The 121,896-nt window shown below is 38.9% G+C and overlaps 6 protein-coding genes and 1 pseudogene across 9 annotated transcripts; 2 read left to right on the top strand and 5 right to left on the bottom strand.

Annotated features, from left to right (window-relative positions):
* Positions 1-1,562: 1,562 nt before the first annotated feature.
* LOC146456716 (uncharacterized) lies at positions 1,563-10,108 on the bottom strand. Its single transcript, XM_085093039.1, has 4 exons — positions 9,946-10,108; positions 6,127-6,210; positions 3,739-3,839; positions 1,563-2,125 (listed from the first exon to the last, which is right to left on the bottom strand). Exons 1-4 carry the CDS (start codon positions 10,025-10,027, stop codon positions 1,925-1,927), a joined length of 468 nt encoding a protein of 155 aa, XP_084949165.1. The 5' UTR covers positions 10,028-10,108; the 3' UTR covers positions 1,563-1,924.
* A 20,592-nt stretch (positions 10,109-30,700) lies between these two features.
* LOC146456715 (uncharacterized) lies at positions 30,701-39,258 on the top strand. Its single transcript, XM_085093028.1, has 2 exons — positions 30,701-30,797; positions 36,165-39,258. The coding sequence occupies exon 2, from the start codon at positions 36,186-36,188 to the stop codon at positions 37,911-37,913; it is 1,728 nt and encodes a 575-aa protein (XP_084949154.1). The 5' UTR covers positions 30,701-30,797; positions 36,165-36,185; the 3' UTR covers positions 37,914-39,258.
* A 1,191-nt stretch (positions 39,259-40,449) lies between these two features.
* LOC146456712 (uncharacterized) lies at positions 40,450-79,059 on the bottom strand. Of its 2 annotated transcripts, none has more exons than XM_085093009.1 (6): positions 78,950-79,059; positions 51,199-51,879; positions 49,883-50,068; positions 47,618-47,710; positions 45,033-47,407; positions 40,450-42,215 (listed from the first exon to the last, which is right to left on the bottom strand). In XM_085093009.1, the coding sequence occupies exons 2-6, from the start codon at positions 51,866-51,868 to the stop codon at positions 41,892-41,894; spliced, it is 3,648 nt and encodes a 1,215-aa protein (XP_084949135.1). In that variant the 5' UTR covers positions 51,869-51,879; positions 78,950-79,059; the 3' UTR covers positions 40,450-41,891. The 2 variants fall into 2 exon arrangements, with proteins under 2 accessions (XP_084949135.1, XP_084949134.1); XM_085093008.1 differs by lacking the exon at positions 78,950-79,059 and adding an exon at positions 73,510-73,567.
* LOC146456714 (bifunctional 3'-5' exonuclease/ATP-dependent helicase WRN-like) lies at positions 59,224-65,582 on the top strand. 2 transcript variants are annotated; one of them, XR_014858798.1, is made up of 3 exons: positions 59,224-60,026; positions 60,659-62,047; positions 65,443-65,582. XR_014858798.1 is itself a non-coding variant. In XM_085093027.1 (2 exons), the coding sequence occupies exons 1-2, from the start codon at positions 59,521-59,523 to the stop codon at positions 61,968-61,970; spliced, it is 1,818 nt and encodes a 605-aa protein (XP_084949153.1). In that variant the 5' UTR covers positions 59,224-59,520; the 3' UTR covers positions 61,971-62,806. The 2 variants fall into 2 exon arrangements, 1 of the variants encoding a protein (XP_084949153.1); XM_085093027.1 differs by lacking the exon at positions 65,443-65,582 and having other exon boundaries at positions 60,659-62,806.
* LOC146456713 (uncharacterized) lies at positions 62,808-69,171 on the bottom strand. The gene is made up of 5 exons (XM_085093014.1): positions 68,327-69,171; positions 66,833-67,318; positions 65,420-66,244; positions 64,745-65,026; positions 62,808-64,412 (listed from the first exon to the last, which is right to left on the bottom strand). Exons 1-5 carry the CDS (start codon positions 68,882-68,884, stop codon positions 63,216-63,218), a joined length of 3,348 nt encoding a protein of 1,115 aa, XP_084949140.1. The 5' UTR covers positions 68,885-69,171; the 3' UTR covers positions 62,808-63,215.
* On the bottom strand, positions 79,046-88,897 carry LOC146456711 (NACHT, LRR and PYD domains-containing protein 5-like). Its single transcript, XM_085093011.1, has 5 exons — positions 88,212-88,897; positions 86,917-87,102; positions 84,635-84,727; positions 82,046-84,420; positions 79,046-79,261 (listed from the first exon to the last, which is right to left on the bottom strand). Exons 1-5 carry the CDS (start codon positions 88,879-88,881, stop codon positions 79,046-79,048), a joined length of 3,540 nt encoding a protein of 1,179 aa, XP_084949137.1. The 5' UTR covers positions 88,882-88,897.
* Positions 88,898-101,017: 12,120 nt separating this feature from the next.
* On the bottom strand, positions 101,018-121,456 carry LOC146456710 (uncharacterized; annotated as a pseudogene). Its single transcript, XR_014858790.1, has 7 exons — positions 121,402-121,456; positions 121,245-121,302; positions 112,508-113,187; positions 110,423-110,608; positions 107,201-107,293; positions 104,647-107,009; positions 101,018-101,279 (listed from the first exon to the last, which is right to left on the bottom strand). The product of XR_014858790.1 is annotated as an uncharacterized LOC146456710 (transcript).
* Positions 121,457-121,896: the final 440 nt, after the last annotated feature.

The following is a 121,896-nucleotide window of genomic DNA, read 5'->3' as shown; positions in this document are numbered from 1 at the left end:
TCTAAACCAGAACTGTGTAAAAATCTAAACAGAAAGTTAATTGGAAAGAACTAATATTGCGAAGGAAAATATGCTAATGCGGGTACTGGGCAAACGTACTTCGCTTGGTAAGTGTTAAATAATGGATGATAGACTTGTCCTTGACATGTTGGTTCTGGTTAAATTAAAGCAGAAGTAGATAGATGGAGAAAGATATCATGGGATTTTTGATATATTTTCAGCGTTTAAAATGATTAAATAAGACCTCCAATCAGCTACCAAATAATTCTTGAATGACGAGAGGAAAGAAATCAACACAATTTGTTGAAAGGAACTCGTAATCAGTTCTAACGCATTTTGGAAACAAAATGCGAGAACTTGAAAAACATTAGCCTAACATTTTTCAAGTTTCAATCCATACCGGCCTACTTTGTCTCTTGTCAGAGGCACTAATCGGCAGTTTTATTGCACTGGGGTGATAATTCAAAACAAACTTGACAATTATTTCGTTGTTTCTGCTGACAGACAAACATTTTTGGGTTTTCAAATGACAGCAAATTTGCGTGATACTGCCCCTTTAAAAGGAGTTGAGCAAGAGTAGTTGTAGAGTTGCTGTAAGGTGTTCAAGAGTGACAAATAAAAGAACTCAAAAGAAGAAGAAGAGTAAACGTTTCTTCCTCCCTGTGTTATACCCTAACAATTGGTATAACGACAAACTCTCGAACGGTTAAACTGAAGCGCAAACTTCATGTGAATTTTTAACTACTGGAATACTAGTAAGTTAGGCAAGACCTATCCACCCTAATCAGGATACATTTGAAAACCGATACTTCTTTTGTCGTTTAAGCCTTCATTTCACGCTCTCAATCTCCCACTGAACGGGTCTTTTTTGAATGCATTCAGAGTGGATGACGCTCAGGCTAGGTTTTCAAGTGTAGACGGGGGAAACGGACCGTTTCCCCCGCTTTTTGAAAACCCACTGGAGGTCATGCCAGTCACGTGCGCACGTTTCATCGCAAGAGACAAGGGCGTGTTTTAGAAGAGACAGCAAAAATAACATGAAAAAGATAATTCGGAAAGAAAGCATTTGACGAATTTTCGGGGCGAAAACAACGCTTCCAAGTTTAATACCTGGATAAGTATTGACGGCACCTGAGAATCAAGTCAATCAAGGCACGTTTAAACAGTTTCAGCATTTGCTAACAACATTCGTTCAACATTGAGTTTGGCAAATGTTGAAAATGAAAACAATGTTGTGTATTGACCATTCAAAAGGGTTCAACAATGCGCCAACATTCCGCCTAAAATTTCCAAGAAATTCAGACATTACGAGGAATGAACAGGGGCACGCAACGGTAAAATATCTGTTCGGATGGAAGGTCCCCTAAAAGTTTCGAAAATTTTCGCCTAGCGATCCCCTAGACTTTTCGAGGTTTTTTCGGAAAACCATCAAGTTGCCATAGAATTATCGGAAATAATGTGCTCACGTTTTATGAATCTCATAATTTTCGGATGGTGATTTTGTCTGCTAAAATTTTCGTCTAACGTATCGTGCCCCTGAACGAATTAAAAAAAAAATTATTAACACACTGCAGGAAAGCAATGCTATTTGAGATGTTTTATTAATCTCAGTTTCCAATGCGATGAACATCATAATAGGCGATACGGGGCTAACCGACTTCAGGTATGAAAAGATATTTTGACTGGAATGGAAGTTATTGGAAGTAGTAAGCAGTTACACCCGCCGTTATATAGATTAAATATATATTAATCGTTATAGAACCACTATTTTAAACGTACCGGCGTCAGCCGTCACACATACTCTATTCAACGGCTAAATAAAATGAACGTAGTTTTCTTTTTTCAATTTTTAAGAACCTTTATAAAGGAGTGGCTGGCATGGCAAGAAAGTCAGGCCCTGCCCCACTCCACCCCTGAAGGTACATTAGTGGTGACCTTTGGGGCACAAGAGAACTGGGATTTTTGTGTGATGGATGACGTAATTGCTAACGCTTCCAAGCATTGTACGTCTCAGGAGTCCTGCACCCCTACTGCTCATAATGATTATGGTGGATTTCTCTTGTTCAGCTATTTCACAAATCTTCTCTCCTGGTTTGCCTTGCTCCACCTTGAATCTGATTTTAAGCTGCGAGAGAGAAAAACAAGAATAATTTTCCGAGTTAAGGGGGGACTTAACGTAAACGCCATTTTACCGCACTTCAATGGAAATATATCGTTCACGTTTCAAGCGATCCAAAAACTTTATGTTCATCCCATAAATCTATGTTGTGGGGTGTTTTGTGAATTTTGGGATGATTTTTGGGTATATTTGGGAGGAGATAGTTTTTCTAGAAGGATTGGTTAAATTAAGAGAAATAAGAAATATTGAAGAATTAGTGAAGTTTTAAAATAAGAATTTGTGGGTAATAATTAATAGACGGATACCAAGTTAGTCCACTAGCAACCTGGGAGTCGGTGCTCTTGCGTGGGTATCGACTGTCTGTTAGTGTTCCAAAAATCATTTTCTTTCTTCTATCCCTTCTTAAAACCACTTCAAATTTCATTCAAACTTAGGCTAAGTCCCCCTTTAAAAGTGCAGCACATTTTGTGTTGTGACTGTTTGACCTGTAATTTAAATGGAAAATGTAATCTCTTTCTTGTTGAATTAGTATGGGAAAACAATGTGTAACAGTTGTAATAGTTTACAGAAAACAAAAGCCATTTTCATGGCCTTCTCATTTCCAAGAATCTCCTCTTTCTTAAGGTCTCATTAAGCACGCAGTTTGAGGCCAGCTGCGAATGTAAATCACAAACTGTTGTGAAACTTTGCTCAGCACAATTTCAAGTCTGGTATAAATTACCCTGAAAACAGGAATGAGTTTTAGGATCCTGGTCTGAATACGTAGGGTATAGTCTAAATTTTTAGCCGTCTCCTCCCCCTCACCCACAAGAGAGGAAAGGGGGGAGGGGGGCAGGGAGAGGAGTCGACTGACAATTCAGACTGTAAGGTAGGAATATGACATATTTTTGTCTGAAGAAAGGTGTACGCCCTAAGGAGTGGAAGAACAGAGATGTACTGGCTAGTGTCTGAACCAGACTTCAAATCAGACTTCAGGGCAGAAGATCAGAAATTCAGTGATTAGAGGCTAGGTTAGGTCAGGTTAATTCAGTCTCTACATTTTCCTGTTGTTTCCACAGACAGGAAAATATCACTTCACATTGCTGGTGTCTATAAATCAAGGTAAACATGACATACTGGGTGGGGGGGGGGGGTAACCTTGTGATTAGCCCATTTTACAGTTGTGTGCTTGGTTGGAAGTGAGGCTGGGGGTGACCTTGTTTTGATACAAACCTCACTCGTTTTCATATGTAGATCATGCTGTTCTTATGCTAACTAATTTGCGTTCACAAATGAAAAGCAGTGAGGTTTGTATCAAAACAAGGTCATCCCCAGCCTTGCTTCCAATCCAAGGCCAGGTCACTAAGTACAAAACTGTAAAATGACTTATCGACTAGCAGCCCATCCAGGGGGGAGTAGCAATACTCCTGGTTACTAATTCAGGCTACAGAAACAATGATAATAAGAAGCTTTGTCCGTATGGGTCACGTGGCTCAAAGTATGTGCCACTTTACCTTAACTCCCTCCACCCCCCTTAGGAAAGAATCCCATTATCAATACAACTGAGAGAGAGCTGGAATATAATGTAACTGAATAATTGTACTCTTATCAATAACATTGACAGTGCATGTAAACTCTACCTCCAGCTCCTTGCACCGATCAGTGTATTTCTTTTCCAAAGCTTTCATATTTTCCTCCACTTTCTTGACTTCACGTTTCCATTCCTCAATACCCAAGGCATCTGCAGGATTGACATAAAGAGTGTCATCATGTTAAGCAATTGAGTCAACTACAGATACTATGCTGTCGATCCCACCAGAAGAAACAACAAAATGTGACCTAGCTGCTAATAACTGGCAATTAAATTATCCCATACATAAATATAAGGTGACTTTGTGGAAGTAAAAATACTATAAATCAACTGGTACGAAATGCAGGTTACAGCTGTGACACTACATACATCACAAGAACAGGTCATGCATGTCCTTTAAATTATAAATAAATTGATTATATAAATAACCTTGTGATTTTTACTTTTCCCAAGTTTTTTGGCTGCTTTTGAATATAATTTCCACATCCCCCTATTGCCATGAGTTTTGAAACAATATTGCTGATCAACTTCTACAGGGTGTCCCAAAAGTTCGTTCCTCTATTTTAAATGGTTATATCTCAAGAACGCAGCTTTATTTCTATACACAATTTAAACAAAGCAATTATATTTCAACTAAGTACAAGTCTTCCAAAATTTAATATCCTGAGTGCCCCCCTTATTTTTTATCACATTTTGAAGCCAGTGCGTGGCATGGAATGCGATAAATCGCGCAGCGTAGATGGCTTGATGTTCTTCCAGGCTTGTCTCAGGCGTCTTTTTAGGTGATCCATGTTCTTAGGAGAAGGGTCCTTGTAGACTTCGCTATCCATGATGCTCCAAAGGTTCTCTACAGGGTTGAGATCTGGCGAATTGGCTGCATGGCCATTCTGTCTTAGCGAAAAAATTCGGCAGGTTTTTACTACACCATGCTTGGGTAGCCTTTGCCGTGTGGGCTGGTGCCCCGTCCTGTACCAGCGTCATCTCCTTTTTGGAGCTGAACAGTTTTTGCTTGTCTACAGCTTCTGTCGTACTTCTGCGGCGTAGCAGAGGCTAATTTACTTCTTTCTTAAAGATGTTTTCGATGTAATAATCGGCAGATACAGTTCTCCCTTGGGGTACAAAATGAAGAGCAGTCAAGCCACGTCCGGTCATCCCACCCCACATCATCCATTTTGAGCTGTTCTTAACTTGGTAAGCTGGCGGAACTTTGTCCTCTTAATTGTGAGCCCCATTAATGATGTCATTTTTGGGGTTTGGAAATTGAAAGAGGTATTTGGGGCATTCATCTGAAAATAGGATTTTATCCTCCCAATCTTCTGCAGTGAGATGTTTAAACGCCTTTGCGAATTCCAGATGCGCGGTTCGCTGCTTTGTACTGAGAAGAGGCTTCTTTGGCCGTCCAAGTGCCCTCCATCCTTGGTTTTTCATGTATCTCCAGACAGAGTTTTTACCCCCATCAAGGCTTTTTCTTTCGAGCTCTCTTGCAAGTTGTCTTGTCAAATTCCCTCTCTTGTATTTAGCTTTATTCAAAACTTGAATTGCTGCATCTTTGATTACCTTTAATGGCCTTCCACTTCGTTGTTTATCTTCGAAATTTTCGGCACTTCTCGCTGACCATTTCACAACCCAACGCTCAGATTTTTCTAGAGTTTTAGCAATTTCTTTGACTGTGAATCCGTTAACTCTTATTGCATAAGCTCAAATGGAAGCCCTCAAATACGTAAGCTTTTTACCATTTAAAAGGTTCATTTTCCGTACGAGAACAAAATTAAAATGGTTCGATGAGTGCAGCAGCTCAACTAAAAAAACTGCCGAAAAAGTGATCACAGTTTTGGCGGGTCTCAAATTAGACGCGAGCGTGCAAATTTGGCGGGAAAATAAAAAATATATTCAAAATTTTAGAAATAAAGTAGCACAAATGTAAGGCAATAGCTGTCTTGCAAACTTGTATTTGAAATTATTCGGTACTCGAGTAAAATTGCGTTTAAATGCAAGCTTTTAAAGTAGAGGAACAAACTTTTGGGACACCCTGTATGACAAATTTTAACTCCAATTGGATAATCCTACTGACAGTAAGTTTTTCTGCCAAACCAAGGGCACAGCTCTGGTTTTTTTTTAACTATAAATAGCCATAAACCTGGAAAATTGATTTGAAACGAAACGATTTGTGACGTCATCAACTTTTGAACAAAAACTTGAATATCTCTGGAATGAGAGAAGATATTCAAAAAAGAAAATGCCATTCTTGTTCTCTTTGAAATTCCTTTCAAATAAGCATAAGTTAAGTTTTACTTCATATAGGCACTTTAAAATACTAAAAAATTATTAAACTTTGTTATCCTGCTGCATACTACAAGGGTTAAAAACCTCCAGACATTAAGCTCCCACAAATAGAAATACTACACTTTAAACGATTAACAGGGATCTGTGATCTTACCAGCAAGAATTGGAAGATGGGGTTGCTCCACAATATGCAAAAGTATGACTTGATCTCCTTCAATAAAGATGTTCTCCACAAACCCTGAAAGACATATGAAGAAAACTTTTTTTTATGACTTCTGCAGAATTAAGTATAATTCACAAATGTCATAATTTTCCATTCCGCCATTCTGTGTTTTAGGATTTTGGGTGATTTTCCACGATTCCACCGTTCTGCCGTTCCAGCTTTTAGGGTCGCCGGTTATCTAGGTTAACTCCTTATAAGGCGTCAATTCAATACAGTCAACTCTCTCAAAGCGACCACTTCTCGTAAGCGACCACCTCCCGTAAGCGACCACTTCGTAAACAACCGTTTTGTTTCTCAGTTAAATACTGTTTCAAGGGCTCTCTCGTAAGCGACCACTACTTAAATTTTCAAGGGACCGCGACCACTTTTTAGGCCAGAAATTTGACATATTCTTTTGTTTTCTGTTTCCGGTAAGCAACTACCCAACATATTCGCGTATGATCTGAGTAAATAATTACTCAGAAGCAACAAAAGTTTAATTTTTAATGACGCTACCCCGGACAACTGACATTTTACAGACAGAGAAGATTACTATAATTAGATCTGTAGGTAAATGGGAATTGTTACAGTGATCTGTTCCAAAATGTTACACAAAGTTTCGTCAGAAGAATGAGTAGATGTGAAAAAATCAAATAAATTAGTTTCAATTTGCCTAATTTTAGCTGCTAGGGTAATATTTTTAGGTAATTAATTTATCAGTCCAGTATTAGGCTTATTTTATTGATCTTTCTCGTAAGCGACCACCTCCCGTAAGCGATCACTTTGTCGTGCACCAAGGGTGGTCGCTTACGAGAGAGTTGACTGTAGTTTAACTGAAGGGCTAAGGGCATCAACCATGTTAAAAGTGCCCGAATTTTTTCATGTCACCCGGCCTTCAATTTGTTCAAAGAAAATTAAATGTTGTTTTTTTTTTCTGTTGGTTTACACTTAGTTCTCAAGAAAAACATTGAGTCTGCGAGAGAAGAGCAAAGAAAAAAGGCAAAGAACAACAACAACAACAAAAGAAACAAACAAACAAAACAAGAGCGAATGAATAAATAAATAAATAAATAAATAAAATAAAATAAAATAAAAATAAAATAAAATTAAATCAATATTTTTTTGATCTTTAATTATAAAGACCTCAGGCAAAAATTCAGGTATTTTTAAGAAAAACATGAAATTGACCTACAATTTGACAACATGCTCTCAGCTGCCCTTCAATTTATGACAACTTAAAAACTAACATCTGAACTAGTAATCCGAACTAGTAATCGGAAAATCTTAGGTTCGACTCCTGATAGGAGCACTCGGATTTTTTTTCCGAGTATGCCTGTACTCTTACTGAATAATACATCATTCACAAATATTTCTTGTTTTACAAAAAATTATCTCCTGGCAGCTTATGGACATTTAGCAGATCATATTTTACAAGACAAAATTCATGCACTCCTGATGCTACTTCCAGGGTGAGTGGAATTTACTTCACATAGCTGACTCTATAGCTATATGGAGAGGTTTCACCCAAATGGGGTTGTTTTTTCAACCTCGTTGTAGACAAAAGGGTACAAGGCAAATAATTTTGTAAAACCTTGCAAAAAATCATGGTGAACTGAAAGTGAAGCAGTCGAATCCAAATACAAGAGAGGGAAGCAAAATCTGGGGAGAGGATTACAATGCAAGGATTTGGTGTTAAAAGTAAAAAGTCTATTGCACCAATAATGTCTTCATGCCTTAAGATATCTTTGGGCCATTAGAGAGATCAGGTGTAATTTTTGTTTTACATACATGAAAGCAGTTACCAAGTTCAAGTCAAGTTCAAGTTCAAGTTTATTCAAAAATGTTAAGGTTACCCTATACCTTCAGAGGTGTCTTCAGAGGTGTCTCGCGTCCAAGCGAAGTAGCGCGTCCGGTTTAAACTGTAGATACCTGAACCCTTATATCAAATTAAAGCTTATAGAACTGGCTATCCAACTAAACCAAGAATTTTGAAATAAAATGAATTGCCGAATTTTTAGCGCTGTTTTCTCGAATAATTTTTTTTTACTTGAAGGAGCCACTTCAAAGAGCTAAAACTTAAAAGGAATTTCTTCTTTTGCCTTCAAATTTGGACAGTAGCTAGTTTAACATATAAACAACAAAAATATATGTCTGTGAATTTTTTCTTTTGAAATATTTTTTGTCTGAGAGCGATTTTTGTACGATTACTCCACATTTTTTTCATCCTATTTCGAAAATGCTCTATAACTTTTCACTGCGATTGAATATGGCAAAACGCAGACACGTTTTTTTAGCGCTTTGGGTCCGGAAACTGAGGAGCAAATTAAATTAGCAAAAAACAAAATTCACTTTGACTTGTAGCTTTAAAAAGGTGATTCGCACGCTCGCAATTAGAGGTTGTGAAAAATTCGACAATTCATTTTATTTCAAAATTCTTGGTATAGTTTGATAGCCAGCTCTATAAGCTTTAATTTGATATAGGGGTTTAGGTATCTACAGTTTAACCTGGACGCGCTACATCGCTTAAACGCAAGACACTTCTGAAGGTATCGGGTAACCTTAACAAAATTCAAAGACAATGTACACTAACCCGCATGTAGCTAGAGCTAATCTAGGCGGGTAGTGAGAAGACCAATTTACATAGTGGTAAAAGTTGAGTCTCCTAAACTAATTCAATCAGTCTGCCTGTGATAATTCACATTCAATTTAATTTTTGGCAATTAATATATTATTCATAAACAGGAGGCTAGAGATAGCCTTTACTTGTGCTGTTGGATTTGAAGCCATGGTTCTCCAAAGGTACCAATTCAAAGAAAAAAAGAAACATTTTTATATGTGTGTCAACAGCTGCCATGTGCTATTTTGGTGAAGTTCTTAAGTTTGTATTAAAATGTTCCAGGGGTACATGTACAGTACCTATGGAAATTTGTGACACAAAAAAGGATTCAAATGAGGCCATTTCTAGACTAATGTGGCCTGAGACATGGCACAAGTAAAAGACAATGGGATTTACATTTAAATAACTGATGTCCCGTAACTTTCTGATCAATTATTGGCTTTACCCTTGACCACATAATGAGGCTACCCCACCCCCTAAGAAAATGTCTATTTAAGCTTTAATTGTAACCTGAGGGATACTCCCTTACACGATCGGGTTCATATGAAGAGAAGCCCTCATTAGAATAGGGTCCAAATTTGAAGGCCGGACAGCTCATATCCACCTAAGAAAGTACTAATTAAAAGCAACCCCCTGGAATTTTGATATAAATTTCCTGTTTCCACATCAAGTCAAATTGGCGTGACAACAAAAATTTGCGACGTTAAAGAATACTCGCTACTCGCTAAAATTTACACTGCATGGCGATAGATTTTCCAAGGTAACAAACACTGGCTTTAAATGTATTATTCCCGTCTTCACACGCCAGCAAAATATAAAAACAGTATCGAACAATTATTATTTTTGTTAGTTTTTGCGAATACAAAGGTGTTAATCCTCACACGTGGCTGAATACATTAATTTGAACAAATTAAACCTTTGAACCAAGGGTCAAATTCTTAGTTGTGATCAGATACAAATTTCTCAAAAGAATAAGCCCCATGCAAGGAGCAGAATTCAATGATTTATTCCCAGTAAAGTGACGTGTGAGTTCCAGCAACAAATGCTTGTATATAATCTGATTGTGTACTGAATAATGCGCATGTGATGATGGGGAACGACGTTTTCCTTTTCTGAACGTCTTGCTTGAAGAAAGTTCTGCGTTAACTACTTACATTCCAAAGCTTGCATGCTCCATTCACTTTGATCTACCGCCAGAGTTACAATTCTCGAAGGCTTTTGCGAAACTTCAGCCATTGCAAGAAAATTTTTAACACAAGCTCAACACAAGCACCTGACTTCAAACCGAACGTGAGACAGATCACGGACCCAAAAGGATGTCTGAGCAGGACTGGGAAGAGTACACAAACATGACTTCAGCTGCTATCAAGCTTATTCAGATTTTTAAATTTTCTTCGATAATTGTTACGCAAAAAAATAATAATAATAATAAATAAATAAATATCGCGTTACCTACTCTTACTTTATATTTCCATTAGCTTCCATTCCGTCACTGACAACCTCATCCTACGGAGTCACACAAGGCTGAAAACTCACGATCAGTCAACTCGAACTCGACACTTTCAATGAACGATTCAGTTGCAATTCGGAGGCTCACCTATGTAATGAGAATCCCAAGGCGGACAAAACAGCTGACAAACAGCCACTGTATAAATTACAATTGACGCTGTTTACCGAACATGTGTTCAAGGCTTCTTGCATGGGATTCGGACGTCACAAATACGAATGCAAATCAATGGTATCACCTCTGAGTTTTTCTTTTCAAATGTTTCTTCTTTGAACTATTAAATTAGAACTTCTGCTAATTAGTTTGATTTGAATTTTTAGGATTTTCAGTGTATAACACACCACATCAGCATTGCTGTGATTTTTCAACATAATAGTTACCATAACTTTGATTGCCAGTCGTGTTTGGATTCACGTCCTTGTGTCCCTTACTAATGAAAACCAGAATCGAAGAGGACTTCTTTACTTGTGAAAACCAAGACCTTTTAGAATTTGTTGTATGCGTGAGGAAAATAAAGCATGCAGAGTTATACTGAAAAACTGAAACGATTACAAAACGTGAAAGTGAAGAAAAATCTTTTCACGACGTGTGGACAAGAAAATTTTTCGTCAATAAACTTATTGAATTAATCTCACGCAACAAATAAGTTAGAAATAGAGTATTCTGATAATTCACAATGGTGTAACTGATAAAACAACCGTGTTTTTAAAAAAGTCGAACTTGATGTCAATGAAGTTTTTTTTTTAAGAAACTGTTTAGCCAAGACTAAAGTCCGAGGTAACATTCCTTTTTTCAATGCATTTTTCCTAATTAAGACGCTTAATCCTTTTCAAATCAATTGCTGTATAAAACATAATTACAGTTTTTGTTATTGTCATTGATTTCTAATACAAAAGGATTTTTTAGAACGTGCATTAATTGGCATCGTTTTCAAACCCATTGTTGTTAAAAGTAATAACGCAGTTTTTGTTATATTGCCATTGATTTCTGTATCGAGTCACGATAAATAAGAATGCGGTAATAATTTTTTTGTGATGCAGCACACGGACAAGATCCCACTTGACAAAAGTTTAAGTAAAGCGATTTAAGGCATGCGCTGTGAATCTGTGTGAATTGAAGTGAAAATATTCAAATGAAGAATTCCATGTGCTGTTCGGTTTTGTCACCTTACGTTTGAATCAAATTTGTTAAAAGTCCAAAGTATTCCGTGCCTTTAAAAACTCTGATACAAAGGATAAGAGTTGAATTGTAAAACTTTATCCTATTTGTTTCGTTCTAGGAATTAATACCATTCCCTGATGAAGGTAGCGTAGTCTAACGAAACGAAGTACGATAATAAAAAGTTTTCCCTTCAAGTTATTCAGACTTAGCCCGATGACTCCAGCCCTATAGATTTAGTGGCTTTTGCTTGGAAAGCCATTCTCTTGATCAATAAGGGCATTAGTTTCTCGAGAAACTGTAGTCGGGGTCGGTGCATGGGGGATTGGAAATCAATATTTGGTTTGCTAAGGTAAGTTGGTCACTGTTCACATTCGCTCTTACGAAGGGCCGCGGCTGGAACTGGAAACGTCGTCCGCAGCTTCAGAATCTCTACCGAGTGACAAAATCACCTTATCTACCCAGTTTCTCGTGGAAAACGCTAAATGAATTGTGTATCGAAAATTATAAAAGCACATAACAGCGATACTAGAATTTATTGAGGCTGATCACAAGTTATTATTCAGAACAAAAAAACACAGTACGCTGTACAGCGTTTGCTTCCTGTAATTATATTAACAGCGTCATCACATTTTCAATTTGCTTAACAGTAAACAAAGGTGTGACACTGAGATGCATTTTTTCATCTTTTTGTTTTTTCTTATATCTTGCATCAAGAACAAACTACATTGTTTTATTCAAGTAACTTAGTATATCATTACAGAACAGTTGACTGGAACATTCTGTTACCTCCAGAAAGGCAGCGAGATCTGTTCTACGGGGCAATTTTCTCGAGGAGACAAGTCATAGAATACATGTTACACGCCGTAGCGTAACTCGTAACGTCGCGTAACGAAAGAAGTCCTTTTTTTCTTGCAAGTCTCAACGCAACTTTTTTTTTAGTTGCAGTCTACACATTCATAACGGGGCTTCAAAGTACTGAACATTCAAACACGAAGAAATGTCGACCTGATACTAAATAGTTACCGCACAGTTTTTTGTTGTAATGGGATTACTAAATGCAATCATCTTCATTTTTTCCCAGTTTACCCAGGACTTACACATTTGTATAGCACAAAACGAATACAATCTCTCATCTTTTTTTCTCTTTTGTCATGCGTCCAGTGAAAACTTAATTGTTCTATTGAAGTTACTCTTCAACCAATGGCAAGGTTAGATAAAACTCTATTGTTAATGGAGATGTTAATTAGCCTGATGGACGCCAACTTAAATTCACACCCATTGTTGTTGTAAACAATTGCGTTACACCTTTCCTGCTCTGAAAACATATAAAAGAAGATTTTGAAGCTCACTGATTAGTTCAGTTAGACGATCATCCCAGCGTGCCCTGAACATAAACATCATGTCTCTAACTTCTGAGTTGCTGTTTCGTTCACGCGTCAGGCGTAAACTAGATTTTGGCCAAGTAATGAAGAAGCCACAGGAAACCAATGCCGATCGATATCACGTCGGAAAAAGCAAGCCCAGCTTCACTCACCGTCGGCTTGACTTCGGAAAAACCGAGCCATCAGTATTACTTCGTCACCCTGGTAAGTAAACCTTTGCAATTATTTTACACGCTGTAAGCCGATTAAATTATTTTTACGAAGCTTAACGCAGACTGGTTGAAGAGTGTACATTTTTAAACAAAACAAAAACTTACGAGCAAGTATTGATTGCGTTTTGGTCAGCCTTGTAGTCCACTAACCAGTGTTATCTAGCAAACGACGCGTATCAAAACGTCGTTTGAGTAATTAGTCTCGTTCGTACAGCTTTTCGATGTATGATGTATTTTTCTTTTGGCTAAGGCGGAGAAATCTTAGCCCGTCTGAAAACAGCCTTTATCTTATTAACAGTCTAAATTGAATTAGAGCATATAACTTGTGACAAAGTTTTTTCTGCTAGTAGAACTGAAAAGCATAATGCTCCCTTTAATATCCGTTCGCTTAAAAATCTTTTATGATTCTGCAGAGTTAAATCTGCAAAGGAAAGAATACAAAACAGCACGAATTTTATCTGCTGGTTGTTTGTTGCTCTGACGAAAGAGAATTTATGACAAAATATTGAATTTTGTGTATTTCTGTAATCAGATCTACTTCCCAACCAAGACGACTCCGACCAGACCAGTTTCCGCGTCAAGAGAACCTGCCTGACCTATCAACAAAAAACAGCCCTAGAGGAAGTGTTCCGGAACCAGAAGTTCCCAAGCAGGAAAGAGAAAATGGCTCTTGCGATAGAACTTGGAGTCACTGAGCTTGAAATACAGGTATTGTCCTCCCATAGTCTGTAGATTCTGTATTTCTCGCGTTAGGAACCAACTTCCAAATTTGTCTTAAAGGTTTCCGAATATGACCCGAAGTAATCCGAAGGCTTCCAAACGCACGGGAAGTTGACTGAAGACCACAAAGAACGATTGCAATATTTACCATGCAAATCTACCTCACAAATGATCTATAGTGTTTCCCCTATGGCAGAAAACTTGGCACCAACTTTCGTGAAGATCTTGAAAGATCGAGCTTGGAATTCTTAATTTTGGAGGGTTTGGAGAAACTTAGAAACTTTTACGCTTCATATGATAAGTTGGCGTGCTTTCAATTTTTTAAAGTGAGAATTTTAGATTAGTGCATGGAAAAGTAAGAATTTCGAGTTATGCTCTCATAGGGGCAGGTATTCTCGTACATCCTTCTATAACTAGCTGGACTCGTGTTAATTTTTGATTCCTGTTTTTCAGATGTGGTTTAGGAACCGGCGTCAAAAGTGGAAAGAACAACAGAAGGGAAGCCAAGTCGCTGAGTTGCTGACGGCCAATCCACGAACCCCTTTTCCTCGACCATTCGAGAAATTACTTTCTCGCATTCCTGACGTCATCGATCGCGACGCCATCGACGTGCCAGCCCAGCCCTCCGCGAACGTGTTTGTCTCGTTGCCAGCTCCATCAGTTTGCGCTCCGGACATCGAACTTACTGACTTCAAGTCTGATTCAAAGAGCTCATTCAAAGCAGACCGAAAAACTTCTAAGAATAAATATGTCAGAGTTTTGAGGCAGGAATAAGGAAATTATAAAATAAAGGATAAAAAAAATGTAATATATTTTTTAACGTGTTTGTGAGTATTTTCTTAGGTCTTTTGTAACTATTCACTGTTAGGGGACACATGCACAACTTAGTTGGCCGGCACACTGGGGCCTACCAATCTGTTTGTCAATAAATTAAGGCAGAAACGTGACATCTCGATTCTCTCTGTTTTATTTCGTTACAGGACTTCTCGTTATCTTGGCTACATTACCATATATCCCCGTGTACTCTAATCCCTCTTAGAGGTAGGTCCGGTTTTCTGCAGGCGAGATAAATTCCTATTTTACTCAATATAGTTCCCCCCTCTCTCTCCTTTCTTTGCGCACTTAGGGAAAAAATTACCGGTATCCGTAGTAAAAAGGGACTGGCGTGATCGAGACGAAAACTAATGAAAAAATGTCTTCACTATTTAATCAATTTCGTAAAATTTGATTTCTTTTTATACTGAATAAGCAAGGTCTCACGAACTTTGTTAGTCTGTTGTATGCTCAATATAAAGGTTTGTTGCGGTCTGGACATACTAGAAGACGTGCATCACGGGGTTTTATTGGTTTATTTCCATTTGAAAGATTTAATACACACAATGTTTTGGGGACCTCACACGAGAGGAAATACCGACATGTCTACGATTTAGAATTTTGGAGGCTTACCTATGAGAATCCCAAGGTGGACAAAACAGCTGGAAAACAGTCACTGTATAAATTACAATTGACGCTGTTTACCCAACATGAGTTCAAGGCTTCCTGCATGGGATTCGGATGTCACAAATACAGATGCAAATAGTGGTATCACCTCTGAGTAATTCTTTTATGTTCTTTAGCTTCTTGGAGCTAAATTTGCCTCTCAGTACTTTTGCTTATTAGTTTGATTTGAATTTTTAGGATTTTTAGTGTATAACACACCACATCAGCATTGCTGTGATTTTTCAACATAAAAGTTACCAGTAAATATGATTGTCGTGTTTGGATTCTCTTCCTTGTGTCCCTTATTAATGAAAACCAGAATCGAAGACGACTTCTTTACTTATGAAAACCAAGACCTTTTAGAAACTGTTGTATATGAGAGGAAAATGAAGCATGCAGAGTTATACGGAAAAACTGACGAGATTACAACACTAAACTAAAGAGATCGTAAACTAGCATAAACGTGAAAGTGAAGAAAAATCTTTTCATGACGTGTGGACAAGAAATTTTTATTCAATAAACTTATTGAATTAATCTCACGCAACAAATTAGTTAGAAATGGAGTATTCTGATAATTCACAATGGTGTAACTGATAAAACAATCGTGTTTTTAAAAAAGTCAAACTTGATGTCAATGAAGTTTTTTTTGTAAGAAACTGTTTAGCCAAGAATAAATTCCGAGGTAAAATTCCTGTTTTCAATGCATTTTTCCTAATTAAGACGCTTAATCCTTTTCAAATCAATTGCTGTATAAAACATAATTACAGTTTTTGTTATTGTCATTGATTTCTAATACAAAAGGATTTTTTAGAACGTGCATTAATTGGCATCGTTTTCAAACCCATTGTTGTTAAAAGTAATAACGCAGTTTTTGTTATATTGCCATTGATTTCTCTATCGAGTAACGAGAAATAAGAATGCGGTAATAATTTTTTTTGTGATGGAACACACGCACAAGATCCCCGGCACTTGACGAAAGTTTAAGTAAAGCGATTTAAGGCATGCGCTGTGAATTGAAGTGAAAGATGTTCTTTTTTGTAAAAGTCCAAAGTATTTCGTTCCTTTAAAAAATCTTTTAAAAAGGATAAACTAGTGAGTAGCACTGAAGGAACTCGGTTGAATTGTTTTTTGTCCTATGCCTTTCGTTAGAATACGCTAACTTCAACAGAAATTAATACAATTCCCTGATGAAGGTAAAACGTTTTCCCTTCAAGTCATTCAGACTTAGCCCGATGACTCCATCCCTATAGATTCAGTCCTTTTGCTTGGAAAGCCATTCTCTTGATATAAGGGCATAAGTTTCTAGGGAAACTGTAGTTTGGGTCGGTGCATGGGGGAGTGGAAATCAATGTTTGGTTTGCTAAGGTAAGTTGGTCACTGTTCACATTCGCTCTTACAAAGGGCCGCGGCTAGAACTGGAAACGTCGTCCGCAGCTTCAGAATCTCTTTACAGCAACAAAAGCACATTATCTACTCGTTCTCGTGGGAAACGCTAAATGAATTGTGTATAGAAAATTATAAGAGTACATAACAGCGACACTAGAATTAATTGAGGCTGATCACAAGTTATTATTCAGAACAAAAAAACTGACAGTACACTGTACAGCGTTTGCTTCCTGTAATTATATTAACAGTGTCATCACATTTTCAATTTATTTAACAGTAAGCAAAGCTGTGACACTGAGATGTATTTTTTTCATTCTTTTTTTTCTTATATCTTGCATAAAAAACAAACTACATTGTTTCAGTCGAGTAACTTATTATATCATTACAAGACAGTTGACTAGAACATTCTGTTACCTCCAGTAGGGGAGCGAGATCTGTTCTACGAAGCAATTTGCTCGAGGAGACAAGTCATAAAATACACGTTACACGCCGTAGCGTAACTCGTAACGTCGCGTAACGAAAGAAGTCCTTTTTTCTTCTTTCGTCTCAACGAAATCTTTTGTTGGTCGCAGTGGCATCCATAAGGTTTTCATACTGAACATTCAAACACGAAGAAATGTTGGCCCGATACTAAATAGTTACTGCACAGTTTTTTGTTGTAATGGAATCACTAAATGCAATCATCTTCATTTTTTTTTTTCAGTTTACCCAGGATTTACACATTTGTATAGCACAAAACGGATGCAATCTCTCACCATTTTTTCTCTTTTGTCATGCGTCCGGTGAAAACTTTATTTTTCTATTGAAGTTACTCTTCAACCAATGGCAAGGTGAGATAAAACTCTATTGTTAATGGAGATGTTAATTAGCCTGATGGACGCCAACTTAAATTCACACCCATTGTTGTTGTAAACAATTGCGTTACACCCTTCCTGCTTTGGAAAGATATAAAAGAAGATTTTGAAGCTCACTGATTAGTTCAGTTAGACGATCATCCCAGCGTGCCCTGAACATAAACATCATGTCTCTAACTTCTGAGTTGCTGTTTCGTTCACGCGTCAGGCGTAAACTGGATTTTGGCCAAGTAATGAAGAGGCCACAGGACACCAATGCCGATCAATATCACGTCGGAAAAAGCAAGCCCATCTTCACACGCCGTCGGCTGGACTTCGGAAAAACCGAGCCATCAGTATTAGTTCGTCAACCTAGTAAGTAAACCTTTGCAATTATTTTACACGCTGTAAGCCGATTAAATTATTTTTACGAAGCTTAACGCAGACTGGTTGAAGAGTGTACATTTTTAAACAAAACAAAAACTTACGAGCAAGTATTGATTGCGTTTTGGTCAGCCTTGTAGTCCACTAACCAGTGTTATCCAGCAAACGACGTGTATCAAAACGTCGTTTGAGTAATTAGTCTCGTTCGTACAGCTTTTCGATGTATGATGTATTTTTCTTTTGGCTAAGGTGGAGAAATCTTAGCCCGTCTGAAAACAGCCTTGATCTTATTAACAGTCTAAATTGAATTAGAGCATATAACTTGTGACTAAAGTTTTTTCTGCTAGTAGAACTGAAAAGCATAATGCTCCCTTTAATATCCGTTCGCTTAAAAGTCTTTCATGATTCTGAGTTAAATCCGCAAAAGAAAGGATACAAAACAGCACGAATTTTATCTGCTGGTTGTTTGTTGCTCTGACGAAAGGGAGTTTATAACAAAATATTAAATTTTGTGTGTTTCTGTAATCAGATCTACTTCCCAACCAAGACCAGTTTCCGCGTCAAGAGAACCTGCCTGACCTATCAACAGAAAACAGCCCTAAAGGAAGTGTTCCGGAACCAAAAGTTCCCAAGCAGGAAAGAGAAAATGGCTCTTGCGATAGAACTTGGAGTCACTGAGCTTGAAATACAGGTATTGTCCTCCTATAGTCTGTAGATTCTGTATTTCTCGCGTTAGAAACCGACTTCCAAATTTGTCTTAAAGCTTTCCGATTATAAACCAACGTAATCCGAAGGCTTCCAAAGGCACGCGAAGTTGACCGACGACCACAAAGAACGATTGCAATATTTACCATGCAAATCTACTTCACAAATGATCTATAGTGTTTCCCCTATGGCGGGAAACTTGACACCAACTTTCGCGTAGATCTTGAAAGATCGAGCTTGGAATTCTGAATTTGGAGGGTTTGGAAAAATTAGAAACTTTTACGCTTCACATGATAAGCTGGCGTGCTTTCAATTTTTTAAACTCAGGAGAATTTTAGATTAGTGAACATCCATCTTTAACTAGCTGGACTCGTGTTAATTTTTGATTCCTGTTTTTCAGATGTGGTTTAGGAACCGGCGTCAAAAGTGGAAAGAGCAGCAGAAGGGAAGCCAAGTCGCTGAGTTGCTGACGGCCAATCCACGAACCCCTTTTCCTCGACCATTCGAGAAATTACTTTCTCGCATTCCTGACGTCATCGATCGCGACGCCATCGACGTGCCAGCCCAGCCCTCCGCGAACGTGTTTGTCTCGTTGCCAGCTCCATCAGTTTGCGCTCCGGACATCGAACTTACTGACTTCAAGTCTGATTCAAAGAGCTCATTCAAAGCAGACCGAAAAACTTCTAAGAATAAATATGTCAGAGTTTTGAGGCAGGAATAAGGAAATTATAAAATAAAGGATAAAAAAAAATGTAATATATTTTTTAACGTGTTTGTGAGTATTTTCTTAGGTCTTTTGTAACTATTCACTGTTAGGGGACACATGCACAACTTAGTTGGCCGGCACACTGGGGCCTACCAATCTGTTTGTCAATAAATTAAGGCAGAACGTGACATCTTAGACTGCAAGCAGTCCCTTTCTGGATAGTCGAAAGATCGCGCGAAATAGCCGAGCGTGTTCTCCTCGCTCCGATCTCGCTGCGCTATGAGCACACCATCTCGACTAACCAGAAAGGGACTGCTTGCAGTCTAGTGACATCTCGATTCTCTCTGTTTTATTTCGTTACAGGACTTCTCGTTATCTTGGCTACATTACCATATATCCCCGTGTACTCTAATCCCTCTTAGAGGTAGGTCCGGTTTTCCGCAGGCGAGATAAATTCCTACTTCACTCAATATAGTTCCCCCCTCTCTCTCCTTTCTTTGCGCACTTAGGGAAAAAATTACCGGTATCCGTAGTAAAAAGGGACTGGCGTGATGGAGACGAAAACTAATGAAAAAATGTCTTCACTATTTAATCAATTTCATAAAATCTGATTTCTTTTTATACTGAATAAGCAAGGTCTCACGAACTTTGTTAGTCTGCTGTATGCTCAATATAAAGGTTTGTTGCGGTCTGGACATACTAGAAGACGTGCATCACGGGGTTTTATTGGTTTATTTCCATTTTAAAGATTTAATACACACAATGTTTTGGGGACCTCACACGAGAGGAAATACCGACATGTCTACGATTTAGAATTTTGGAGGCTTACCTATGAGAATCCCAAGGTGGACAAAACAGCTGGAAAACAGTCACTGTATAAATTACAATTGACGCTGTTTACCCAACATGAGTTCAAGGCTTCTTGCATGGGATTCGGACGTCAGAAATACAGATGCAAATAATGGTATCACCTCTGAGTAATTCTTTTATGTTCTTTAGCTTCTTTGAGCTAAATTTGCCTCTCAGAACTTTTGCTTATTAGTTTGATTTGAATTTTTAGGATTTTTAGTGTATAACACATCACATCAGCATTGCTGAGATTTTTCAACATAAAAGTTACCAGTAAATATGATTGTCGTGTTTGGATTCTCTTTTTTGTGTCCCTTATTAATGAAAACCAGAATCGAAGAGGACTTCTTTACTTATGAGAAACCAAGACCTTTTAGAAACTGTTGTATATGAGAGGAAAATGAAGCATGCAGAGTTATACGGAAAAACTGACGAGATTACAACACTAAACTAAAGAGATCGTAAACTAGTAAAAGCGTGAAAGTGAAGGAAAATCTTTTCATGACGTGTGGACAAGAAATTTTTCCGTTGAATAAACTTATTGAATTAATCTCACGCAACAAATAAGTTAGAGATGGAGTATTCTGATAATTCACAATGGTGTAACTGATAAAACAACCGTGTTTTTAAAAAAGTCAAACTTGATGTCAATGAAGTTTTTTTTTAAGAAACTGTTTAGCCAAGACTAAAGTCCGAGGTAACATTCCTTTTTTCAATGCATTTTTCCTAATTAAGACGCTTAATCCTTTTCAAATCAATTGCTGTATAAAACATAATTACAGTTTTTGTTATTGTCATTGATTTCTAATACAAAAGGATTTTTTAGAACGTGCATTAATTGGCATCGTTTTCAAACCCATTGTTGTTAAAAGTAATAACGCAGTTTTTGTTATATTGCCATTGATTTCTGTATCGAGTCACGATAAATGAGAATGCGGTAATAATTTTTTTGTGATGCAGCACACGGACAAGATCCCACTTGACAAAAGTTTAAGTAACGCGATTTAACTGGGGGCATGCGCTGTGAATTAAAGTGAAAATATTCAAATGAAGAATTCCATGTGCTGTTAGGTTTTGTCACCTTACGTTTGAATCAAATTTGTTAAAAGTCCAAAGTATTCCGTGCCTTTAAAAACTATTATAAAAAGGATAAGAGTTGAATTGTAAAACTTTATCCTATTCGTTTCGTTAGGAATTAATACCATTCCCTGATGAAGGTAGCGTAGTCTAACGAAACGAAGCAGGATAATAAAAAGTTTTCCCTTCAGGTTATTCAGACTTAGCTCGATGACTCCAGCCCTATAGATTTAGTCTTTTTGCTTGGAAAGCCATTCTCTTGATCAATAAGGGCATTACTTTCTAGAGAAACTGTAGTCTGGGTCGGTGCATGGGGGAGTGGAAATCAATATTTGGTTTGATAAGGTAGTTGGTCACTGTTCACATTTGCTCTTACGAAGGGCCGCGGCTAGAACTGGAAACGTCGTCCGCAGCTTCAGAATCTCTACCGAGTGACAAAATCACATTATCTACCCAGTTTCTCGTGGGAAACGCTAAATGAATTGTGTATCGAAAATTATAAGAGTACATAACAGCGATACTAGAATTAATTGAGGCTGATCACAAGTTATTATTCAGAGCAAAAAAACACAGTTCAGCGTTTGCTTCCTGTAATTTTATTAACAGTGTCATGGTGACATTTTCAATTTGCTTAACAGTAAGCAAAGTTGTGAAACTGAGATGCATTTTTTCATCTTTTTTTCTTTTATCTTGTATCAAGTAAAAACTACATTGTTTTAGTTGACCAACTTATTATATCATTACAGGACAGTTGAGAACGTTCTTTTTCCTCCAGTAGGGCAGCTATATATATCTGTTCTACGGGGCAATTTTCTCGATGAGACAAGTCATAGAATACATGTTATACGCCGTAGCGTAACTCGTAATGTCGCTTGACGGAAGAAGTCCTTTTTTTGCAAGTCTCAACGCAATCTTTTGTTAGTCGCACTCTACACATTCATTAGGTCTTCATACTGAACATTCAAACACGAAGAAATGTCGGCCTGATACTTAATAGTTACCGCACAGTTTTTTGTTGTAATGGAATTACTAAATGCAATCATCTTCATTTTTTCCCAGTTTACCCAGGACTTACACATTTGTATAGCACAAAACGGATGCAATCTCTCACCATTTTTTCTCTTTTGTCATGCGTCCGGTGAAAACTTAATTGTTCTATTGAAGTTACTCTTCAACCAATGGCAAAGTGAGATAAAACTCTATTGTTAATGGAGATGTTAATTAGCCTGATGGACGCCAACTTAAACTCACACCCATTGTTGTTGTAAACAATTGCGTTACACCCTTCCTGCTTTGGAAAGATATAAAAGAAGATTTTGAAGCTCACTGATTAGTTCAGTTAGACGATCATCCCAGCGTGCCCTGAACATAAACATCATGTCTCTAACTTCTGAGTTGCTGTTTCGTTCACACGTCAGGCGTAAACTGGATTTTGGCCAAGTAATGAAGAAGCCACAGGACACCAATGCCGATCAATATCAAGTCGGAAAAAGCAAGCCCATCTTCACACGCCGTCGGCTTGACTTCGGAAAAACCGAGCCATCACTATCACTTCGTCACCCTGGTAAGTAAACCTTTGCAATTATTTTACACGCTGTAAGCCGATTAAATTATTTTTACGAAGCTTAACGCAGACTGGTTGAAGAGTGTACATTTTTAAACAAAACAAAAACTTACGAGCAAGTATTGATTGCGTTTTGGTCAGCCTTGTAGTCCACTAACCAGTGTTATCTAGCAAACGACGTGTATCAAAACGTCGTTTGAGTAATTAGTCTCGTTCGTACAGCTTTTCGATGTATGATGTATTTTTCTTTTGGCTAAGGCGGAGAAATCTTAGCCCGTCTGAAAACAGCCTTTATCTTATTAACAGTCTAAATTGAATTAGAGCATATAACTTGTGACAAAGTTTTTTCTGCTAGTAGAACTGAAAAGCATAATGCTCCCTTTAATATCCGTTCGCTTAAAAATCTTTTATGATTCTGCAGAGTTAAATCTGCAAAGGAAAGAATACAAAACAGCACGAATTTTATCTGCTGGTTGTTTGTTGCTCTGACGAAAGAGAGTTTATAACAAAATATTGAATTTTGTGTATTTCTGTAATCAGATCTACTTCCCAACCAAGACGACTCCGACCAGACCAGTTTCCGCGTCAAGAGAACCTGCCTGACCTATCAACAAAAAACAGCCCTAGAGGAAGTGTTCCGGAACCAGAAGTTCCCAAGCAGGAAAGAGAAAATGGCTCTTGCGATAGAACTTGGAGTCACTGAGCTTGAAATACAGGTATTGTCCTCCCATAGTCTGTAGATTCTGTATTTCTCGCGTTAGGAACCAACTTCCAAATTTGTCTTAAAGGTTTCCGAATATGACCCGAAGTAATCCGAAGGCTTCCAAACGCACGGGAAGTTGACTGAAGACCACAAAGAACGATTGCAATATTTACCATGCAAATCTACCTCACAAATGATCTATAGTGTTTCCCCTATGGCAGAAAACTTGGCACCAACTTTCGTGAAGATCTTGAAAGATCGAGCTTGGAATTCTTAATTTTGGAGGGTTTGGAGAAACTTAGAAACTTTTACGCTTCATATGATAAGTTGGCGTGCTTTCAATTTTTTAAAGTGAGAATTTTAGATTAGTGCATGGAAAAGTAAGAATTTCGAGTTATGCTCTCATAGGGGCAGGTATTCTCGTACATCCTTCTATAACTAGCTGGACTCGTGTTAATTTTTGATTCCTGTTTTTCAGATGTGGTTTAGGAACCGGCGTCAAAAGTGGAAAGAACAACAGAAGGGAAGCCAAGTCGCTGAGTTGCTGACGGCCAATCCACGAACCCCTTTTCCTCGACCATTCGAGAAATTACTTTCTCGCATTCCTGACGTCATCGATCGCGACGCCATCGACGTGCCAGCCCAGCCCTCCGCGAACGTGTTTGTCTCGTTGCCAGCTCCATCAGTTTGCGCTCCGGACATCGAACTTACTGACTTCAAGTCTGATTCAAAGAGCTCATTCAAAGCAGACCGAAAAACTTCTAAGAATAAATATGTCAGAGTTTTGAGGCAGGAATAAGGAAATTATAAAATAAAGGATAAAAAAAATGTAATATATTTTTTAACGTGTTTGTGAGTATTTTCTTAGGTCTTTTGTAACTATTCACTGTTAGGGGACACATGCACAACTTAGTTGGCCGGCACACTGGGGCCTACCAATCTGTTTGTCAATAAATTAAGGCAGAAACGTGACATCTCGATTCTCTCTGTTTTATTTCGTTACAGGACTTCTCGTTATCTTGGCTACATTACCATATATCCCCGTGTACTCTAATCCCTCTTAGAGGTAGGTCCGGTTTTCTGCAGGCGAGATAAATTCCTATTTCACTCAATATAGTTCCCCCCTCTCTCTCCTTTCTTTGCGCACTTAGGGAAAAAATTACCGGTATCCGTAGTAAAAAGGGACTGGCGTGATCGAGACGAAAACTAATGAAAAAATGTCTTCACTATTTAATCAATTTCATAAAATTTGATTTCTTTTTATACTGAATAAGCAAGGTCTCACGAACTTTGTTAGTCTGTTGTATGCTCAATATAAAGGTTTGTTGCGGTCTGGACATACTAGAAGACGTGCATCACGGGGTTTTATTGGTTTATTTCCATTTGAAAGATTTAATACACACAATGTTTTGGGGACCTCACACGAGAGGAAATACCGACATGTCTACGATTTAGAATTTTGGAGGCTTACCTATGAGAATCCCAAGGTGGACAAAACAGCTGGAAAACAGTCACTGTATAAATTACGATTGACGCTGTTTACCCAACATGAGTTCAAGGCTTCTTGCATGGGATTCGGACGTCAGAAATACAGATGCAAATAATGGTATCACCTCTGAGTAATTCTTTTATGTTCTTTAGCTTCTTTGAGCTAAATTTGCCTCTCAGAACTTTTGCTTATTAGTTTGATTTGAATTTTTAGGATTTTTAGTGTATAACACATCACATCAGCATTGCTGAGATTTTTCAACATAAAAGTTACCAGTAAATATGATTGTCGTGTTTGGATTCTCTTTTTTGTGTCCCTTATTAATGAAAACCAGAATCGAAGAGGACTTCTTTACTTATGAAAACCAAGACCTTTTAGAAACTGTTGTATATGAGAGGAAAATGAAGCATGCAGAGTTATACGGAAAAACTGACGAGATTACAGCACTAAACTAAAGAGATCGTAAACTAGTAAAAGCGTGAAAGTGAAGGAAAATCTTTTCATGACGTGTGGATAAGAAATTTTTCCTTCAATAAACTTATTGATTTAATCTCACGCAACAAATAAGTTAGAAATGGAGTATCCTGATAATTCACAATGGTGTAACTGATAAAACAACCGTGTTTTTAAAAAAGTCAAACTTGATGTCAATGAAGTTTTTTTTTAAGAAACTGTTTAGCCAAGAATAAAGTCCGAGGTAACATTCCTTTTTTCAATGCATTTTTCCTAATTAAGACGCTTAATCCTTTTCAAATCAATTGCTGTATAAAACATAATTACAGTTTTTGTTATTGTCATTGATTTCTAATACAAAAGGTTTTTTAGAACGTGCATTAATTGGCATCGTTTTCAAACCCATTGTTGTTGAAAGTAATAACGCAGTTTTTGTTATATTGCCATTGATTTCTGTATCGAGTCACGATAAATAAGAATGCTGTAATAATTTTTTTGTGATGCAGCACACGGACAAGATCCCACTTGACAAACTTTAAGTAAAGCGATTTAAGGCATACGCTGTGAATTGAAGTGAAAATATTCAAATGAAGAATTCCATGTGCTGTTCGGTTTTGTCACCTTACGTTTGAATCAAATTTGTTAAAAGTTTAAAGTACTCCGTGCCTTTAACCGAAAACTCTTATACAAAGGATAAGAGTTGAATTGTAAAACTTTATCGATCCTTTTCGTTTCGTTAGGAATTTTAAAATACCATTCCTTGATGAAAGTAGCGTAGTCTAACGAAACGAAGTAGGATAATAAAAAGTTTTCCCTTCAAGTCATTCAGACTTAGCTCGATGACTCCAGCCCTATAGATTTAGTCCTTTTGCTTGGAAAGCCATTCTCTTGATCAATAAGGGCATTACTTTCTAGAGAAACTGTAGTCTGGGTCGGTGCATGGGGGAGTGGAAATCAATATTTGGTTTGATAAGGTATTAAAGTTGGTCACTGTTCACATTCTCTCTTACGGTGCGGCTACTTGCCGACTGAAAACGTCGTCCGTAGCTTCGGAATCTCTACCGAGTGACAAAATAACCTTACGTAAGTCTTTCTCGTGGAAAACGCTAAATGAATTGTGTATCGAAAATTATAAGAGCACATAACAGCGATACTAGAATTTATTGAGGCTGATCACAAGTTATTATTCAGAACAACAACAACAACAACAACAAAAAAAAACACAGTACAGCGTTTGCTTCCTGTAATTCAGTATATATATTAACAGTGTCATAGTCACATTTTCAATTTACTTAAAGGTAAGCAAAGGTGTGACACTGAGATGCATTTTTTGATCTTTTTTTCTTATATCTTGCATAAAAAACAAACTACATTGTTTTAGTCGAGTAACTTATTATATCCGGCATTACAGGACGGTTGACTGGAACATTCTGTTACCCCCAGAAGGGCAGCGAGATCTGTTCAACGGGGCAATTTTCTCGAGGAGACAAGTCATAGAATACATGTTACACGCCGTAGCGTAACTCGTAACGGAAGAAGTCCTTTTTTCTTACAAGTCTCAACGCAATCCTTTGTTGGACGCACTCTACATGCACATTCATTAGGTCTACATACTGAACATTCAAACACGAAGAAATGTCGGCCTGGGCCCAGTTGCTCGAAGCATGGTTAGCGCTAACCCGGGTTAAATACCATGACAACCTATAGGTTTTAATACCTCTAAACCAATGGTTAGCGCTAACCATGCTTCGAGCAACTCAGCCCTGATACTTAATAGTTACCGCACAGTTTTTTGTTTTAATGAAATTACTAAATGCAATCATCTTCATTTTTTCCCAGTTTACCCAGGAGTTATACATTTGTATAGCACAAAACGGATGCAATCTCTCACCTTTTTTTCTCTTTTGTCATGCGTCCAGCGAAAACTTCATTGTTCCATTGAAGTTACTCTTCAACCAATGACAAGGTGAGATAAAACTCTATTGTTAATGGAGATGTTAATTAGCGTGATGGACGCCAATTTAAATTCACACCCTTTGTCAGTTGTAAACAATAACGTTACACCTTTCCTGCTCTGAAAACATATAAAAGAAGATTTCGAAGGACACTGATTAGTTCAGTTAAATGATCATCCGAAGCGTGCTCTGAACATAAACATCATGTCTCTAACTTCTGAGTTCCTGCCTCGTTCATGCGTTGATTGCGTCAGGCGTAAACTGGATTTTGACCGAGTAATGAAGAAGACACAGGAAACCAATGCCGATCTATACCGAGTCGGAAAAAGGAAGCCGAGCTTCACACGCCGTCGGATAGACTTCGGAGAAACCGAGCAATCAGTATCACTCCGTCATCCGGGTAAGTGAACCTTTGCAATTATTTGGACACGCTGCAAGCCAATTAAATTATTTTTCTGAAGTTTTAAAGAGTGTACATCTTTAAAGGAGACAAAAACTTACGAGCAAGTATTGATTGCGTTTTGGTCAGCCTTATAGTCCACTAACCGGTGTATTTTTCTTTTGGCCGAAGAGGAGAAATCTTAGCCCGTCTGAAAACAGCCTTGATCTTATTAACTGTCTAAACTGAATTAAAGCATATAACCGGTGACTAAAGCTTTTTCTGCTAGTAGAAAAAGCGTAATGCTCCCTTTAATATCCGTTCGCCTAAAAATCTTTACTGATTCTGAGTTAAATCCGCAAAAGAAAGGATCAAAAAGGACACGAATTTTATCTGCTCTTTGTTTGTTTGCACCGACTAAAGAGAATTAGTAACAAAATGTTGAATTTTGTGTATTTCTGTGATCAGATCTTCTTCACAACCGAGACGACTCCGATCAGACCAGTTTCTGTGTCAAGAGAACCTGCCTGACCTATCAACTGAAAACAGCCCTTGGGGAAGTGTTCCGGAACCAGAAATTTCCAAGCCGAAAAGAGAAGATGGCCTTGGCGATAGAACTTGGAGTCACTGAGCTTGAAATACAGGTATTATTCTCCTATAGTCTGTAGATTCCGAATATGATTCAGATGCGCATCAACGATAACTTTTTTCGAGTTAGGAACCGACTTCAAATTTGTCTTAAAGGTTTCCGAATATGACCTGACTTAATTCGAAGGTTTCCAAAGGCAGCCGAAGTTGACCGAAGACTACAGAGAACGCTTATGACAACAATTGCAATATTTACCATGAAAATCTGCCTTACAAGTGATCGATAGTGTTTACCTTATGGCGGGAAACTTGACACCAACGTTAGCGAAGATCTTGAAAGATCGAGCTTGGAATTCTTAATTTGGAGGGTTTGGAGAAATTTAGAAACTTTTACCCTTTAAGCTGGCGTGCTTTTAATTTTTTAAACTGAAATATTTAGATTAGTGCACGGAAAAGTAAGAATTTGGAGTTATGCTCTCATAAGGGCAGTTAAAGCATGAATTAATTTCTCGTACGTCCATCTATAACTCGTTGCACTCGTGTTAATTTTTGCTTCCTGTTTTTCAGATGTGGTTTAGGAACCGGCGTCAAAAGTGGAAAGAGCAGCAGAAGGGAAGCCAAGTCGCTGAGTTACTGACGGCCAATCCACGAACCCCTTTTCCTCGACCATTCGAGAAATTACTTTCTCGCATTCCTGACGTCATCGATCGCGACGCCATCGACGTGCCAGCCCAGCCCTCCGCGAACGTGTTTGTCTCGTTGCCAGCGCCATCAGTTTGCGCTCCGGACATCGAACTTACTGACTTGAAGTCTGATTCAAAGAGCTCACTCAAAGAAAACCGCAAATCTTCTAAGAATAAATATGTCAGAGTTTTGAGGCAGGAATAAGGAAAGGGTAGAAAAATTATAATATATTTTTTAACGTGTCTGTTAGTATTTTCTTAGGTATTTTGTAACTATTTACTGTTAAGGGACACATGTACAACTCAGTTGGCCTGCACACTAGGACCTTCCAATCTGTTTGTCAATAAATTAGTGTAGAAACGTGACATCTCGATTCTCTCTGTTTATTTGGTTCATAGACTCATTATCTTGGTTACATTACCATGTAACCCGAGTTTTCTCATCCCTCTTAGAGGTAGGTCTTTGTCCGCAGGCGAGATAAATTCCTATTTCACTCAATATAATTCCGCTCTCTCTCTCTCCTCTCTTTGCGAACTAAGGGAAACAATCATCGGTATCCCCAGTAAAAAGGGCCTGGTGCGATCTAGTCCCGGTGAATTTTGTTTTGTATGCCTTAGGTGGTTTGCATTGCCGCCATGTTGGTGGACAGAACGAAAATTTGTTCACAAAGTTTGCATAAAAATGGAAGTGAACTCCCAGAGGAGAAAAATACGTTCTGCGCATCTTGAGATACTGTGGTTTCCTATGAGTGGTTCCTACTATTAAATACAGGGATATTTTTGAGCGGTTTAAACAATGCGGATAAAGCAGAACTCAGCAAGTGCTCTTGGCATCTAAAATTAAAATTGCGGGTAACCATACATTTTGCACTTTGTATTTGCGTGATTGCCCCTAATTTTCTTTTTGGATTCCAATAGCCCTTGGACTAGGAAGATCCTAGCTAGAAGGTGAAACAACTTTTCGTTTTACGTGTAGAAATTTCGTTCGTCGTTGTTACCAAGTGGAAAAGAAAAGAGGAAAAATTGTCTGCCTTTAGCAGTTGAACGACCAGCTACAGCCATGTTTGTTCTTATTTGTTATTATTGCTGACAAACTGCCGTCTATTTAACAATTAGATTATGAGCTCGAGATTTCTATCACGTGATAGTTGATGAGGGCGAAGCCCGAATCAACTATCACGCATAGAAATCGAGAGCGAATAATCTAATTGTTTTAGTATAAATCTACTAGTCGTTCAAAACTAAACAAGAAAATTATCTATTTCCTCATCGCAGACACTTCGAAAACGCGACGAAGCGGCCGCCATTTTGTTGAAAACCGCTACTCACTATCTATCACAGAATAGATAGCGAGTAGCGTAGCCAATCAGAGAACGGCATTCGTGATAGAACACTAGTAGATTTATACTAACGATCGATAGACGGCACCTGTGTAGCCAATCAGATTGCGCGTTACGCGATAGTCGGTCACTGAGGTATACTAATCCCGCATAGTCATTAACCGCGCAAAATTACTTCGGTATTAGCAGGAGTGCAACACAACATTCGGCGGAAATCGTCTCATGGAAGTTTAGCTCTTGGACAACCAGGTTCAAATTACCCGTTCGAGTACTTTTTTTTTTGCGTTTGCCCGCGTCCAAAAGTCGTACTCACCCTACCCCGGAAGAGTTCTTTATAGCCTCGTTCGGATGAACCTTGCGCGTCGTCTATTGACAAAAGGACAGCTGAAAAGAATCTTTTGTGGTTACGTTGTGAGGAATACGAGGCTTCTTCAGCACTTTTAAAGGGTAAGTTTTAGATCTTTAACGTTGCAGTGCTTAAAGGGTTTCTAGTTGGCTTCAGTGGTTTTTCTTTAGGGTCCGTGGTCCTGCATTTAAACGAGCGAAGGTTTAGCGTTTCTGCGTTGGATAGCGGAGCGAAGCAAATATAAACTAAACTGGCGACGGTTAATAATTATTACCGTTTGAAGTTCTTTACCAAGATATTTAAAGTCTAAAAGCCATACAACTATAGCGCTGGTGGTAAATACTGCACTTCCATCTACACGTTTTGGTATAAAGAGGATGATAACACAGGTAGCCCAATGGCGTCACTTGAGAGCGTGTAAAAATCAATTACCGGTACTGGTGGGTCATGACCTTTGAGTACAAGCAGTACTGGTTTACAGCTCCACAGCCTGTTTCCAGAAGTATTTTCTGTCTCCCACTCTCACCTAGAAAAGAGGGCCTGATACAACTCTATGTGACATAAAATAATGTGGGGTTCTGGACATTTCCCTGTTTTGTGAAACTGATTGGTAAAAAACAATACTTGTCAGCAATGGACTTTCCCTGTAACTTACTGTATCACAAAAAGTAATACTTGTAACTGTGAATTCAATGTAGTTAAAATAAGGAGCTCACACTGCTGGCAACAGAGTAATTATTGACAGTGGTTTTTGACTATTTTCTTTTGGTTTTTCAGCTAAGCTTAGTTCTCTTTGTCCCCAGTGGGACAAAAGGCATCATTTGGCACATGGCACAGAGGAGTCAAATTTGATGTAAATTAGTTGATTAAAATACAAGAACTTGATCTAACAAAGTGTCATGAGATCTTATTTTGCGTCTGTTGGAAGATTAACCCCAAGCCAGCTATGGTCACCTGTGGTGAAACGATTGTCACCTAAAGGGTGATGTTCCACAAGGGAAACTTTTTGAGGGAGCACAAAGTACCGTAAGCTATATGGTAATGCGCCCACGGTTGGTGATGCATGCAGCTTGTGTCTTGAAGTTAATCTTTCAACAGACGTGTAATAAGATCCCATAAGGCTTTATTAGATCACATTCTTGTATTTAATCAACAAAACTGGTTTGCGCCGCAATTTTCCAAGGAATTTAGCCGGAATTTACATCAAATTTGCCTCCTCTGCAGCAGCCATTGACAGAGGAGCTTAAGTTATATGCTATTATGATATCAAATTGTACACGGCTCCAGTGTTAGACGCAATATTGTTGTGGCTCGTACATGCTTAAACCCTTGTCCTTTCATAGAAGTAAGGCAAAGAAAGTGTTTTCAAATTGTTGATAAAATTGTGGGTTTAAAAATCTTAGTCATTGGATTTTCTTTTCATTAGCAAATTTTTTTTTTTTCAAAGTCCTCTCAATGTCAGCAGGCAGCTCTTCTGAGAAATAGATAAGAGGGTTAGTTACTAAAAAACCTATGGTCCTTAATCGGTGGAGGAGTAGCAAAAAAATTTTTTTTTTATAAACAGAGTTGATAGGGTCATTTGGCTACCACAAAGAGCTTTGAATGCTGACATTATGTGCGTTTGCTGCTGTGAAAAGGTGCAGACATCAAGGAAAATTATTACAGAAATAAATGAAAACAAACTTGTCGTCCTTCAGACCTGGTAGTTTTACTTTGATGAGAAGAATACAAACAGTTTTATTTCCCAAGAGTACAAATCAAATTTATTCAATAAATGTTTGTATTAGCACAGGTAACCAAAGCGTATGTGACACAGGCTACCATGCAAGCGTGATTTAAGAGTTTGTATGGAGTTAAAATTAAATCAAAATTTAGACAACAATATTCCCACAAAACTCACCAAAAATATAATAAAGTCTGAAAAATCTTACCCGGTGTGTTTTGCTGTGTTTTCAATGCTTCTCAGTGCTTCTAAACGCTGTTTAGAGCGGTTTATCTCTCAGCAGCTGTTCCACGTGCATCACTGTATTATGTTAATGACAAGGTAGGAAACTGAAAGTCGAATTTGAATAAAATTTGGCCCGTCATTTGAGGAGAGCACTTCGAAAACCTCGCTAAAATTTGCTTGAAACTTAGGCACTCGCTTAACTGTCTCTCCATATGGCAAGAAGGATGATGTGCGGTCCTTCCTGGGTGGATAATTTTCGGCGAAGTTTATTTATTGAGACACAGGCCTTCTTTGAAAACAAAGTTCATTTCAAATTGGGTGCCATTTTTGCCGCCGACAGAGCCGTGTCGCTGGAATGTTGGAACAAACTCACGGTCAAACCTAGGCACAAGTACTAAAATGTGCCCAGCCGGGGAAATCCACGGGAAGCCTTTGGCAAGTAACAAACCACACAAGCCCCCTCCCAGCTAAGTGCAGTTCTGTACCTGCCAGCCTACTTAGCATGACAGCAAGAAACGTCTCTTGGATTGTATTGACTGTGACCTACCGAAAAGACCAAACACGCATCGCCAGATCTTTTCAAACGACTCAGATTACTTTTCCTTCCTCCCTCCTGCTCGCAATGAATAAGCCGGTAATGAGAACTTCGAAATACAAAAGGTTTAATGAGCAAAACAATGACCCTACACATGTGTAAAAAATGTTGCCGTTCTCGGCAAAACAACAACTTTGCGAAATTCAAGGTTTTTTGGAGAGCGTGCATACAACAGATACAAAGACAAATTTTTGGCACCCAATTTGAAATGAACTTTGTTTTCAAAGAAGGCCTGTGTCTCAATAAATAAACTTCGCCGAAAATTATCCACCATTCGAAGTGCTCTCCTCAAATGACGGGCCAAATTTTATTCAAATTCGACTTTCAGTTTCCTACCTTGTCATTAACATAATACAGTGATGCACGTGGAACAGCTGCTGAGAGATAAACTGCTCTAAACAGCGTTTAGAAGCACTGAGAAGCATTGAAAACACAGCAAAACACATTGGGTAAGATTTTTCAGACTTTATTATAGTTTTGGTGAGTTTTGTGGGAATATTGTTGTCTAAATTTTGATTTAATTTTAACTCCATACAAACTCTTAAATCATGCTTGCATGGTAGCCTGTGTCACATACGCTTTGGTTACCTGTGGTATTAGTTAAATGATCTTGTCTACTCTACATGTTTAAGACAGTGCTGTAGAAAACATGAAATTGTGAGATTCACAAAGGCCACAGTTTGAATACCATAGAGCTCATATTTTGTTCCTGTGTTTTGGGTTGCCTGTCATTTTTAATGTTATTAAATTGGATAAATTTGACTTTTTGGTGTGTAAATTATCACAGACATTGCTGCTTCAACTTTGTGGATCTCACATGTGAGCCATTCCTTAAATAGTCAAAGTGTCATAGTCCCAGTGTCAGTATGTGGATGCTATGTTTTGAAAAATAGATGTACCAGAGGTGTATTTGGCATTTCTGTCTATTGGGGATGGAGTGTTATAGCTATTGTTTTGAATTTGAGCCAGCTATGGAAACAATATTTCAGTCATTGAGTCTTATACATTTAGGAAGTGGGTCATTCATTGGATTTGGATGCCCAACATTACCGTAAAAAGTTGGAAAAAAGAAAAGCAAAATAACAATATCAAGACACTATCACATTCTCTAAATTTGCTGTTGAAGATTTTTGACAGATTTTAAACTGCAGCTTGAATTTTTGGGCTGTATGTTCTGAGCTGTTTTTGTCACAGGAAGCCCAGGTGACCATTTGTCTAATTCATTTAACAGTTTTATTTTGCAACATGAGTTGGAGTACCTGTGCAATCTCGTTCCCATTTTTCCTTCTTTCAGTCCCTTTGGAGCAAAAGAGGACTGGAAGACAAGATACCTTGCAAATGAGATTGGTTACTGTTTTGTTTAAATGATCTTTACCTATTTTATATTGACACTCACATTTACAAACAAGCAAGTTACAAAGCAGTTGTGTTTTGGAACTAAAAATACTAAAATATACAAAAAGAAAATAAAAAACTAAATTGAGGTCCACCTGTACATCAAACAAATGGATTAGAAATGTGTCCATATCAAGATATTCATGCATTGATCACTTTTATGAGTAAGCCGCGACACTATATTTGTAGCTATCGTAATTTTTATTTATAAAGTCAGAGATCACTAATGAATCATTTTGGAGTTTACTGTAGTGAATGTAGTGGCACAGAGATTGGTTACCATGGTTTCCTTGGGATAGTAAGCGTACTGTTCAGTAAGGCAGTTAAAAGGTAAACTTCCATCACTGCTCCTATATTTTGTACCAAAATTTCTCATCTCTGTTCCAAAGAGCACATGTTAAATTATTGATTCTTGATCCAAGAAATATGAGAGCTTGATTCTTGATCCGTCTAAAAGCCACTAATCTCTGCCCTACGGCAAGTGATCCTAGATCTCAGGCGCTTGATCTTTGATCCCACCTCAGCCTGATGCACATGCACTCACGCAATCAGAAGGCGATTGACTTTTGAGCCAGTTGTATCGGGTGATAAGGTGATGTGGTAGTTTCAAAATAAAATGTTGCAGATTAAAGGCCCACCTTCACCCAAGAGTCATTTGTTTTTGTTTTGAAATGCTCTATTGTCCAAACGCGTGATCTTATTGGCTGTACGACCTCAAGCGGTTCATGCGGGTTTCCTCTACAACTCGTGCAGGAGGGAAAGAATATTCGTGATCACTTATTGCTTTCTCACTCGACTCCTGCTCAAATAAAAGGGGGGGTTTTCATATATGAAAACTGTTCCTTGCGCGCAATACATCTTGGGTGAATGTGGGCCATTAATATTTAGTCGGATACCCTGTGTAAGATTGAAGGGAACTGTACTTGCAGGGTATTTTAGTTGCTATGTAAATATTTTGGTATACATCCCCCCATTGTTTAATACTTGGATTACTGTCTTCATATTGACAGCCACTGAGGTGAAAAGCTTATGTGTTTATGTGGAACATGCTTTATTTGTATGGTACTATGTATACAATGTATGTCAAAAACTGGTTGCCTGACAGAAATCTATCGTCATAAATGCCTGGGATGTGGGGTACTTGTTAAAAGTATTCACTCTGAAAGGGAATTTTAGCAGTAGTGGTATCTCTTCACTAAGTGCCTTTTGTTTGTATAAAGGGAAGCGGGGATGGGTGTTTCTTAGATTGTAGGTAGTTAGCTCTTCGAATCCTGTTGCCATTCGCTTCCGGTTGTTAGGGTAAACAGTAGAATAATTCTTAATAATGATAATGATAATGATGATGATGATGATGATGATGATGATGATGATGATAAAAAAATAATAATAATCTTTAAATAGGGTGCGTTCTCACAAAAGTGGTTTTCAGAACAGCCCTGTATAAAATAAATAAATAAATTGAGAAGAATAAAATAAATACAATTTACAGACATTACTATTACAATGGTTTCTTGACATTGTATTTTGCAGGTAGCGTCTCACTAGAACAGAAAACATGGATGACAGCGCAAGCAATGTTTTCCCGAATATCAAGAGTAACAAAGGTACTGGTGAAGACAATTTGTCGGTGAGTAATGACACCACCACAACAGGAAACTTTGTAACTGATCGACAAGCAACTGAAGAGGGATCACGTAGGCCCGCAATACCTACAAATTGGCCACTCACTGACAACGGGGCTGAAAGCAAAACTGGGAATGGCGATTCAACTTCCACTAAGAAAAAGCATTATAGATGTGATCATTGCGAGAAGCTGTTTCCAAATCCCTCACACCTTAAGGCTCACAGTGTTGTACACACTAAAGAAAGACCGTATAAATGTAATCAATGTGATAAAGACTTTAAAACTCCTGACAAACTAAGGCGACATATGTCCACCGTTCACACCAATGAGAGGCCTTTTCAGTGCAGTCAGTGTGGAGAATACTTTAAAACTCAAGAAACACTGAGAAACCATGCGGTGGTTCACAGTAAGCAGCGACCTTTTCAGTGCAACCAGTGTGAGAATTCTTTCAAGAGATTTGCAGATCTCAAGGAACACGAGAAGACACACTCTGAACGCGAGCGACCATTCAAATGCACCCAATGCGAAAGCACTTTCATGACTGCGAAAAACTTGAAACAGCACACCCTTACACACAGCAAAGAGACTCCTTTTGAATGCACCTTGTGTGGCAAAGCCTTTAGACTACCTGTGATGCTAAGGAATCACTATAGAGTGCATAGTAATGAACGACCTTTCAAGTGCAACACGTGCGATAAAGGTTTCAAAACAGCAGCAGAGCTGAAACTTCACCAAAGAGCGCACACAGATGAAAGACCTTTTCAGTGCAATTTATGTGAAAAGTTCTTCAAGACGTCCATTGATTTGTCATCACATATTAGCAGAACTCACAGCGACAAACGGCCATTCAAGTGTGCTTTGTGTAGCATGACTTTTAAATCAAAGAGTAAGCTAAAGCGTCACAACACTGTGCATACCGATGATAGACCTTTTAATTGCAATCGCTGTGGGAAAAGTTACAAGTCAACTGAATCTTTGACTATGCACCAGCGAATACACAGGAACGAAAAACCACATGTTTGTTCCTTGTGCAAAAAGGGATTTACGACGTCTACCCAGTTAGCTGAGCACTACAAATGTCATAGCGACGAAAGACCCTTCAAATGCATCCACTGTGAGATGAGGTTCAAAACGCTTTATGGTAAGAAGAAGCATCTTGTTTTGCACAGTAATGAAACGCGTTATCGATGCAGTTTGTGCGATAAAGTCTGTCAAAACTCGCAACACCTTCAAGCGCACCAGCGTGTGCACAGTCAAGAAAGGCCATTTAAGTGTACCTTGTGTGTAAAAGCCTTCAAGTCGTCATATTGCCTAAAGAAGCATCAAGTGTCACACAGTGATGCGAGGCCATTTGAATGTTCAGTCTGCCAAATGTGGTTTAAATCTTCAGAACAGCTGAAGAAGCATTTCAAAACAGCATCTCATTTGAAATGTTTGGAAGCAATACCTGCTGATAGGAAGCCGCTGAAATGCACTAAGTGCGAACTCTCCTTTCAAACGACAACAGAGCTGAAAGAGCACAGTCGAATTCACTCTCTTGACGGGCTCTCCGAGTGTTGGTTATGCGGCAAGATGTTCACCTCAGAAGTTGCTAAGAGGCAGCATACCCAGAGATGCGTCAACAAACTTGTAAACCCACCGAAGGCCAGTGGATCATAAAAATCATTCGCGTATGTTTGCTGCACGGGGAAGGGGATTCTTTATAATAAAGGGGCATTGTCAGGACAATTCATGAAAATGCGCTCTGGTTTGTGGCCAATAAACTAAACATCTTCATCTTCAGATATCCTTATTCTGAAAACGTATTTTTAGCGTCATATAAGTTTTGCGTGCGTACGGCGGTAAATTTTAACGACCTTACGTGACTAGACTAAATAGTTTATGCCGTGCATAGATGGTTTGAGTGAATGGATGACATAAAACGCGTATATCAAGCCGTTCAAAATTGTGCCCTTCTGTAAGGTGCACTCAATCGTCAGTGAATATCTGTTTAGAGTGCCTTAATCATCTCCGAAATTCGGATTTAGTTTCAATACAAAGGAAATTTAGGTTTTTCTTTGGCAAAATACCAGCTCAAAATTTCGTAACACGGGAAGACCAATGCCTTTCGTTTTTGAAGGCGGGAATATGTCGTTAAAAATACGAAATAAGATAAGCGTAAGGCTGTTAAGCCAACAACAGCTCGTGAACTATGTAAATAAGGTTCCGTTGCCTAATACTTTCTGTAACTTAAATTTTCAGTTCAAGCATCCGGACAGTTTCGGGATCCGGAAACTTACTGCCGCATTCTGTACTCGTTTTCAAGCACTCTTATAAGTTCATTAATTAAACTGAGAACTGTGGGATTCTTATAGCACTGAAGGATTTTGTTTTTGGTCAGTTATATTTTTGATAGCGTATTTTATTTATTTATTTATTTATTTATTTATTTATTATTGTCTTAGGAAAACCTCCTTGAGGAAAGTCAATTAACGCATGTTTGCGATTTCGAGCACACAGACGAACACATCAAAAAGTCGAACTCAAGAAGAAGAAAACAAAGAAATTTTAAAATCTAGAAGAAAATATTGAGGTTTAAGACACTGTTAATATATATAGCTGAACTGTAATACCGGGTGCGAAGAAACTTTCACATATTTACTGTTTCTGATATGCTATCTCTGTTGTCAGGGGTTAACCTTTTTTAAATTTTAATGTTTGTTTGCAGTTATTCTTTTCAGCGTATCATCCTCTGTTTCTCGGACCGTGCTGTAAGTTACCAGTTTTTCTCGTTTAAGAAAAACGAGGATCCGTAACTTACAGTACGGACCGAGAAAACGAGATTAGTAACGTATTTGCTATATCTCTGAGGTTAATCGGGCGCGCGGGAAAGGAGACTAGTTAAAGTTTAGCGGGCCGTACAGTGAAATACGGCCCGCAAAATTGAGCAATCACGCAGAGCGTACTAACTGCGAGATATAACAAAATGAAATATTTTGCAATAGACTGTTCACAGTCCCCTATTTTTCCGTGTGATCGTCGAGATCGAGCGCGTCTTACCGTTAATGGCGGCCATCTTGACTTTCTGTCGTACCGAGTCTAACCTGGGGAAGAGTATCAAATCTACTTAGGGGGCGGGGGACGGGTTTGGAGGAGGCGAGAAAAATAGAGGGACTGCAAGGGAGGGACTGTAATGACAGCACTGCGACTCGCGTTCGGGGGGCGTGACAGGAAGTTAACGCCTATCCCCATTCATTAATTAACAAACTCCGCCTCATAAAAAAACATGCCAAATAAAAATACACAAATGTACATTTGATACACGAATGTTGCGTGATCAAAACATCACCGTTTTCGCAGTGATGTTGGTACAGTCCCTCTATTTTTCTCGCCCCCCACCCCCTAGAGCTATAATCCTCGACGCCCGCCCCCTCGGTACATCTAAAAATCAAGATGGCCGCCATTAACGGTAAGCCGCGCTCGATCTCCACGATCACACGGAAAAATAGGGGACTGTAAACAGTCTAATTTTGCAATAAAGAATCTATCAAAATGGAGCACTTCTAACAACGTAAGTAATCAACTATACAGTCGAACTTGTATTTAATAAGCGGTCACCCTCGGTGAATAGCTTAGTCTGCGCTTAATACAGGTTGCATTGAATACACGTCAGAATCAATAAAGGTGACATTTTATATAACAGTTCATAACTTAGTTTGCAGTTCATGCACCAAAGCGCTCACAAATCATTTACTTTCTTGTTCAGCGATGAAATGGTATGACAAAGGATCGGAGAACATGGTAGGGGGGTGCGGCTGAACACTGTACGGGACGGGACCACAGGCCTCCCACATTTTAACCCCTCTCGTGACTTTTCTTTTTAATCAGTTCTTTCCTCTAAAACTCCAAATTGTAAGTCGTTATGGATATAGAAAACCTGTATGGAAACAACCCATAGATGTCCTGCCATCTTTAATTTCTATACTTCAGTCCCCCCCCCCCCCCCCACCCACGTTTTGCTTAAATTGCGAGTTTCCTCAACCATTCTCCGAATTTCCATTGATTTTCTCAAGCGACGGAGGACGAAGAGCACAAGGAATGCCCGTGAAAATCCTTCGGAAGACCGGGAACGACTGTAGTCAAGATGCTTTATGCAACCCGGCCCAGGAAACGGTTTTACTGCGCATGCTACAAACAAAATACTACCTCAGAAAAGTTAAATGGCAAAAACGTACTTTATGGTACTCATTCAAAAGTACATCAGTTTCTTTAACAAGGTCTCACGATGCCTATATGCTATAAACAATTATCATAACTGTGAATCAGACGTCCACGGTGACTGCATGTATGTTAAAACAAGAATACCTCGTTGAGATATCTCTTTATTTACAAATACGGAAAATAGAAAGAAGCTACTGACCATGTACAAATATACAAAAGCGTACCTTTAAACACCATAAAGTGAGAATTCAAAAATTAAATATATTTTGTCTCTCTCTGTGTTTCAGTGATTTCAACCACACAAAGCTCGCGGTTTTAGCAAAAATCCTTTTTCGGTTGTTTGTTTTTCTCAATGTGTTACACCAGTCTTGGTCGGGAAGGCTCATGACATTGAATCATAAAATTATTCATCTTTCGGGCACTTAAGCCAAATTAGTGGAAAAGAAACAGTAAATACCAATAAACACGACCTGTGTGGTTGTTGTGATGGCCTGCAGAACAGGCGTTATCTTTTTTTATTGCGTTTTTCAGGCGAGTGGAGGCACGCGCGAGTCACGCACGACGGACTCGGGCTCCCCGCTCGACTGAAAAACGAAAAAAAAGGACTATTAAATTTACAAGGGAAAACCCTGGGAACGCGGCTGATCCTGAACTCATAACTGTGAAAAATAAAGACTGTAAAAGAAATCAGTTTCTGCTCAGTTTCACCGGGTAAGTTGCCAAGTGGGCCAGCAAAATCCTCAGATTATGACGTTGTTGATCACTTTTGACATATGGCGGCGGAAACAGTTGAAACCCGTAAAGAGTAAAACACTGGGTCACTTCCCTGTTGCAGTAATAACTACTATGTCCAAACAAAGACCGCCACCACCCACTCACCCAAGATAAGTGAAACAAACAAAAACAAAAACAAAACAAAACAAAACAAAACAAAACAAAAACAAAAACAAAAACAACAAAAAAAAAAAACACAAAGCACTGATCCATTAAAGTTCGGTGAACCGCCAGTATCGACTTCATTTGTTTAGTTTTCCTTTGTCCCAGTCTGCCGCCAATCCTCTGATTCAAGTGATGGCCCAGGCTCCTGCTAAAGCGCGGCCAAACGAAAAAAGTCTGTTAAATATAAGGTTTTTACTTTGAGAGTTCAAAGATGGTAAGTTGTTTGTGAGTCTGTAAGTTTACTAACTCATTTGACAATTTATCAAAAGAAGAAGAAAAGAAGTTTTTTAACGTAAAGTATGTGGAGACTGCTTGGCGAGGTGTGTCTTTGTTTTCTATTTGAATACGTGACATTCGGAAAGCCGATTCACCTAAATGTTCCTGAAACTTTTCGCATGTCGTAAAATGATCTAATAAACTCACAGAATCATAATAATAATAAACTTATAAGGTTCGAGCTCTCAAAGTAAAAACCTTATCTTGAACGAACATTTCTCACTATTTTACATTTGACCGCGGGTAAGGCTCGTCCTCTGATTCAACTGATGACCCAGTCTCTTGCTCCTCCTCTGATTCAACTGATGACCCAGTCTCCTGCTCGTCCTCTGATTCAACTGATGACCCAGTCTCCTGCTCGTCCTCTGATTCAACTGATGACCCAGTCTCCTGTTCGTCCTCTGATTCAACGTTTGACCCAGGCTTCTGCTCGTCTTCTGTTTCACCTGATGGTTTGGGAACAGTCCAATGGTGCTTCCTTTCCTTCCTTCTCCAGTAATTCTCTGATGGCCATTTATGTTCAGGTTTGGGGTTCCCTTTTAAATCCTGCCACAAATCAGAAAACAATGTTAAACACCATCCACCACATAAACAAAAGTCAAAAATGCTTATCGTTCAATTTGCTTTAAGATGACTCGATCCAGTTATTTTCTGGCGGTACCATCCTACTTTGAAGCTCTCTGGTATCCCCACCTCTACTTTATATACACACTCAGCAAAATAGCCTTGAACGTTCGACTTGTTCGCCTCTTTGCAACCAAATTTGTATCAAACGAAAGCTGGATAATTTTGGAACACACATACCTGTCAGAATCCCAAGAAGAAACAATTTCGAGCCAGCATTTTAGCTCCCTTTTAGCAGTTTTGCTCGGTGAAGTTTTTCGCAACAGCTGCGGCCAGTTACCTTGGCGCAGACGTCACAGATTTACGCGCCATCTTGAGCGAAATGTCGCCTCTCCCTACCTCGCAAAGAATTTTTTTGCGCAGCTGCCATGGACAGTCACCGCTCCCTGATTAGTCACAAATTGCGCGAACTGAAATTCTACTTTGGTTTTATTTACAAAATTTAGGTTTGCGTGACAAGTCGGCTGAAATTTATTTCCGGCCTCGCTCAATTTGTGACTAAACAGGGAGCGGTGACTGTCCATGGCTGTCGCGCAAAAAAATCTTTGCGAGGTAGGGAGAGGCGACATTTCGCTCAAGATGGCGCGTAAATCTGTGACGTCTGCGCCAAGGTAACTGGCCGCAGCTGTTGCAAAAAAACTTCACCGAGCAAGACTGCGGAAAGGGAGCTAAAATGCTGGCTCGAAATTGTTTCTTCTTGGGATTCTGACAGGTAAGTGTGTTCCAAAATTATCCAGCTTTCGTTTGATACGAATTTGGTTGCAAAGAGGCGAACAAGTCGAACGTTCAAAGCTATTTTGCTGAGTGTGTTCAAATTGTTTCGCGAAAAAGTTGCCTCCCAGCTCGCGCACAACCCAGTACACGACATTAGTGCTGTCGCGTAAATTTTATGCAAATGAGCACTATAGAAAACCACAAGAAACGAACAACGTAAGTCAATACTTTATTAATTTATTTCTTTTTCACAACTTTTGTGGACTCCCTGTGTTCTGATCAAGAGGATGGGTTCAGAAACGCGAGTTCTCATACTCATTAATAATTCAAAAGCCAAAGACAAAGGAAATCATGCACCGTGACGTGTCTGGATATAGGATGAAAAACTCCTCATTTTTGCATCCTTAATTTCTCCTTCAAAATCAGTTTGTTTGAGAAGTTATATCAAACACTCGTCACAGTGTTTCATCACAATATCAAAAACCTCGAGGTTCGTCAAAAATACTCCGCTAAGCGTCGTATTTTCAACTCTCTTCTCGGTGTTTGATATGTGATGAAACACTGTCTCGTGTTCGATATATTACTTAAAAAACCACACAATTTCAAACAATTGTGGTAGATGTTTCCTAATCAATATAAAAGCCAACATTGCAAATATTAGCCGCATTTTTTACCACACACCAGCTGTTTAAAACTTGGTAGTTTCACAGACACCCAAAGGTACGTTGAGAGCACCAAAAATGGCCTGACTTAGGCGATAAAACACACGCATATACGAACTTGTCCCATGCTACGTATTTATGATCACAAGTCTGTAAATATACTTGAGTTTGCACGGCCAGAAAGCGAAAACTACAAACGCATGTTCCGAGTGAGGCAATTTCTTGCTTTTTATGGGTTTCTTGGGCTGAATTAAAGACAATGATGAGAACTAGGTGAGTTGCTGTTTCTTTAGATAATCTCAACTCGATTAATTGGAGACAAAAGGCCGATGGCCTCAGGGACAAGGGTCCGTGGCCGAACCGCGATAAATTTAACCTGCGATCAGGCGTTCTTTTTTTCGGGGGAGCGCGAAAGTGTGACCGCCGACTCTCGCGCTGGCACACTTTCGCGCTCCCCCAAAAAAAGAGGAACGCGTTATCGCAGGTTACGATAAATTCCATAATTGTCCGATCTCTCCGAAATTACCTTCACCGGACCTGACGATGATGTACTTTTCTGGTTTGTTGCAAGTACAGTTCCAAGAACTTGTCTTCATCGCTCGAACAACGTTCGTTTTCAAGGAAAATAATGTATGTTTGCAGTGTGGTGATTTGGTTTTCCTCTCTTAAAGGCGCTGTTACACATTCGTTGCGCCGTTGCGACACAAGTTGCATGGATCGTTGCCTAGTGTAACATGCCCTGTAATCAGAACTTGCCTTGCAACGTTTTTGTTGCAGTCACCGTTGCACGAGGTAGAACCGACTTCTACTTCTCGTATAGATTGCGGCAACAACAACAACAACAAAAAAAAAATCGCGAGACAAGTTCATTTAAGGGCATGTTATACTAGGCAACGATTCGTGCAATTTGTGTCGCAACGAAATTGCGAGACAAGTTTCAAGAAAAATTGCCTAACAATTGTTTAACAGCGCCTTAATAATAATATCGAACTTTATTATATACAACTCTTATGTCACAACAGTCCTCGCATATTGGAAACTTGAACTAATTTTCATTTCTGTATGTGTAAAAATAATCGGCGGTCATTACATAAGCTCCAGTGTTGTAAGAAATTCGTAAGATAAACATTCGACTTCCCTAAAATAGCTTATTTTTCAGAGACATTTTCTCGAGAACAAATGAATATGAATATGGTGCTGTAAAGACACTGAAATTTGCTGTTGCCATCCTTTACATTCAAAAGCAAATCTTATGTTTTGATCAAACAAAAGAATGAAAAACAATTCACTAAAAGAAGCAGTGTTATTTACACAGTACATGAAAGAACAAAGAAACAAATTGCATCAAAATTAGAAAACTTACGTGAAATGCTGACCGCAAAAATTTGATCTTGCTCTGACGTACAGCTGTGGTTAGATCATTCACTTGTTTCTTTGTCATCTTAACAGTGTTAAGGAACAGTTTATGCAGGTCAGGAACAGAGCTGAGATGTTGAATAAGAACACTTACTCCTTCACCAAGAGGGTTCTCTGACAAGTCGAGATCATGCAAGTAAGGAGCCTGGTGCAGAGATTTTGCGACAATAGCAGCAGACGTGGCTGTCAAATTGAGATTGTTGAGTTGCAGGCAATAAAGTTTGTCTGTAAAGTTAATACGGGACACCAGAGTCTCCACTAATTGAGCATCACACGCAACACCTGTTTTACCCACAATTACAATGATTTCTAGCTTACTACATAAAGGGAGAACCTCAGTAAGAATTTCCATCAGTGGCCCGCTTTCCACCACATTAACGTCAATCGACTGAACCATTGAGAAGCAATGATAAGTTGGAAGAGTGAAACGTGCAGTGTTCTCTGTCAAACACAAAGCTGTTCTATTGTTTTGTTCATCTGACTGATCTGCAGCATCTGGTGTCTTTTGTTGAGAAGACTCTGGTGACGCAATGAGTTCCTTTAGCATTGCCGCAAGTCCAGTGGAATAAAAGTTCGTGATTTTACGAATGTAAAGGTGCGCCTTTTCTTCTTTCTTTACGAAAAACTCGTGTGAAGAACAAAATGGATACTTCCTCAGAAAATCCGCGGCCTTCTTTTCTCCTGAACAGCTAACAACAACTGCATTTACATCTTCCAGCACAGTGATGAAGTCACAATAATCGCGCCTTCCATACACCAGCTCATCAGGGATAATTAATATGTTGTTTCGTGCCTCCGTAGATTTCAGCAAGTGTTTGTTGGCAATAGTATACAGTAGGTCAGAACTGATCAACAAAACACCTCCAACGTGAGAGAGAAATGCAGGGAAGCGGTCTCGCTTTATCTCGGGTGAGCAACAACAGAAGACGTGTTCAATCAGAGTGTGAAAATGTGCTTGTTCCTTAGTCAAATCCCTTACACAAACTCTTTCCTCGAAGTCGTATTTTGTCAGACCTTCCTTCTTTGCCACGACCCCCATGTGACTTGCAATCTCCCAAGCAGCTTCTCCGGACAGCTCAGAGGCAAATTTTAGCACTTCGCTCAAGTTGGAGATCTTTTCAACTAAGTCGATTTTGGACAGGCAGGTTGAATTTTCATCTTTCAGTTCATGTTTAAGATACCAGGCCGCAAGGAACTCCTGTACTGACTTGTGGATGAAAAACACGCCTTTGTCAGGATTCAAACTTGAGAGATTGGAAACTTGAAATAATCCAGCTTCAATTAATTTGTTCATTAAGTTGCCGGGTACTTCACTTGAAGGCAAATGCAGAGAATCTCGCAAAAGGGCAGCAAAAGCAAGCTTTCCTAACTGACAGAATTCCTCGGCGTAGTCACCTACTTTTCTAAACATCTGATCGGCATGATCCACTTCAGCAACTTTTCCGGACATGTGATTCAACAAAGTTTGAATAAACTGTGTGTAAATGTCGGCCCGTGATGTTGGTAGTCCTGTAGAATCCTTCCTCGTCCAGACTAAACAAAGCATCAGCAGCAGAAGAGGGATCTTCACCACTTCCTTAAGGTCTTTTTTCAGCACATACCCATAAAACTGTTCAAAATCGTGTTCATCTTTCAGAAACTTTAGTGCGAACTCCTTGACTTGCTTCTTGCTATCGAAACCATTGACCTCAAATTGAGCGTCACTAGAGTTTCTCATCTTGTCAGCTTTGATTTGTCGTGTGGTCAGAATAACGCAACAATCCCTCGACTGCTTCCTTTCCCAGATGTCACGAACAGGAGATTGTTCTCCTGCACTGTACTCATCATAGCCATCCAAAATGAGCAACACCTTTTCTTGATTGTCAACAACAAACTTGTACAGGTCTTCAACGGAAACCTTGCCATCAATAGCCAGCAGTTCAGAAGCCCGTAAAATAGCCGGGATATCTTGCAAGTCACAGACATCACGCAACTTGACCCGAAGAACAAGATCAAACGCTGCTAACATTTCTTTTCTCTTTTGCGACCAATCGTAGATGGTTTTCTGCGTGAAAACAGTCTTGCCGATGCCTGGCCGGCCGTACACTAGAATTCGTTTGGGCTTGGCATAATTCTTTCGGCTGCTGAAGATGTCTGTGTAGTCTTGAAGTCTCTCTTGTGTTACTCCGCTGGGCTTCCTGTCATCCGCAAACCAAGATAGCTGGGTGTAAATATCATTAATATGAACGCCAGAGCCTTGGTCCCATGGAATGATTTTCACTTTGTTTTTGGAGTTATAAATTGAACATATCTGCCTTTGGCACTCCTCGAGCCACATTGAATCTGCAGTGAATAAAAGAAAAAAAAAAGATATTTGATTTGATGTGAATTCGGTTATTTTAATGACAACATTAAAAATCATTAACTCCGCAATGGAAAAGCTAATTTAAGAAAATAAAACAAATATACCTGAACCCCACTCTGTATTCTATAATATATATTTTATCCCACTAAAATCGTTATCCTAATATTGCTCTTAGAAATCAAACTTACCTGACTCTTTTCTTCGTTTAGAATCCTCCGAATCTGAACAAGATAACTTTTGTTTTTGGCCACTGGTTGATTGCTCCTGGTTCGATGTTGCACCTGTGCCAGAAATGTCACAAAACTTTAGATTTTTTGAAGAGCAATAAGCGAGTGGACCTGTTTTTTTTGGCTGGTTAGTTGTTGATGCTGATTCTCCTGCCGTTCTAAAGCGATCTCACAGAGGTTTTGATAGCAGGAGACAAGTAAAAGTTTCGCAAAGATTGCCACACAGTCCTATACATTAATCATGTATAAGTTTTGCGACTCAAACTCTATTTATGCTTGCCATTATTTGGAAGAGGAATAGTGTGACAGTGGTGCATGTAAAATTAATGTATGGGTTGCGGAAATCTTTCCATAATTTTAAGGAGACACACCGTAACACTTGTTATTTTGGAAGACAAGATTCGGCTGTCACTACAGCCATCGTCAGTTACACAATAACGTACAATATTGATGGAATAAGGCCTTAACATTACTTAGAAACGTTAATGAAAACGTAATAACTTAAAACAAAGAGTTTCAAATTAACAAGACTTTTCCAAAGTCCATTTTCATGGAGTCGAGTCATAGGAAGTCAACATGTAGCAAGTGTAAAAATTAACGTATGAAATGTGGATTTTAGGGGGGTCTGTCTCAGAGCATATGCAAAGGTTTCGCCGACCATAGTTACAAAAAGGTAATGGTTATGAAGCCAGACGGGCCTCTTAGTCGTTGTATGCACAAACTACATCAGATTTTAAAATGTGTCGAAGCAACTAACCAATAGAAAAGATCCTGTTAAGATATTCAGCTGTAGTGTGCACGTTAAAACAAAGAATTGTTCTTCCAACATAAACTGCAGCGCCATTGTTATCAACTTTTAAGATAGGAAAGTTCCGTAACTAATCCCTCAATGAACTATGCGCCGACGTAGAAAGTATTATATCCTACTGATCGAGTTTCCACTATGAGTTCTTCGAATTGGAAATTGAAAAGGGTGCTGGCAGTATTTTTGATGGGGCTGGAGGGGAGGGGTTAACTTTGGAGTGGGAAAACTCAAAATGACCTTTTACGTGAACCTTTTTTTCCATGTTTTAACCAGACTCATTTTAGAGTCGTCAGAAGGAGAAGAAGAAGAGAAGAAGGAGTGCAATCTCTGTAATGTCCGTTTTAGAGAAAGATTTTTAAGGCAGTAAGCTCAGAAACCCAAATCACCACTAGAGACCGCCTCACAAAAACAAGTGTGTTTAAAATTTTAGTTTTCTTCATTCCCCCATAAAGGTAAATTGGTGCAAGCTAACACAGTTTGATTTCTTCAGATTCTTTAGGAGAAAAATCAAACGGCCGACAATTCTTGTATGAACGGAAAATTATTCTCCGAGATACGACCCGCTGTTGGTTTGCCGAAAATCCTAGCTGGCCTTTTTACATTTTTAACAACGTATTTGCCCTTCGAAAACAACAGGGATTAGTTTTTTTTTTAGCATTACGAAAGTTGATGTTTTGCTAAAGAAAACGCTTTTTTTTCACAATTTATTCCGAATATCTGGGGTAGGCAATGTCTTTCCGAATAGGATTTGCATTGACACCATCTTAAACATAGCCAAAGTTGAAACTTCTGGTAGATCTTTCGTTCCAATTTTCAGTTCGATTGAAAACAAAATTATTACAGCACTTTTTCCTTCTTTTATGGTTGAGCCAATAACAATGCATAATTATAAACAAAGAAGTATTTACCTCTTTACAAGTGAGGACACATGTTTGAGCTGAGTCAAGCAACGATACACAAACTGTTCTTAAAAGCCAACAGAATTCACTCATTACTCGCCTGTTGACTTGAAAGGGTTTCCTTCTTTGGATTGATTAAAAAACTAAGGAAAAACAAATTTCGCCAACGAAACAAGACGAATGGAAAAGGATCGGACCAAAGTTGGGGGATCAGAAAACTGAATGAAAATCATCGACCACGAAGTCTACATCTGGAGAGCAACTCTAGTTCTCCATGAATGGCTTGGTAATTATTCTATTTAATTGGTTAATTCTCCAAAGCCAGTAGCATAAACGCTTGGAAAAATAATAAAGTGATGCCAGTAGTGATCTTGTATCTAGCTATTAGTAAGGTAATCTGAGTATCACGGAACGGGGTCAATATGTCTTTGTTATAAATCTTGCCTCCTGTCAATACCAACATATACCAGCCCCCTAAACAGAAATGTTACAAGAATTTACTACAGTAGGATTGTTACATACCTTGGTAGTGAGGCCAGTCCGCAAAAACAATAGGGTCGTTCAGCATGTTAAAAACAACAGAGGCTGCCATCACACAAGCAAAAGACTTCCAGGACTCATCTGGGGTTCTGTTAGCACCAACAAAATCACAAACACCTTTAACGATCACCCATTCAATTTTCAGGTCATGGGCTGCTACAAATATACCTGGAAAGGAATTAATATAAAGAACACTAAACGTATGATTCATAAACGAGAGGCAAGTGCAGTGATGTAAGAAAGAAAGCCCGAAAAAAAAAAAAAAAAATGGCTTGTAATAGTGAAGTGCTCTACCAACTGAGCTATCAAGTCAAATGGAAGCTGGTCATATTATGAGTTTGTAATATGTCGCAGAGGTAAAGAGATGGAAGTAAATATGTGAAATTCATACCCCAATTTTCTTCATGGTGATTTCATTAGTCCTTACTAAGATCTGTTTTTCCAGTATAGCCATAAACTGGGCAAATACCTTTGGTTAAGAGCCACCAACCCTTAAACCAACCCCCCTTAAACCCCTCATAGGGTTTTGACCACTTTTGTTAAAAATGATGAAATAAGACCTTCACTCAGCTACAAAATAGTTCTAGAACAAAGAGAGGAACCAAATCAACTCAACTCTTGAAAGGAAAAACTTGTAATCTGTTCTAGTGCATCTTGGAAATAAAAATGCGAGAACTTGAAAACTGGTAACCTACATTTTTAAGTTTCAATCCATTCTGACCTACTCCGTTTCTGGCGAGAGGCACTAATCGATAGTTTTATTGCACCAGAGTGATAATTTATAACAAACTTGACAATTATTTTTTGTTTCTATTGACAGACAAACATTTGTGGGTTTTGAAATGACATCAAATCTGTGAGATACCTCCCCTTTAAGTCTAAAATTCAGTTCTGACATAACTGGGATAGTACAAATGCTATTCAGCCCTTGGCAGGGGAGGAGATAGGGGTACTGCATAAAGTACCTGTGCTGACCTTGAACATGCATCAAGCTTTGTTTAATATTCAAGCAAAAGGTAACGACGTGTGTAACTTTTTGCTATTAAGAATGTAATTTGTTTTTACTGGCAACAATTTGGTGGAACAAGTTGCTGTTCATGTAACACAGTTCTGGGCGTAATACAACACCCTTTTCTAAAGATCTCCAGTTCCCATCTCCCTATCACCTCCACCAATTTACAAGGAGGACCTACCAGGCTTACCTAATTCACTTTATGTCATTTGATTGACATCACATTATTATAAAATAACGTACTTTGAATTCTGGTTAGAGAACTAAGCAGTACTTTAAATCTCACCTTTCCCTTCCATTTCAACTGCAACTGCATTATTTGGGTGCACCTCTTGAAGCTGTTTAGCAGTGTTCTGGTCTGTTCCACTTAAAATCTCACCATCACAGTGCACATTTGGTTTCAGAACTTCTGGGCTTTCTATTGGTGGCTCCCAGCCATCAGCTGCATGTCTTACAAGGTTTCCAATATCTCTGTCCACTGGAGCTCTGAAGGCTTCAAATGCGAGTTTAGAGGATACCACCACATCACCTAGCTGGGTTTTACCTTTGTTCAGACCACTGCAGCAGCCAACAGAATAAATGGCCTTGGGTCTCAGCTGCATCACTGCATTTTTGACAACAGTTTGAGATCCACCTGGACCAGACGAACCTTCATTACACTTCATCAGAGCAATCCTCAAGGGCTCATCTTCATCATCACCCGTTTTTCCAAAGTACACATAACCAAGGTCCTTGCGATAACTTTTGAAGGGGTTTTTCATGTACGCAAAACATGCCAGGAACTCACAGTCCTCCACTGTCAACAACAGAATGTCTACCGGCAGCTGAACATCACTCCAACGTTTGCACTTTTTTGGTAAATCACTTAACTTTGACAGTTTAAGGCTGAGAGGAGGTGGGGCACTGGAGGCATCTTTTGGACAGCTACCTGCCCTACTCTCTGTTGCTCCTGACATTGCAATGAACCCTGATCAAAAACCAACAATGGAGGTCAGAAAATAAATAAAAAAATAAAAAATAAAGGTCCATAAAAAAGTTGTCTTGATATTATAACTGAATGCCCCCTGAAACACTTGAACTATGTCAAGACCAAGGCAAAGGAGCTGGGTTTACTGGTATTATGTATTCCACCAGGTTCAAGTTAGAGGGCACACTTAGCTTGATTCTACATGTTTAGGTGGCAGTTGACATTGAAACATATTAAAATAATATTCCTTCACCATGGCCAGGTCATGTTTAAAACACAAAATGGCAAAATGGCAAAATGATGATAAGATAGGTTAGGATGAGTGTCAACTTGGAAATCAACAGTCTACAAGTATATTTTAAGTTATCCAACAATTAAGGCATTTATTGTGCTGTTCCATTGAAGGTAGGTAAGGTAAAGTCGCACAAGAGCCTAAGTGGCCCATACGGCCGGAGCTTAGCCCGGTTTCTGTAGCATGAAGCAACTAGGAGTATTGCTACTCCCCCCTGGATGGGATGCTAGTCCATCGCAGGGTTACCCCCAGCAGTATGTCGCCGGTACCCATTTATACACCTGGGTGAAGAGAGACAATGTGGAGCAAAGTTTCTTGTCTAAGGAAACAACACAGCAATGAAGAGACCAACCTGGCCTCGAACCAACGACCCTCAGATCCTCCGACCGTCCGATCGAAAGTCCGACGCGCCAACCACTACACCACCGCGCCTCCACGTTCCATTGAAGGCTGTGTATGTATGATGATGTATTCTGTAAATTACAACCACTTTCACTGTTTGTTACACAGGAGGGAGTAGAGCATGAGTCTTTAAACATACCAGCTTTCATCATGCTAATTGATCAACGAACTAGAAAATTTATTGGTGAAAGAAAGGACAACCAAACTTAAACACCTGAGCCCAGTTGTTCAAAGCCCGATTAAGCTAATCCTGGATTAACGTGAACTTTGATTCAAGTTTAATACCTAATCAATGAAGATTCTTCCAAAAGATTTTTGCCCTTCAGTATTGACTTAAACTTCTCTTTACCTTTAGCTTAACGTCAGCCTTTAAACCCATTTTTAACGAGCGTGATGAAGACCTTGATTAACTTCTAATCATGGATTAATGTTAATCGGCTTTCGAACAACCCGGCCCTGACCTTAAGTGGCCAAAAGGAAGAAAGGCATTATCCTTACAAGGCTGACTCAATGTTGGGGAAATTTCAAACATTTTAAGTGAAGTACTTGATTAACTTTCATCTGCGACCATTTATAAAATTTGGTCACTTCTTTTGCAAGGCATGAAACATTTAAAAACAGTCATTCCAATTAACTGATCACCGACCAGTATAACTTTTTTACATTTCCCACGTCAGTTTGATTAAAAATATACCTATCTTCAATCACCCAAATTCTCATGAACTGTAAAGATGGATGTTGAGTAATTATCCCAAGATGACAATTATCTCAATCTATCTTGTCATGTTGCCATTTTACCATGGAGCCTTGAAAAAGTTTGGTTTTAGTTTGTTTTAAAAGCTAAAATGGGAAAAACATTTTCATTTGAGCTACATCAACATAACCAGATAGTTTTTAATTATAAATACCTTTTATATCATCTTTATAAGTATACATTATGTCAATGTCATGGACAATTGATGCAGGGCTCCCCTCTTCTCCACACCCAATGCAACTCCAAACAGCACTCAAAGCACCAGCTAGCTAACATTTATGCATATAATCTGAACACACTGAGGGACTGTACCTCCTAATACAGACTGGGGTATTTTGCACAGTAAATGACTATGTGGGAAAAGGAGGGATAATTGCATTTGGAATCATAAAAGAAAACTGGAGGTAATTAATTACCACACATTTTAAAGAAATCATTCAGAAACAATAATAGTTATTATATCTAAAGACCCTGAAAATATAAAACAATATAAGGATTTTTTTTTTCAAATTGATGCTTGCCCTTATGTAGACCGGGGAGGGGAAGTGGGGGGGCTGCAAATGTATGCAAAAGTCAACGATTTCCCACTTCTTTTCACAGATTATTTATAAAACATCAATACGCAGTATGTCACGGTCGCTTCGTTTACATGTAACTGATCAGACGTACTTCACATAATTATTAATTTGACTGTTATGCATTTACTGCATTCACTTTTTGAACTGAGCTGAAAACAACTCTGGAAGCGGAATAAAGATTTTAATATTTTCTTTAATTCTTTTGCAATCATCACGGCCTTTGATACTTGATTTTATTTTACTTATTAGTTTTAATTTTGGTCTGTCTTAATCTCTCTGTGATGCCTGAAACTTAAAATTATTTAGACAGACTCATGATATGGAGATCAGTCTGCGTGAACTAATTAAGGATTATACAGCTGGAATAGAATTTTTCCTACCGTTCAGAACTTTTGTGGTTTTGATCAAAAGTTTAAGAAAAATGAAATTTATATATACGCGGTTTTAATTTTTGAAACATGTTTCGACAATTCTTCAGTCATCTTCAGTTTGCACAGCGGACAAAAAATGTTTCTTCATTTGCATGCAGCTCATACTACATGCCAACAGATGGGGTTGGAGTTGATGAGAAACCAAAATGTACCCTTGAACACTTTCTCTTAAAATTTGCTGAGATCACATAGGCACATCAAAAGTTATTTATTTCATGCTTTGGAAGAAAAACAAATTCCAGCAGTACTTTTCACATTGATCCTCACCGCTGAATTCCAAAACTTTGTTTTAATTCTCCCAGTTCCTATCTTCAGCTAGTAGCGGCAGGTAATCAAGCAAAGTTCAAAGTTCAAAGTTCAGGTGCATTCTTATCTTAGGAATACAAGTTAATTTCACACCTGTTCAGGAAAAAAATTGGATTTTTTGCTATAATGACAGCCAGTGATTGTGCTGGGCCAAAATCAGACCCAGACGTTCCCCTCGGTCAGCAAAATAGAGTTTGAAATGTCAACAGTCTTCTTCCCACAGACTCAAAGTTCATGCAATAAAATCTACATGTATATATAGTTCCTGGTTCAATTCCCTTTCTTGGACTTTCTAACTCTCTTATAAATTTTTGTTCGCATTTATACTGCCTTCGTGATTATTCACATTTTTCTCATAGGAAGCTATCGATTTTATCGAAACTGAATTATCATTCCAATTTTCGAAACGGAAACACCAAAAGATATTAAAGAGCTCACAGAGACACTTATCAATGACAACTTCCCTGTTTGTTAAACAATAAAAATTACTATTAATTATCTTTTCTACAAACTTCTAGTATTACTCAGCGTGTGTTAATCCCGGGGTATCCAATCGATGGAATCGATAATCGATGACAATCGATATCAATCGATACCAATTAATTGATATTGATAATCGATGACAATCGATGGCGAAGATTTGTGTGGTTATCGATTAATATCGATTGTCAATACCAATCGATAGATAAATTGGTATCGATTGCTATCGATTGGTTGCCCGTACGAAAATGTCTGACCAAACGGGAGCATGAATTCGGCCAGACATTTCAACCTGACACGGGCATAACATTGACCGAACACGAGCAGAACGGGACACAGCGGTAAAGAACCTAACTGGAACAAGACACCTAACCTAAAAAGAGCGGGAATTAGCGAGACACGAGCAGGGCACGAAAAATCGTAAACAACCAGAAAACGAGCATGACACGAGCCTGACATTAGCCGGACAACGTAAATAATCTGTGATGTAATCGGCAAAAATATATCCGGCCTTACTCCACCGTACAACGCATATAAACACAGAAATAACGATTAAATGTTTTATTGATAGATTCATGGAATAAAACTGATACAATAAAAATAAGTCTTTACTGTATTCATACAGTGTTAAATCTACTTTTACAATAACTGTCCAAATTCCCGCGCGCTGATTGGCTCGTAGCTATTGTCTATAAGAGTACAGACGATAAAAATGACGTCAGATGTAACGCGCGCGCCAAAACTTGGCAGTGAAACCACTCGCCTGCGGCTCGTGGTTCCACTTGAGTTTTGAACATTTTTTGACGTCATTTATGGTCTATAAGAGTATAGACCATAGAAAACTGCCGTCGATTTGTTAAATACACAATCTCAAAGAAATTAACAAATTTGCGGCGATAATTTCTTATTTTCTTGCATGTGTCAAACTAATTAAAAAATATACACATTCATTGCACTAATCGACGGAAACTTACTAATGTACTTATAATTTGCTCAACTTATCCTCGAAAGATTAAATACGACAAAGCAAATGTTCCTTAATAAATATGCATGCTGAATAGACAGGAGATAGATCACTTAGCTGCACGCCGCTCCAGTTTTGTGCGTAAATGATCTGGTTGGCGTCGATGGAAGTTAGCTGCTCCTTGACATTTTCGATGCGATGAGAGACCATGAGAAGCCACGTAATCTGCAAAATAACAAGTGCAAAAGTCTGTGATGCTGCAGTTGTTCTAAATATCCATTCAGATAACAAAAAAGCTATGCTATCAATATAAAAATGATAGCGCCGCGAGTTAAATTGCAAGCGTTTGTGTGCACTTCTCACACGCGTTGCGTGAGCCGGACCTTTCGAAGAGCGGTCTTGGGGGAGAGGCAGAGAATGTTGTGGTTTGCGAATATTAAATCAAGTTTATTCAGTTCCAAAAACATGAGTAAAGTGCAAACTCGCCTTTTGTGTGTTTTGGTGTGAGTTCAGTCTAATTATTTTGCAGGGCATAGAGCCTGATTCTCAGATGGTCCGAGGTCACCCGGCCGGTCATACTTTACAACATTTCAAAACACTACTGAATTTTTCGTCGGATAAAAGACGGACGATTTCAATTAATAAATCTTAATTGATAAAGCTTTCTAAATTTTAACTCGACCTCTCCTCGTTTTGGCAGCTGAAATTTACCGAACATGAAATTTAGCCATTGGAACAGTTCGGAACACTCAAAAAAATCAAATAGATAAAACGAAAAGAAAAAAATTCGAGTCTAAAGGACTGACATTATTTTATAACAAGATAATGTAGCTTACCTCTCCCCTAAACCTTTGAGATGGTTGCTAAGAACCTCTTCTTGCTTCCATTTTCCTCAGGCCTCAGATGTATTCGACATATATCTCGCTTGCTTTCTGGCAGATCCTCGCAATTTACATTTACATGTAAAATCCTTTATACACTTTTGTCTGAATCAAAATAAAGGCATGCGAACAGCGACATTCTAAAACTTTGTTAAATCCTTGAAGAGATCTTAAAAACACTGAGGAAGAAGCGATCACTGCTAACTTAACAAGCCTAAAAGAAAGACGGTAACTGCAATTGCACTGTTTCGCGCGCGCACATTGAAAATACGGTTAACACTCCAAGCGCCAAAAATTAGTAACTGTAACCGTCAAGTGATCTCAAAGCTAACCAATCAAAAATGAATTTAAACAATGAGATACTTATCTGCAAGATGTCGATGTCTCTTATGGCATTTGATAGATAAAACCGCGTGCTAGGAATCAAAACAACGCATCGCCGTACGTGCAGTGCAGTGTGTGACGTACGTTGATCTTGGAATCCAGCGAAACGACTTCTTTATGGATTCAGCCGGCGGAATGCCCTGATTTTCAAAACATTTGTCAAGAAGGAACTGGGCTTTTTTTTTCAGCGTCAAGTTTGGGATTTCCAAATTTTGCGGTCCGTCGAGCAGCGTGATGACCGTAATACCATATGCAGGTGTGTTTATAAACAACGCTGTTCGTGCTTTATTTATATTCCTTGACACTGTAACAGCTAGTCTTAACATTGTCTTTGCGATCAATTTCATTGAAAAGAAACTAAACGTACCTTGTCTGGCTCTTTCCAATCTCTTGTCAGGCTCTTATCAGGCCCGTGCCTAGCTACTTATTAAAGTTATCAAATTTGGAAAAGTAATTTGAGGTTGTTTGGCTCTTGTTCTGTTCCTGTAAGTGTCTTGTGCGGCTGCCGTGACCCAGACACGAGCGTAACATTTGTCTGGCTTATTAGCTTGGAGCCAGACACTTTTTTTGCCCGGTTCTTGTTTTGCTGATGTTTGGTTCTATCAACGGTATTCCCGCCGAAGTCAGGCCGGATTCCGTCTCTGTCAGGTCCGAAATTTTCGTACGGGTGCAGATTAACGGAACCAGAATCGACGCATACAAAAACACAACTTTGTACGCAGTAATTGAAGGGCTGGGAGCATAACCGACTTATGTCGAATTTCAGCCCGTTTTTCGATGTAGCTCGGATTTGTCCAAACTTTTGCATGTGAACTGCAATTCGATTGAAAACCATTGTCCAGTATTTTTTCACGCCGCTTTGTGTTTCGTATTAATGCCATTGAGACATTTTACCATCTTGTAAAGATATGTATCGGTAACATTATAGACACTGGATGACCAAAAGGACAATGCACTGAGTATTAAATACTTGTATTCAATATACACTCGTTGTCTTTGAAACACGGCACACGAAAGCGGTCTTTTTCGCGGGAGCAACGAAAAGAATGCTGTCACGTTTTTATTTGATTCTATTACAAACTACTACATACGTGACAGGAATGTCAGAAATGTAAACAGTTACATTCTCCAAGAGAAAATGTGTCCATTTCCTGGCGTAAAATCCAGCTTTGTCCCGTTTGTCGACATATCACTCTTGATAACGCAAAATACTAGCATTCTACACGATTAACAGGAAGACATGTAGCCATTTCAACGATTAACAACGATTAACAACAATTAACGGCAGTTCTATTAAAAGGTACTGACTATCTATTCTTTTCACGAGCAGTCGGTGTTAACCGTTGAAAATCAGCTATGTTAATCGTACTTTTATTGAATCATTGTCTTGAAATTGTCAAGTTAATCGTTACATACTGAATTTCAAGCCTCGCAAACCACAACCTAAAGGCTTGCAAAACACCTTGCACATGGCGAGATTTGTCTCTGATGCTCCCGCGGGATTTGATAATCGAATTGAAAAATTTGCCACGGCACAGTCATCACTACCAAGGAGGGATTCTTTGGACAACATTTCCACCAGTTCCTGTGAACTACATTCGTCAATTTCAAAACTTTTCAAAAGATCCATAGATGTCGTGCGTTTACAAACTTCACCAAACAAAAGCGAAACCAACTAGCCAGTACGATACGCAAGTTGTTTAGCCCGACTGCCTTGATCTATTTTGGGCTTGTTACAACCCGCAAAAGCAAACCATGATATCATCTCAAACGTTACTTATAGAAACAACAACTAGTGCGACTAAACACGGCTCGTGGACAGTGGAAACTTTTAGGCTACCGATAATTTGGAAAATGAGTCTGACGTGGACTACCCTGGGTGCCAGAGGTTATTTTTTTCGTTTGAAGGAGGGAAATTACGCGGCGAAGCCGCTGCAGCGAGGCGCGAAGCGCCGAGAGGAAAAAAATAACCTCTGGTCACACGAACCGGGAACCTCATTTCCATGTGAGAAATCGGTTCAGGAATTGAACCGCGTCGTTGATTGGTTCGACAAAAACAACAACAACTGTGATTGGATAGTTAAAACCACAGCTTCCCGTGGGACCCTGTGGGACTCAAAACCGGTTTTTGTCGCGGAAACCGGAGATGACGCGAACAAAACAACTATTATGGCGGCGAGCGAGGAAGAAAGCGATTTCTCTCGTTCCTTTCAAAATGCAGTGCGATACGCGTTAGATTCCAAGTTTAAGGAAATTCAAAACCTGAAACCAGTTCAAGAAGAAGCGTTGTTCAAATTTATCCAGCGGAATGATGTATTCTCTGTCCTTCCGACCGGCTGTGGTAAATCGTTGATCTTTCAACTTGTGCCGATTGTCTGCTCGTACCTTCATGATCAAGGTTTTAAATACCCAAAGAATGCTACACTGGTTGTTGTTTGCCCGCTGAGTGCTCTGATCGAGTCACATATTCAAGAGCTTGCCGATCACGGAATTGCTGCGTGTTCTCTTGGTGATGCTGGCCTTCTGGATGATGATATTCCTAAACATTCCATTGTTTTCACAAGTCCAGAACTTATTGTTCGCGAAGAAAAGTGGCGAAAGTTGCTCCAGAGCAGAGAGATTCAGGAAAATCTCTTTGGTTTGGTTACGGACGAGGCACATGTAGTCCCAAAATGGTAGGTTTTGAAATTAAAACATTGATTTTCTTGAAATTTTGACATTATCCATTGTTTTCTTTTGTTTAGTTTTGACAAATTTTAGGTTTCAGGAAAATCAGTCTTGGATACTCTTTACCGTTTCGTAACTTTTTCTGGGTATTATAAATATTAGCAAATGCCTGTGGTATGCTGGAGGGGGGGGGGTGTTTATGTCTGGATTTGACACCTACAAAGAGGCATTATCAATTATTTTGATCTTACCTTATACACGACAGTCTTCTCCTTGTAGTGTATGTTAAGATAACTGGGTGGAGTGCAATTTGGTCTGAAATCACACGCCTGATTTCAAAATCGCGCGCGAGTTCGATTTGAAATCACAAGTATGATTTCAGACCAAAATTGCATGACACAAAGTTCAATTACCACTTTATTACACCTATTTCGAAATCACAGAGTATCATTGTCAATATTAATATTCTATTTTTGTTACCTCATTTCCATTTTAATGGGCTAAAGAAAGGATGCGATTTAGAGCAAAAAATGGTGCAATTTGGGAATAAATCACACTGTTGAGAGCCAATCAGATTGCAGGGATCACCAGTGATTTCAAAATGAATGTAATAATAAGTGTAACATATGATACTTTTCAGGGGAAAGGGAAATGAAAAAGCAAAGAAAGCTGCGTTCAGGGAGTGTTTCTTCAGGATTGGCGATGTGCGCTCGCTGCTACCCCAAGGAACACCTGTCCTCGCCTTAACAGCCACAGCCACTGAGGAAGTCATTGAGGATACCCGAAAAGGCTTGTCCATGAAAGCTGATACACACATAATTCGTGTTAGTCCTGATCGGCCCAACATTTATCTCTACAAGCACAAGGTCGACAAAGACCTTTCAAGTACATTTGGATGGCTTATAGATATGCTGAAAACAAAGGCTGACAAGACTCCGAGAACTATTGTGTATTGCAAATCACAGAAAGACTGTGGAAAGCTTTTCAAACATTTTAAATATGAACTTGGCAAGTTAGCCTACTTCCCCACAGGATCGGAAAACATTTCTGCAAACATGCTAATTGGCATGTACCATGCCAAAACTTTACAGCACCACAAAGAACGTGTGTCTGCCTCATTATTTGAGGACGAGGGAGTTTGCCGAGTCGTGTTTGCATCAACAGCCCTTGGAATGGGTGTAAACTTGAGCGATGTACGCCAAGTCATCCACTATGGTCCGCCCCGTCAAGTGGATGATTTCGTACAAGAGATGGGGAGAGCTGGCCGGGATGGCAAGCCAGCCAAGTCTCTCTTGTTCTTCACTGGCCATCAACTAAAGAAGTGTGAAGAGACGATGAAACTTTATGCAAAAGGAAATGATTGCCTCCGTAAAGTGCTTCCAACTAAATTTGCAGCAACAGCATCGTCAACTAATGTCGCACATGACTGCTGTGTGAATTGCCATGCGACGTGCAAATGCCTTGGGGACAGTTGTGACGTGGAACTATCAGCCTATGTCTCAGGTCATTCTCCCGCCAATTTGCAGGGGCATAAGACAAGAAGTGTAGAGCAATACCAGAAGGAAGAACTTAAGGAACTTTTAGAGGACCACCAGGAAGAACTAAACAAAAGATGTGCTGGCTATGTTCTGTCATCTGAGACAACAACTGGTTTCTCTGATACACTGATAAAGTCAGTATTGAAAACTTGCAAGTACATTTTTACTGTGGATGATGTGATTAGTTTGAACCCCGTGTTCAAAAGGCAACATGCAGTAGACATTTTGTACATGATCAGAGATGTATTTGAAGATTTTGAGTTAGACATGTCTTGTGACTTAAACTGTGAGGACGATTTGTCCTGGAACTTTGATCTTGGGTATGGTGGAATCTATGAAAACAGTTCTTCGGCTGATGAACATTCTGGTACCTCCAGTGACTCTGAACTGTCAGGTGTCATGGAGTTAGAGTAAGGGGGTGCAAACATTGTGAACACTTCTTGCACCTGTGATGATGATTTCACATCACTTTCAACATCTGTGACATGCCGGTATGTGTTGTGGGAAGTTATTTATTTTTTATGAATGTTCATGTCCTTGTGACAAAATGTAAATATCATTTATTACATTTAATTAAATATATAATTAAATATCTCTGAGAAATTTTGCTTGTCAAAGTAAAGAAAGTATTACTCAGCATCATATAGAGATAAGGAAAAAACCTCATTTGCATTTACTTTCAACAAACTTTTATGTTCGCGACTACTTATCAGTTGGTAGTCACCAACTGATGAGGTCTAATAATGAAACTAGTTAAAAGTGATAAAAGTGTGTTGAAAGTAAATGCAAATGAGGTTTTTTCCTTATCTATATGATAATTAAATATATATGTGTAAAAGAGAAGTAATTATATTCACTGCATAAGTATGTTACTCCAGGGGTAGTCAATCGATAGTAATCGATAACAATCGAAGATTGATATCGATTTCTATCAATTGACTACCCCTGGTATTACTAAATAGACATTGCAGTATGATACATGTAAATAACACAATAGTATGAAAACCTCTTTGGTGAATAATAATTGGTAGTTTTTAGTTCCTATGAAACAATAAATGTCTGAGAATGAATTATTTACAGTTATTTACAGTTTCAGTTATTTACAGTTTCAACAATGGGGCAAAATCAGACCCATCTCCCCAGCCGAACTCTGGCATAGCAAATCTCATTATGTACAAATAATATTGTAACCAAAACCAATTTCCATCGAGGCAATGACCAAGCATTCGTTTCGCATTTTTTGGCGGGAAGAATTTCTGACCCTTCTTAATTCAATTATACATATACAACTCCCCTATATACGCCCATCCTACATGTCATAAAGAAGTTTGAAGAATCTGAGGGAAATAAACTTTCCCAATCACATCTTATTAAGATCATTGCCCAACTGCAATAAAGTTTTCAAAGAATCGCCCCTGGTATCAAAAGAGGTTGTTCACTGAAAGGTGTACATGCAATGGCCAAACTTTATATTGACGGTGCCATATTAATTCATTGTGAAAAAATCAGCCAATCTAACAGTCTTGAGCCCCCATCATCCTTTGTCAAAACCCTCTACATGAATAGTGACCAGTCCCTAAAAAGATTAAATGCTATAATGGATCAGAGAAAAAAATAAAGAACTAGTCACAAAATGAAGCCCTAATTATAATGTACATTTTACAAGGACTCCATTTTGTGAAGTTCTTTCGTTTTCTCACTGATCCACTTGTTAAGTTTTCCCAAATCCAACCCTTTAATTAAACTGTCACGAAAGTTCCCACACACATGGTATCTTCGTTCAGACTCAGGAGCAAACTTAAACATCCTTCCCTTCTGGTGGATCTCATCAACCAGGAGACGGAAATCAGGTTCCCGTTTCTGTACCTTGTGATGACCACCTGGGCTTTCAACCAGCAAGTCTTCATCCACTGCGTCAAGGAGGCGATCCACATGACCAACGGACTTGCTACAATGTGTGGCAGCACTCTCCGTGATGTTAGGTCCAAGATGCTTTAGAAGTTCTTTGATTAAATTGATTAAATGTTCCATTCTCAGATCCATAGAAATGTTTTTGCCAGCTCCTCCTTTGGTGTTTACTGTTCTGTTCCACACCAAACTCTCAGCTTCTCTTGGAGTGAGCATTGCCATGATGTCTGCTTGTAGATGCAAAGCTGCTAGAGCATACTTGTTATGATTGAAAGCTCTGTAGATGAGCATGGCAAACTTCCAACAGCAAATGATGCGTTTTCCATCCCCCTCCTTGACTGCATCGTCAAAGTTCCGTAACAGAAAACCCATGGAGAGGTGCAAGGTTGCATATTGGTATCTGTCATCTCTTGGTTTTTCTGTAGGCTCACTGTCACCATCTGCATTTGCACCATCCTGGGGGGGAGTATCATTATCTTCAGTCTGTATTGATTCAGGGTGTACTCTGTTCTCATGATTTTCTCGTGCCTTGGGATACTTATACTGCTTTCCACACACTCGACATACATACACTTTAGGACGGTTTGCTTCTGCAACATGCTCTCTGATGTGTTCATGTTCAGATGTCTGATCTGACATAACAAACTTTGATAGCATCTGCTTGACATGGCCATGAAGCCATAGCCTCCTCTTCTCCTTTGATGACTTTAAGATGTCTGGTGGGATAACAGAGTCAACTTTGTCATCAAGACTGGACATCCCAAAGTATGTCAAGGCTGCTGCAGTGATCAGTGCATCTGTTTCAAGATTGACATAGTCCTTGCACTGATTGAAGTTGTCAAGGACATTATTTGTCTTGGCATTACAATTGTTGATAACATTCATGTTGGCACACATTGTCCCGATGTCATTTCCAGAAGAGGCCTTAAAGAAGATGTCATACAAGATCTGTGAATTGAAAACATACATATTATTATATATATTATATTACATTATATTATTATATATTATATAGGTCCCATGAAAAAATGTCCAAACTTGTAAGGTTTTAGCCCCATAACAATGTAACTCAGCTTAGAAATGCCAGCTGATTTTCTTAGAAAATAAATACAATTAATACAAAAATCCAGTACTTGCAAATGGTGGGCATGGAGGGCTTTAGTATATTATCTGTTGTTCTTTGTTTTCACTTGAAACATTTCAGAGTTCTTTGTCATTTTCTGTTTTGTGGGAAGCCCTTATTCTGTTGCAAATCAAACAAATAGTATCTTAGATCTAACCTGATACAAATAGCGAATAGCATGCCAGTCTTCAACTTTACTGATTACACCTTCAAGTCGTTCAAAACTTGTATCTCCGTCACACCGTGCATCCGTGCAGTGGCTTGCTCGTTCATCGGTGAGCTGGTCTCCTCCAAAGAACACTCGTTCCAGAATGGTGACAACTTCACGGCCATTGACATGTTCTTTCTCAATGGGAAGATATTTCTTATGCAGGTCTTCCAAGATATCAATCATATCCTCATTCACGTTTTCATTTTTAAAAAGAAGTCCAAGTGGTAGCTGTAGGATACAGATAATAACAAAGGATATAAAACTTCAGTCAACAGTTTTAATTTATCCCCCCTCCACCCCAGGTGGAGGTGTAAGTACTATGTGGATACAAAGTTACGGGGATACATAATCAAAGGATTCTTTCGTAGGGTTGAAATTCACAATTTGGGGATCAGTTGAGACATAAAATGATTTAATTTTTTGGTGGACTCAACATTGATTTTTGATCTTTGTTTCTATTCAATTATCCCAGGTATAACAAAATTCAACTCTCCCTGGGGGAAAGCTAATCCGTTTAATATTGATCATGAAATTCTAATGGTATGGAAAAGTACTTATAGTTAGAACATATTACATTTTCCGAAGGCAATTTAATTTCAATTTTTGAGTTTATTCACTTACCTGAATTGATTTTTCCTTCATAGCCTCAGAATATTCGTGGGGAATGTGATGAACCACAACATCTTTGAACTTGTGGAATGCTGGGATGTTCTTCACAATCACTCTTGTGGCCAAGGCAGTTATGGCATGTAAATATTCGGCATTGTCCCTTGCTGATGGAAGAAAATCTACATTTTCCAGATCAAGCACAGACTTGATTGGTGCATCATTTGGGAGGTGGTTCCCCAGCACACGGTTTTTAACAGCATTCAGGTTGAACCAGTGTATGCTATTGTTCTGGTTGGTACTCGACAAGTGTTTGACCTTGATCATCAGGTCGAGATTATCCCCAGTAATTTGAAATGATGCAGGATGTGTCATTTTGAGGTGTTCTGCAAACTCTTTTAATGTTTCAGAATTGAACATGTCGCCAACTTCGCCAACTACGAAATCAAATGCCTTCAGGCAAAATTTGCTGCCCATTCGCATCTTTACACGTTCCTTTATTTCCTCCACCGAGAGATTAGCATCGATGTCTTGCCATTCAGCAGGGTTTGCATCCTGGTGTAAATCCTCTATACAACCTGCCAGGCAGGATGAAGCTGGAAATGTGAGGTCAAGGTCGGCAATATTGATGGTGTCCAATCCCTCTGGGACAACTTCCATTTCTGCATCCTCTACAACCTCCATAATCGATGACAGAACTGACTCCCTCTTGCAGCTATGTTCAATGCTCCTTTTCCACTCTTTAACCAGCTCATCAAAGTTCTGGCCAAATTCATCGATTTTCTTTAAGACCCTCCAATGACTCATACAGATGCCCCAGCGGCTACACCTCTTGTAAAACTATGATAAACATAAGGTGTAGCATTAAAATCAGAAATGGATAACAATTTATGTATTGTGTACTGGTTCCAGAAAGTATATCCATACTCCCCCTTCCCCCACGGAAGTATACTATTTAAACTGGAATTCCATGGCAGATGAGGGGGTGCAAAACACAATGATAATTTGTTATTAACTACAGGTTGAGGCAGAGTGATTTTCCTCTAACTGTTCCTCGAACCGTGAAACAGTCACTGAGCTAGCACGCACTAGTAGGCACTATTAGAGACTAATTCCATTGTTTTCTTTTGTTTAGTTTTGACTAATTTTGGCTAATTTTGACTGACTGCTAGATACTGTTTCACGGTCTCAGTAAAATCACTCTAATACACCAAATTTTGTGAAAAACACACATACACCCTTGACAACTCGATCCATACATGTCACTTGGATCCATCTTTTCCTTCCATGTCAAATTGGAAAATGCAAAAAGGCTATTCAAATGATCCATTCCCCTCCTGATTCGTTTCCTGACCCCTCGCAACATTTGTAAACAAGAGCTGCAAAAAACCTTAATATCAATACTACATTATAAATGTATCAAGTTACCTGTTTTTGGGCACCTCCATGCCACAACAGTACTGAGAGACGGTATGCATTGGCTGACATGGCAGGGTTGCGACATCTTAACAATACTGAGCTTGCCATGCTCACAGCTGAAGTGGTTTTCTGGTCTTGATCAACACGAGTGGACTTTTTCTTTTGTTTTGAGCAAGCAGCTGCAGTTAGGCATCGATGTAGGACTGGCGTGCGTTCCTCTAGTTCATGCACAATCTGACTATCCTTCAACGATATGATGGATTCAGGAGAGGTGTCAGTCACAATGGAAGGAGATTTTCTGCTACACAACCTGGAACATTCATCTTGTATTTCCTTCTCTACATTTTTCAGCACACAGCTCTTTAGCTCATCAGAAGACCATACTGCATTCGCAATACTTGCATTGGTACCACACACCACATTTCGTACTATTGTGGCATTCACTTCCTCTGTAATCTCTTTGTAAATCGTTTTGGATGGAAACTTCAGTTTGACCTGAAATTAATTAAGATAATTATATTTAGTATAACCTGTGTCCTGATTGAACGGCTACTCAACCTCTCAACGTCATCATCACCTCAGAACAAAACAATCGAAGCAGCATTAAATTTTGCCTCATGGAAGTGGAATTTCTCTCATTTGCCACAAATAGTTGGTGTGCTATTCACTTGCACAGAATGTAAGAAAACTAATTTATTCACTCCATTAATTTATTCAGTATCAGTAATATAATTATTTTTTAACAATAGTATCAACCCGTAGAACTGAACAAAATAAAAAAAAAAACACAATGTACATAGATTCCATGGCTATACAAAACAAAAAATTATTAATAAGCAATGCAAATATATTCCATAACTGTTAAGACACGAAACATTATAGAAATCATACCTAAACCTATACATTTGTTGCCCGAGGGAAGGACTTCCATGTAAAAGTGGCAGGGGTGCTCGTAGTACCTTTTAGGAGTTAAAAATGTGGTTTTGGTACCTCTAGGGGTGTTCAGCCTCAAAAGGTCCACAGCGGGAGCATTTGAGGTACCTTTTAGGGTGAGCCAAAAAATATGACTGAAGCTATTTGACAGTGAACTACCATTGGTACCTCTTAGGAGCAGGGGTGATAAAAATTTGGAGCCATGCCCACAAAACACGATCTTGGTACCTCTTAGGGGATCTTTACAAAATTTCAGACGAGCACCCCCGTCATTTTTATAGGGGAATTCCCCCCCCCCCCCGCCCCGGGCTTTGTTGATCCCAATTATGCAAGTGGTAAAATATATGCCGAACTGAATCGAGTGTATTAAAAAACGGAAGAGGATGGCACTGATAAAGTTCGTAAATTAGGCATGTTAAAGAACGTTTCTTACAAATTAACACTGCCAAGAAATATCGCTAAACACTAATTTTCCGGGACCGATTTCCGAGTTCAAACTAAACTGACATATTTCCGGCAATATCTCACCTCGAATGTAAACATGTAAACACGTGTAATCGTGAATCTTACCTCAATGGAAGATGTTATCTTCTTAGGCTGTATAGGAACTATCAGCTCCTCGTGACATGGGAGTTCAGCTAAAACGTTCATCGAGTTTACTGCCTTTAAAATCTGCCTACGGCCAGGACGAAAAGGAGATTTCTGAGCGGCCTTCTTTCTGATCGGACTGCTGGGCGAACTAGTGTGGCACCTTTTCGTTCGGTCTTGAATACCACTATCAAATAAATTCTTTTGGTACTGCAGTGATTGCTGCGCTTTCTCACGAAAGTTTTTCATGCATTCGCTCAGTGTCTCAAGTTTTTCCATCTCTTTTTTACATTTGAAGCACAACCGCGAGGATGCATCTTGTTCTTTCTCAACGGGAATTCCCAACACGGAGGATAATCTAGCGGAAACATTTTGCTTCTTCGAAGTCTCTCCCTCGAATAAATTAAACTTCCCTTGTCCAGACAAACGTAAATCAACGTTACACACACGACAAAAATCGTCTAAAGATGAACGCAAAATCTTCACCGGAGTTTTGGGCGCTCCGGTGCCGAAAGAGCGGCTTTCGCGGAATTTTCCCATCACAGATCTGACATATGATCGCGCGACGCGCGATCATATGTCAGATCTGTCAGATCTGTCACGCCGTAATGAAAACAAACAGACCCACGCCAGCCCCCCAAGGTTAAAACCGGTTTTATAAGATATATGATACGAAATCTGCATGGAAATGAGGTTCTCGGTTCGTGTGACCAGAGGTTTATTTTTTCTCCTCGGCGCTTCGCGCCTCGTTGACGGCGCTTCGCGCCGGTGGCGCGGCTTTCGCCGCGATTATTCGGGTTAAAGGAAAAAATAAACCTCTAGCACCCAGGGTAGACGTGGACAAAACCTGTCAAAAAATTTGCCTTCCAAGCGCGTTCACTTGTAGACTAGCAAACTACCAAATCCCCCTCCCCCTCCCCCTGACTCAATGTTGTCTTTTGGGTCACGAACAGTTTCCTGGCAAGCATCACTTCCCATATCAACATTGCATAAGGGGGAGGGGGGGAGGGAGAAGTAACTGTGGTAGAATTATGAAGGGAGAAACAGTAAGTGAGTGGTTTTTTGGCTGTCTGTGTTCGGTTGTCATTGCATAGGGGGAGGGGGTGGGAGGGAGAAGTAAGCAAGTGGTTTTTGTTCTGTTCGTGTTTGGTTTTCTCAAGGAGTTTTGTCCACCATTGTAAAACCGCGAAATGTTTTGAAAACCAGGGAGAGCCAAAATTCGGACAAATCCAAGCGAAATCGAAAGGCGAAATCGAAAGGCTAAAATTCGACATAAGTCGGTTATGCTCTCAGCTAGACCTTCAATTATAAACACATTTCATGTTAATGTTAATAGGCAAGCAAAGGAGAACAATACTCTCTTCTTTCTCTTTAACGTTAATGCCCCGTCCACAAGAATCCGTTTTTTTTTTTGACAAATTAAAAGTTGGTTCCATGGGCCAATCTGTAGGCTTCAAAAAACGAAAAGTGGTTGCATCATGCCTTCACAGAAAAATACTGGTAACAGAAGTTGTACTTTTGCAAATTAAACAATGAAATTGCCAACAACAGCAGCATGAGTTGTTGCAAAATAATGAATAAAGCAGCAATACCTAGCCTTATAATAACGAACCTAATCGTGCTTAAAACATTGCGCAGATGACATAAATACAAACTAAAAAATCTTTGAAGGTGCCAACTGTACATGTCTAAAAGAAATAAAATATGAAGCAAAAAATTAAAAAAGACTTTCCTTTTTTTCATCATAGTAGTAAGCAATGACCCATTTTAGTTTTGGTGTTTGGAATATTCTGGGTCGAAATTTATTTTACCAATTTCGTCCCCAGGGCTTCCTAAAAATGGCGGATGATTGGACAGGTAGCATGCGTGACGTCTGTTCAAGGTTGCTGAGCCAATCGATAGCAATCGATGAACGGTTTTTGTGTGGTTATCGATTGGTCGATTGGCCGATACCAATCGATTCCAGTTAACTGTTATCGATTGATATCGATTGATCGATTGAATTTCCGATCATCGGTTTCCATCGATTGAATACCCCGGGGATAATGTATTTGAAATCTGATACAGATCCCTGGTTGATTATTCCACTGTTTTATTTATTTGCTGATGTAACACAATCGCACGCTCATTAATATTGCTCTTTCACCAAGTCTTTAAAGGAAAAGATTTTAGCAGGGTCCAAAATTGCCCTTTCCTGGTCGCCAATGCCACTAAAAATTTTGCACTGGCGACCAGAATTTCACAACTAGTCGCCAGCGGGCGATTAACTATTTCATGCCACGATCATTATACAAACAATAACTTTGATTTTCAGCCAAATCGATAAAAATAAAATTCAAAGCCCCCGCCAATTGGTCACTTACTTTTTACCTTTCCACTGCTTTTGAAGTATAAAACCGATTTTCCTGTTATTATAAATCTATCACAACGCTTCACAGCAGTGCGAAGCTTCGCCGCCATGTTTTTTGAACGAAAAATGCTGCACGGTTGTGGCCTGGTACAAACAACATGGCGATCCGTCGATCATCCTGGCAGAACGCGAAAGGAAAGATCGTTTACGGTTTTGAACATAGAGCAAAGAACCAACCGGCAGTTGTTCAATCGGGTACATTTCTCCAAAAGGTAGAGACAAGAGAAGGTATAAAGTTGACTTGAAACATTTAGCAGTCTTATGAAACTGCGTATATAGCCGGCATTCGATTCGTTCGTTGCGGTTTTTCAGTGGTAGGTGTATAAATCGCTATTGCGGCCCCAAACGCATTCTCTTTGTTCTGATTCTTGAAAGAAAAATTGGCGACCAGAATTTTCCATCTATCAACCAAAAATTTTGGTTTGTGTTTCGGTGCGAAGGAAAAATTTTATTGACACTTTTTTTTTTCTGCTTTTTGGCAACCACATTTTCCCATATGGCGACTGAAAAAAAAATTTCACTCGCCACTTGGCCTCTGCCTAAAAAAGTTAATTTCGGACCCTGTTTAGTGATTTTTTGAGTATCAGTTGTCTGGATTGAGGCAAGCCTTTCAAAGAAATAATAGCCATGCAAGCCCAGAGTTGGCGGAAAAATTGGCCGAGACTCTAGATTTGAAAGCGAAACAAGTAAGACTAATGAGTTTTACAACTCTTTGTATAATCCTTTCCTTAAAAAAGGTGTATTTAGTTTACTTTATCAAATATTATTGATGATAATTTTATCGATAACTCTACTATTGAATTATAAATATGCAATAGCCTTCTATGCAGGCAGATATGATCTGATTGCGTGATAGCCTCCTACGCAGACATTCGCAGGGCCCATCACGGGACTAGCCCTATGAACGTCTGCGTAGGAGGCTAATCATGTGACGAGCTCTAGGAGGCTAGTCATGCGAATACTTTTGAATCATTCCTGATATTGATCACTTCTTGTTTCCCATATTTCTTAGGTTAAAACGCGGTTTCAAAACCAACAGAACAAAGGAAAAAGAGAAAATTTAACGACAACCTTAAAGCCAAGAAACCGGAAAAGGAAAAATATTTTACATTTGTGATCGAACCCGCTTAAGGTGGCCGAACACAGTTTTCAAGTATACAGCTGTTAGTGAACATTATTTGAAAACTACGTACTTCTGAGCACCCGAAATTAGCATGGTGCAAGATTAACTAAGAAGGAATAAATTTTGATACTTCTTGTTGAGCAAAGTGCCGTTGCCATGGCAACACAGCAAGCTATTAACCCGTCCACAAATAAAGGTTTTCCTTAACTTTTAGAAAATGCACTCGTTAGATTTTTTCCATTTTTTTGTATCCAGAAAAACTCACAAAATACCATAGTGACGCTGCTTTCATGTAATTTTAACAGAGAGATCTCCTGTAAATGTTGGTTTTGCACTTTAATGTTTTTTGAAGACACCCTCTGTTAGATTTTGTTTTTTGTTTGTAGGCGAGTTACGCTTTTAGAGAACTACTGTTTTGTCAAATTTCATGAAATTCTAACGAGCGGTTCCTTAGAAAACAGTTAATTTCCATTAAAACAACCAGTCGCAATTTTTTGCTCTAATGTGCATGCGTGGCTTTTAATTAGATTTTCTCAGCAAAGATGAAAAGCGTACAAAAAGGCTTAGCTCTTCGTGAACTCACTTTTTTTGTTCGGCAATAAATAAAGAATGATTCACAAACAAGAAACTGAGTTATTTTAAGAGCTAAATTTAACTTACCTTTGTGATCCATTTAGTATAAAATCGAGGGATCGATAGTATTTGCTTACCATAACCCTAGCGCGCGCTTGATAGTATCACAAACAGAATCTGTAAAGCGCGCAAAAACTGTGTTCGGCCACCTTAATCGAACAATAAAATCAGGAAGAAAATCATAATGCAGTCTTTTTGGTTTCTTGTACAGTGTTTGTCAACAAATCATTTCATTGCCGCCTTTAAAATCTCAATTTTAAGAAAAAATTTAAAGAATCACAATCAAATGTCCCTCAATGGAAACAGGATAATTTTTATTGATTCAATAACGATCGATGAATCCAATACAATCAATAACATTAACACTTCGTCGGCGTGTGAGTATCGAATTTTATCGATTGACCGATAAAGTGGATATCGTTTAATTTCAATTTATCGATAGATAAATGATTTTCCGATATCAATTTTTATCGATTTGACTACCCCGGGAGAAAATTAAGCGAGCGATGGAGCGATCAAGTTTTTGTTCAACACGATAACTCGTTCATTGTGCATGAACAATTTACGAATTGAAAAATCAAAGAGAATTTGTAGTTACGCTTATGTAAGCACATTTTTGTGCGGATGATTTAACCAGGAAGTGATTGATTGATTGAAAGGAATTTTCAAATTAGAACTCATTTTTTCCTAAAACTTCAACAATATAAAGTTATCATGTATGATAGAATTGTGACGCATTTTGCCATAGCCGTGGATGCATTTACACAGATGAGTTACAACGCATTCTTTTACTGCCAAGGCAAGCGAGAGCGAGGCGAAAGCGAAAGTTTCCGAACAGCAGTTCTAGTCTTTCTCGAGCTTCATGTTTTCACGGACACAGTGTTATCAGTTAAACTCTCTGATGCATTAGATAAAGGAGAAAACAGCCGATATATGTCATCTGGAATTCCAATACCCTATATATTATTAATGGCGTAGTATCATACATATAAAGCTTACCGTTAGATACGGTCATCAATCTCAAGTCAAGGGAGCTTCGATGCGCTGTGACGAAAACCTAGAAGACACAAAAAAGTGATTTCAGCTTTCGTTGTTCCTAACCAAACCTCACAATGACAACTTACATTGTAAATAACAAGCAAACTTAACTAACTTACGTCGATTGTAAATTCCTCTTTCCAGACGGAAAGTCAAGCAATCAGTACCACCCCGTGCGCAAGGTCTCATGGGAATAGAAATTTACACCAAGTCACTGCGGGAAAAGTCACGCACGTAACACTAGGAACCCGGGGGGGGGGGGGGGTACTCTTCGGAATTCTTGGTGGGGGTGTGCCGCCCGGGTCTTCAAATCCCGACCCTATTTCAGACCTAAACATGCCATTTTCCACACCTGTTTTCAGATCTGACCTCTAAAATTCATACCCGTTTTCAGACCTGATAATTATGCATCAGTGCCGAACGGAAGTTGACGCAAGGAGTAAAAGTAAGCTGGAATGACATAGTTTATCTATTTCTTTTTCTCGCTATCAGTTAGTCGTTCAAGTTACGTACTGAGAAGAAAAATATGTTTGTAAACTTTCGTAAATGTTCCCCGCCCAAAAAACCCGACCCGATTTCAGACCGTAATAGTCAAAATCTATACCCGTTTTCAGACCAAAACGGCTCAAAAATCATACCCTTTGGGGCGGCACATACCTATATACCTTATATAGGGGAGTACCCCCCCCCCCCGGGACTAGGAACAAGTTTACTGTGATGTCCAAGTTTATTTCTTTCTATTAAATCCTGCTCTCTCTCCTCCGCGGTTTAGCCTGTGTGACAGGCTCTAGAATGAGGGAGGGAAGAAGAACATTGAGGGCTCCCCTTTTCCCTCTACAGCGCGCTCCTCTCGTTTCGCGCCTGCCTCGCTTTCCCGCTCTCAGCTAGCGCATACCTGGGCAGGCTACTCCCTTTAATCGCTTATGTCGGTAATGTGAACACTGACATAAAGACATAAGGTTAGGTGAAAAGAATACTTTAAAAGTGGCGGAACAAACACTTGTTGCCTTTGAGATGATTTAATTTGTTTCTTCGACGAAGGCGTCGTCGACGACAACAAAGGAAAAAAAATTGCTAGAAGAAAAGAGTGGGTGCGTCCAGTATTTCAGGAAGAAGGTAGAAGAGCATCTACACGTCTTTTATCATACAATATTGGACAAGTTCGAACCGCTTCAGCAAGTTCTTCTTCATCTACACAAGCCGCACCAGGGTTGCTTTGTCATATCTTCTAACTCCACAGTAGCCGCCTATTGAAAATAGTGCTGGTGGCGAACTGGGTTCGACAATTTTTTGCTGCTCTCTGATTGGTGGTTTGTGGCGTTGTTATGTCGAAGTTGTTCACACTTGTTTGACAGCAACATAACGACATAACGACATGGACATAACGACATAAAAAAGATCAGTTTTTTTCCTTATGTCGTTATGTCGATGTCGTTATGTTGTCAATATGTCATTATGTTTACATGTTCACACTGCTAACATAACGACATAACGTCCTTCTTATGTCGTTATGTCGTTATGTCGCAAGTGTGAACCAGACTTAAGGTGGGGGTACACCTGAAAGCCGTTTTCACGCCGCTCAAAATCGGTCAAATGGAAATATCTTGTCATTTCAAGCAATACAAAAACCCTCCATTCATTACAGAAATCAATGATTTGGGGTGTTTTATGAATTTTTAGGTATATTTGGAAGGAAATAATTTTACTTGAAGGATTGGTAAAATTAAAAGAAATAAGAACTGTTGAAGATTTAGTGAAGTTTTAAAATTAGTATTTGTAGTAATAATTAATAGACGGATACCAAGTTAGTCCACTAGCAACCTGGGGTGCTCTTGCGTGGGTATCAACTGTCTGTTAGTGTTCCAAAAATCATTTTCTTTCTTCCATCCATTCTAAAAACCTCTTCAAATTTCACTCAAATTCAGGTAGAGCCCCACCTTAAGTGGGGCTTGAGAAGGCTAGAGTGCCTTCAAGGCTCAAGCAAACGGGTCTACATTCGTCTATGTTCACAATCTGACGTGCGCGGCACATCCTTTTTTTTTAAACATAAAATTTGAAATCAAGTTCAATCAATAGTTCAATACACTCTTTCTTTTTTATAAGAATATTGTTTTTCCGGCCCAGGCTGAATATCCTATTTTTCTGCCGATTTTAGGCTGAAAATATTCTTGCAATATTCTATCGCGTTACATTGTACATATTTTGTACTGCACAAATACATTACATGTACCGCTCATCATTGAACATTTGGTAGACTGCAAAACAGCCGTATTTTTGCGTTTGGTCGAAATACGAGGTCTCGTCAAGCGAAAGGTCTGGAGCGGGCGTGGTAGGCTCCCACTTCGCGCGCGAGAATTCGCGCATTCACAAAGAAAAACGACTGCTTTGCAGTCTAAACATTTGGCTATCGCTAGTAAAGAGTGTTTCGTTTGTTGGCTAGTTTTGCCGTTCAGAGAAAGGAATACTTTGTTTAATGCAGTTAAGTAAAAACAAATCATTGTATTGTATTTACAGATTTTCAACGCACGGAATTATTTTCTTTTCACAATTTCAGCTTCAGGTTTATTCTTAAAATATTTTTAAAAGTTCGCAAATTTCATCCTCGATATTCTTATAAAATATATTTTTATAAAAAAGAAAGAGTGTAGCTCACCCGGCCCTGATCTGACCCGCGCCCAACGACACTTCCGTTTGACCTTCGTACCCAATGTCAACCAAGGGTCATTTTGGCGTCTTTGGGTGGGTGTGAAAGAAAGTAAGTTTACTTCAGTTCTTCAGTACTTTTTAATTCTCAGGTTTTTTCTTCTAAATTTCCAAATTGTAAGTCGTTATGAATATAGAAAACCTGGATGGAAACAACCCATAGATGTCCTGCCTTCTTAAATTTCTATTCGTCCGCCCCCCCCCCCTCCCCCTCACCCACGTTTTGCATTAAGTGGGAGTTTCCTCAACCAGTCTCTGAATTTCCATTGATTTTCTCAAGCGACGGAGGACGAGGAGCACAAAGAATGCGCGTGAAAATCCTTCGGAAGACTGGGAACGACTGCAGTCAAGATGCTTTATGCAACCCGGCCTAGGCCACGGTTTTACTGCGCATGCTGCAAACAAAACACTACCTCGTCTAAAAGTTAGGTGGCAAAAACTTACTTTATTGTACTTATTCAAAAGTACATCATTCAGTTTCATCATCATTCAGGGACTGGCTGGGAAACCTTGCCATGAAAATAATTGTTCGAAATTGTGCTGCAATTTATGTTGGAAGGGCCGCGACCCTGCACAATCCTTTGTTTTAACGTTCACACCACAGTTGAATATCTTAACAAAAACGTTTTGATTGGTCAGTTGCTCCAACACGTTCCAAATTCTATTGTTGTTTGTGCAGGGTCAAGGCCAACAAGGCAACTGAACAAAAACATACAACAAAGAAGTTAATTGTCAGGCAATCACAATCATTGCCTTTAATAACTATACTTTAACAAGGTCTCACGATGCCTACATGCTATAAACAATATCATAACTGTGAATCAGTCGTCCACGGTGACTGTATGAATGTCTCATTGAAATATTATCTCTTTATTTACAAATACGGAAAATAGAAAGAAGCTACTGACCACGTACAAATATACAAAAGCGTCCCTTTAAGCACCATAAAGTGAGAATTTAAAAATTAAATATACTTTGTCTCTATCTTTGTCTCAGTGATTTCAACCACAAAAAGCTCGCAGTTTTAGCAAAAATCCTTTTTCGGTTGTTTGTTTTGCTCAATGTGTTACACCAGTCTTGGTCGGGAAGGCTCAATACATTGAATGATAAAATTATTCATCTTTCGGGCACTTAAAACCAAATTAATGGAAAAGAAACAATAATTAGCAAAAGAAACGACCTGTGTGGTTGTTATGATGGCCTGCAGAACATGCGTTATCTTTTTTTTTGCGTTTTTCAGGCGAGCGACGGCACGCGCGAGTCACGCACGACGGACTCGCGCTCCCCGCTCGCCTGAAAAACGCAAAAAAAAAAAAAAATAATAATAAATAAATAAATAAATAAATAAATAAATAAATAAAATAACGCCTGTTCAGCTGACTATTGTTGTGAAAACACAGAAGCACTCACTGTTTTTTTTGCAGAGAGATGATACCTAGAATACATTACAAGAACTGGAAACAAGATAAAATCATAATATACAAGTTAAGTACTACTCTCTCAATTGGGAGGCGGATGTGAATTTCCCGAATAAATGGGGGAAGGGTGGTGACGGTTTGTAACCAGGTTCTTTGAGCATCCTCTACCAACCTCGTTCCCAGGACTATTAAATTTACAAAGGAAAAAACCGGGGAACGAGGCTGATCCTGAACTCATAACAGTGAAAAATAAAGACTGTAAAACAAATCATTTTCTGCTCAGTTTCACCGGGTAAGTTGCCAAGTGGGCCAGCAAAATCCTCAGATTACAACGTTGTTGATCACTTTTGACACGCGGCGGCGGAAACAATTAAACCCGTAAAGAGTAAAACACTGGGTCACTTCCCTGTTGCAAAAATAACTACTGTGTTCATACAAAGACCGCCACCACCCACTCACTCAAGATAAATGAAACAAAAAAGAACAACACAAAACACTGATCCATCAAAGTTCAGTGAACCGTCAGTATCGACTTCATTTGTTTAGTTTTCCTCTGTCCCAGTCTGCCGCCAATCCTCTGATTCAAGTGATGGCCCAGGCTCGCGGTCAAACGATTAAGAAAGGTGTGTTAAATATAAGGTTTTTACTTTGAGAGTTAAGAGCCGATAAGTTTTTTGTGAGTTTACTAAATTATTTGACAATTTGTCAAACGGAGAAGAAAACAAGTTTTTTTAACGTAAAGTATGCGGAGGCTGCTCGGCGAGGCGTGTCTTTGTTTTCTATTTGAATGCGTGACATCTGGAAAGCCGATTCACCTAATTGTTCCTGAAACTTATCGCATGTCGTAAAATGATCTAACAAACTCATAGGCTCATAATAATAATAATAATAATAATAATAATAATAATAATAATAATAATAATAATAGTAATAATAAAAAAAACAACATCTTTCTTTATTATAATATTCCAAGCAAAATTGATATTTACAAGTTAAAAGTAGAAAAAAAGAGCTATTAAAACCTATTTACAATTCAATATTTAAAATTCATTTCGATTAAAAAAAAAAAGCGACTATTTCCAAGTACAACAGAGCTATTTTCAAGCACAATTTTTTAACAATAGTAAGACTAAAATTTTGATGAAATAAAAAAGTTGTTAAATAGTAATAATAATAATAATAATAATAATAATAATAATAATAATAATAATAATAATAATAATAATAATAATAATAATAATAATAATAACTTATAAGCTTTGAGCCCCCAAAGTAAAAACCTTATCTTGAACGGACATTTCTCATTCTTTTACATTTGACCGCGGGTAAGGCTCATCCTCTCATTCAACTGATGACCCAGTCTCCTGCTCGTCCTCTCATTCAAATGATGACCCAGGCTCCTGCTCTTTTTCTGATTTAACTGATGACCCAGTCTCCTGCTCGTCCTCTGATTCAACTTTTGACCCAGTCTCCTGCTCTCCTTCTGTTTCACCTGATGGTTTGGGAACAGTCCAATGGCGCTCCCTTTCAACCATTTCCCAGTAATCCTCTGATGGCCATTCATGTTCAGGTTTGGGGTTCCCTTTATCATCCTGCCACAAATCAGAAAACAATGTTAAATACCATCCACTACATCAACGAAAGTCAAAACTGCTTATCGTTCAATTTGCTTTAAAGAACAGAGAAACAACAAGAAATAGACTTCCTTTTACAGAGGGCACTTCCTTTGTCAGTCAGAGATTTTCTTAACTGATGAATGTAAATCAGTTTTCACTGTACTGTATCATGGCAAGCAGACTATTTTACTATTCCTGTAGTCGAGCCTTAACGTTAGATTGAATTAAATCCAAGGCGGGCTCCCAACTGTCATGTCGCGATGTAGTTGTTGGTAAATTGAGCGTGAATATTACAACCTTTCCGACGCATTTCGCCCTCCCCACACCAATACAAAAGTATGTCATGTCTCTGCCTTGGCTGTTCCCATATGCTTCCTTGAAGTCTGCGTAACAAGCTTTTCCGTGGGATTTTCCCCACGAAATTTTGGCTCTTGCTTCAACTCTCGCGGGTTCGAAAATCGAGAAACGCTTTTAACGCAAGGAAACACTTTGTACTCAAGTTATATCTTTTGAAAACTGGTTAATTTTTCCCAAAATCTCCATCATGTTACCCACTGACAGGTACCCTGCTAGCAGAGGTTTCTTTCTGGCAATGCGTCTAGCATTTCGCGTAGTCGGCTTGTTTAAGACGCAAACGACTTCGTACATGCTAAAAGACTTGCCAGAAAGAAACCTCTGCTAGCAGGATAACTGACAGGATAAGGAGGGGGGGGGGGGGGGTAACAAGCTTCCCCCCGACACTTTATCTAGCCAGGAGAAACATCGGGATTTCTCTGAGAAAAAAAACTGATTGCCTTTAATCAATCTAGACACTTGAAGTTAAGATTTTGATGCCCATCGCTTTGATTCAAACTATTCGAACTTTGACACGGCTTTAGACAATACACAAAATGCAGTATCTGTAGCCGATTCTGGTAAGAGTTAATTTCTGTAAAAGATGACTCCTGAAATACCCATTATCACCTAATTAATTCTATTCATCAAGACTGTTCATCAATCATTTTTGGAACTAGCCGCCGGGAAGCATGCCGCCGCATTATTGGTTTGTCATACAGCTGTCTGTCCGTTGGGAAAAAAGCAGCCATTTTTACAGGAAAATTCTTAACTGATAAACAACATTGAGGAACACTCTATTCTGATCAAGAGGATGGGTTTAGAAACACGAGTTGAAAAACCACACAATTTCAAACACTTGTGGTAGATGTTTCCTAATCAACCCATGTGTATACAGCTATTGCAATTAACTTTGTTGGATCAAAGTATAAAGCTATAAGACAAGAACTCAAGATTCTGTGGATTTTTTTTTATGAATAAGTTCATCAAAATCGGCTATGCCTCGTCCGTCCAGTGAAGATATACGATGGCGAGCCATTTGGATGAAAGAAATGTTAGGATAACAAATGGATGAGGTGGCAGCCTCTTTGAAGATGTCTTTAAGCTTTAAGCTTTGATCCGACAACGTTCATTGAAATAGCTGTATAAGCCAACATTGCAAATATTAGCCGCATTTCTACCACACACCAATTGTTTAGAGCTTGGTAGTTTCACAGACACCCAAGGGTACGTCGAGAGCACCAAAAATGGCCTGACTAAGGCGATAAAACGCACGCATATACGAACTTGTCCCATGCTACGTCTTTATGATCATAAGTCTGTAAAATAAGTTTGCACAGCCGGAGAGCGAAAACTACAAACGCGTGTTCCGAGTGAGGGAATTTCTTGCTTTTTATGGGTTTCTTGGGCTGAATTAAAGACAATGATGGGAACTTTGTGAGTTGCTGTTTCTTCAGATATTCTCAACTCAGAATTAATTGAAGACAAAAGGCCGATGGCTTCAGGGACAAGGGTCCTTGGCTGAACCGCGATAAATTCCATAATAATTGTTCAATCTCTCCAAAATTACCTTCACCGGACCTGACGATGATGTACTTTTCTGTTTGTTGCAAGTACAGTTCCAAGAACTTATCTTCATCGCTCAAACAACGTTCGTTTTCAAGGAAAATAATGTCTGTTTGCAGTGTGGTGATTTGGCGGCCTTCCTCTCTTAAGCCGCTGTTACACAAGGCAATTTTCTTGCAACTTGTCTTGCAATTTCGTTGCCCCGTTGCGACACAAGTTGCATGGATCGTTGCCTGGTGTAACATGCCCTGTGTAATGAACATGCCTCGCAACGTTTTTGTTGCAGTCACTGTTGCACGAAGTAGAACCGACTTCTACTCCTCGCAACGATTGCGGCCACAAAAAAATTGCGAGACAAGTTCATTTAAGGGGATGTTACACTAGGCAACGATTCGTGCAACTTGTGGCGCAACAAAATTGCGAGACAAGTTTCAAGGACAATTGCCTTGTGAACGTGTAACAGCGCCTTAATAATAATATCGAACTTTACTAAATTGATTTTATATAAAACTCTTACGCCACAACAGTCCTCGTATATTGAAAACTTGAAGTAATTTTCATTTCTGTGTGTGTAAAAATAATCGGCGGTCATTATATAAGGCCCAGTGTTGTAAGAAATTCGTAAAATAAATATTCGACTTCCCTAAAATAGCTTATTTTTCAGAGACACATTTTCTCGAGAACAGAATTAATTTGAAATGAATAAGGTTCTGTAAAGCCACTAAATTTTGCTGTTGCCATCCTTTACATTCAAAAGCAAATCTTATGTTAATAAAAAACAATTCACTAAAAAGAGCAGTGTTATTTACACAGTACACGAAAGAACAAAGAAACAAATTGCAACAAAATTAGAAAACTTACGTGATATGCTGACTCCAAATTGACATTGCTTTGACATACAGCTGTGGTCAGATCATTTACTTGTTTCTTTGTCATCTTAACAGTGTTAAGGAACAGTATACCCAGGTGAGGAACAGAGCTGAGATGTTGAATAAGAACACTTACTCCATCACCAAGAGGGTTCTCTGACAAGTCGAGATAACGCAAGTTAGGAGCCTGGTGCAGAGATTTTGCGACAATAGCAGCAGACTTGGCTGTCAAATTGATATTGATGAGTCGCAGGCAATAAAGTTTGTCTGTAAAGTTAATACGGGACACCAGAGTCTCCACTAATTGAGCATCACACGCAACACCTGTTTTACCCTCAATTGTAATGCAGTTAAGCCTGTGACATAAAGGGAGAACCTCAGTAAGAATTTCCATCACTGGCTCGCTTTCCTGCAAATAAACGAAAATCGACTGAACCATTGAGAGGCAATGACAAGTTGGAAGAGTGATACGTGCAGTGTTCTCCGTCAAACACAAAGCTGTTCTATTGTTTTGTTCATCTGACTGATCTGCAGCATCTGGTGTCTTTTGTTGAGAAGACTCTGGTGACTCAATGAGTTCTTTTAGCATTGCCGCGACTTCAGTGGAATAATAGTTCGAGATTGAACTGATGCGAAGGTGTGCATTTTCTTCTTCCTTTACGATAAACACTCCTAAATCACAAGATCGTGGATGCTTTCTCAGGAAATCCGCGGCCTTCTTTTCTCCTGAACAGCTAACAACAACTGCATTTACATCTTCCAGCACAGTGATGAAGTCACAATAGTCCTCTCCTGCATAGTCCAGCTCATCAGGGATAATTAATATGTTGTTTCGCACCTCCGTAGATTTCAGCAAGTGTTCGTTGGCAATGGTACGCAGCTGGTCAGGAAAGATTAACAAAACACCTCCAACGAGAGAGAGAAATGCAGGAAAGCGGTCTCGTCTCATCTCGGGTGAGCAACAAAAGAAGACGTCTTCAATGAGAGTGTGAAAACCATTTTGTTCGTCAGTCAATTCCCTTTCACCAACTCTTTCCTCGAAGTTGTATTCTGTCAGACCTTCCTTCTTTGCCACGACCCCAATGTGACTTACAATCTCCCAAGCAGCTTCTCCGGACAGCTCAGAGGCAAATTTTAGGACTTCGCTCATTTTGAAGACCTTTTCAACTGAGTCGATTTTGGACAGGGAGGTTGAATTTTCATCTTTCAGTTCATGTTTAAGATACCAGGCTGCGAGGAACTCCTGGACTGACTTGTGGATGAAAAACACGCCTTTGTCAGGATTTAAACTTGAGAGATTGGAAACTTGAAATAATCCAGCTTCAATTAATTTGTTCATTAAGTTGCCGGGTACTTCACTTGAAGACAAATGCAGAGAATCTCGCAAAAGGGCGGCAAAAGCAAGTTTTCCTAACTGACAGAATTCCTCGGCGTAGTCACCTACTTTTCTAAGCCTCTGATCGGCATGATCCACTTCAGCAACTTTTCCGGACATGTGATTCAACAAAGTTTGAATAAACTGTGTGTAAATGTCGGCCCGTGATGTTGGTAGTCCTGTAGAATCCTTCTTCGTCCAGACTAAACAAAGCATCAGCAGCAGAAGAGGGATCTGCACCACTTCCTCAAGGTCTTTTTCAAACACATACTCATAAAACTCTTCAAAATCGTTTTCATCTTTCAGAAACTTTAGTGCGAACTCCTTCACTTGATCCTTGCAATCGAAACCATTGATCTCAAATTGAGCGTCACTAGAGTTTCTTAACACGTCAAGTTTGATTTGTCGTGTGGTCAGAATAACGCAACAATCCCTCAACTGCTTCCTTTCCCAGATGTCACGAACGGGAGATTGTTCTCCTGCACTGTACTCATCATAGCCGTCCAAAATGAGCAACACCTTTTCTTGATTGTCAACAACAAACTTGTACAGGTCTTCAACAGAAACCTTGCCATCACTAGCCAGCAGTTGAGAAGCCCGTAAAATAGCCGGGATATCTTGCAAGTCACAGACATCACGCAACTTGACCTGAAGAACAAGATCAAACGCTGTTAACATTTCTTTTCTCTTTTGCGACCAATCGTAGGTGGTTTTCTGCGTGAAAACTGTCTTGCCGATGCCTGGCCGGCCGTACACTAGAATTCGTTTGGGTTTGGGATAATTCTTTCGGCTGCTGAAGATGTCTGTGTAGTCTTGAAGCCTCTCTTGTGTTACTCCACTGGGCTTCCTGTCATCCGCAAACCAAGATAACTGGGTGTAAATATCATCAATATGAACGCCAGAGCTTTGGTCCCATGGAATGATCTTCACTTTGCTTTTGGAGTTATAAATTGAACATATCTGCCTTTGACACTCCTCGAGCCACATTGAAACTGCAGAGTAAAAAAAATATATATATATATATATTTGATTTGATGTGAATTCGGTTATTTTAATGACAGCATTAGAAATCATTAACTCCGCAATGGAAAAGCCAATTTAAGAAAATAAAACAAATATACCTAAACCTCACTCTGTATTCTATAATATATTTTTTTATCCGACTAAAATCGTTATCCCAACATTGTTCTCAGAAATCAAACTTACCTGACTCTTTTCTTCGTTTAGAATCCTCCAAATCTGAACAAGGTAACTTTCGTTTTTGGCCTCTGGTTGATTGATCCTGGTTTGATGTTGCACCTGTGGCAGAAACATCAAAATAAAAATAACAAAACTTTAGATTTTTCGAAGAACAAAAAGCGAGTGGACCTGTTTGTTTTAGCTGGTTAGTTGTTGATGCTGATTCTCCTGCCGTTCTAAAGCGATTTCACAGAGGTTTTGATAGCAGGAGACAAGTAAAACTTTCGCAAAGATTGCCACACAGTCCTATACATTAATCATATATAAATTCTGCGACTCAAACTCTATTGATGCTCACCATTTTTGGAATCTAGGAATAGTGTGACAGTGGTGCATGTAAAATTAATGTATGGGTATTTGTGAGGAAATCTTTCCAAAATTTTAAGGAGACACACCGCAACACTTGTTAGTCTGGAAGACACGATTCGGCAGTCACTACAGCCATCGTCAGTTACACAATAATGTACAAAATTGATGGAATAAAGTCTTAACACTAATTAGAAACGTTAATGAAAACCTAATAACTTAAAACGAAGACTTTCAAATTAACAAGACTTTTCCAAAATCCATTGTCACGCAGTCTAGTCATAAGAAGTCATCTTGTAGCAAGTGTAAAACTTAACGTATGAGACGTGGATTTAAGGGGTCTGTCTCAGAGGATATGCAAAGGTTTCGCCGACCATAGTTACAAAAAGGCAATGGTTATGAAGCCAGACGGGCCTCTTTGTTGTATGCACAAACCACATCAGATTTTGAAATGTGCTGGAGCAACTAACCAATAAAAAAAGATCCTTTTAAGATATTCAGCTGTAGTGTGCACATTAAAACAAAGAATTGTTCGTCCAACATACACTGCAGCACTATTGATTTGTTATCAACTTTTAAGATACGAAAGTTCCGTAACTAGTCCCTCAATGAACTATGCACTGATGTAGCAAGCATTACATCCTGTTGATCGAGTTTCCACTATAAGTTCATCGAATTGGAAATTGAAAAGGGTGCTGGCAGTATTTTTGATGGGGTTGGAGGAGAGGGGTTAACTTTGGAATGGGAAAACTCAAAATGACCTTTTACGTGAACCTTTTTTCCCATGTTTTAACCACACTCATTTTAGAGTCGTCAGAGGGATAAGAAGTAGAGAAGAAGGAGTGCAATCTCTGTAATGTCCGTTTTGGAGAAAGATTTTTAAGGCAGTAAGCTCAGAAAGCCCAAATCACCACTAGAGACCGTCTCACAAAAACAAGTGTCTTTAAAATTTTAGTTGTCTTCATTCCCCCATAAAGGTAAATTTGTGCAAGCTAACAAGGTTTGATCTCTTCAAATTCTTTAGGAGAAAAATCAAACGGCCGACAATTTTTGTATGAATGGAAAATTAGTCTCCGAGAAACGACCTGCTGTTGGTTTGCCGAAAATCCTAGCTGGCCTTTTAGCACTTTTAACAACGTATTTACCCTTTGAAAACAACATGCATTAGTTTTTTTAGCGTTACGAAAGTTGACCTTCTGCCACAGAAAACGCTTTTTTTTTTACAATTTATTCCTAATATCTAGGGTGGGCAACGTCTTTCCGAATAGGATTTGCATTGACACCATCTATAGCCAAAGTTGAAACTTATGGTAGATCATTTGTTCCAATTTTCAGTTCGATTGAAAACAAAATTATTACAGCACTTTTTCCTTCTTTTGTGGTTGAGCCAATAACAATGCATACTTATAAACAAAGAAGTATTTACCTCTTAACAAGTGAGGACACACGTTTGAGCTGAGTCAAGCAACGATTCACAAACTGTTCTCAAAAGCCAACAGAATTCATTCATTTCTCGCCTTTCGACTTGAAAGGGTTTCCTTCCTTGGATTGATTAAAAAATTAAGGAAAAACAAATCTCGCCAACGAAACAAGACGAATGGAAAAGGAGACCAAAGCTCCTTCCTCTTCTTGGGGGATTAGAAAACTGAATAAAAATCACCGACCACGAAGGAGCAACTCTAGTTCTCCATGAATGGCTTGGTAATTATTCTCTTTAATTGGTTAATTCTCCAAAGCCAGTAGTATTTTTGTAAACGCTTGGAAGAATAATGAAGTGATGCCAGAAGTGATCTTGTACCTAGCTATTAGTAAGGTAATCTGAGTAACACGGAACGGGGTCAATATGTCTTTATAATTAATCTTGCCTCCTGTCAATACCAACATATACCAGCCCCCTAAAAAGAAATGTGACAAGAATTTACTACAGTAGGATTGTTACATACTTTGGTAGTGAGGCCAGTCTTCAAAAACAATAGGGTCGTTCAGCATGTTAAAAACAACAGAGGCTGCCATCACACAAGCAAAAGACTTCCAGGACTCATCTGGGGTTCTGCTAGCACCAACAAAATCACAAACACCTTTAACGATCACCCATTCAATTTTCAGGTCATGGGCTGCTACAAATATACCTGGAAAGGAATTAATATAAAGAACACTAAACGTATGATTAATAAACGAGAGACAAGTGCAGTGATGTAAGAAAGAAAGCCCGAAAAAAAAAAAAAAATGGCTTGTAATAGTGAAGTGCTCTACCAACTGAGCTACCAAGTCAAATGGAAGCTGGTCATATTATGAGTTTGTAATATGTCGCAGAGGTAAAGAGATGGAAGTAAATATGTGAAATTCATACCCCAATTTTCTTCATGGTGATTTCATTAGTCCTTACTAAGATCTGTTTTTCCAGCATAGCCATAAACTGGGCAAATACCTTTGGTTAAGAGCCACCAACCCTTAAACCAACCCCCCTTAAACCCCTCATAGGGTTTTGACCACTTTTGTTAAAAATGATGAAATAAGACCTTCACTCAGCTACAAAATAGTTCTAGAACGAAGAGAGGAACCAAATCAACTCAACTCTTGAAAGGAACAACTTGTAATCTGTTCTAGTGCATCTTGGAAACAAAAATGCAAGAACTTGAAAAATGGTAACCTACATTTTTCAAGTTTTAATCCATTCTGACCTACTCTGTTTCTGGCCAGAGGCACTAATCGATAGTTTTATTGCACGAGGGTGATAATTTATAACAAACATGACAATTATTTTTTGTTTCTCCTGACAGACAAACATTTGTGGGTTTGAAATGACATCAAATCCGTGAGATACCTCCCCTTTAAGTCTAAAATTTAGCTCTGACATAACTGGGATGGTAAAATGCTATTCAGCCCTGGCCTTCAGTTGGCAGGGGGGAGAGGGAGGTATGCATAAAGTACCTGTGCTGACCTTGAACATGCATCAAGCTTTGTTTAATATTCAAGCAAAAGGTAATGCAGTGAGTAGCTTTTTGCTAAGAATGTAATTATTATTTTCTGGCAACAATTTGGTAGAACAACTTGCTGTTCATGTAACTTTTCTTCAGATCTCCAGTTCCCATCTCCCTATCACCTCCACCAAATTACAAGGAGGACCTACCAGGCTTACCTAATTCACTTTATGTCGTTTGACATCACACCATTACAACGTACAGTGTAACATACTTTGAATTCTGGTTAGAGAACTAAGCAGTACTTTAAATCTCACCTATCCCTTCCATTTCAACTGCAACTGCATTATTTGGGTGCACATTTTGAAGGTGTTTAGCAGTGTTCTGGTCTGTTCCACTCAAAATCTCACCATCACAGTGCACATTTGGTTTTAGATCCTCTGGGCTTTCTATTGGTGGCTCCCAGCCATCAGCTGCATGTCTTACAAGGTTTCCAATATCTCTGTCCACTGGAGCTCTGAAGGCTTCAAATGCGAGTTTAGAGGATACCACCACATCACCTAGCTGGGTTTTATCTTTATTCAGACCACTGCAGCAGCCAACAGAATAAATGGCCTTGGGTCTCAGCTCCATCACTGCATTTTTGACAGCAGTTTGAGATCCACCTGGACCAGAAGAACCTTCATTACACTTCATCAGAGCAATCTTCAAGGGCTCATCTTCATCATCACCCACTTTTCCAAAGTACACATAACCAAGGTCCTTGCGATAACTTTTAAAGGAGTTTTTCATGTACGCAAAACATGCCAGGAACTCACAGTCCTCCACTGTCAACAACAGAATGTCTACCGGCAGCTGAACATCACTCCAACGTTTGCACTTTTTTGGTAAATTGCTCAACTTTGACAGTCTAAGGCTGAGAGGAGGTGCGGCACTGGAGGCATCTTTTGGACAGCTACCTGCACTACTCTCTGTTGCTCCTGACATTGCAATGAACCCTGATCAAAAACCAACAATGCAGGTCAGAAAATAAAATAATAATTAAGATCTTAAAAAATTATAAAGGTCCATTAAGAAGATGTCTTGAGATTATAACAATGCCCCCTGAAACACTCGAACTATTTCAAGACCAAAGCAAATGAGCTGGGCTTACTGGTATTATGTATTCCACCAGGTTTAAGTTAGAGGGCACACTTGATTCTACATGTTTGAGTGGCAGTTGACAATGGGACATATTAAAATAATATTCCTTCACCAGAGCATGTTTAAAACACAACAAGGCATTTATTGTGCTGTTCCATTGAAGGCTGTGTATGTATGATGGTGTATTCTGTAAATTACAACCATTTTCACTGTTTGGTACATAGGAGGGAGTAAGGCATGTATCTTTAAACATACCAGCTTTCATCATGCTATGATCAACGAACTAGAAAATTTATTGGTGAAAGAAAGGACAACCAAACTTAAACACCTGACCTTATAAGTGAACAAATGGAAGAAAGGCGTCATCCTTACAAGGCTGACCCAATATTGGGGAAAATTCAAACATTTTAAGTGAAATACTTGACTGGCTCTCATGTAAAATTTGGTCACTTCTTTTGCAAGGCATGAAACATTCAACCACAGTCAATTACTGGTAACTTCTTTACATTTCCCACGTCAGTTTGATTAAAAATATATCCATCTTCATCACCCAAATTAGCATGAAAGGTGAAGATGGATGAGTAATGATCCCAAGATGACAAATTATTATTTCAATCTATCTTGTCATGTTGCCATTTTACCATGGTCAATGGAGCCTTGAAAAAGTTTGGTTTTTGTTTGTTTTAAAAGCTAATATGGGATAAACATTTTCATATTGAGCTACATCAACATAACCAGATTTTAATAATAAATTAATACCTTCCATATCATCTTTACATGTATACATTTTGACAATTATGTCATGGACAATTGATACACTAGGGCTTCCCTCTTCTCTGCACCTAACTCTAAACAGCACTCAATTAAGGATGGTGCCTACAAATACCGAAGTATTTCTGTGCAGTTTATGACTATGCAGGAAAAGCAGTTCTTAGCAAGGCCTATTGAAGTCCAAAAAAAATAAAATTGGGGGTAGCCATGCATTTTTCAGAGATAATAAGCAATAATATCTCTAAAAAGCACCAAAATATAAATATAAAGCAATGTATGGGATTTTTACTAAATTGAAGCTTAGTTATCTATGAAAAATGCATGGTTTCCCCCAATTTTCTTTAGAGATATCAAAAGCATTTGCTAAGTTCTGCTTTCTCTGTATAGTTTTTAAACAGCGCAAAAATATTCCTGTGTTAATAGGCACTACCCATAGAAAACCCAAGTATCTTGAGATGCCCAGAAACAATAGTACGCACCCTCCTTAAAGCCGCAATTGTTTCCATAGATTTCGCTAATGCCAAGGCTTAATGTCGATTGAAAGCTGTCTTTTGTTTTGATTCTCTCAGTTCCTAACTTCAGTAGCGGCACGTAATCAAGCCTATTGCAGAAACTGCCTCGTCAAAGTTCAGGTGCATTCTTATCTTAGGAATACAAGTGAATTTCACACCTGTTCAGAAAAAAAAATTGGATTTTTTGCTATTATGACAGCCAGTGATTGTGCTGGGCCAAAATCAGACCCAGACTTTCCTCTCGGTCAGCAAAATAGAGTTTGAAATGTCGACAGTCTTCTTCCCATGGACTCAAAGTTCATGCAATAAAATCTACATGTATAGTTCCTGGTTCAACTCCCTTTCTTGGACTTTCTAACTCTCTTATAAATTTTCGTTCGCATTTTATACTGCCATCGTGGTTATTCACATTTTTCTCATCATTTTCTGGCTGCCTCACAGGAAAATGCAGGCAAGTTTTTATAAGCACCTTGATGTATATGGCGTACCATGATCTCCGCCAAAAATTGAAGTTATCATGAAACATCCATCTTAAGAGATCAACATCAGACTTAATTATGTTAACATTGATCCCCAAGTAAATCAACTTCCAACTTTGCAACACAACGTTTGACAACATGAATCAACTTTCAACTTTAATTTGCATCCTTGTAGTTAATGCGAAACTTACCAAGTTCATGAGTTTCCAAAATTTGGAAACTCATGAACTTGGAAACCTGGGCATCTCGAGCTGCGCAGAACGTATGTGCAGTAACAATAGTAGGCACCGTCCTTAAAGGAAATCAATGGTGGTGTTGTCTGCTACAATGCTGATGACCTTTTGAAAATTTTACGTCTGATAAAATTTTTTCAATCAGGTTCGTTGGGTCTCGTTGCCTCTAGCAAGGAGATGTTGTTTAAATTTTTTAATGTTTTCCTTTAGTGTTGTTTTCGAGGAGTTTATGTTTGTAGGAATCTTAGGGCTTAATGCCCTTCATGAATCGTTTTTGACTCCTGGTGGGTAGCTAGAGGAATCAAAGCGCTCTGTGAGCAAACTCGTCAATGAAATGACATTTCAGATATGTCTAAATTATAGTTATTTGCTAACATGCAAGAAAATTAAACTTTGCTCCTGACTTATTCCTTTTGATACACAAAGCAATGCAGAGGTGGAATGCCAAGCACCAAGGGGGGTTACTCGGGTATAGACGTGACGGGGGGGGGGGGGGGGGGTCCGACGGAGCCTAATATTTTGCACCCAAAAAAATACATGGACCTTATATTGTGCACCCAAGAAAATACAAGACTCCGGCTACATGCAGATTTTTCGAATCATGCTTTCGGATCTTGCGGGAACTTTGGCTTGAATTGCATAAGAAGTTTAGCCTGGCAAAAATTCGAACCCAAAACAATACGCGCAGATTTTTCACACCCAAAAAAATACACGGGTTAAATCTTCAACCCAAAAAAATACAGGAATTGAAAATTTTAGACCCAAAAAAATACGTCGGACCCCCCCGTCACGTTTATACCCGAGTATCCAACCTGGGGCCAAGCAACAAAACATTATGACTCAAAAGAGAGCATTTCCAGGTTTTTGCAAAGGGCTTAAAATGGCAGAGGTGTCTGCATGACCATGTCAAGAAGTCTGTAATAATTACAGTCCTATGCTCAATGACCCCCGTTATTTATTTGGAACCATAAGGAAAGCCGCATTTTTAAACAGCACTAATAATGATATTACAATATCATTAGTGCCCATAGCTAGCGGAGTAGCGCTATTATCGTTCATGTACATTCCTGATGATATCTGAATTTCTCAACGAAATTTTTAGGGCTGCTTTTAGAATAGTTACGATAGACGAAAATTTTAGCGGACAAAAACACCATCCGAAAATTACGGGAGTTATAAAACGTGAACGCATTATTTCCGAAAATTCTAGGGCAACTTGATGGTTTTCCGAACAACCTCGAAAAGTCTAGGGGATCGCTAGGCGAAAATTTTCGAAACTTTTAGGGGTCCTTCCATCCGAACAGATATTTAACCGAAATATTCCGTTGGGTGCCCCTGCGCATGAACAATTTATGACTTGAAAAATCAAAGAAAATTTGTAGTTACGCTTTATGTAAGCACATTTTTATGCAGATCGATGATTTAAACAGGAAGTGATTTGATTGATAGGAATTTTCAAATTAGAACTGATTTTTTCCTGAAACTTCTACTATATAAAGTTATCATGTATGATAGAATTGTGACGCATTTTGTCATAGCCGTGGTTGCATTTACACAGATGAGTTACAACGCATTCTTTTACTGCCAAGGCAATTTGGTCAAACAAAGTCTTCCGCGTATCCAAGCGAGCGCGAGGCGAAAGCGAGAGCAATTTTAGTCCTTCTCGAGCTTCATGTTTTCACGGGCCCACACGCTAAATCAAACACAGTATTATTAATTAAACTCTCTGATGCAGCAGATAAAGGAGAAAACAGCCGATATATATCATCTGGAATTCCAATACCCTATATATTATTAATGGCGTAGTATCCTACATAAGCTTACCGTTAGATACGGTCACCAATCTACCAATCAGCCAAATCAAGGGAGCTTCAATCCACTGTGACGAAAACCTACAAGACACAAAAAAGTGATTTCAGCCTTCGTTGTCCCTAAACAAACCTTACAATGACAACTTACATTGTAAATAACAAGCAAACAATAACTAACTTACTGAAGGATTGCATGTAATTCCCTCTTTTCAGAAGGAACCCGTCAAGAACAGTACTTCATGTACGCCTACGTATAATGTCCCGGGACATAGATACAGTCAAACCTGTCTATAACGGTCACCCTTGGGAAATGGCCAGGTGACCGTTATATACAGGGTGACCGCTGTACACAGGTTTCCTTTAAACTCCCCCAGAAGTCAATAACTAGCATTTTTATGTACAAATTATCACTCAATTTACGTTTTAGTGACAATAACGAGTAACAGCAACGCAATAATCAGGATAAAAAAAGGCCTATAAAATGTCCGTGGCGTACTTTTACGGAGGTGCAGTATACTCATCTAAGTTTCCTTGTAGGAAAAGCTTTTAACGTAATTATGGATTTAAAAAAAAAAATCGGTTATAGTTTTCTGATATTCCGGAGCTCGAAGCTTGATTTCATGTAGTATGTCATTGACTTTACTTAGTGTGAAAGAAAGTTCTTCATGTCCATAGTACTGAGCAAAGTCTTTCAGCTGCTTTGCAAGCCCGACTGCCTGTGCTACTGCCTTATTCATCAAGGTCAAGTTCTGCTGCATCGCTGCCTCTCCTTCGCGTCTCAGGGGGGCTAGCTGCAATTTCACCATCTTCGCCATCAAAGAGATCGTTCGGACCTCCTCCCTCCAGTTGGGGTTAGAGTCATCGATATATCCCTGGCATTATTCGTTAATCGTAACCCCATTTCGTGACCGTTATATACAGGTAGAAGATAATGAAATTGTGCATTCAGGAAGTCTAAAAGGTGACCGCGTCCGTTATATACAGGTGACCGCTTTATGCGGGTCAACTTAAAAGTAAATATAAGGGACGATTTTTGGGAAGTTGTTCAGTGACCGTTATACACAGGGTGACCGCTGTATACAGGGCCGTTATATACAGGTTTGACTGTAGTGGCTATGATCAAATTTTTAGCTCTTGAATTTTAAGGCTTATCAGATAGAATTCTAGGAAAGATTAAAAACGCCGTTTACGGTTTCTAAATATCTGCATTGGTTCTGGAGATACTTAAGTTTGAAAAATGTGTAAAATATGTAAATGAGATGACTGATGACATCATATTCTCAACTCAATATAACATCAAGTATATAAATAGAGCTATCTCAGTCAATTTACAGTAGAGACCATTGAAACCTGGCAGGCTAATAGTTCTAAAGGCAATACAACTACGGCTACAAAAAATTCGGTTCCCATGGCAACTCACTCTTTTCCAGTCCCCTCCAACCTGATTTCAATATTCTAGTGATTTTCAGCTTGAAACACATTGAACAAGGCCACGAATTCGACCTAACATATTTATACGCTTGCTGGATCATGCAGATGAGGCACCGTTAAAAAAAATCAAAATAAAACGCCAAAGGTGGCCAGCAAAGCCTTAAGTATCAGGGAGGACTGGAACCCAGTATGTTGCCATGGTAACAAAACGGATAAGCTCATATTATGAAGCGCACCTGGAACAATGTAACTGCAAAAAAACAAGCATTTCTGATACAAATTGGCTGAGATATCTTTTTTCATAATATTTGATTAAAATTCGGTTGAGTTTATGACGTCATCACTTGGCTAATTTGCATATTATAAAAACTTGAATATCTCTGGAACAAAAAGAGATATTTGAAAATAGTAAACAGCATTCTTCTTCGCGTACAGACTACTTGTTTATGTTTTAAAATGGCTCAGATTAGAAAGACGCCAATTTCGTCATAGTAGCACTAATAAATAGTAACTTTAGTACCTGTAGTAGTTGTAGCAGGCATAGTACCTGTAGTTGGTGTAGTACCTGTACTAGGTGTAGCAGGTGTAGTACTACAGGTACTACACCTGCTACACCTACTATACCTACTGCAGGTACTATAGGTACCATTAACTATTATTAAAAACTGTATCATTGTATAATGCAATTCCAGGGATTTGATTGGCTCAGCGGCCATGGTATATTTAACAATTAGATTATGAGCTCGAGATTTCTATCGCGTGATAGCTGATGAGGGCGCAGCCCGAATCAACTATCACGCATAGAAATCGAGAGCGAATAATCTATTTGTTTTAGTATAAATCTACTAGTCGTGCAAAACTAAACTAGTAAATTATCTGTATCCTCATCGCAGACACTTCGAAAACGCGATGAAGAGGCCGCCATTTTGTTGAAAACTGCTACTCACTATCTATCACAGAATAGATAGCGAGTAGCATAGCCAATCAGAGAACGGCATTTGTGATAGAACACTAGTAGATTTATACTAAGAGCCATTATACCATGCGCGAGGAATGACGACCATTAAATTATCTTCTGGTTGTTCTTTCAAAGCGAAATCAGTAAGAAATCAGAAAGCAATAATTCTTGATTTTTTTAATAAAACAATTATTCCACTCACGCTTGTTGGATATGAGATGATTATAGCCAACTCGGCGCTACGCGCCTCGTTGGCTATTTATCATCTCATATCCAACAAGAGTGAGTGGAATAATTGTTAACTGTATCTCCTATGTCCCGAGACATTATAGGTAGGTTTACATGAAGTAGCCGAAAGTCAGACAATCAACACCACCCCCCCCCCCCACGCAAGGTCTCATGGGAATAGAAATTCACTCACTTCCTTGCGACGGGAAAAGTCACGCACGTAACACTAGGTAAAAGTTTAATGTGTTTTCCATGTTTTTTCTTTCTATTAAATCCTGTTCTCTCCTCCGCAGTGTATCCTCTGTGACAGGCTCTAGAGAGAGGGAGGGAAGAAGAACATTGAGGGATTCCCGTATCCCCCTACAGCGCGCTCCCCTCGCTTTCCCGCTTTTTCTAGCGCGTGCCTAGGCACGCAGGTTACTCTGTATTAATGTTAACGGCAACCAGGTTTCTTGGATGGAAAGTGGTGACAAATGGAACTCTATCAATAGCGGTGTTAAAATCATTTCAAGGAACTTCCGGATCCTTCATGAAGACAGCGCGACCGCCAATATCTTCAATAAACCACCACTGAAGGCTTTCAGGCGTGCAAAAAATCTGAAGGATTTGCTAGTCAGAAGCAGCCTACCTCAAAACCCTTCGAACCAACCACCAGGGACCTTCCCTTGTAACAGGACCGTTTGCCGTACATGTCCCCACGGCAATCTGTCTCCCACAATAACAGCTACGACATTATTCCTGCAGTCACGGACAACGTGGTTTACTGTTTGACATGTATCACCTGTCCATCGACAGTTTATATCGGGGAGATTGGTCGTAGTTTGGCGGACAGGTTCAGAGAGCACCGTAGAGATGTCATCAACGGGAGAAATGACCTCCCTGTGCCCGCCCATTTCAACCAAGAGAACCACACACTTGAAGATCTCAAGGTTGCGGTTTTGAGGGCAGGCCTAGCTAACCAAGAATACCTGAAAAAGCAGGAGATCCTGGGCAGGAGATGCGGTTCATTTTCATTACTTGCTCGCGCGCTGGCATGGGCTGTCACGTGTGTCGCGCGGGGTTTACCTAAAACACAGAATCCGGAACCCGGAATCCGGAATCCGGAATAAAAAAAACAAAAATGAAAATTCGTCAACATGAAAATTTCAACGAAGGTTAAAGTCACTTGGGAAACAGTTTTTATAGCTTTTGGAAAATTGTAATATCAGTCAGGAGGCCAGCGAAATTTTCAAAAGTTTCCCTTAGATTTCAATTGCTTAGGCAGTTGAGCCGCTCATTTGGAATAAAGGTTCCCAATCTTCAAACGTACCCTTAAATACCCCCACACCTCTTCCTACTCGATAACGTTTCCTCCTGCCATAGCACGTAGATAGACAATGAAACGTAACTCATGCATCAACTCTTCGCAAGACTCACTGTCTTTGCATAATAATATAAAAAGTCTTGAAACAAGTTCGTATGGGGGTGGCTTAGATTTCATCTAAAAAAAAAAAGCTTCGAATTGGCACCGACCCTGGGGCCCCTTTCTCGAAAGTCCCGTTAATTAACGGGCCCGGAAAGCTGTTGTTGTTTACATTCAAGGTCGAGGTTTCAAAAGTTTTGCAGATAATATGATAAAACTATCAGTTAACAAAACAAAATGGACTGGTTTGTTAGCTACGACCCGCGCTTTTATTCTTTAGATTTTCATTTGATTTCGGGCCAGATATGTTACCGGGACTTTCGAGAAACGGGACTCTGGATAGACAGCGGGCAAAGTTATTTATTCATTTATCAACTCATCCGTCCGTCCGTCCGTTCGATCGTGCGTTCGTTTATTCATTCATTCCCTTCGTTCCTACATTCGTACGTTCAATCATGTATGCATGTATTCATTTATGCACCTTTTTACAATGTCGAGCTGCCGGTACAAAGGAAACGTTTTATGTCGATGGCCTTTTTTGAAATACAGTGAGAACTTCAGGAGCCTGTGAACGATTTCCCATAATTTAGTAATCACAATAGCAGGGTGTAGATAACAAATTATTTTATATCCTCTAATTCCAGCTACCTTGGAAGCCGTAGATCTATTGATTTTGATTTAGAGGTAATACGGTCTAAATATTTTAAGCCCCATTCCCACCCTTATGCCCAAACAATTTGTTGAGCCGTAATATACGTTAGTCACAATGTTATGACACGGGTAAAGATATATTTCCATCGTCACCATTGTGAATGCGCTAATTTGCCTACTGTACCTGTCAAAACACCACCAATCGTACACATCTCCATCTCTCTCCCCTAGCTTTTCCGAAAGAACGAAAATCCCCTACTCCCAAGCCAATCAGCATACGGCAAGTTACACAGAAAAAGAAAAATAGAAAGAAAAGAAAGTCTTTCTTGATTTAAGGATTCCGTGTATTTGATTTTATAAACATAGATAGGTGTCGTTCTGGTGTTTTAAAGTTTTACGCTTTAAAGGGACTGCCTTAGAATACTAACACCATGGGGTTAACAGCAGCAATTAAAATCTTAGGCAAACTTTTGAAAATTTTACTGGGCTCCTGACTGTACTGATTGTTTCCCAAGTGACTTTAACCTTCGTTGAAATTTTCATGTCGACGAATTTTCATTTTTGTTTTTTTTATTCCGGATTCCTTGTTTTGGGTAAACCCTGTCGCGCGCACGCGCCCTTTTATGAATTTGGGCATGCGAGCAAATTTAACGAACTTTTTAACGGTATAGTTTTGTACCCTGAAGAAGGCAGCATTGCCGAAACGTGAGCTTAATATATCTTACAGCGTCTATTTTATAATATTTTGAATTCACAGTTATTAACTACGCTGCGCAGTATTACAATCTTTGAAAAGAAGGTAAGTTTGCTTCAGCTCTTTGCGGGGGGCTGTAAGCATTCTTTTGTAAGGCTTCTTAAGCCCCATTCACACCAACAAAACATGTTTAATTAAACCAGGTTTAACAAAATAAAAATTGATCACAGACAGCTGAGCCATTGGCTTTGACATTCAAGTAAACTTTAACGTATGCTTTCATTTGCGCTAAATCTGTAGTCGACAAAAATCCAAAAGCAGCTTCTATGAAGGCAACAATTTTAAACTGTGTTTAACTTAAACAGCTTTTAAACGTGTTTAAGCCTTAGTGTGAATGGGGCATGAGATGTGCGAAGGATATTAGTTGTGAGAAGGAACTGATACCTTTTTGTTTTAACTATTTCGAAGCGCATCTACGGAATACACTGCCACGTTGAATTAAATTAAAACACACAATACCGTTTGTTCACGCTGCCTACGCTTTCCATTTGTATCAGGAAAAACCGGTGAGAATTTTCCGCCAAATAGAACAGTATTCACGGGTGCATGGAAAAAAACAGTTATTCTGTTAGGGAATCAAATAGAACGGTTCTTTTCCACTGGCAATTTTGAGAAATAGTACGTGAGTGTGATGAGGTGCGGCTTAACACTGTAAAAAGACCACAGGCCCCCCACTTCGTCGAAATTTTACTTTTTAATTCTCGGTTTCTTTCTTCTAAATTTCCAAATTGCAAGTCGTTATGGATATAGAAAACCTGTATGGAAACAACCCATAGATGTCCTGCCTTCTTTAATTGCTGTAGTTCACCCCCTCCCCCCTCACCCACGTTTTGCGTAAAGTGCGAGTTTCCTCAACCATTCTCTGAATTTCCATTGATTTCCTCAAGCGACTGAGGACGAGGAGCACAAGGAATGCGCGCGAAAATTCTTCGGAAGACTGAGAACAACTGTAGTCAAGATGCTTTATGCAACCTGGCCCAGGCCACGGTTTCACTGCGCATGCTGCAAACAAAACACTACCTTGTCTAAAAGTTAGGTGGCAAAAACTTACTTTATTGTACTTATTCAAAAGTACATCATTTAGTTTCTTTAACCATAGTTAATTGAGGGACTGGTAAGGAAACCTTGCCATCAAAACAATTGTGCTGCAATTTATGTTGGAAGGGCTGCAACCCTGCACAATCCTTTGTTTTAACGTTCACAAAGCAGTTGAATATCTTAACAAAAACGTTTCGATTGGTCATTTGCTCCAGCACGTTCCAAATTCTATTGTTGTTTGTGCAGGGTCAAAGCCAAAAAGGCAAACAAAAACTTACAAAAAAGAAGTTTCTCAGGTTTCACAACCATTGCCTTTAATAAATATATTTTGTCTCTCTCTCTATGTTTCAGTGATTTCAACCACACAAAGCTCGCAGTTTTAGCAAAAATCCTTTTTCGGTTGTTTGTTTTTCTCAATGTGTTACATCAGTCTTGGTCGGGAAGGCCCATGACATTGAATCATAACATTATTCATATTTCGGGCACTTAAGCCAAATTAATGGAAAAGAAACAGAAATTACCAATATACACGACCTGTGTGGTTGTTGTGATAGCCCACAGAAAAGGCGTTATCTTTTTGTGCGTAGCGGAGGCACGCGCGAGTCACGCGCGACGGACTCGCGCTCCCCGCTCGCCTGAAAACGCAAAAAATATAAAAAATTATTATTAATAATAAAAAATTAATAAATAAAATAAATAAAAAAACGCCTGTTCAGTTGACTATCGATGTGAAAACACAGAAGCGCTCACTGTTTTGCTTGCAGAGAGATGATACCTAGAATACCTCATAACAACTTGAAACAAGATAAAATCATAAAATACAAGTTAAGTACTACTCTCTCAATTCGGAGGCGGAAATGAATTTCTCGAATAAATGGGGGAAGGGTGGTGATGGTTTGTAACGAGCTTCTTGGAGCATCCTCAACCAACTTCGTTCCCAGCACTACTAAATTTACAAAGGAAAAAACCAGGGAACGAGGCTGATCCTGAACTCATAACAGTGAAAAATAAAGACTGTAAAACAAATCATTTTCTGCTCAGTTTCACCGGGTAAGTTGCTAAGTGGGCCAGCAAAATCCTCAGATTACAACGTTGTTGATCACTTTTGACACGCGGCGGCGGAAACAATTGATACCCGTGAAGAGTAAAACACTGGGTCACTTCCCTGTTGCAGTAATAACTACTATGTCCAAACAAATACCGCCACCACCCACTCACCCAAGATAAATGAAACAAAAAAGGACAACACAAAACACTGATCCATTAAAGTTACGTGAACCGCTAGTATCGACTTCAATTGTTTAGTTTTCCTCTGTCCCAGTCTGCCGCCAATCCTCTGATTCAAGTGATGGCCCAGGCTCCTGCTAAACTGCGCGGTCAAACGAAAAGGTCCACTAAATGTAAGGTTTTTACTTTGAGAATTCAAAGATGGTAAGGTTTTGTTTGTGTGTCTGTAAGTTTACTAACTCATCTGACAATTTATCAAAAGAAGAAGAAAACAAGTTTTTTTAACGTAAAGTATGTGGAGACTGCTCGGCGAGGTGTGTCTGTGTTTTCTATTTCAATGCGTGACATCTGGAAAGCTGATTCACCTAAATGTTCCTGAAACTTTTCGCATGTTGTAAAATGATCTAATAAACTTACAGACTCATAATAATAATAAAAAACTTATAAGCTTCGAGCTCCAAAAGTAAAAACCTTATCTTGCACGGACATTTCTCATTCTTTTACATTTGACCGCAGGTAAGGCTCGTCTTCTCTTTCAACTGATGACCCAAGCTCTTGCTCTTCCCCTGATTCAACTGATGACCCAGACTCCTGCTCGTCCTTTGATTCAACTTTTGACCCAGTCTCCTGCTCGTCTTCTGTTTCACCTGATGGTTTGGGAACAGTCCAATGGCGCTCCCTTTCCACCATTTCCCAGTAATCCTCTGATGGACATTCATGTTCGGGTTTGGGGTTCCCTTTCAAATCCTGCCACAAACCAGAAAACAATGTTAAACACCATCCACTACATCAACAAAAGTCGAAACTGCTTATTGTTAAATTTCCTTTAAAGAGCAAAGAAACAACAACAACTATTAAAAGAAAAAAAAAAAACAAACAACAACAACGAACAGCAAGAAATAGAATTCCTTTTACAGAGAACACTTCCTTTGTCAGTCAGAGATTTTATTTTCTTAACTGATTAATGATGAGTTGAAAACTCATTACTGAAATGAAGAACCTCGACTAAGAAACCAGGATTCCAGAAATAAATTCCCTTAACTACGTCTTTGATCACAAGATTTTCTGTCTTCAGTGTACTGTTTAGCAAGCAGCCTATTTTACTATTACTGTAGTCGCGCCTTGATGTTACATTGAATTAAATCCAAGGCGGGCTCCCAACTGTCATGTCGCGATGTAGTTGTTGGTAAAATGAGTATGAATATTACAAGCTTTCCGATGCATTTCGCCCCTCCTCCCTCCCCACAAAAAAACAAAACAAAAGTATGTCATGTCTCAGTCTTGGCTGTTCCCTTATGCTTCCTTGAAGTCCGCGTAACAAGCTTTTCCGTGGGATTTTCCCTGCGGAATTTTGCTCTTACTTCAACTCTCGCGCAGCCGAGAATCGAGAAACACTTTTAACACAAGGAAACACTTTTTACTCAAGCTAGATCTCCAGAAAACTGGTTATTTTTTTCCCAAAATCTCCATCATGTTACCCACTGACAGGTAACCTGCTAACAGAGGTTTCTTTCTGGCAATGCGTCTAGCATTTCGCGTAGTCGGCTTGTTTAAGACGCAAACGACTTCCTACATGCTAAAAGACTTGCCAGAAAGAACCCTCTGCTAGCAGGGTAACTGACAGGAGGAGGAGGGAGGGGGGGGGGGGGGAGGGTAATGAGCTTTCCCCCCGACACTTTATCCAGCCAGGAGAAGTATCGGGATTTCTCTGAGAAAAAAAGCTGATTCCCTCTAACCACCTTAGACAGTTGAAGTTAAGATTTTGATGCCCATCGCTTTGTTTCAAATTGTTCGAACTTTGATACGGCTTTAGACAATAGACAAAATGCAGAATCTGCTGTCTGTCCGTTGGGAAAAAAGCAGCCATTTTCACGGGAAAATTCTTAACTGATAAATAACATTGAGGAACACTCTATTCTGATCAAGAGGATGGGTTTAGAACCACGAGTTGAAAAACCACACAATTTCAAACACTTGTGGCAGATGTTTCCTAATCAACCCGTGTGTACAAAAGCCAACATTGCAAATATTAGCCGCATTTCTACCACACACCGGTTGGTAGTTTCACAGACACCCAAGGGTACGTTGAGAGCACCAAAAGTGGCCTGACTTAGGCGATAAAACACTCGCATATACGAACTTGTCCCATGCTACGTATTTATGATTACAAGTCTGTAAAATAATACACTTGAGTTTGCACGGCCGGAGAGCGAAAACTACAAACGCGTGTTCCGAGTGAGGGAATTTATTGCTTTTTATGGGTTTCTTGGGCTGAATTAAAGACAATGATGGGAGCTGTGCGAGTTGCTGTTTCTTCAGATATTCTCAACTCAGATTTAATTGAAGACAAAAGGCCGATGGCTTCAGGTACAAGGGTCCGGGGCCGAACCGCGATAAATTTAACCTCCAACCAGGTTCCCCCGACCGCCGACTCTCGCGCTGCCACACTTTTGCGCTCCCCCACCCCCCCCCCCCCCAAAAAAAAAAAAACAAAAAAAAAAAATAAGAAGAACGCCTGATCGCAGGTTACGATAAATTCCATAAAAATTGTTCAATCTCTCCAAATTTACCTTCACCGGACCTGACGATGATGTACTTTTCTGTTTGTTGCAAGTACAGTTCCAAGAACTTATCTTCATCGCTCGAACAACGTTCGTTTTCAAGGAAAATAACATCTGTTTGCAGTGAGGCAGGTACAAAAGTCGGACCGGATTAACTCGGACTGCCAGTCCGGGTCGGATCAACTCGGATCGACTCGGATCATGAAAAAAAAACCCCGTAAAATTAAATGAAATTGAAACTTTTACCCATTTGAAGGTTAAAATTCCGGTCAAAAATGGGCCAAATAAAAAAGACTCGCGACGTTTCTCCGTGTCGTGCTGTGTAGTCAAGCCGCCATTTTGTATTCTAAGTTCCAGTTTCTCTCGGACTCGTCTCGAGATCACGCCGCGTCGATCTCCACGATCATGGACCCAGATGAAGGTAAAATCTAGGCCATCTTTGTCAGTGAATTTGTATCCGTCCACCAAAATGATAGTGTCAGTAATTAGAATGTATATATTTTCTAGCTGTTCACAGCGGCGATGTTTTTTTTTTTGTGAGAAAGCAAAGAGGGCAAGGTGAGTGTTGTGCACATTGATCACGTAGCGTAACAGAAATGGGTTATGACTGAAACTATCATTTTGGCGAGTCTTTCTTAATTTGGCCCATTTTTGACCAGAATTTCAACCTTCAAATGGGTAAAAGTTTCAATTTCATTTAATTTAATTTTTTTTTCATGATCCCAGGCGATCCGAGTTGATCCGACCCGGACTGGCAGTCCAAGTTGATCCGGTCCGACTTTTGTACCTGCCTGTTTGCAGTGTGGTGATTTGGCCTTCCTCTCTTAAGGCGCTGTTACACAAGGCAATTTTTCTTCCAACTTGTCTCGCAATTTTGTTGCGCCGTTGCGACAGTCAAGTTGCATGAATCGTTGCCCGAGTGTAACATGCCCTGTAATGAACATGCCTCGCAACGTTTTCGTTGCAGTCATCGTTGCACGAAGTAGAACCGACTTCTACTTCTCGCAACGATTGCGGCAACAAAAAAATTGCGAGACAAGTTTATTTAAGGGCATGTTACACTATGCAACAATCCGTGTAACTTGTGTCGCGACAAAATTGCGAGACAAGTTTCAAGAAAAATTGCCTAACAATTGTGTAATAGCGCCTTAATAATAATATCGAACTTTATTAAATTTATATTATATACAACTCTTAAGTCACAACAGTCCTCGTTATGAAACTTGAACTAATTTTCATTTCTGTATGTGTAAAAATAATCGGTCATTATATAAGCTCCAGTGTTGTAAGAAATTCGTAAAATAAACATTCGATTTCCCTAAAATAGCTTATTTTTCAGAGACACATTTTTCTCGAGAACAGAATTAATTTAAAATGAATATGGTGCTGTTAAGACATTGAATTTTGCCGTTGCCATCCTTTACATTTAAAAGCAAATCTTATGTTTTGACCAAACAAAAGAATAAAAAACAATTCACTAAAAAGAGTGGTAATATTTACACAGTACATGAAAGAGCAAAGAAACAAATTGCAACAAATTTTCGAAAACTTACATGATATGCTGACCACAATAATTTGACCTTGCTCTGACGTACAGCTGTGGTCAGATCATTCACTTGTTTCTTTGTCATCTTAACAGTGGTAAGGTTCAGATCATGCAGGCCAGGAACAGAGCTGAGATGTTGAATAAGAGCACTTACTCCTTCACCAAGAGGGTTATGTGACAAGTCGAGATGACGCAAGTTAGGAGCCTGGTGCAGAGATTTTGCGACAATACCAGCAGACTTGGCTGTCAAATTGATATTGATGAGTGACAGGTAATCAAGTTTGTCTGTAAAGTTAATACGGGACACCAGAGTCTCCACTAATTGAGCATCATACGCAACACCTGTTTTACCACAAATTGCAATGAAGTCTAGCCTGCTACATAAAGGGAGAACCTCAGTAAGAATTTCCATCAGTGGCCCGCTTTCCACCACAGTAACGTCAATCGACTGAACCATTGAGAGGCAATGACAAGTTGGAAGACTAAAACGTGCAGTGTTCTCTGTCAAACACAACGCTGTTCTATTGCTTTGTTCATCTGACTGATCTGCAGCATCTGCTGTCTTTTTTTGAGAAGACTCTGGTGACGCAATGAGTTCTTTTAGCATTGCAGCGAGTCCAGTGGAATGAAAGTTCGTGATTAAACGGATGTAAAGATGCGCCTTTTCTTCTTTCTTTACGAAAAACTCGTGTAAAGCACAAAATGGATACTTCCTCAGAAAATCCGCGGCCTTCTTTTCTCCTGAGCAGCTAACAACAACTGCATTTACATCTTCCAGCACAGTGATCCAGTCACAATACCCCAGTCCATCAGGCTGGATAATAAATGTGTTGCTTCGAGCCTCCGTAGATTTCAGCAAGTGTTCGTTGGCAATAGTATACAGTAGGTCAGAACTCATCAACAAAACACCTCCAACGTGAGAGAGAAATGCAGGGAAGAGGTCTCGTCTCATCTCGGGTGAGCAACAACAGAGAACGTGTTCAATCAGAGTGTGAAAATCTATATGTTCCTTACTCAATTCCATTGCATAAACTCCTTCCTTGAAGTTGTATTCTGTCAGACCTTCCCTCTTTGCCACGACCCCCATGTGACTTGCAATCTCCCAAGCAGCTTCTCCGGACAGCTCAAAGGCAAATTTTAGGACTTCACTCATTTTCAAGATCTTTTCAACTGAGTCGATTTTGGACAGGGAGGTTGAATTTTCATCTTTCAGTTCATGTTTAAGATACCAGGCTGCGAGGAACTCCTGGAACGACTTGTGGATGAAAAACACGCCTTTGTCAGGATTTAAACTTGAGAGATTCGAAACTTGAAATAATCCAACTTCAATTAATTTGTTCATTAAGTTGCCGGGTACTTCACTTGAAGACAAATGCAGAGAATCTCGCAAAAGGGCAGCAAAAGCAAGTTTTCCTAACTGACTGAATTCCTCGGCGTAGTCACCTACTTTTCTAAACATCTGATCGGCATGATCCACTTCAGCAACTTTTCCGGACATGTGATTCAACAAAGTTTGAATAAACTGTGTGTAAATGTCGGCCCGTGATGTTGGTAGTCCTGTAGAATCCTTCCTCGTCCAGACTAAACAGAGCATCAGCAGCAGAAGAGGGATCTTCACCACGTCCCCAAGCTTTTTTCCCAACACATACTCATAAAAGTCTTCAAAATCGTTTTCATCTTTCAGAAACTTTAGTGCGAACTCCTTAACTTGCTCCTCGCTATCGAAACCATTGATCTCAAATTGAGCGTCACTAGAGTTTCTCAACACGTCAAGTTTGATTTGTCGTGTGGTCAGAATAACGCAACAATCCCTCAACTGCTTCCTTTCCCAGATGTCACGAACGGGAGATTGTTCTCCTGCACTGTACTCATCATAGCCATCCAAAATGAGCAACACCTTTTCTTGATTGTCAACAACAAACTTGTACAGGTCTTCAACGGAAACTTTGCCATCACTAGCCAGCAGTTCAGAAGCCCGTAAAATAGCCGAGATATCTTGCAAGTCACAGACATCACGCAACTTGACCTGAAGAACAAGATCAAACTCTGCTAACATTTCTTTATTTTTTTGCGACCAATCGTAGGTGGTTTTCTGCGTGAAAACTGTCTTGCCGATGCCTGGCCGGCCGTACACTAAAATTCGTTTGGGCTTGGGATAATTCCTTCGGCTGCTGAAGATGTCTGTGTAGTCTTGAAGCCTCTCTTGTGTTACTCCACTGGGCTTCCTGTCATCCGCAAACCAAGATAGCTGGGTGTAAATATCATTAATATGAACGTTAAAGCTTTGGTCCCATGGAATGATTTTCACTTTGTTTTTGGAGTTATAAATTGAACATATTTGCCTTTGGCACTCCTCGAGCCACATTGAATCTGTAGAAAAAAAAAGGATATTGGATTTGACGTGAATTCGGGTAATTTAATAACAACAATACTCCACAATGGAAAATTGAATTTAAGATAATATAAACAAATATACCTAAACCTCACTCTGTATTCTATAATATATTTTTTCATCGGACTTAAATCGTTATCCTAATATTGTTCTTAGAAATCAACCTTACCTGACTCTTTTCTTCGTTTAGAATCCTCCGAATCTGAACAAGGTAACTTTCGTTTTTGGCCACTGGTTGATTGCTCCTGGTTTGATGTTGCACCTGTGGCAGAAATATTAAATAAAAAGAACAAAACTTAAGATTTTTCGAAAAACAAAAAGCGAGTGGACCTGTTTGTTTTAGCTGGTTAGTTGTTGATGCTGATTCTCCTGCCGTTCTAAAGCGATTTCACAGGGTTTTGATAGCAGGAGACAAGCAAACATTTGGCCAAGATTGCCACACAGCCCCATACATTAATTATGCATAAATTTTGCGACTCAAACTCTATTCATGCTTGCCATTATTTGGAAGAGGAATGGTGTGACAGTGGTGCATGCAAAATTAATGTATGGGATGTTTGTGCGGAGATCTTTCCAACATTTTGAGCAGACACACCGCAACACCTTTTAGTTTGGAAGATACATTTCGGTGGTCACTACAGTCATTGTCAGTTACACAATAACGTACAAAATTGATGGACTAAAGTCTTAACACTAATTACAAAGATTTATGAAAACGTAATAACTTAAAACCAAGACTTTCAAATTAACAAGACTTTTTCAAAGTCCATTTTCACGGAGTCTAGTCATAGGAAGTCATCTTGTAGCAGGTGTAAAAATTAACTTATGAGATGTGGATTTAAGGGGGTCTGTCTCAGAGGATATGCAAAGGTTTCGCCGACCATAGTTACAAAAAGGCAATGGTTATGAAGCCAGACGGGCCTCTTTGTTGTATGCACAAACCACATCAGATTTTGAAATGTGTTGGAGCAACTAACCAATAAAAAAAGATCCTGTCAAGATATTCAGCTGTAGTGTGCACGTTAAAACAAAGAATTGTTCTTCCCACATAAAATGTAGCGCAATTGTTATCAACTTTTAAGATAACAAAGTTCCATAAGAAGTCCCTCAATGAACTATGCGCCGACGTAGCAAGCATTACATCCTGTTGATCGAGTTTCCACTCTGAGTTCATCGAATTGGAAATTGAACATGGTGCTAGCAGTATTTTTGATGGGGTTGGAGGGGAGGGGTTAACTTTGGAATGGGAAAACTCAAAATGACCTTTATTTTACGTGAACCTTTTTTCCCATGTTTTAGCCACATTCATGTTAGAGTCATCAGAATTTTACTCTGGTCATTCTACTGCTTGAAGTAGAATCAGCAAAACAAACAAACAAACAAACAAACAGACAAACAAATAAAAATATTAACAAAATAAAGAACAAAAACGATGGAGCACTCCAGACGACGGAATGCTGACGTCTGGCTGAGGCTAGTAAAGAAATCGGTTGGTTTTAAAATTAGCTTTAAACTTCGCCGAGTTTTTGGGCTTCGTAACTTGAGAAGAAGTACAATATCTGCAATCTCTATAATGACCGTTACGTTTTGGAGAAAGATTTTTAAGGCAGTAAGCTCAGAAAGCCCAAATCACCACTAGAGACCGCCTCACAAAAACAAATGGCTTGCTTTCTCAGTCGGAAAATTCTCACAGGCAAGAGTATTGCTGAACTCAAAACAACTAAAGTGAAAGTTTCGTGCAAGCATCTTTAAAAAGCCTATTTATAAATAGTTTGGTTAATTACAACTCATCACATAAATTAGTGGCTCTTACCAGAACAATTTAAGTCTGTAGAAAAAACCGGAAAGTCCCTTTGTTGCTAAGTGAAATGATCGTACTTGGTCCATGGTAAATAAAAAATTTACCCCGCCACAAACGTTCTTTTCGATGCTTCCAAACCGAACTAAACTAAACGGTATTTATCAAACTTCCGACATTCGTGACTCAGTTCAGCCTTTTAACCAGGGGCCCCCCAACGCAAACATCACAGAACACTGATTAGTTAAAATTTTTCTTTTCTGTATTCCCCCATGAGGTAAATTGGTGCAAGATAACACAGTTTGATCTTTTCAGATTCTTTAGCAGAAAACTCAAACGGCTGACAATTTTTGTATGAACGAAAAATTATTCTCCGAGATACGACCCGCTGTTGGTTTGCCGAAAATCCTAGCTTGCCATTTTGCACTTTTAACAACGTATTTGCCCTTCGAAAACAACAGGCATTAAATTTTCAGCGTTACGAAAGTTGACCTTTCGCTAAAGAAAACGCTTGTTTTTTTTCCACAATTTATTCCGAATATCTGAGGCAGGTAATGTCTTACCGAATAGGTTTTGCATTGACACCATCTTAAACATAGCGAAAGTTCAAACTGATGATAGATCTTTCGTTCCAATTCGTTTTCAGTTCGATTGAAAACAAAATTATCACAGCATTTTTTCCTTCTTTTGTCTTTGAGCCAATAACAACATATGTAAACAAAGAAGTATTTACCTCTTCAGTTCAAAAGTGAGGACACACGTTCGAGCGGAGTCAAGCAACGATTCACAAAGTGTTCTCAAAAGCCAACAGAATTCACTCATTACTCGCCTTTTGACTTGAAAGGGTTTCCTTCCTTGGATTGATAAAAAAACTAAGGAAAAACAAATCATGCCAACGCAACAAGACGAATGGAAAAGGAGACCAAAGCTGTTATCCTCTTCTTGGGGGATTAGAAAACTGACTGAAAATCATTGACTCCGAAGTTGTGAACATTTGAAACCTGGCTTCAAGGAATACCAAAATTATAAGTGGCCAAACAAGAAAATATGAATGCCCAAATGGTGAAGCTACATAATCCACTGAGAAGGAAAAAAAAGAACCTAAGGACATGTTTTCGTCAGGGGAAATTTAATTTTACAAGCGTGATTTTCTTTCAATTTTTTCTGGACCTTGTTTTGATTTTTCCTGTTCTTCTATCTTTTCCGGCAAACTGAACCATTGATTTGACAATATAACAGCGTCCGCCATGATTCTACTTCTGGAGTGCAACTCTAGTTCTCCTTCAATAGCCTGCGAGCAAGCTCTCCCTCATCTTCCCCGAGAGCTTGCTCGCAGGCTACAGTACTCCTTCAATGGCTTGTAATTATTCTCTTTAATTGGTAACTCATTCAAAGCCAGTAGTATGAACGCTTGAAAGAGTAATAAAGTGATGCCAGTAGTGATCTTATATCTAACTATTAGTAATAAAGTGATCTGAGTATAAACGGGGTCAATATGTCTTAATTTATTCCTGCCCCCTGTCAATACCAACACATAGCCGCCCCCTAAACAGAAATGTAACAAGAATTTCATGCAGTAGGATTGTTACATACCTTGGTAGTGAGGCCAGTCTTCAAAAACAATAGGGTCGTTCAGCATATTAAAAACAATAGAGGCTGCCATCACACAAGCAAAAGACTTCCAGGACTCATCTGGGGTTCTGCTAGCACCAACAAAATCACAAACACCTTGAACAATCACCCATTCAATTTTCAGGTCATGGGCTGCTACAAAAACACCTGAAAAGGAATTAATATAAAGAACACTAAACGTATAATTAATAAATGAGAGCCACGTGTAGTGATGTACTGTTTGCAACATAAGCAGTTGCGAAAAGAAAGCCTGAAAAAAAAAAAAAAAAAAAAAACAGGCTTGAATGGAATTCAAACCATGACCTCTGCGATAACAGTGCAGTGCTCTACCAACTGAGCTATCAAGTCAAAAAAATTGGGAGCTGGTCATATTGTGAGTTTGTAATATGTCGCAGAGGTAAAGAGATGGTAGCAAGTATGTGAAATTCATACCCCAATTTTCTCCATGGTGATTTCAATAGTCCTTGCTAAGATCTCTTTTTCAAGCATAACCATTAACTGGGCAAATGCCTCTGATTAAGAGCCACCACCCTTAAACCAACCCCCTTTAAACCCCTCATAGGTTTTTGACCACTGTTGTTAATCAAAGGCTCCTGTGAGCTAACTCGTGAATGCAGATGACACATCAGTAACTGAAATTTAGACGGCTACGGAAACTTCCTTGAAAGCTAAAAGAAATTATATCTTTGCCCGATTATGTAACGAAAAATAACCATTCTTGTACTATAAATATGATTGTCAAATTATTCTCTACAGATTGAATAAGCCGATTATTCTGATGCGCCGATTAAAAAAAATCACGTGTTTTTTTATTCAAAGTTCATAGAGGCACGCCATGTGCAGCTACGTCATGGAAATTCGTGTCCGATAGTCCGGGGCTACTGGATTTTGCAATCGGACTAGTGGATTCTGACCATCACTTGCCCAATGGGCAAGTGAAGTTTTTTCGGGAATTAAAATTACAAAATTATTGTAGGGCATACTTTTTTTAACTTCCAGGTAGATTTGCGGTTTTCAAGCCGATCTCACAAAAGGAAATCTGTTCAACAAAGTATCGCATTACATTTCATGCCCGACATAAATGCGTGAAATTTTTCCTTTGCATATTGAATAAGAATTTCCTGATGCGCCGTGAACAAAAAATGTTCGCGTGTTTTTTCCACTAATTGAATTTAAAACTCATTCACTGCACACGCCCGAAAGTTAACGACAGAACCGACCAAGCAACCAAGTCAACAGTCAGCTATCGCTATAACTCGTTCATTGCGCTACGCGCATTCACGAGTTAAAAATGATAAAATAAGACCTTCACTCAGCTACAAAAAAATTCTAGAACAAAGACAGGAAATATATCAACTTTAATAACCCTTGAAAGGAACAACTTACAATCTGTTCTAGTGCATTTTGGAAACAAAAATGCGAGAACTCTAAAAATGGTAACCTACATTTTTTAAGTTTCAGTCCATTCTGACCTACTCTGTTTCTGGCCAGAGGCACTAATCGATATTTTTATTGCACCAGGGTGATAATTTAAAACAAACTTGACGATAATTTTTTGTTTCTATTGACAGACAAACATTTGTGGGTTTTGAAATGACATCAGATCCGGAGATACCTCCCTTTTAAGTCTAAAATTTAGCTTTGACATAACTCAGGAATAGTACAATGCTATTCAGCTCTTGGCGGGAGAGGAGAGTGGGGTACTGCATAAAGTACCTGTGCTGACCTTGAACATGCATCAAGCTTTGTTTAATATTCAAGCAGAAGGTGACACAGTGTGTAACTTTTTGCTAAGAATGTAATAATTTTTTTCTAGCAACAATTTGGTGGAACAAGTTGCTGTTCAGGTAACGCAGTTCTGGGCATAATACAACACCCTTTTCTTCAGATCTCCAGTTCCCATCTCCCTATCACCTTCACCAAATTACAAGGAGGACCTACCAGGCTTACCTAATTCACTTTATGTCATCAGATTGACATCACACTATTATAAAATAACGTACTTTGAATTCTGGTTAGAGGACTAAGCGGTACTTTAAATCTCACCTTTCCCTTCCATTTCAACTGCAACTGCATTATTTGGGTGCACCTCTTGAAGCTGTTTAGCAGTGTTCTGGTCTGTTCCACTCAAAACTCACCATCACAGTGCACATTTGGTTTTAGAACTTCTGGGCTTTCTATTGGTGGCTCCCAGCCATCAGCTGTATGTTTTACAAGGTTTCCAATATCTCTGTCCACTGGAGCTCTGAAGGCTTCAAATGCGAGTTTAGAGGATACCACCACATCACCTAGCTGGGTTTTACCTTTGTTCAGACCACTGCAGCAGCCAACAGAATAAATGGCCTTGGGTCTCAGCTCCATCACTGCATTTTTGACAACAGTTTGAGATCCACCTGGACCAGACGAACCTTCATTACACTTCATCAGAGCAATCTTCAAGGGCTCATCTTCATCATCACCCGTTTTTCCAAAGTACACATAACCAAGGTCCTTGCGATAACTTTTGAAGGAGTTTTTCATGTACGCAAAACATGCCAGGAACTCACAGTCCTCCACTGTCAACAACAGAATGTCTACCGGCAGCTGAACATCACTCCAATGTTTGCACTTTTTTGGTAAATCGCTCAACTTTGACAGTTTAAGGCTGAGAGGAGGTGGGGCACTGGAGGCATCTTTTGGACAGCTACCTGCCCTACTCTCTGTTGCTCCTGACATTGCAATGAACCCTGATCAAAAACCAACAATGGAGGTTAGAAAATAAATAAAAAAATAAAAAATAAAGGTCCATAAAAAAGTTGTCTTGATATTATAACTGAATGCCCACTGAAACACTTGAACTATGTCAAGACCAATTAAAGCACATGAGCTGGGTTTACTGGTATTATGTATTCCACCAGGTTCAAGTTAGAGGGCAAACTTGATTCTACATGTTTGGGTGGCAGTTGACATTGAAACATATTAAAATAATATTCCTTCACCATGGCCAGGTCATGTTTAAAACACAAAATGGCAAAATGGCAAAATGATGATAAGATAGGTTAGGATAAGTGTCAATTAACTTGGAAATCAACAGTCTACAAGTATATTTTAAGTTATCCAACAATTAAGGCATTTATTGTGCTGTTCCATTGCATGAAGGCTGTGTATGTATGATGATGTATTCTGTAAATTACAACCATTTTCACTGTTTGTTACACAGGAGGGAGTAGAGCATGAGTCTTTAAACATACCAGCTTTCATCATGCTATGATCAACGAACTAGAAAATTTATTGGTGAAAGAAAGGACAACCAAACTTAAACACCTGAGCCCAGTTGTTCGAAGCCCGATTAAGCTAATCCTGGATTAACATGAACTTTGATTCGAGTTTAATACCTAATAAATAAAGATTCTTCCAAAAGATTTATGTCCTTCACTATCGACTTAGACTTCTCTTTACCTTTAGCTTGACATCAGCCTTTAAACCCATTTTTAACGAGCGTGATGAAGACCTTGATTAACTTCTAATCGTGGATTAACGTTAATCGGCTTTCGAACAACCCGGCCCTGACCTTAAGTGGCCAAAAGGAAGAAAGGCATTATCCTTACAAGGCTGACCCAATGTTGGGGAAATTTCAAACATTTTAAGTGAAGTACTTGATTAACTTTCATCTGCGACCATTTATAAAATTTGGTCACTTCTTTTGCAAGGCATGAAACACTCAAAAACAGTCATTCCAATTAACTGATCACCGACCAGTATAACTTCTTTACATTTCCCAGGTCAGTTTGATTAAAAATATACCCATCTTCGATCACCCAAATTCTCATGAACTGTAAAGATGGATGTTGAGTAATTATCCCAAGATGACAATTATCTCAATCTATCTTGTCATGTTGCCATTTTACCATGGAGCCTTGAAAAAGTTTGGTTTTAGTTTGTTTTAAAAGCTAAAATGGGAAAAACATTTTCATTTGAGCTACATTAACATAACCAGATAATTTTTAATTAATACTTTTTATATCATCTTTACATGTACACATTTTGTCAATGTCATAGACAATAGATGCAGGGCTCCCCTCTTCTCCACACCCAATGCAACTCCAAACAGCACTCAAAGCACCAGCTAGCTAACATTTATGCATATAATCTGAACACACTGAGGGACTGTACCTCCTAATACAGACTGGGGTATTTTGTACAGTAAATGACTATGTGGGAAAAGCAGGGATAATTGCATTTGGAATCATAAAAGAAAACTGGAGGTAATTAATTACTACACATTTTAAATAAATCATTCAGAAACAATACCAGTTATTATATTTAAAGATCCTGAAAATATAAAACAATATAAGGATTTTTTTTTCAAATTGATGCTTGGCCTTATGTGGACTGGGGAGGGGAACTCGGGGGGGGGGGGGGGGGGGGGCTGCAAATGTATGCAAAAGTCAACATTTTCCCACTTCTTTATTTATAAAACATCAATATGCAGTATGTCACGGTCGCTTTGTTTACATGTCACTGATCAGACGTACTTCACATAATTAATTTGAATGTTATGCATTAATTATTGCATTTACACTAATAGCAACTCCGGAAGAAGAATAAAGATTTTAATATTTTCTCCAATTCTTTTGCAATCATCACGGCCTTTAAATGACACTTGATTTTATTTTATTTATTAGTTTTAATTTTGGTCTGTCTTAATCTCTCTGTGATGCCTGAAACTTAAAATTATTTAGACAGACTCATGATATGGAGATCAGTCTGCGTGAACTAATTAAGGATTATACAGCTGGAATAGAATTTTTCCTACTGTTCAGAACTTTTGTGGTTTTGATTAAAAGTTTAAGAAAAAATGAAATTTATATATACAGCTTTAATTTTTGAAACATGTTTCGACAATTCTTCAGTCATCTTCAGTTTGCACAGCAGACAAAAAATGTTTCTTCAATTGCATGCAGCTCATACTACATGACAAAAGATGGGGTTGGAGTTGATGAGAAACCAAAATGTACTCTTGAACACTTTCTCTTAAAATTTGCTGAGATCACATGAGCACATCAAAAGTTTATGCTCAAACAGTTATTTATTTCATGCTTTGGAAGAAAAACAAATTCCAGCAGTACTTTTCACAATTTCCTCACCGTTGAATTCCAAAACAATTAATTGCTAATTGTTTCCATAGATTTCGCTAATGCCAGAGCTGTCTTTTGTTTTAATTCTCCCAGTTCCTATCTTCAGCTAGTAGTGGCAGGTAATCAAGCCTATTGCAGAAACCACCTCCTCAAAGTTCAGGTGCATTCTTATCTTAGGAATACATGTTAATTTCGCACCTGTTCAGAAAAAAAATTGGATTTTTTGCTATAATGACAGCCAGTGATTGTGCTGGGCCAAAATCAGACCCAGACGTTCCTCTCGGTCAGCAAAATAGAGTTTGAAATGTCAACAGTCTTCTTCCCACAGACTCAAAGTTCATGCAATAAAATCTACATGTATATATAGTTCCTGGTTCAATTCCCTTTCTTGGACTTTCTAACTCTCTTATAAATTTTTGTTCGCATTTATACTGCCTTCGTGGTTATTCACATTTTTCTCATAGGAAGCTATCGATTTTATAGATTAATATGGATTTTATCGCAACTGAATTATCATTCCAATTTTTGAAACGGAAACACCAACGGATATTAAAGAGCTCGCAGAGACAGTTTATCAATGACAACTTCCCTGTTCGTTAAACGATAAAAATTACTTTATCTTTTCTACAAACTTCTAGTATTACTCACCGTGTGTTAATTCTGGGGTATACACCGTATTCACAAATGGCGGATGCGCGGGAAAAAACTGGCACTAGGCATCAAAACGAGGCGTTTTAGGATAAACAAAAAATAATTTGCCTGCGAGTACAAGCTCACAGAGAGACTATTTAGCACAGCAAATTTTTCAGATCGCTGGTTTTATTCCGAACGAGAGAGGTCTAGTGTTTCTTGGTTCATTTCTTGTTGCAATCCCAAATGCAAAATAGACAATCACGGAAACAAATCGGTTAGAGTTTTTGTTTCCGATGGATTCAACTTTCGAGCGCAGATGGATAGAGATGCTACAGAAGTTTGTTTGGTATGTCTTTTGGAATCCGAAGGTAAGATAGGTCTTGAAGGCAACAAAATGAACGTACAAAAGGAAGCATTTCTAACGAGAGTTGCGTAATCAACTTCGTATCAGACGTTCCGAGCGCAAGAGAGACTACAACCATTTGTCTAAACCGCTATAATACCAAGAAAAAAAAGACGAAGACGACAACGAAAAGACGTGAAGGATGTGCAGAGAAACGGCTGGACGAATAATTTAAAAAGAAGCAACAGGTGAACCAAGACTCGTCTGTTTCGATTCATTTATATTGTAGCCGTACTGTAAACAACAATAATTTATTAAATCAATCAAGTCACCAAAATCAAACTGTTTAATAATGGAACAAGCTGAGAAGGAACATTTCTTGCCTGAATGAGAAAATTGTATTTCGTGAAACAGGGACTAGAGAACACAGCATTGTTGCTTTTTAACGGGCATTTCGGTTGAAATTATTAAAGATTTGCATACTTAATTAGGTAATTTGTCAGAATTAGATTATCGTATTTCGCTTTACACTGGGTTCCTAAACTTGCCATTCCTTGTAATGCAGTTACAATATAATGCATCAGAGAGTGACATTCCTGAATTTCCTTGCAGGATCATTTTCTTAAAATTGATACCTTACTTCCAGTAGTTCCTCTTGACTTTGGTAACTGCCACATTTTCAATGACTAAGACTTGCATGAATCTTGGCCAATCTTGCGATGCATGATATCGATTATCTTTTTTATTTCGGGGAAAAAGCGCCTAAATTGCACCGAAATATTTAAGTCTTGGCTCACATATTGCTTCCTAATAAATAGTTAAACTTTTCTTTCAGTAGCTTCCCTCCACCTCCTTTTGTTTTCGTTTTTTAGGCATTAGAGCTGTTCACAATAGTAGGAGTCAGTTTTTGTAGCTTTTGTGATTGGAACTTTCGAGTAGTAATCACCACGCAACCCTCTTTGGAACTGCGTCCGTTTGTAGATTCGTTTTCTTTCCTTCGAAACCTGTTTTGATTCCCTTTCCAAAAAATACATTGAATAAACCTTTGTGGCTCCTGCTAGAGTGAAGATCTTTCTAACAACTTTTCATATTTTCTGTAGACATTACACTCGAAGGTTTGAAACAAACAATCTAACTCAGTTTTTCCCGTGAGTGTCTAGTTTGCATTTGAGATTGCTACAAGAAGCCAACCAATAAATAATAAACACTAGAACTTGAACTCGTTCGGACTAAGTGATCAGAAAAACTCAATTTTTAGAAACTCAGCACCTATCGACCCTCTAGAAGCTTACATTCGCTGGAAATTTTTTTGTTTATCCTAAAACGCCTTGTTTTGATGCGTAGTGCCAGTCTTTTCCGCGCGTGTCCGCCATTTGTGAATACGGTGTATCCAATCGATGGAATCGATAATCAATGACAATCGATATCAATCGATACCAATTAATCGATTGATATTGATAATCGATGACAATCGATGGGGAATATTCGTGTGGTTATCGATTGGTATCGATTATCAATACCAATTGATAGATAAATTGGTATCGATTGCTATCGATTGGTTGTATAGAATAACGGAACCGGAATCGATGCATAAAAAACACAACTTTGTACGCAGTAATTATAAACACATTTCTTGTTAATGTTAATAGGCGAACAAAGGAGAACAGTACTCTCTTCTTTCTCTTTAACGTTAACGCCCCGTCAACAGGAATCCATTTTTTTGACAAATTAAAAGTTGGTTCCATGGGCCAATCTATAGGCTTCAAAAAACGGAAAGTGGTTGCATCATGCCTTCACAGAAAAATTCTGGTAACAGAAGTTGTACTTTTGCAAACAATGAAATTGCCAACAACAGCAGCATGAGTTGTTGCAAAATAATGAATAAAGCAGCAATACCTAGCCTTATAAAAACGAACCTAATCGTGCTTAAAACATTGATGACATACATACAAACTAAAAAATCTATGAAGGCGCCAACTGTGTCTAAAAGAAATAAAACATGAAGCAAAAGATAAAAAAGACGTTCCTTTTTTTCATCATAGTAGTAAGCGATGAGCCATTTTAGTTTTGGTGTTTGTATATTCTGGGTCGGAATTTGTTTTACCAATTATTTCGTCCCCAGGGCTTCCTAAAAATGGCTGATGATTGGACAGGTAGCATGCATGACGTCTGTTCAAGGTTGCTGAGCCAATCGATAGCAATCGATGAACGGTTTTTGTGTGGTTATCGATTGGTCATCATATCGATTGGCCGATACCAATCGATACCAGTTAACTAATTTTATCGATTGATATCGATCGAATTTCCGATCATCGGTTTCCATGGATTGGATACCCCGGGGTTAATGTATTTGAAATCCGATATAGATCCCTGGTTGATTATTCCACTGTTATATTTATTTGCTGATGTTACACAATCGCACGCTCATTGCTCTTTCACCAAGTCTTTAAAGGGAAAGATTTTCATGATTTTTGAGTATCAGTTGTCTGGATTGAGGCAAGCCTTTCAAGTAAATAATGGCCATGCAAGCCCAGAGTTGGTGGAAAAATTGGCCGAGGCTCTAGATTTGAAAGCGAAACAAGTAAGACTAATGAGTTTTACAACTCTTTGTATAATCCTTTCCTTAAAAAAGGTGTAGTTAGTTTCTTTTATCAAATATGATTGATGATAATTTTATCGATAACTCTACTATTGAATTATAAATATGCAATAGCCTTCTATGCAGGAGGATATGATCTGATTGCGTGACAGCCTCCTACGCAGACATTCGCAGGGCCCATCACGGGACTAGCCCTATGAACATCTGTGTAGGAGGCTAATCATGTGACAGGCTCTAGGAGGCTAGTCATGCAAATACTTTTGAATCATTCCTGATATTGATCACTTCTTGTTTCCCATATTTCTTAGGTTAAAACGTGGTTTCAAAACCAACAGAACAAAGGAAAAAGAGAAAATTTAACGATAACCTTAAAGCCAAGAAACCGGAAAAGGAAAAATATTTTACATTTGTGATCGAACCCGGTTAAGGTGGCCGAACACAGTTTTCAAGTATACAGCTGTTAGTGAACATTATTTGAAAACTACGTACTTCTGAGTACCCGAAATTAGCATGGTGCAAGATTAACTAAGAAGGAATAAATTTTGATACTTCTCGTTGAGCAAAGTGCCGTTGCCATGGCAACACAGCAAGCTATTAACCGTCCACAAATAAAGGTTTTCCTTAATTTTTAGAAAATGCACTCGTTAGATTTTTTCCATTTTTTGTATCCAGAAAAACTCACAAAATACCATAGTGACGCTGCTTTCATGTAATTTTAACAGAGAGATCTCCTGTAAATGTTGGTTTTGCACTTTAATGTTTTTTGAAGACACCCTCCGTTAGATTTTGTTTTTTGTTTGTAGACGAGTTACGCTTTTAGAGAACTACTGTTTTGTCAAATTTCACGAAATTCTAACCAGCGGTTCCTCAGAAAACAGTTAATTTCCATTAAAACAACCAATCGCAATTTTTTGCTCAAATGCGCATGCGTGGCTTTTAATTAGATTTTCTCAGCAAAGATGAAAAGCGTACAAAAAGGCTTAGCTCTTTGTGAACTCACTTTTTTTGTTCGGCGATAAATGAAGAATGATTCACAAACAAGAAACTGAGTTATTTTAAGAGCTAAACTTACCTTTGTGATCCATTAGTATAAAATCGAGGGATCGATAGTATTTGCTTACCATAACCCTAGCGCGCGCTTGATAGCATCACTAACAGAATCTGTAAAGCGCGCGCAAACTGTGTTCGGCCACCTTAATCGAAGAATAAAATCAGGAAGAAAATCATAATGCAGTCTTTTTGGTCTCTTGTACAGTGTTTGTCAACAAATCATTTCATTGCCGCCTTTAAAATCTAAATTTTTAGAAAAAATTTAAAGAGTCACAATCAAACGCTCCCTCAACGGAAACAGGATAATTTTTATCGATTCAATAACGATCGATGAATCCAATACAATCAATAACATTAACACTTCGTCGGCGTGTGAGTATCGAATTTTATCGATTGACCGATGAAGTGGATATCGTTTAATTTCAATTTATCGATAGATAAATGATTTTCCGATATCAATTTTTATCGATTTGACTACCCCGGGAGAAAATTAAGCGAGCGATGGAGCGATCAAGTTTTTGTTCAACAGGATAATTCGTTCATTGTGCATGAACAATTTACGAATTGAAAAATCAAAGAGAATTTGTAGTTACGCTTATGTAAGCACATTTTTATGCGGATGATTTAACCAGGAAGTGATTGATTGATTGAAAGGAATTTTCAAATTAGAACTCATTTTTTCCTGAAACTTCAACAATATAAAGTTATCATGTATGATAGAATTGTGACGCATTTTGCCATGGCCGTGGTTGCATTTACACAGATGAGTTACAACGCATTCTTTTACTGCAAAGGCAATTAATCAAACAAGGTCTTCTGCCTATCCAAGCGAGCGCGAGGCGAAAGCGAAAGTTTCCGAAGAGCAGTCAGTTAGTCTTTCTCGAGCTTCATGTTTTCACGGGCCCGCACGCTAAATCAAACACAGTGTTACTAGTTTAACTCTCTGATGCAGCAGATAAAGGAGAAAACAGCCGATATATGTCATCTGGAATTCCAATACCCTATATATTATTAATGGCCTAGTCTCGTACATAAGCTTACCGTTAGATACGGTAACCAATCTCAAGTGAAGGGAGCTTCAATCCACTGTGACGAAAACCTAGAAGACACAAAAAAGTGATTTCAGCCTTCGTTGTTCCTAAACAAACCTCACAATGACAACTTACATTGAAAATAACAAGCAAACTTACTAACTTACGTGGATTGTAATTTCCTCTTTCCAGACGAAAGTCAAGCAATTAGTACCAGCCCCGACGCAAGGTCTCATGGGAATAGAAATTTACACCAAGTCACTACGGGAAAAGTCACGCACGTAACACTAGGAACAAGTTTACTGTGATGTCCAAGTTTTTTTCTGTCTATTAAATCGGGCTCTCTCCTCCGCGGTTTAGCCTGTGTGACAGGCTTTAGAATGAGGGAGGGAAGAAGAACATTGAGGGCTTCCCCTTTTCCCTCTACAGCGCGCTCCTCTCGTTTCGCGCCTGCCTCGCTTTCCCGCTCTCTCCGAACGCTTGCCTGGGCAGGCTACTCCCTTTATGTCGGTAATGTGAACACTGACATAAAGACATAAGGTTAGGTGAAAAGAATATTTTAAAAATGGCGGAACAAACGCTTGTTGCCTTTGAGATGATTTAATTTGTTTTTTCGATTAAGGCGTCGTCGACGGCAACAAAAGGAAAAGAATTGCTAGAAG

The sequence above is a fragment of the Pavona decussata genome, unplaced genomic scaffold (genome assembly GCF_977016875.1).
Source record: "Pavona decussata unplaced genomic scaffold, jaPavDecu1.1 SCAFFOLD_254, whole genome shotgun sequence".
Taxonomy (NCBI): domain Eukaryota; kingdom Metazoa; phylum Cnidaria; class Anthozoa; order Scleractinia; family Agariciidae; genus Pavona; species Pavona decussata.
This window is presented reverse-complemented; position numbering and strand designations above follow the sequence as displayed.

Coding starts and splice junctions, on each gene's coding strand:
- LOC146456716 (XM_085093039.1), bottom strand. CDS start 10,027: ATGGCTGAAGTTTCGCAAAAGCCTTCGAGAATTGTAACTCTGGCGGTA. Junction 6,211..9,945: donor GAGCATGCAAGCTTTGGAAT/GTAAGTAGTTAA, acceptor TATGTCTTTCAG/GGTTTGTGGAGAACATCTTT. Junction 2,126..3,738: donor ATCGGTGCAAGGAGCTGGAG/GTAGAGTTTACA, acceptor TCTCTCTCGCAG/CTTAAAATCAGATTCAAGGT.
- LOC146456715 (XM_085093028.1), top strand. CDS start 36,186: ATGGATGACAGCGCAAGCAATGTTTTCCCGAATATCAAGAGTAACAAA.
- LOC146456714 (XM_085093027.1), top strand. CDS start 59,521: ATGGCGGCGAGCGAGGAAGAAAGCGATTTCTCTCGTTCCTTTCAAAAT. Junction 60,027..60,658: donor GCACATGTAGTCCCAAAATG/GTAGGTTTTGAA, acceptor GATACTTTTCAG/GGGAAAGGGAAATGAAAAAG.
- LOC146456713 (XM_085093014.1), bottom strand. CDS start 68,884: ATGGGAAAATTCCGCGAAAGCCGCTCTTTCGGCACCGGAGCGCCCAAA. Junction 67,319..68,326: donor AGATAACATCTTCCATTGAG/GTAAGATTCACG, acceptor AATTAATTTCAG/GTCAAACTGAAGTTTCCATC. Junction 64,413..64,744: donor CTATTCGCTATTTGTATCAG/GTTAGATCTAAG, acceptor TTCAATTCACAG/ATCTTGTATGACATCTTCTT.
- LOC146456712 (XM_085093008.1), bottom strand. Junction 50,069..51,198: donor AGTTGAAATGGAAGGGAAAG/GTGAGATTTAAA, acceptor ATTCCTTTCCAG/GTATATTTGTAGCAGCCCAT. Junction 42,216..45,032: donor TTTTGCGGTCAGCATTTCAC/GTAAGTTTTCTA, acceptor GATTTGTGGCAG/GATTTAAAAGGGAACCCCAA.
- LOC146456711 (XM_085093011.1), bottom strand. CDS start 88,881: ATGTCAGGAGCAACAGAGAGTAGTGCAGGTAGCTGTCCAAAAGATGCC. Junction 87,103..88,211: donor AGTTGAAATGGAAGGGATAG/GTGAGATTTAAA, acceptor ATTCCTTTCCAG/GTATATTTGTAGCAGCCCAT. Junction 84,421..84,634: donor TAAACGAAGAAAAGAGTCAG/GTAAGTTTGATT, acceptor TTTACTCTGCAG/TTTCAATGTGGCTCGAGGAG.